A 144,179-nucleotide genomic window follows, 5' to 3' on the forward strand; every position below is an offset into this window, starting at 1 on the left:
TGGTGATTTAGTCATTGCCAATCCTGCAACTGCCTCTCCTCAGGCTGCTTCTCATGCACTGCTTAATTTCTAAAAGAAAAAAGAAAGAAGCCCCAGCTAAGTTAAAAGACATGCTTAGAACTCCACAGACTGACTTGGAATATCTCTTGTCCCAGAACCACACAGGCTAATTTTGACTTCTTTATTGGTGAAAGAAAGTCACTCGGTTGATGTTGGGGCTCCTTCCACAGAAAGCAGGTTTCCAGCTTCCTCACAGATTCTTACCTGTAAGGTGGCTTGAGGTGGTGTGACAATTATTGTAGTATTACACTCTGTGTGGTTCTCATAAATTCTGAAGCGGAGGCACTTTCCTCAATGATAGTCACTATAGTCCTTTCCCATGGGAGGCTTGAGACCAGAGGAGTAGGCCAGCCCCTCATATACACCAGAGTCTGGGGGCGAGGAGCCTCCACTTCACCAGCTAACCCCAGCCATATCCCTAAGGAAAAGCTAAAAATAAAAGCAAGTATGTTAGTCCATATCAACTATGCAACTTTATCTCAGGAGCAGATTTTTTGTATGACTTACCAGTCTGAACTGCCCATTCAAGTCACACCGAAACACTTTGAATTATAACTGGGATAGTTCCCAGGAATACCGTATATTGTTGATTAAACCTACACACATATACATATTCAGTTACTATTCAGGCTACTGCTAAGGATGAGGGTTCCCCCCCCCCTTTTCAGTTTATTTTAAATCAGAATTTCCAGTAGCTTCATTTTTTGGAAATGAAAGTTTTTTTTAGAGAACTTAAGGGGGGAATTGTATGGGGATAAAATACAACTGATAGTTTTATTTACCCAGAGAGGTTTAAGTGCTTAATTCTTAAAAGTTTGGGTTTGAATCCCTAGGCATTTGGCATAGTTATTTAGCATTTTAAGGCAGAATTAACCACCCATTTCTTTCTGAAAGTCTCCTAATCTTTAACACACATATTGTGTGCTAGGGAGGTACAACATGTTCATGTTCATGATGGGAAGCGTTCCAGTCACCCTACTGAATTTGACCAGGACAGCTGAGTGAAAACGTAATTTCTCTTCTTTTTTGGAACAATTTATAAAAACTTGGTGATCCCATATTCCAAGTGGAAAGACCATGAGGCTTTAAGAAGTCAGAATACACATTTTCATTGGATGAAAAAAAAATGATATCCTCATCCCTACTAAGAAAAAAAATCTGATGCTTTCATCGTCAGATATGTGGTTCCACTGCACTATAATCACATGTCAGTGTTATAGCCATTTGTTTTCTTTATATGGAACCTGAGATAAATATTTTCTTGGAAGTCATCTCTTGGTAGGGCTGCCACTTACCATTTTGCCCCCCCCCAAAAGAAAGAAAACATGGGTTTTCATAATATATACATATGCATATTTACACATTATTAATTTTAATAATGAATAACATACATTTTGGGAAGTGGATGTTACAATTTTTTGAAAAATTACTAGTCTTTCAAATATTATTATGGCTGGAATCATGTTTCATAAACATTTTGGAGTTACTCCATCAGCATAACTTTCATTAGTGAATTGCCATGAGTTAAGAAGCTGACACTGTTTTTTCTGGTGGAGTCCCAGGGCACACAATACTTATGAGACAAAATAAATACAGTGGTGCCTCACTTAACAACGATAATCAGTTCCAGGAAAATCGCCATTAAGTGAAAACATCGTAAAGCGAAATTAAAAACCCCATTGAAACGCATTGAAACCCGTTCAATGCATTCCAATGGGGTAAAAACTCACCATCCAGCGAAGATCCTCCATACAGTGGCTATTTTTGCTGCCTATATAGTGAGGAATCCTCCCTAAGCACAGCAGGGAGCCATTTTAAGCATCCAGTGGCCATTTTGAAGACCCGACAATCAGCTGTTTTTGATTGTCGTAAAGCAAAAATCGGTTCCCAAAGCAGGGAACTGATCGTCGCTAAGCAAAATTCCCCCATTTAGACCATTGTTTTGCGATCGCAATTGCGATTGCAAAAAGATTGTCGTAAAGTGGATTCATCGTAATGCGGGGCTATTGTTAAGCGGGGCACGACTGTAAATAAATAGCACCAGCTTCTTAACTGGCAGCAGTTCACTAAGAGTTATATAGTTGAACCATGGTATCTTTGGGGGATTTCATTTGAATCCCACCCACCTGCCCCCTGGTGAATGCGGAAAACAAAGAAGTAGCCAATACTATACATAGCATGGTATCTGGCTCACTCTAGTGACCAGTTCCAATAAATACGCCCTGGTTTTTAATTTAGCATTTTCAGGCAGTGGATAGTGAATCAGCAGATAGTGATCCCACATATAGGGGGAACCTAATGTACTGTACTGAGAGAGTTAACACCAGTGGGATAACTAAGAGGGTTCTAGCCTATAAGTTTAATTGTCTTTTGGGGTTGCAACTTATTGTGCTTTTAGTACATCTGGACTTTTTAAAACCATTGAGCGAAAAAGTGAGATCCCTTTGCTCTCTTCGTCAGAGAAAGGCAGCATAGAAATGATCTGAATGAATGAATGAATACAGTGCATCCCACCTTAGTGGAGGAGAGTGACCCCATGGCCTGCCGGCCTGCTTATCCTACTATCCATGTACTCTCTCCTGACACCTGAACAAATGGAGAACTTTCCTCTGTAGAGTGGCCACCCTATTCCTAGGTTAGGAGCACATCTGATAAGCTGCTGAGAGAAAACAGGGTATCTATATTTGGATGGTGAAAGTTGTGTATATGTTAACTTTTTTTGTAGTATTGTCCAGTTTTACCTTGGGGAAGAGCACCTCATTTCGTTGCACCCACTTGTGAGCGCAATGACAAATAAATTTCTTATGTCTTATGTCTTATCTTCTTTGATCCAGATATGTGCAAGTTCCTTGTGGTCATTCCATGAGGCAAAGTACTCTGGACATAGTTGAAAACACCTTTGCATCATGATGATGATGATGATGATGATGATGATGATGATGATGATGATGATGATGATGATTACCTGTGCACCCTCCAGGTGGCCTTGCCATCTGAATTCTCTTGCACAATGGCAGGTTCATCTGGGGAAAAAAAGAGAGTAATGGCTATCTGGTAAGATAGTTTAGCAGGTTAAGATCTGTGGAGGAAGCTTCTCTTAAAGGAGCAGGGGGGCCCAATGAAAAGAAATCAGCAAGTCTTTAGCTAGTCTGAGTTTTAGCATTCAAAAGCCATTCTAGATAAGGATGGCTTAAATTAAATTCTCTGAGCATCTCTGTTAAGGAGGCAAAATGCAAAGTATATGAACCATGCAAAATCCAGTTAAGAAGAGATCATGGCATTTTAAAACGGTATAGTTTGGGAACTATTTTCCAAGGGAAAAGCAACACAATATTTCAGAAGAGCAGAAAACTTTGCTAGTGATCACCCCTATTAATTCTATGCGATGCAAAGTTCAACTTCTGATTGCTCTCCCCCCCCCACACACAATTTTTTTAAAACAATCAGAGCATTCCAGTGTAGTGGAATGAAATGAATGAATCTTCTTTGCAGCATGGTTTGGAATTCTTAATCTTGCCTTGGCTCATATGCATCAGCTGTCGCCTTTGTTTGAAAGCCAGAGTTTTGTGTTTCAGACATTGATCTGTTTTTATAATGAACTTTTTAAGCAACATTGTTATAGAATTAGACCCATATTGCTGTGCTGTGACTCCGGACAACCAAGAGAAATCTGTGGAAGATGATAGTCCCTTTGACAAACAATAATTTACGTACCACTATAAGTATTGCAAGTTTAATTGTTATTAGCAAATTCATTTTTTAAAACATATATATGGCCAATGGTAGATTCCCCCCCCCCCAGGGAGTCCGTAACTCTACAGAGGCAGCTGGGCCTCTAGGCGAACACAGGGAAACACCCCCCCCCGCGCCAGAGGCCAGTCCCTAGTGGGCCTAATCTTGCTGCTCTCTTTGACCCACGCTCACCCGCCTAATTTTCTTTCCATTTAGGGATTTTTTAAAGTGTTGCACCACCGTGAAGAGGGGTGAGCACTGAGACCCTTTCCCCAACTCTCAAACCATAGGGTGTGTGTGATGATGCACCCCCCTCCAAAACCCAAAAATGTGAATCAGCTGATGCAACGGATGCAGCTGTCTCGCTCGGTTGCAAGCCTCGAAAGAGAGTGATAGGAGGGAGGAGTGCGCTTAAATAGGGCGCTCGTTCCCCCTCCCCTTCCAGGTTGCGTTAGGGAGATCTGCTAGTCTTGCACAATCCCAGGAGGGAGGGCAAGTAAGCGCCACCTGGCAAAGCCATCTCGCTGGCAGAGCAACCGTTTGACCCACAAGGGGCTAATAAATTGGAGTAAAGGATGATGGCTTTGCTCAGATATTTGTTTGTAAATGATCAAAATTATTCATTAAGAGGAATGTGAGATAGACAATTGTCACTGTGAACCTTTTCCCACCATTCTGGTTTGTTTTCAATTAAGACTAAGTTGGGAGTAAGATGAGAGCAAACACTTTATGTAAGACAAGAGGGAAGTTTCAATGGTGTAGAAAAGCAAGAAAAGCAAGCTGGGAATTAATAGAAGAATCAACAATATAATACAAATAATTAATATAGTGCAATTTGAAGATCAGTTAGGGACGTGGTGGCGTTGCGGGCTAAACCGCAGAAGCCTGTGCTGCAGGGTCAGAAGGCTAGCAGTCATAAGATCGAATCCACGCGACGGAGTGAGCGCCCGTTGCTTGTCCCAGCTCCCGCCAACCTAGCAGTTCGAAAGCATGCAAATGCAAGTAGATAAATAGGGGCCACCTCGGTGGGAAGGTAACAGCATTCTGTGTCTAAGTCGCACTGGCCATGTGACCATGGAAGATTGTCTTCAGACAAAACGCTGGCTCTATGGCTTGGGAACGGGGATGAGCACCACCCCCTAGAGTAGAACACGACTGGACAAAAATTGTCAAGGGGAACCTTTACCTAATTTGAAGATCATTTCTTTATTAAATACATCCAGGGAATATATTGCCAGAATTTTTCCATGCTGAATTGATTTCTTCTAATTGATGGTCTGTGTATGGATTCAGAGCCATCTCCTAGGATATTTGTCCATGTAGGAGAGCCACACGATCGAGCATGGCTTATCTGATTCCTGACTATAGAAAGTTCTTTATTCTTTGAAGATACGAGGATAACTTCTCTGACATACATTGTGAAACAGATATAGCAAGAGCACTTCTGATAAGCTTCGTCAGCTCCAGCAGTAGACTTGACAGATCTGTTCATTTGTTTCTTTTCCACTTAGAAGTTTCACTACATCCTGAAGACCTAGACGTTTACTTTTTCACTTTTGTGCAATATCTAACAACATATGACAAAGAACACACACTCAAGATATGTCCAAGACAATTTTGTAAATGGCTACAAGTGGGTGTGTTGCCATGACCTGGTGTGGCCACCTTTTCAATTGTTTCATGTGCTGGCACACATCAGAGAAGTGATTGGGTAAGGTGCAGCTGATACCACCCATGATCTCAAAAAGATTTTTGTATAGAACTCCTTAAGATATTCAGACTGTTGAGGCTTACCCCTAGTGGTGCTATGCCATGGATGCTTATTGTGCTTTGGAAGAGTAGAAGTCTAAGTCTTTTGCTGTTTTTGAGGATAAATATTCAAAGTTGTTCTGCATTTGCTTTACATTTTTTTAACAGGATCAAGGAAAGATTGTGCTCAATGGAATCATGGTTCTTTCCCCCCACCCCCTTTCTGGCAGAATGTCCAAACGGCCCAACACAAGGAAATAAATCATAGTCCAAAGATACAAAACAAAACCCCAAACCAAGAACATGTGGAACCTCAAAGGCTAATAATTATATTTTAATGTGAGCTTTTCTGGACACAACCACTTTGTCAGACATATTGAAAGAGAATGAATGAAATATCAGTTTCACAAGTAAAACATATTAAATATTCATTGGTTATGGGAGTCTTGGGTGTATGGTGATCTCACATGCAATGACTTATGGCCTATGTTTGGTTTAGGGTAGTGTTGTAAACATTTCTCCAGGAGACAGAAAACAGATACCAGGCCTGAGCAAGGAAAGAGTGAGGAAAGAGAAGAGAGAGAAGGGATGGGATGTGGTTGAAGACTGGGGATTTGGTTAAGAACTAAAGAAGAGGAGGATGAATATATAAAAGTAAATACAAAAGTGAAAGGAGATAGCAGAAAAACCACGTATGTTAATGTAGGGAATAGACATAGGGACAAATAAAAAATGATTCATGATATTCATCAGAAATTGCTGATTTGAAATATTTTTCACTTTGTATTTGTCAATTCCAGAGGCCTTGACAAATATGAAGTGATGAATATTTACCCTTTTTATTCACCCCTTCATTGGGCCTGGGCCCAAAGAGCAAACGAGGCTGTCGGAACAGCTGTTCCAGCAGCCTAGTTTGCTTTATTATTTATTTATTTATTTATTTATTTATTTATTTATTTATTATTTATTTATTTATTTATTTATTTATTTATTTAATCAATCAATCAATCAATCAATCAATCAATCAATCAATTAATTAATATCCCACACTATCTGGCAACCAGGCCACTCTGGGTGGCTAAGAATATCAGCAACAAGATTAAAACACAATAAAAAAAATAAATCAATACATCACCAAATAGGGCAAATGAAAGCAGATGGTAATGAATGTGGTAAAAAGGCGTGATGGAGAGGATGGCAAAAAGGATGGTAAAAGGAAGGCTGAGATCTTAATGCTCCTGGAAAGCCTGGCGGAAGAGCCAGGTCTTCAATGCTCTTTTGAACCCATCCAACGAGGGTGCCTGGCAGATCTCAATAGGCAGGTTGTTCCATAGGCGGGGGGCGACCGCCGAAAAGGCCTGATTTCTTGTTCTTCCCCTCCAGGTCTCCTTCAGGGTCAAGGCCCTCAACCACCCTGCCTGTAAAGAATGGGCATTATTGACAGATCTGGCTGGGAGCAGGCGTTCTGATAGGTACCGAGGTCCTAAATTGTTTAGGGCTTTGAATGTTATCATCATAACCTTGGTTGATGTGGAAATGAACTGGTAGCCAATGAAGGGCAGCCAGAGTGAGGGAGTGGAATTTCTTCATCCCAGTTATTAATCTGGCCACCGAATTCTGGACCAGTTGAAGTCTCTGCATCAGCTTCAAGGGTAGCCCCACATAGAGAGCACTGCAGTAGTCTATTCTTGAGATTACAAGGGCATGAATCAGCGTCATGAGTGCCCCCACATCTAGATAGGGATGTAGCCTGGCAATTCTCCGAAGATGGAAATGGGCTGCCTGGACCACAGAAGCCACCTGGGTTTCCATGGTGAGATACAGGTCCTGGCAGATGCCCAAGCTGCCAACCTCACTCTTTGTGGGAAAAGTCACTCCCCCAAAGTAGAGGGAGTTTCCCAACCCACTGATGCCAGGGCCGCCCATGCACAAGATTTCTTGTCCAGATTCAATCTCAGTCCATTTGCCCTCATCCACTCCAGAACAGTTCCCAAGCAGCGTTCAAGGGTCAGAACAGCATCCACTGCGGTAGGAAAAAAGGAGAGGTAGAGCTGGGTGTCATTAGCGTACTGCCTATGGGCCTACTGAACAGCTGTTTGCTGGGCTCTCTCTGCCCCCACAGCCCACCCACTGCCTCCTTCCCATTGCCCTCTCCCGTCACCTCCCTAACTTGGTCCTGTTGCCATTACCACTAGCGGAAAGGAAACCGCTGTTTCATTGGGCTAGGCTGATCTTTCTGTCTTTGTGGGTACCGATCAGCTGATTGGCACCTGTGGATGCTGAGAGAGCCTATTGGCATGGTTCCTGCTGGCTAACCTCCTCTCTCTGCCTATGGGTCCAGTCCATAGGCAGAGTGTCTTTGAGTAAGTTACCGAGACAGTAAGTGCCAATTGAGGAGAACCAAGTAAATACGAGTGGTCTACTTTGGGGTCTCCAATTTTTTTTCTCTCCGTATAGAGGTTTTTAACCATAAATTATCACATTCTGCCAAGACCTACATTATATAGACTCCGCTCATGCTGTTTCTCTCTCTTTACGGCATTAAACAAGGAATATCCACCCAAAGTCACAATCACTCCACTCAACTAAAGAATGGAGTGATTGTGGACACATGGAGGCTTAGGAAAAATAAAAACTAGTTAGTCTTATAGGTGCTACATGACTATAAAGATTTTTTAACTTCTCAGTTAAAATGTTATGCCTTTTGAGTACCTGCACCTTCTTTTTAATAAGCTGGAAGCAAAGAAAGTTATGATTATAATAGTTTCTCGCCACCTCAAGAGCTAGTACTGTATATATATGTTCTCGTTAGTACCCAAAACTCTTCCCTTCCTTTAATCAGCAACCAAGAAATAAGAATTATTCTGCCAATGTCCCTTAGTTTTTAACTGTCAGCTGGAAAAATACCTTGAAAGCTTTTTTTGTGTGTTTCCTCCCAACTGTGGAGCTGTGCTGTGATATGTAGACAAGCAGGATATGGATGATAGCACAAAGCACAAAGATAGGCACCATAGTGTGTAGCACAGCACAGCCACACAGAACACAATACAAATACTGCACTTTAGAAACAGAAGGCATTTCTGCAATGAAATGGCATAGTTGTGTGGTTAAATACACAGATACAGTAGGCATGAATAAATGCATTTTTTAAAAAAACACTCAAGACCACCCAACTTTGAAAAAGGCAGTTTCTCTTTTCCACAATTCTCTGAGCTATACAAAGATGATGTATGAGTCCTTCCCATGGAAGGGAAGGGTACAGGATTTGGAAGGGTACAGGAAATGAATCCAGCCATATGTCTGACAAGGTGTGTGCCTGCATGTAAAGAAAATGAAAAAGGAGGATGTTGGATGTAGATGGTAGTTAGAAATGTTTTGCAAAAGAATACAATTTAAACAAAATGCTCTGTGTGGTAGGCTACTGAAATGAAGTATCATAATTCAGAACAGACATATGTGGATCATGTTCCTCTTCAGGAGCAGTGTGCCATCTAGTGCGCTTGAAGATGAGGGAATGCACATCTGGGTTTTTATTCATTAGGTGATTTTAGGCCAGTCTCAGTACCTCAGCCTCACCTACCTCATAGAGTAGGTGCCAAGATAAAGCGGGAATAGGCGAACTACACCTGGCTCCTTGAACACATTAGAAGAAAGGCAGGATATAAATGAATTCTGCAGGAAAAAATAGAACATATATGGATATATAAATACAAAAGTTAGAATATGTTAGGAAATTCTTAAAGGATGGGTCATCAAGCTTTGAGGGGACCAACAGGTCTCCAAAGTCTTGAATCAAAGTAGTCAGCTGGAGACCAAGGTCTAAGAGACAGTTCTCATTGAAATACAGTGCATAAGACATTTCTCCACGGTGTCAACCTGAAATGCTGTGTGTCTTGTGGGCCAGCAAGTTTCCCTTCTGTGTGTGGCAAACAGTGTTCTCCACTGGTTCCAGCTGCTTACCACAAACAGCAAAACAACATCGCGAAGGCACATGCTATTTAAATGTGGTAGGGTGTGATCAGCAGGGTATTTGTCCTACTGTTTGGTCCATTGTGGAGAGAGGCTGCTTCACTCTTTTTTCTGGCAATCACCCAACATAATTTTGGGTGTACCCACAGTGTACCTACTCACACCTTTCTGGGTCCCTGCCATGGGTTACTGCTTTTTTTGGTGTGGGTATGTTTGCTTTGTTTTGGTTTGTTTTGAGCATGTGCAATCACTGGAAACAAACCAAAGTGAATTTGCAGTTTTCAGTTTGCCAATATTGTTAAGTGGCTTAAGGAGAGAGTTTAGCCACTTCACAACATTGGGAAATTAAACAGAGATGCGTGTTTGGATTGGGAAGTACTTGCAATTCATTGAAGAATGCCATATTTGGATAGTTTCAAATATATCCAAATCTGAATTTGATAGTTAAGAATATCTGTATTATTAATTCATAATATTCAGAGTCTAATTTATTCCTATAGATTTGGATCTAAAATCTCAGGGGATGAGATCTTGCCAACTTAACAATCTTATAATGGGCCATTTGGACATGCTCAGGAGCATTACCTCATGTGTTCTTGAACTATTATTACTACTGAAACTTATGCATTAGCCTTCAAATTAATCAATGAGTCTCTAGTTTGTCTCATATTTATTTTATTTATTTATTTATTGGACTTATATACCGCCCCATAGCGCTACAAGCACTCTCCGGGCGGTTTACAATTTTTAATTATACAGGCTACACATTGCCCCCCCCCCAGCAAGCTGGGTACTCATTTTACCGACCTCGGAAGGATGGAAGGCTGAGTCAACCTTGAGCCGGCTACCTGGGATTTGAACCCCAGGTCGTGAGCACAGTTTTAGCTGCAGTACAGCATTTTAACCACTGCGCCATGAGGCAATTGTTATAAAAACTTTTGCCCAAGTGACATCAGGCCTGTCCTCAGATTTCAGGCTTTGGCCCTGAAATCATAGGGGTTGGAATGATGCTGACTTGACAGTCCTATGAGTTTGCCATGAAGCCGGTTGCCCAACCCGGGAGAACATTGCAACTTACCTCCCAGGGCTTTCACATGGGCAAAGGCAGTTCTCTGAAGAATTGCTGGGCTTCTTCCCATCTTGAAGAAATTATGGAATAAAAATGCAAATGTAGAAGAGCTGATACCTTTATTTAGACCATGACAGGAGGCTGATTGGAAAATTCCAACCAAAGGGCACCAGGGATGAGGCATTTAAAAACACCCACCCCCCAAACTGATTGAAACCAGCTTTCAGCCTACCTTAAGCAACATGCCTGGCAGATCTCTGCAATGACCATTAGGGAACTTTCATTTATACGTTTTTCTACTCTACGCCTGAGGAAGTGAATTTTATTGACAAAAGCTTGTGTTGAATGTTTGATTTTTAGTGGTCTAAATAAAAGTATTACCTCTTTTGCATGTGGATTATGTAAAAGACCACACGGCTATCTCATACCCATACCAAACATACCCACACCAAAAAACCAGTAACTGTATTAATTTATTTTAAAGAATAATTAGAACTTACGATAATGATACAGTGTTTCTTACTATATAAAATATGACAGCATAAAAAATGTGCATGCTACATGAATAATTCCTATTTCAGGATTCAGTGTTAAAGGTCACATTTCCATAGAGGACGTTTACAAAACTGTTCCTGGGAGAGTAAGATAACTGGTATTGTGGAAGTGAACTAGGTTTTCTTCTCAGACACTAGGTGTCTCCATAACCACAGAGTTAGATTGGCCTCCTGAGACTGTAAACATGCCCTTGTAAGTCCCACTGAACTCAACATACCTCTCAGTGCACAGGATACTAGAGTTATATCCTTAAAGTTCTTTGAAACAACAAAATGAGACAGCGAGTTTGGATGTGAAGGCAATCTGGCTGTGACATCAGTCACCCCATTGGGCACCAGGATAATCCATAACTTCAAACATTCTTTTTAAAAAGAGCTTTCTCTTCCATTTCAACGACTAACAAATTGTATGTTCAATCCTATGTTATACTCTTAACATCACCTACATGCACCAGCTTGCTCCCAGCCTGACTACCCAAAACTGCAGTTTCAAAACAGTGTTTCTCCCATGGCTTCACCTGCACAGTTAACGCTCATTGTTTCCTACCTCCTACTATATTATGTTTTCCACTTTGTATTCTGACATGTAGAGCAATTTTTCCCCATGAGGCAGGACGTGGTGCTCATTTCAAGTGGCAGAATGCAAACGGAGGTGAATCATGCTCCCTCCCTCACTACCAAGATGGTCAAGTCTGAAGAACCTCTCTGACCACTCTCGACTTATGGTAAGTATGGCTGTATCTTAGAAGCTTTTTTCAGAGACGGGCATTGGTGGGCTCTAGAGAGGTGTGCCAGGTGTTTTTCCATGACAGCAATATATCAACAAATAATCAGCTGGCATGCAGCTCTCCAGAGCCTGCCAGGTCTCTAAGGCCCTCCTTGGAGATGACCTCAAACTAAGGCCCTTTGGGAAATTTGGCTTGGAGATTCCTGTGTTGTGGCAGATTCCTCAGAAACATGTGACTGGGGTAGAGCAAGTAGTGTCTGTTTGGGGTGAAGCAAGTGCCTCTGTTGACTTTAATTACAAAGGTAGAAAGTGATGGGTACATTTTGTTTGCTGGCACTTTTAGATGTTTAAATATGATTTGTTTGAAGCTGTGATCGGTGAGATATGTGAGATATAAGGTAAAGGTAAAGGTTCCCCTTGACATTTTAGTCAGTCGTGTTCGACTCTAGGGGGCAGTGCTCATCCCCGTTTCCAAGCCGTAGAGCCAGCATTTGTCCGAAGACAGTTTCCGTTGTCACGTGGCCAGTGCAGCTATACACGGAACGCTGTTTACCTTCCCACCGAGTTGGTCCCTATTTATCTACTCGCATTTACATGCTTTCAAACTGCTAGGTTGGCGAGGAGCTGGGACAAAGCGACGGGAGCTCACTCCGTTACGTGGATTCGATCTTACAACTGCTGGTCTTCTGACCCTGCAGCACACAAAGGCTTTTGCGGTTTAGGTGTGAGATGTAGGACTCTGCAAAAAGAGTGTTATTGATTCCTGTGACATAATCACATCAGTAGAAGTCAATAACACCCATACAGACATACTGTTTCTGTTTAATGTGTAGAAACTGGACAATGAAGTCAAGAGGAGAGACCATGACTATGACATAAAATCAAGGTCCTTCTTTGGTCACTGAAAAAGGCATTCTTAATCCTCATTATGTAGCTCCAACAAGCTAATGAGAAGCATAGAGCTTGGACCACACCAGATATAAACTCAATAGATATTATTTTGAAATAACAAATATAATGTTAAAAAGTCATAAATCTTCATAAAAACAGTGAAAACAAAGAATATTGTGTATTAAAAGTAATAGTAATGTTTAAAGCCTAGCAAATAACGCAGGTATATGTGACTATCATACATGGCAATTACAAATTAATCCTTGAAATGTTAAAGTTATTTGCATTAACTAATCCATGCATAATACATGGCAAATGGATTAACAAAGTTTTAGTATTAAACAGTAAACCTCAGCTTTATCTATCAGCTTCTCTAACCCAGCTAACATAAGCAGTCTAAATTCCCAGATATAAAAGAATTACATATTTACCGTTCAAAAGTCAAAGATTTTGAATGCTTTCAACAAAAGTTCCAAAAAGTATTTTCAAAATATCCTTGAGGAAAATTTGAAAGAAGTGTTCAGAAACCATTCCCAAAGTTCAGCAATCCCCAAAACAACAGAATAAAGGCGTATCAAACATAAAGCAGTAAAATTGATTTTAAATCAACAAACACACATTTTCTTTCTTTAAGAAGCCATATTTAAACCTCAGGAAAGAAAGTTGTATTTGAAATTAAAGAAAATCCAATCAGGACCCCTCTAACTCAGAAAGTGGAACTATCTTTCTCTCTATCTTGCAAGATGGCCACAGCAACCCAGATACAGTGGACCCTTGACTTACAGATGGCTTGACTTACAGACTTTTTGAGTTACAGACTTCTCTGGCCGCAAAATTTAGGTTTGACTTGCAGCCTGAGAATTGACTTACAGACCAGAAAAAAACCAAAATGGAACAAAAACGGCCTGTTACGGGATTAATCGGTTTTCAATGCACTGTAGGTCAATGGAGAGTTGACCTACAGACTTTTTGACTTGAGAACCGCCTTCCAATACGGATTAAGTTCTCAAGTCAAGACCCCACTGTAAAAGCTTCCACACAGAGCAAAAACCAGCATCCAAGAATGCAAACTAAGTGACTTATCCTTTGATTCAAACAAAGACATAGAAACTCCCTTACTTCTCGTAACATCTCAAAATTTTTATGCATCTTGAGGTGTATTGTGTCCCTCCAGTTCAACCCGATTGTACATTGATTAATGATTGGACCAAATGTTTGGACATTTTTCTCCTCTCTGAGTCTTGACTGGGGCCTATATTTTCCATTATCTCAAGGTTCATGCATAGGATCAAATGAAAAAGCAGCTGTACTAGTTCCTATAAATATGTCATCCTAAATTTTAATTAGGGCACTGACAATGAGAATGTTTGGGGCTTCAAAAGAACTATAGCACTTGACAGACCCTCAAAAAGGAAATAAACAAAACAAGTTATTTAAAACTATGTTCATGCCTTGGAAGCGTGCTGCGTTGCACAGATCATTCCACAGAATACCATAAGGATATAATACTGACTGTTGGGAAATGACCGACAACAACAAAAGAGGCAATAAGAGAGAAAAAAATATACAGTAGATAGATGAATAAAAACAGATAGAAAGCACTGTCTATATTCTGTGTTACTTTGTAGCCAAAGCAAGGTAAGTGCGCAACTTGGTATTTTTAACTGGAAGCTTTCCTGTTCTAGCTGATGCAAGCGCTACCCTATCTTCAGAAAGTCCTGATTAGTTCCAACCCAAAGGAGTATCTTATCTGTTGTCACAGTCAAGGACATATCTGTATCTTTTAAAATTATACCCATACAGGTGCCAAAACAAACCCACACACACACCATCCAGTAAGACATCAGTTGCTGTTTGTAAAATACATTTACCAACCCTGCAACATTCATAGAATCTACAATGAGTGCAGCTGCATTGATGGGGGGGGCTCTCCACGGATCAGTCACTGAGTAAACGGAACACTAGACCAGCACTGTTCTCCATAGTTCCATGGAAAAGCCGATAAATCTTTATCATTTCATAGCTGCATGATGTACCATAGGTCCAGCATAGATCCACAACTTTTCATTGTTTCATAAAACCAACATCATTTTACATTTATTATTATTATTATTATTATTATTATTATTATTATTATTATTATTATTATTATTATTATTATTATTATTATTATTATTATTATTATTATTATTATTATTATTATTATTATTATTATTATTATTATTATTAAGGTCCAAAATAGCACCCAAGCAACAATCATCATCCCAGTAGGACTATAGAAATAGTGATTCAACCAAACTATTAGAAATTAACCCAGTAAATTGAGGAGGTTTGTGAAGTCTGAAACCTAAACACACATATACAAACACTGTTTTCCAATCATCAGCATGTTTACTTGTGGGGCAAATATCAGTTAACTAAGGAAGATGTAAGTTAAAGAAAATAAAGTAAAGTAGAAACACACACACCCCAGATCCACTGGGGATTGGTTCCAAGCCCCACCATGAATAATAGCAAACTAGATACAGTGGTACCTCACAAGATGACAAGCCCGCTAAACGACAAATCTGCATAACGATGACTTTTTGCGATCACTATAGTGATTTGCAAAACAGTCATTCCAATGGGGGATTTTCGCTTGACGACGATTTGGTCTGTGCTTCACAAACCATTTGTTCGCAAGACGACGATTTTCATAGCTGATCGTCGCCTTCACAAAATGGCTGCCCTGTGTTTTCCGGAACCATGCTTTGCAGGACAGCCATTTTTACATCTGATCGGCGCTCACAAAATGGCTTCCCTATGGGCAATCTTTGCTGGTTGACGAGTTATTTTCCCCATTGGAAAGCATTAAACGGGTTTCAGTGCATTCCAATGGGGAAATGGATTTCGCATGATGTCGATTTCGCTAAACAGCAATTTCAATGGGACGGATTATCGTCGTCACGCGGGGCACCACGATAGATAGATAGATAGATAGATAGATAGATAGATAGATAGATAGATAGATAGATAGATAGATAGATAGATAGATAGATAGATAGATAGATAGATAGATAGATAGATAGATAGATGGGGAAATCAGAAAAAAATATTTTCACATGCCTTACCAGAATTGGCCAGCAGCACGGTCTCTGGCTCTCCATAGTAGCTGGTTCTGGCAATACATGTGAAAATAGTTTTTTCTTGTGTTTTTTTTTCTTTTTAATATTTTCAGACCGTGGATAAGTGAATCTGTGGGTGCTGATCCTGCAGATATGGGGGTCCTACTGTATCACCCAATGGGTCCATCATCTTTATATTGTCCTGATTCTGTTGTAAATTCTTGTGGCACACCTGTTAATAAAACACCATAATCTGGCTAAATAGTGGTGCTTGTGCAGTGTAAGTGGCTTCCTCTTGCCACAAAGCTTACTGCTGGTGCTTCCCAGAACTTGAACCACCAGCATTACTCAGCCAACATGGCCGTGATGTCTGATGCTTCCAGATGTGACAGTTTGTGCTCTGTTACAAGTATAGGATTTTACTGCTGTTATCTCTTGTTTGTAAGCTGCCCATGTGTTCCCTTTGCTTTTTGTATCTTTCTTATTGAAGAAAAAGGACTAAGGATAAAAAGACAGAGTATATCTTTGTTACTGCATTTGAGTCCTTTGTTCAGAAGCACATGATCTTACATTGAAGGGAGGTTGTGGCAGCAATGGAAGAAATGTGACCAGAATCACTACAGTGAATCTCTGAAACTGGAAAGAAGACAGGGTTCATACTGGAGTTTAAAAAGAGAGAGATGGTCCCACTTAATAGATGGTCAGGGGCCGACCTTTCTTCTAAAAATCTCTTGCTGGAAAGCATGAATGCAAACACTTTCAGCAGAGCTGTGATTAGCTCCACTGAAGAACTCTGCCTTGTTATTGAGGTCTACAAACCCCCTTCCATCAGTCGTGGTTGCTTGCATCCCATATCCAGGAACTTAATGAATAGGAAATATTCCAGTTATGATACATGCAATTAATTACTGTCAAAACTCTACCCAGGCAGAATTACTTTTTGCCATAGTTCAGCTACCTCTTACGGTTAAGTAAGAGAAGTTTAATTAAAAATAGCTTTGATGCCATTCATAGGAGTGAAATGAAGCAGAAGAATGCAATTAAGGCAGGTGCTTATGACAAAGAGAAAGGCATCCAGGATTGTGCATAGTTTATTGTATAAAGGTAGCCAAACTTGAACTTTTTTTTTTAATCCAAGTGCTCAAGAAGAATATATAAGACTATAAGATGTAAAATGTATTTAAAAATAGTGCTCTGACACATTCATGCTCCTTAAAAGCCTTGATGAGATTTGTGTAACACCTTTCTGAGGCTCCCCAAATATTAGTGGGGGAAAGGTCAACTTCCAAGTCTTTCAGAACAGTTCCCCAGTGTGGATATTAAAAAATTCTGGGATGGTGGCACAGGGAGAAATGATAGCTTCAGAAATCATTCTGGTGAAATGCGACAGCTGTAGTTACTGAGTTACTCTAAGCCTGCAGATTCAAAATGGAAGCTGCAGGCTGAGAGAAACTGCTTGAGGTACAGTATTATTAGGTTGCACTTCTAGGAATGTAGAATCATTTTCCTGTCTCTTACCTTTAAAAACAAAAGACTTTCAAAGCACAGTTACAAAATGTCAATTACCTTACAGCAATAGCCTCTTACCTTTGGGTCTCCAGATGTTTTTGGACTAAGCATCACAGAAGACTTCACTACTAGCTGTGCTCGCCAAGATTTCTGGGATTTCTAGTCTAAGAATATCTGGAGACCCAAGGTTGTGAAGCATTACCTTATAGTCAAAGCACATAACTCCTGTGCTGGCTATGGCAGAAGCATCAGGTTACATGACAGTCCTCATATCTTTCAAGGCTGACTACTGCTACAGCAGTGGTCCCCAACCTTTTTAATACTAGGGACCGGTTTTCTTGAAGGCCATTCTTCCAAGGACCGGTAGGGTGGGGGGGCGGTGGGCTGCCGCCACCAGCGTCTGTGAATGGGGGCGTCCGTGCGTGGGGGTACTTGTTATGCAGTACTGTAGTATGTTATGCATTAAGCACCATTTCCCATTGAAATGCATGGGAACAGGATTAATCCGTTCTAGCATTTCAAAAAAAATACACAAAATAAATAAAATAAAAATAAACAGAGCAAGTCCCATGCTGGGACTGAGGAAAAAAAACACCACAAATCCAAAAACAAAACAAAAAAGCACAGAAAAATAACCCCCAGTCCAAACCCCACCCAGAAGAGTTTTTTAAAAGGAAAAAGCAGCATTTTACCAGTCCAAAGCCTCCTCAACCTTGTGGACTTCCATAGCTGCTGCTGGGAGGCCTCCCGCAGGCCTCCCGCACTTCCACCACCGCCTGGAAAGTGAGCAGCGTTGACAGGCCCAGCGGCGGAACGTAAGAGCCCAGGAAATTCAAATGGCCTCCCCACTGGGCTCTGTCTCCAACTGCTGGGTCCGTCTGCGGGGGTGGTGGAAATAGTAGCCTTCCCCTGGTACGACTGCACTGCAAACATGCAGTTCCCAATGGACGCACATTTAGACTGGCTTTTTGGGGGTGTTGGTGGAGGTGGGGGCTGGGGGCAGAGGCTGTAATATCCTTCCTTCCTGCCTCTCCCTGGAGAAAAGGAGCTTTCCGGGAGGGGATGGTGAACAGGAAAAGGGTTCGAGAGGGAAGAGCTCAGCCAGCACCCACCCTATCTGCCTTCCTCGCCTCGAAAATACGCAGCCACCCCCTGAAGGCTTCCTATGTATGCATTTAGGCTTCACCGGCTTTTGCCAATGCCCAAGGAAAGTCCGCACAGCTGTGCCTCCGATCCTGGACAAGGCGCGTTTCCAAGGCAGTAACTTTTGTGAAGACCAAACTACCCCAGCTAGCCAGCCCAATCCTCACACGGCAAGCTTCCCCGTCTGGCGAAAAAATCAGATCTGTTTCCGAGACAGGGGCTGTCCTTCCTTGCCACGAGAAAGGGACCCGGACCCTCTCTTTCCACCGCCCCCCCAACCAGGACTTCGGTTTTGGAAATGTGGAAAGAAAGCCCAGGCATTCCAGGCTTGCGCCCCGCGCAAGTTTGAGGTGCTTTCTCCAAACTCCCACTAATCGTAGGAGAGACCCTTTCCTTCTCTTCCCCCCACCCACAAACATGGCCAAAGAGAGAGAGAGAGATTGAGCCCTGACAGGGCAGACGAGGACAAAGCGGCCGCCCTGAGGGGAAGAGGTGGCGCGAGCTCTCCCTCGGGGTGGCGGTTTTGGCGGGACAATGTGCAGCTGGCAGGGACTGAGGGAACTCAGACCAGGAGACAGGGAGGAGGGCGGGGGTGCACCGGCAAGACGCAGGAAAGGCTGAGAAAGCGGGACAAGGAGGCTGTCCGGGCGGTCCTGCTGCACTGGAAGAAATGGCTTCCCAGCCACCTCCATGCCCTCTCATGCAGCACGATGAGTCCTTGCTGAATGGTGAGTGCAGCCAGGCAGGTGGGCAGCCCTGGGCGAGGATTGACCGCCATCCCCCCATCTCCAGGCAAAGGCAACCCTCAGCTGGGGCCAGCCTTGCCCAGGGCTGCCCACCCTCCCTTGCTCTCTGTCCCTCTTCTTCATTTAGTCGGGAAAGAGAAGAGCAGCAAGGACGACGGCAACAGCAGCCCGCTGTCCTCTCCAGCTGGCTCCTCTGCTCTTTTCTTTCCCGGCTAAGTGAAGAAGAGGGACAGAGAGCAAGGGAGGGTGGGCAGCCGATGGAAGGTGCTCAGCAGGGAGGGAGGGGGGCCTGCCGGCCTTAGCTCCAAGACGCAGCCTGGGCGGCTGCACACCATCCATCGGCGAGGCAAGCGGGGCTCTGGCAGTGGGAGATGCTTCTGCTTCCAGAGAAAGAGGAGGTGACGGCTGCCAGGCAGGGCCGCCATGAATGACGGAGTCAGCGCTGCAAGGGTGGAAATGAGGCCCCACTTCCCTCGCCGACAGACCTGTTCTTTCCAACCAGACCTCGCTCCCGCCCTTGCAGCGCTGGCTCCGTCGCTCATGGCGGCCCTGCCTGGGAGCCCTTGCCTCCTTCTTCTCCGGCAGGGGAAATAACCCCTGCCACGGGAGCCCCACATGCCTCGCCAATTGAAAGTGCTCAGCAGGGAGGGAGGGGGCTGCCCAGGCTGCGTCTTGGAGCTAAGGCCAGCGCGTCCCCCTCCCTCCCTGCTGAGCACTTTCAATCGGCGAGGCAAGCCGGGCTTCGGTGGCAGGGGATGTTTCCCCTGCCGGAGAAGGAGGAGGTGAGGGCTCCCGGGCAGGACAGCCAGGAGCAATGGAGCCGCTGCTGCAAGGGCAGGAGCGAGGCTCCGATGGAGGCTCCAGAAGGCAAGCCCCACTCGGGGGTAGCAGCGGAGGGGAAGCCGCCCTCCTGGATCCTCTTCCACAGAGGAGGAGCAGCGCCCCTTGCAGCCCAGCCCAGCCCACCTTTCCCGCCCGGGAAGAGGCGGCCGCAGCCGGGCAGGAAGCAGCAGGATTGGCTGCTCGCCCTGGGTGGGGTGGCACTGAGCACAGTGACTGGCCGTTGGCGCTTCCTGGGCGGGCTGCCCACAACAGCTTCCCTGCAGTGAAGGAGCGCTGGGGGACCCATTAGGATGGAAACACACCCCTCGGCCAGTTCGACACACCCCGTGGGGGAGGCAGGGGGGCGGAGACTTGTCTCCGCGGCCCAGTTCTGGTAAGCCCAGGGACCGGCACTGGGCCGCGGACCGGGGGTTGATGACCCCTGTGCTACAGTATCCAGTCATAGCAGTTTAATGTTGCTTTAACTGCCATTGATGTATCCTATGGAATCATGTAATCTGCACTTTGGTTAAAAAGTACTGTACATAAAATAATCTGCTGCCATTTTGGGAAGAACACTGGAGCTCTTTAGTAGGGAATTCTAAGTCCTACACCACACTACACATCCCAAGTTCCAGAGGCTAGTGTTTTGGTATTCTAACATTACCAAACACTGCAGTGTAGATTTGCTCTCACTTGTGGTGGTAAAATAGGCAGAAACAGTAAGCTCCATGCCTTCCTGTAGCTGTTAATTCAAGGAGTAGAAGTCTGTCTGAATTCTACTGATCCCTAGTTCACACTATCTATTGTGCATCCATATGCTGTACATGGACACATGTAGCAGGGCAGATTGCTCCATAGTTTAAAGAATATGACAGAACACCATCAGGCTCTTTCACATGTGTAATGCTGTCAAGGCTGGGCCATGAGCAGCAGTCTGCTGCTTGACAGATGTCAGGATTCAAGCCCTGTGGTGCATCACAATTAAAATGTCTATAATTCCATAGGATGCACCCTTGACAGCTACAGTGGGACCAGACCGATATGTGTAGTGTTGATATAGTTCAGAGGCAGGGAAATTGTGGCCTTCCATATGTTTTGGAATATAATTTCCACATCACCTTACCATGATAACATATAAGTTACATACATACATACATACATACATACATACATACATACATACATACATACATACATACATACATACATACATACATACATACATACATACATACATGAATGAATGAATGAATGAATGAATGAATGAATGAATGAATGAATGAATGAATGAATGAATGAATGACCGTGCTGCCTGTAGCTGATGGGAGTTGTTAGCCAAACTCTCTGGAGGCTAAACATCCTATTTAGAAACATCTTCAGGTTTTTGTGAATGGAGTTCAACCTGGTAAAAGTCAATTGCAAGTGAGGCTTGTTGCAAGCAGTGGAACAGGAAGCATCTCTAGCTATCACTGATGGAGTGGGGGTGGGGGTGGGAGGGGCACAAAAGTACATGTGCTTATAGCAGGAGAAGCCAGCTGCATGATCCTGCAACCTCCTTCTATCCATAAAATCTCTTCACATAATTCATGGATAAAAGGTTGTGTTAGAAGTTATAATGCCAAGCTATGATTGCCTTAGAGTTCTAATACACAACAAACTGGCTAGAAAACTAAAGGCAAATATCACTCAGCATGTCTGCCACGTAGCTCTTCTTACTATTCCAGGGTTCTACAGCTGCTTGACATTATCACAACTTCGTCAGTTTATGGAACCACAGGCTGATATCCCATGAAATTCATTGCTGCCCTATGCCTAAACTGTGGTCCTCACACCTGAGGTTGGATAAACACTGTCCAAACTGGGTCATAAGCTAGGCTTGTTTACCTTCCGAAAGATGATCTTTAAAGTAGCTCTTGTCAATAGAATTGCAACTTTAAAGATAAACAGTTGTCTTCCTTTAAAAGAGTCTTTCAACACCCAGAAGTTGGAATAACTGTTCTCAAAAGTTTTCAGCTCAATTCTGTAGAAGAATCATTGGTCTTTTGTCACTAGTTCACCCCTTCTTGAGTCACAGTATTTTCTCAGAAAATATTATTAGTCTCAGAAACAGCTGTCAGAACACAATCTTTTGTTTTCCTTAGAGCTGCACATTAAAAATGACTTCAGCATCCAGGGCATCAAGCCAGCATCCAGTTTGTTTCTGAAATTACTTCTGAAGTGCCCCAAGACAATGTGAAGAAATAGCCCAGTAGAAATCAAATACAGCAGAATCCTTCTGGAAACGATAGAATGACATGTGCACAAAATCCATGTCCTGCTTAATTAAAAATCAATTAATTATCTTTAATTAATTAAAGATAAATTAATTAGAAATCCTCCTTAATTAAAGTTGCAAGTCAATGTAGATGTAATCTGGAAATACATCTCATTGAACTCTGTGGGACTTATTTCTGAACAAATGCACCAGCCATCTTTCAGGGTTGCTTTAGCCATGGATTCCTGCTTCAGCAGGGAGTTGGAGTTGATTTTCTTGTGGGCCTTTCCAACTACAGTTATATGATCCCTTTATTCTAGTCCTTTCCCCCTCAAATGCATGAGCCTATATAAAATTGTGTGAGCAGTGGGTTTTGCTAGGCCAAACCTTTTATTGGACTATGCCCATAATTTGAGGCCTTCATGAAGAAGTAGTCTAAGAAAACATCTTTAAAAATAAATTACTACTCAACAGTCAACACTAGAGATGGGGCATTCGTATTTGTATGTGAATATCCCCCCTGACAGGTGGAAATAGCGAGGGTCTGGCCCCATGGGGCTGGACTCTCCACCCACCATTCTGCCACTGATGTGAGCCTTCCTATCGCGCCGTTGTCAGCAATGAATTAGCCAATCCTGGCAGGAGGTGGGAGGACAAGCCTCTCTGCCAGGTCGCAGAGTGGCTAATCCATTTCCACCTGTGGGGTGGGATATTCATATGCGAATATTCCCATCTCTAGTCAACACTAAATAAAACACTGGCTTTGAATGAAAGAAAACTGAAACAGAATAATACATAAGCATTACACTGTAAACAGAGAATGAGAAGTGGTGGCTTACCTGTATGCTAAAAACGAAACACCGACAACTGGTAAGCTCTCCATTCCTGAAGGGCTGCTCCTCAGGCCAGGCAACACAGAGATGGGGAGGTAGGAGAAACAAAGAAATCCAAAAAATTCATCCTTACTCTGCTTCTCCTTCAATTTCTGTGTGTATACATGGGTGGGTGTCCACAGAGCAAGACAAGGGAGAGTGCATGGGGATTTGTCGCCATCTAGAAACGAAGCCTGGTACCAACTGCTGGTTCTTAATGTCTGCAGCTTCCATCGTGTAGATTTGGCTGAAGATCCAGAGACCTTACCATCCAGCCAGGAAGATTGGTGGGACTGCAGGACTTGTGGGCTTTGATGCTTCTGTAGTCCTACAAGGTGGTTGCTTGCCTTTGTTTTTGGATTTTGTAGAAAGCTCACACACCTCCCTCTCTTTTATTATTTTTCCTATTTTCAAAAGGTTTTGAAAAACACTTTGCTAATATTGGCTAAACTTTCTTAAGAGTTATATTTACCAGCGGACTTTGGCAAAAACAAGCAGACTTCAGATTCATCAGACTTACGAGAACCCTGAAAGCCATCAACTAGAAACTTGGTGAAAAACTGATACCTTTGGACTTCAACTTTCTAAGCCCAGGAATTTAATTTTGAGTAACAGAAGGGAATAAACTTCTTTCCTCTTGCAGAAAAATTCTTTCCTAGCCAAGTTTTTGGGGGAGGGGCAAACACTCCCCTTTTCTTGCCCTGTGGACACCCACCGGTGTATACACGCAGGGACGGAAGGAGAAGCAGAGTGAGCAGTGGGACTGGATTGCATATGAAGTGCAAACAAAATGAGATAACGATGTTAAACCTTAAATGTGTGCAAAATGATTTAAGTGACCATTCCTAAAGCAGTGTTCGGGGGGGGGGGGAACAAACATTATGCCATTGCTAAGCTAATTAGCACTTGGAGGGTAATAAACACACTTTATCTTGATTCAGGCCACATGTGATAAAAGTAAACAACAAAGTACATCACCTACTGATTATGCCCCCTAAAGGAGTAAAATTTAAGAAGGCTGCACAGGATGAGGTAACCAATAGAACTGCCAAATGACCAGAAGAAAGAGTCTTATTAGCAGAATAGCAGGTAAGATAAGAAGATGACATTGTTCGCAGTATGGAAAGAAACATTGTTTTCATTGCTAATTCTTGCATCTTACAATTGTTAAAGGCATGTTATAATGGCAAAGTCGACCTTCTGAGTGTCCCTCCATCTCTCGTACAAGCACCGGTAGTGATAGCAACCAGAAACCAATAAAACGCATTTAAAGTCAACCTCAATTAACACTGGCAGGCACACTCATTTGGGCTGTAATATCAAGTAACTGCATAACATCACGATTAAAATACATTGCTCTGCTATTAGTGGGTTTCACTGACTGTTTTGTTTTCAAAACAAACGAAGAGAGGCCACGAATCAAGCAAACAAGCACTCTCTTGGGGCTTCTGCACGACAAAGGCTGAAGTCCTACAAATAAGCCAAGAATGAATGGAGGGGAATCTTTACAGCTCTTCTTACTTCAGAATATGACAAATGGTATAACCACTGCCACCAGGTTCAGAACACTCTTTCAAGCAGGAGAAACTAGGAGAAACTCTCATCTAGAAGCACATGGTAGATGGTTTCGATGATTATCTTTCCGAAGAATTATTATGTTGCTTGCATGAAAAATACAAGAAACCACGCTACTGAAGAAATTGTGGTAATAACCCAGTCAGGACCAGCGCTACCACAAGGAAAAGCAAGAGGGTCACTTCATGTGGCAGACACTGGGAGAAGAATCAAGGACAGGGCACTGGAGAATTGTGTGTGTTACTCAGCCGATGAGGACTTTCCTGGCTGTGCTTCCTAGAACTATCCTGCTGCTTTCTAGAGGGCAGAAGCACCATCCCTGGCTGCACTTCTTGGGGCACAGTGCTCTATGTGTCACACAGACATCCACTGTCTTGTGGAAGTCTGTGTGACCTCCTTGGGTACAACGGAGGATACTACCCCTGCCCCAGTACTGAAGCAATGTTTCATACATTAGTTTTCTCAGCTAAAATGTGGAATGGGAGTGTGATGTGGGATTTTATGCTTTCTCTCAGGGAGCCAAATGTCTTGGGCTGGCCCTAGTCCAGTTCATGATTTATTGACCTTCTTTCTGAATCCACACAAGGTATAGTTATTAGCAGGCATCCCCCATGGACATAGCAACATCATGTCAACACTGTTCTCCCAAAGAGCTCTGTGGATTTGTGGAATAGCAGAGCCTGGGTTTAAAAAAAAAAAAGAACTTTAATTCCTAGAAACCCTCAGCCAGCCTGGTCACATGATAATTATAACAGCAACTAACTCCTTTTGCAATTTTAGAACTATAATTAAAAAGAAAAAGTAGGACTGTTAGGCCAAAGAGAATTGAGGGAAATAAATCAATACCAGTTGTGGACGATTGTTGTTATCTCAAATGTTAAAGCCTAAATTTTTAGCAAGTCCCAGGCAGAATAGACCCATTGAATTAGCTGCTGAATGGCAAACCAACATTTGTGTAAATTCTAAAGGCTCAAGAGGTCTACTCTACTTGAAGCTACTAATTGAACTGACACTTGTATACTCAGTTGTTACAATGACCATTGTTCATGATAGCACATGCATTCTAGCATGAGTGAATTAATTAACACTTTGTAGCGTCTATCCCTCAGGTAATCAGATGTAGAGATGTGAAAAGGGGCAATGTTTAATCTCTGTAAACGGCACCTGCCTAAATTCTGTTTTCTATACAACTCTTTATCTTCCTTTGCATCACTGTATCACTGTAACAGCAACAGTTTAGTGATCTCATGACTTAGACTTATACCTTAACTAAACTGTTTTTTCTAAATAATTTTTTAAGCGATATTCTCATAGCCCCAGTCATATGGACCACATACACCCATTCAGAAAAAGCACTGACATTTAGAAGCCATCACTGAAATGGCCCTCAATCCCTGGCCACAATGCAGCATTACATGGCACAGGTGGTTTTCAAACTCGGCTGTGTGGCACCACATGCCATTATTGCTACCTACAGTTGCCAGCCAACTGGAAAAAGGCAGCAGAAATCTAGTGCCAGCTCCACAAACAAGTTATAAACATACAATGTATAAACCTAACTGGAGGGAACAAAGCTGGAGATCACAGACTGTCATAACCTACCACAGGGAAGGACAAATGTGGAAGTTTCATCTCCTGTCTGTGGGATACACTACTTTACAACACCTCTTCACTTCAGCAGGTCACATCCAGTATTCAAAATAAAATGCTTTATTTTTAAAAAGCAGTGTTGTACTTTATTGCACACTTTATTTTATTGGACAGTTCTACCCTGGAGACCTCTGGAGATGTGACACTAAATTTTTTGGCAATTTTTAAAATTGTCAAGGAGTGACTAAAGGGCTGCAAAAATGGCCTTCAGGGGCAGCATGAGCCGCACTCTGGATGCACATCTGGAGAGATAAAGACCTTCATGGTGTGATTCATTACCGGGATGATTCAGATAATTCCACATATAGAAGACTGTGCTCAATACTTTCCACTGTATATGTGCAAAATTGTTACTCTGTGATCTATGCAAAACTCACCAATGAATGTAGATAATCTTCAGAAATCTGTTTTTCTCATTTTGCAAGCCAGTACTTTAGGTGGTTATTTGTTTTAAATGAAGAATGAAGGCAAAGCCAAGAGATATTATGAAACTATACCAAAATAAACCAGCTGCGTGAACACCAGCAAGCTGCTTTGTATCCTCAAATAGACCTGGGTGACGTAATTTTATTTCCGTGTGAACCTCAGCTTTTTATAAATGCCAGAAATCTTTTCCTTTGGTTCCTGAATTCACCTTCTTCATTTTGCCTCTTACTTCCTTTCACTAGAGAGGGAAGTGCACTGCTGTTTTATTGCAAGAGAGCCTAGGGCATTGTTTTCCAAACCTCTTTGTTGTCTTTTCCACAGAAGATGCCCTGAGGGATTTGACTGCAAACAAAAAGAAAAAAAGAAAACAACTTTACTGTGTGGACTCAGTGACCTTGAGAAAAATCAAAGCAATGCTTCTTTCTCCAGTGCTGTATACTTTGACCTCTGAATGATAAAAGGGGGCTATCGTAACCTTCCATATGGCTCATTTACACATAGGAAGATACCTTACATGAGGTCAGACTATTTGTCTAGTGGCCAGGCTGCCTATGGGAATCTAGGGACTGTTTAAACTGTGACTTTCTCAAACTGTGGTCCATCTAGCCTAGAACCAACCTTTCTAAACTCTGGACAAATCAGCCCAGATTTGCTCCAAATGACCCAGAGATTTTCCAGAGTCTTTGGCACCACAGGGCCTTCTTTTCCTTCCTCTGCTATGTGACTCTTCAAGTTAGAAGTGGTACCACCATCTGTGACCTTCTGCAAATGAATGCTGTGAAACCAAAGAACATAATGAGTTGCCCATAGATAGGCTGGTGGTCCATCAGACCCAACGCTGTTGACACTGACTGGCAGCAGTCAGTGTTAATAGCAGTGTCTGCAGCATTTCAAGCATAAGGAACATGCTTTAGGATGAAATTCTGTGCAGCAGATCACTATGCCCATGGGAATTCCTGAGGGTCCTGCACGGCTTGATGTTCTTTCAAAGGACTGAAGAATTTAATCTTAGAGTCGGAGTTCTTTAAAGGTCATCTAGCCGATGTTGCAAGATGCAACTAAAACATCCTTCACTGATACTCAACTATGTTTTATTTAAATATTTCTAGTGGAAGGGATGCTTGATCCAAAGTTGAAAGACTCTTTCAGTTAGAACGTTTTTCCTTATTTTCCCACCACCATTAGACAAATACTGAGTAAAAGTGAGCACATGTCTTATCTAGACACAGCTTAAACGAGGAGCAATTGGAAATAACATATGTATTCTCAAAGGCTTTCACGGCCAGGATCTGATGGTTGTTGTGGATTTTTCAGGCTCTTTGGCCATGTTCTGAAGGTTGTTCTTCCTGACGTTTCGCCAGTCTCTGTGGCCAGCATCTTCAAAGGACAGGAGTAGGAACTCTGTCCATGCTCTGTTGCTGTTTGTAGGATAGTTGAGTATTTACAGTTGTGGGAACAGCTTTTGCCCTTTTCAGGAGATTAGGTAATTATGGTGATCAGCGTGTTTTTGTTGTGGATGTATTGTGATAAGGGGGAGAGATTATCTGTCACTGTGTTTGTTGGCTGTCATTAGCTGGTCTTTTGTGTACAATGATCCCTGGTCCTTATGGCTGGGCAGAGTTTGTTGACCTTTTGCAGGCTGTATTTTTCAGGGCTGGGAGCCAGGCCTTGTTGAGTTTTAAATTTTGCTCTTTTTTTCTGTTGAAGCTCTCCTGGTGTTTGTGGATTTCAGTGGCTTCCCTGTGCAGTCTAACATAATGATTGGTGGTGTTGTCCAGTATTTCAGTATTTTGAAACAGAATGTCAAGTCCAGCTTGTTCAGCTACTGCTTTTTTTTCCGGTTGTTTTAGTCTGCAGTGTCTCTCATGTTCTTTGATTCTGGTGTGGATGCTGCGTTTTGTGGTTCCAATATATAGCTGTCCACAACTGCAAGGTATCTGGTATGTCCTTTGCTGACTGTAATATTTTGTTGCATTTTTGTGATGGGATTGAACACTGTTGTAGGCTGGGTTTTTTCAAAAGTTTCCCCATGTGGTCCGTGACCCCTTTGATGTATAGCAGAAATACTTTATTTGTGGGTGGCTGTTTTTCCTCTTCAGTTTGGTCTTGTTTTCTTGGTTTGATGGCTCTTTTGATTATATTCTTGGAATAGTCATTTGCCTGTAGGGCCCAATTCAGATGGTTGAGCTTGGAGCTGAGAAATTGAGCTTCACAGTTCCGATTTGCACAGTCTACCAGTTTTTTGATTATGATTTTTTGTTTTGTTTTGTTGGAAACAACATAGTTTGCAGGACTGGGCCCTGCTACTCCTGGCTGCCTCACCCCTCCCAACATCAGCCACCTGGCTCAAGGGGAGAGAAGGCTTTTAAGCCGGAGCTGCTTCCAGGGCCCTACTGGACCAGCATTCCTGCACTGAGGGGAGCCAAAAACCACCTGCCTTCTATAGGTCACTGTGTGAGAGACAGTGGGACTGTGGTTTGGCTGCTGCTGGCTGCCAACGTTTTTTCTAAGGGAACCTGGCTCAGTCTCCCTCTGCATTGCAGGACTGGGCCCTGCTACTCCTGGCTACTCCACACCCTCCTCAACATCAGTCACATGGCGGGGGGGGGGGGAGAAGGGGATTTAGAAGGGGTTTCTTGTTTGTTTGTTTTTTAAATTGTGATTATTAATTGCATCAATTAAGAAAGACCCACTGTGGGTTTGAGGGAACAGGAAGGGGGAAGGACATTGAAGGGGTCAGCCCTTGAGATGGTGCTGGGTAGGGGAAGGAATGGCGGTGGGGGTAGAACATGCCCACGTAAGAGAAGAGAGGTTAGATATCTTACATCTATCCCCTCTTCTAGTCCTACCCCCAACCAGATGGTATCAGGTGACCATATCAGCAAACCCTTGAGCCACATGGTGCTGTTGATGAATACTAGGTCAATACAAAATAAGACTGCCCTCATCCATGATGTAATTCTGGATCAGGGTGCTGACCTGGCATGCATTACTGAGACCTGGGTGGGAGAGGAGGGTGGTGTTCCCCTCACCCAGCTGTGTCCGCCTGGGTACTTGGTCCAGCACCAATGTCGCTCAGAGGGTTGGGAAGGGGGAGTTGCTATAGTCCATAGGAGTTCTATCTTCTTGACCAGGCTTCCTATCCCTTTGAGAGGAGGTCTTGAGGTCCTCTATTGTGTGTTGGGCTTACGAAACAGATTGGGGATTCTGTTGGTGAACCACCCACCTTGCTGCATACCAACAGATCTCTCTCAACTGAATTGGGATTTGACGTATTCTCGAAGGCCCAATTCACAATGAATTGGGATTCATTGTAAAGCCTTGAACTGACCTCTGAATGAAATCAGGGGATCTGTTCAGAACCCTCATTATTGCACTGTGTAGCTATCTAGCTAGGTCTACTATTTAAATAACTTTGCTCATTTTTTTATTTTAGTTTGGGGAGTTTTATTGTAAGTAGAAATATTCCATATTATCAAACTTAATGAAAAGGGACAAACAAAAGATTGCTCTCCTGCATACCAACAGTCTCCCTGCCTGAGCTGACGGAGACAATCTCAGAGCTGGTGTTGGTGCTGGGGGACCTCAACATTCATGCCGAGGCTGCCTTGACTGGGGTGGCTCAGGACTTCATGGCCGCCATGACAACCATGGGACTGTCTCAATATGTCATCGGCCCAACACATGAGAAGGGCCAAACCTTGGACCTGGATTTCTCAACGGGACTGGAAGATGGTGCTCTGGATGTGGAGGGGCTGGTTGTGACCCCATTGTCATGGTCCGACCACCCTGGTCAAGTTTAGTCTATTAGCTTCTTCTCCCCTCTGCAAGGGTGGGTGATCTAGTAAAATGATCCACCCTTGGAGACTAATGGATCTAGATGGTTTCCTGAATGCTCTGGAGGATTATCCATCTGATATGGTCAGCACTCCTTTCGAAACTCAGGTCACCCTATGGAATAGGGAGATGGCCCGGGCAGTTGACACGATTGCGCATAAGCACCCTCTCCCTGCACGCAGAGCCCAGACAGCTTGTTGGTATACTTCTGAACTGCATGCGATGAAACGAGAGGAGAGATGGCTGCAGCACAGGTGGAGGAAATCCTACTGGGAGTCCAATCGAACACAATTTAGAGCCCATTATCGCTCCTATTTTGTGGTAATATGGCTGGCGAAACAGCAGTATTTCTCCAGCCGTATTGCCTCCTCAGAATGTCATCCAGCAGAGCTGTTTTGGGTGATCTGGGATCTTCTTCAAACAGGAAATCTGGTGGAGGTCCCGGACTGCTTATCAGCTCCCTGTGATGATTTTGCTATTCATTTTGAGGGGGAAATCGCTCAGATTCGCAGTGGGTTGGACTCCACCATTAGTGCAGAATCAGAGGATCTGTCTAGTGTGCCATGCTTAGGTCAAGTATTAATAAATGAGTTTCAACTGTTGAGACCTGAGGATGTGGACAGGGTGCTCGGTTCCGTCCATTCTACCACCACTCCTCTTGACCCTTGCCCATCTTGGCTAATTGGAAGATCTGTCAGGGGGGCTCACACCTGGGTCCAGGAGGCCATGAACACGTCTTTGAGAGAGGGAGTGGTCCCTACCACCTTGAAAGAGGGGGTAATTCATCCATTCCTAAAAAAGCCTAACCTGGACCCAAGACTGGTGGTTAACTACCGACCAGTGGCGAACTTCCCTTATTGTCACGTTCCCAGGGGTTACAACAGCAGAGTCTGATAATCCAGTCCTATGTCAGAAATACAGAGCCAATATCCAGATACCAAAGCCAAAACACACAACATAGTCCAGGGTCAGAATCCAAAGCCAAGGGTCCAGAGAACAAGGTACAAGATAGTCAGGAGCATGGATGCAAGCCAGAGGTTTAACTTGTTGCTTCCACAGACTTTCAGCCGTCTGAGAGCTGTTTATATAGTAAAACAGTCCTTGAACTACTGGAAGCCTTTTCATCCTGTCAGAACTCAGGGCTAGTTGATAGGATGTTTCTGCGGGCAGCCTTCAAGCGATCCTCTGACCTTTGTGTCATAAGTCTTCCCTGAAGCCTGGCCCTCAGTCTATCTACTGGGGGAGGAGAATCTGGAGGCGATTCACCTGTTTGTGTTTCTAATCGCTCAGCATTCTCCTCAGCTACAGTTAACTCCTCAGGTTCTGGATCTTCGGCTGCACTCATGACACTTATTTGGGCAAAGTGTTGCAGTGGGTTGGGGCCAGGCAACTCCAGGCATTACTGGATGAAACTGATTTTCTGTATCCATTTCAATTGAGTTTCAGGCCTGGTTTTGGTACGGTGACTGCCTTGGTCACCCTGTACGATGACCTTTGCCAGGAGAGAGACAGGGGGAGTGTGATCCTGTTGATACTCCTGGACCTCTCAGCGGCTTTCAACACCATCAACCATGGTGTCCTTTTGGATAGGCTGGCTGGGTTGGGAGTTGAGGGCACTGTTTTATGGTAGTTCCACTCCTTCCTTGCTGACCATGTCCAGAGGGTAGTGCTGGGGGACAATTGCTCTGTCCCATGGCGTTTACGTCATGGGGTCCCTCAGGGATCAATACTGTCCCCAATGCTGTTTAACATCTACATGAAACTGCTGGGAGAGATCATCAGGAGGTTTGAGCTGAGGACTCAGCAATACACAGCTCTACCTCTCATTTTCCACCAATCCAGGTGAGGCGGTTTCTATGCTGAACTCGTGTCTGGACCTGATAATGGACTGGATGAGGGTTAATAAATTGAAACTCAATCCAGAAAAGATGGAAGTGCTGTTAGTGGGTGCTTTGCTGGACAGGTTGGAGGGCCATTTCCCTGCCCTGAATGGGGTTGCACTCCCCTAAGGGACAGGGTCCGTAGCTTGGGGGTGCTCCTGGACCCCAGTATAACTCTGGAAGCCCAGGAAATTATACCAGCTACGGCCCTACCTGGATGAGCGGAGCCTCATGACAGTTACAGGCACACAGGTAACATCTCGCATAGATTACTGCAATGTGCTCTACGTGGTCCACCTTTGAAAACAGTCCGGCGACTGCAACTGGTCCAGAATCGAGCTGTGTGGCTGGTGAGTGGTGGCGCCACTAGGGAACACATCAAGCCAATTCTGTTTAAATTACATTGGCTACCAGTTGCTGCCCGAGCCCAATTCCAAGTGCTTGTTTTGACATATAAAGCCCTAAACAGCTTGGGCCCTGGATACTCGAAGGACTGCCTCCTTCCATATGAGCCTACCTGACAGTTAAGATCTAGCCAGGGGGCCCTTTTGAGAGAGCCATCCCTCAAGGAGGTAAGAGGGATGACTTGTAGACAAAGGGACATTTGGCAGCTGCCCCCAGACTATGGAATGCCCTCCTGAGGAAGATTTGTCCGACACTGATGCTGATGACATTTCGGCACCAGGTCAAAACCTTCCTGTTCCAGAAGGCTTTTAATTGAAACAATATCAACTGTGGGTCCTGATGACAATTTTTAGAGTATATATTTTAGGTTATATTTTAATTGTTTTATCTTTTTTATTGTGTTTTAATTGCTGTAAGCCACCTGGAGACCTTTGGGTAGTGTGGGTGGCATGATAGATAGATAGATAGATAGATAGATAGATAGATAGATAGATAGATAGATAGATAGATAGATAGATAGATAGATAGATAGATAGATAGATAGATAGATAGATAGATAGATAGATAGATAGATAGATAGATAGATAGATAGATAGATAGATAGATAGATAGATAGATAGATAGATAGATAGAATAAAGAGCCTAAAGATGATTAAATAAATCAGGGCAGGCAATCTTCAGACATTCAGAGGCCGCCCACATCCATCCCTGAATCTTGGAGTATTACAAATCCTTTCCTAGGACCTGAAGCTCCCAAAGTATTCTTGCAAAAATGGAGAGTTAATAAAAAGAAAAAACAATCCCCTTGTACTGTCTATTAGCCAAAATGTTTGAATTTATTAATAGTTTAAGGCATGGGTGTTAGGGGGGCACTAAACATGGCAAAAAAGCCCCCATGTCTTTCAAGAGGCACATGGAATTTTTTGAGGCCTTCTTCCGATTATTTTCAAATTAGGGCATTCGACTGCTAGGGAGCACAAAGAGTATCGAGGGGGTGACTCTTGCTATGAATAATGATTCAATTTTCTACTCATTCAAAGATCAATTATGCTTAAGCAAAATGTTCAGCAGGATCGTCGCCTAATCTTCCAGCCATGATATGGGAATAATAATACCAATCTGCTTTGTATTTTATTTATTTATTTAAAATATTTTTTTACCCCACCTTTCTCCTTTAAAAATAACCTAAGGTGGCTTACATAATTAAAATACAATGTTTAAAGCTAAAAATAGTAAGCATACAAATAGTAAAAAAGATAAAGCAAATACCACACCAAAAGACAGCAAACAAAAGCAACACCAAAAATGCATTCAAAGCAGTAAGGTAAAACTGTCAATTTAAAAACCCTATTCAGGCAGTGGTCAATTAAGAGAAGGCTTGCCTGAAGAAAAAGGTCTTTGCCTGTTTGTGGCAGGACAGCGAAAATTCCAAAGTCTGGAAGCATAGAAGGTCCTCTTCCGTGTCTCCACCAAACCCATTGGTTCAGTGATAATTACAGCAAATGGAACAATTTGAGCTCCTGGACTAACTATTTAATTAATCCTAATTCTTACATTATTTCTTTTTTTGGCCACAATGAGACTCTTTGAAAGAGACAAGAAGCTGCAAGAATTAGAGAACATTTGTTTCATTTGCCTGGGCGAGACAGATTATTTTGTAGACAGAAATATGCATTTCCTCACAAGAACATACATCCCATGAAAGATGTGGCAGTACGTATACTTCTGACGTTTAAAACTGACAAATGAAACTAACCAATTTGTCTGTAACTTGCTTTTAACAATGTTTTGTCCCCCCTCATCTTTTCTCTTTTAAAAAAATAAAATATGTATCATCACCAAGACAGTGCAAATGCACAGGATATCTATACTTAGAACTGTTGCTTTCTTCCTGACTTGTTTAGATGCCATAAGAAACTTAGGGGTTCCTGAATCTGTAGTGGATTTCCTTTTCCATCAGCTGTGGAAGGTTGCTGATGTCCTGACGTCCTTGCTGAATCTCTGCAATGTAAAGAATGCATTGTTCATTTTCAGCTGAAAAGCAAAAGCCAAATCCTTTTACCAGATGTACTTGGTATACAAAAAAAAATGGCAGGGCAAAAAGATAGTCCCTCATGGAACCTTGTGAAGGTTTTTGATTTCTGATCGCTGGCATGCAATAGATACCTCCAATCTGTGAGGATGGAAGATGCAAGGTAGATAAAAGATATCTAAGAAAAGCTGTAAGATTTAAAATTTTCTTTGGGGAACATTTTTTGACATGGACTCGTTATGCTGAGGACAGGTCTCTGCCATAATACTTTCCCTGAAGGTTTTTTATGCCCCAGGTCACCATGACAGGCCTCTCTGTTCCTTCTGCTGTAAGCTGTGTCTACTTCTTTCATCTGGTGCCTGCACTACAGTAATTTGAAAACCAAAGAAGTTCTGTGGTTAAAGGGGCAATAGCAGAGACAATGCTAGCTGTCTCGAAAAACAGAATTACCATATCGCCAGGAAATTATGAAGCAGCCGAGGTGGGGGGGGGGACAAATGGTTTGCATCGCTGTGGCTCAGTGGTTCCTAAAGAGCTCTTCTGTGGAGTTTAGATCTGTAATGTTTCCTTTTATTTTTTTCACCACTGATAGGACTATTATGCTTCTGTATGTAGAAAGTGAGCTGGGATGGGATTTTGCCAGCAGAGGGGGGATTTGCTGTGTTTCCTTGCTTCCCTTCCCATTTCTCTACCAAGAGAGACAAGCAATGTTTGTTCCTGTGAGAGTGCAGCTATGGCCTCAGTTCCCGGCCTTGATCTCGTGCTTCTTCCCATTCCTTATGCGGCCTTTTCTTCCTCTGAGATGGATATTGCCCCTAGCTAGATTTGAGCCCTTGCCCTAGGGATGTCTTTGTAATGTTTGTGTTCCTCCAGTCCTGGGTAGGTGGGACTTGTTAGCCTGGGAAGGCAGCCCATCTAGGAGAAAGGAAACTCCAATTCCAAACCTCCACTGCCTTGTGGCTCTATCCACTGATGGAAACGGCTTCAGGAGTTAACCTCGAGGCAAAATCCGGAGCCGGAGTCCCAGAGGCAGTTTGTGTCATTCTGCCAACTCCTGCGACATCGCTGGAACCAGTTGTATTGGCTTTTGCCTTTCCAGTGGACTATTTCAGTGATGTGGAGAGGGGCAATTTTCTGCTTGGGTAACAGCCTATCCTCCATATTATTTTACCCAGGCTTCGTGCTCTGGAGAAGACACTCCAGCTTCATATATAGCATCAAAGTCCTCCATACAGAGCACGTTACCATAGTCTCTCGAGACTGAAGGATGCCTATGTTCCTCCAGAGAAAGAAGACTTGTAGGTGAAGCAGAATTCCAAAATCCATGGGAGAGGCAGGCTTTACTCCTCTGATCGTGAATACTCTGTGCCTCCTGCCCACAAGTCTAGGTGTTGTCCTGGATTACCTGGCTGACCTCTCATGAGTGTTGTTGCTGATGTTGTGTTTTCTTCTCAGCTATTCTATTATGAGCGCTCAAAATAAAAAATATGTCACACTAACATTTTGCCAACTAATATTACACAGGTATACGTACATATGGCAAGACTATAAGAATGTGTTCTTCCCAAATGCTCAGATCTGGCAGGATTACATTGTGTCTCTGGTGCTGTGATTAAATTATAACATTTTATATTAACTTAGATTATTTCCAGTGTCCCATGAATAAAGCTTGTTGAAATGCTTAATCAGTTCTAAAGGCCATTTCACACATCACACTGTCTTGTACTCTTGACCTTATTTGGCATAATTGAATTCTAGATGAACAAATGCAATGTGGATTCTGTGCCATCAAGTCAGACCTGATTTATAGCAACTCTAATAGTGACAGAAAGAGAGAAACATATTCTTCATACTGTATTTTTCCGTGTATAAGATGCCCCCTTTTTCTAACCCCAAATTAAGAAATCAATATTTTAAACATAAAACAAAATACATTTTTATTTAGTAATTAGGTAACGTTTACATGCCAGTACTGTCCCTGTTGCATCTGAGCACTGAGCACTGCCTACATGCTCCACCTCCAAATAGGTGTCTTCCAATTGCTTTGTTCAGCATCAGCTGACGTCAGTTACATAAGACTTATGACTGGAGGAAGTGAAGTCTCTTGACTATAGGATGCTAAGCCTCGTGAGTGAAGGAAGCCTGTTTGCAGAGGCTAGATATGGACTGTTTTGTTCTCTCCTCAGACAACCCTCAATTTTTATTCCAAAGATTTTAGACAAAAGTATTGTCTTATACACAGAAAAATAGAGTAATATTCAATTTGGTTTTTTAAAATTACATGGCCTTTCTTTGCATTTTACATTGCCCTCTTTAACAATTTTTATTCTTCTTAATGCTTCTCTTAGTCTAAACTGTTTAATGCACGCTTTGAAAATTGTGAACATATATGTGGCAGACACATTTCTGACCTACCTCTAATGATCCCATACTAAATTTCACTGGTACATTATCAGACTATAATGCAATTTTTTAATATCATGGTTTCTTCACACCCGGACCAGACTGAGGTTAGCTAAAGAAATGCATGGTATTCAAAGGAATGATGTATCTTGGTGTGACCTGAAGAGAAATACAAGGCTGTATTTTTCTTCCTCTTTCATATTATTCAGACTTGATGTCATCTACTAAAACTGAACAAAGATTGATATACGCATGAACTATGGAATTGGTTACCCAGGAAATAGTAGTGAGTGGCTGCTAACAGCTTCAGAAGTGGATCAGACAAATTCATGGAGGTCAGGGCTATTGAGGGCTGCTATATCAGTGGCTAAGGGGTAAGGAGAATGCTGTTGCACTCACATTCTGCTAGTGAGCTTCTCATGGGCCCATCGTGGGGTACTGTTCTTCTTTCTCAGAGCACCAATATTTCTGCATCAGTCTGCACATTCAATACGATGTCTACTAGGTCTATAATTATTGTGGATAATCAGCATTATTATACAGCAGCACTATCTGCAATATCCATAAAATTAATGTGAACTGTGGATTGCTAATAAGACTTAATTATCTTCCTCAAGAAAACAGTAGATTTAACATGAGGATGTAGTTGAAAAGGCCACTGATTTAATAATATGACTGGTCTTTGTGTTGATAATTGCATTTGTCTTATCTGCATATGCCATGCTGGTTTAGTACTTAACCAAGCTGTGACACTAAGCAGCTGCTGGCAGTTTAATAGTTTTATCAGAAAATGTATAGAAGTCTTGGCGACTGTAATTTAAAACTAAATGTTTTAGTATGCCCAAAGAGTTGTTATTGTAAAATTATCTCCTGAAAGCTCCCCAGTAGCCAATGCATTACACTTAATGACATGAGCAAAACCCACTAAGTAATCTTTAGTGCAACCCTATTGATTATACATTTTCCATTCTAACAGTTTCTTTTTTCCCAGTTTGGCATAACAAAAGGTGGTAAGATATTAAACCAAGCAAGCATTCAGGTCAAATCTGAGGTAACCTGTCCATGCTCTGTAGGACAAAGAGACTTAGAATCATGATTTTTGAGGACTACAAGTACAAGAACTAACCTATCAACATTTTTATTCAAAAGAAGCCACATTTCTAAAGTCTGACAACAAATCCCTGGTGACTCAATGGACTTGCGTAAACCAGTAGGGAAGAAATCTGAGTTATCCCATCCAATACAGCTTAGGTAACCTGTGTTAGATCTATTTACCGTGTAGATATCCACATTAAGCATCAATTTACTTGCCCATATCAAACTCATTTGTGCCCTAGGACAGCCATTCAGAACCTCTGCAGTCTCTCTGGAATGAGACTAAAGCAGAAGTAGATTTAGGTGCCACTTGCTAACATGAAGACCCCAAAGGGAGTCCTCAGTTCACCTCTTTGAGCAGGTCCATGTACATATGAAATAAAGTGAGCAACTAGATGGCACACTTTGGGACTACATATGCCCAACAGTCAAACAATCAAGGATAAGTCCCCAACAATCATCTTCAGGAAATATCTCCCCCCAATTCCCTAGCCAAGGAAGGGTCTAATGCTGTGTCACCTGATCTTATCTTGGCAGGCCAGTGCAGTTGGAATACCATGGCTGGAGGTATCACAGGCTATGGAAACTCTAAGAAAGCCAACAGGGACACTCTCCCCCACCCTGTTTCTAGCACATTCACCAAAGCTGTTTCTGTCTTTAAAAACTGACCTAAAGCTGGTCTGAGAGAATTCCAGAACACTACTGATTCTGAGGTGAGGCATAAGATAGAGAGGTCAATATGTGAATATAGTTGTACCTTCTCCTTCCTCCAAGGAGTTTAAGGTGCTGACCCTATTTGAATCTCAAAAGACCCTGGGAGGCAAGATAGGCTGGAACACATTTGGGTACTTTATAGTTCTCCAGATCTGTTTTGTTTCAGCTCTCATTGTTCCCCATATTGTGCTGGCAAAGGCTGATGGAAACTGCAGTCCAGCAACATCTGGATGCCTACAAGTTGTCCACTCCTAGGCTGGTAAATTCCACCTGGCCGACAAACACAGAATGAGCTTCTTGAATGAATTTGAGTTTGAATACAGATTTCTCTCTCATCCATCAACTAATACTATATGGGACAAGTGAGAACACCTATTGTCAGTTTCTCTCTTCTCTTTCTGATGGGTGTAAAAGTCAGATTCTAGCCTGCTGCTTGTTAGAAGAACATCATGAGAGAGGCGGGCAGTTTCTGAGGCACAGAGGTTCCAATCCATGGAATCCTTTCAAGAAAGAAATGGCATTGTTGTTCTAGATCCCTCGGGGCCAGTGTGGAACCTGGTGAGACAGTCAGCTCAGGTGCCAGGAGAGTGGGGTGCACACCCAAGAACAACACCTTGTAGTTTTGAGCTATTAGAGGCCAATAATCAGCAATGGCATGGCAAGCCCTGAAGAACAGGGACTCATCACAGCAAGCCTCATGGCCAGGCCCTAAGGAGGGTCCAGGACTGCAGGAAGCTCTGTCGTTCCTGATTGATAAAGTCATTTTTAGTTCCACCAGGAATAAGTCTCTTGTAAAACTCCTGGATTATAATGCCAGTTCTGGACCAAACTGTCCAATATTGTGCATGATAACAAGAATAACTCAGTGATATATGGTTGGTGGGCAGAAAATCTAGCCATGCAGTTTGCTAATATGAGGACTGCAGATGAAATGGAGATGGTTGAGGAGGGAGGTGGTAGATCTTGTAATTGCGCTGTTCATCAAAAAGTGCCTGAAACTGGATCCTGGCTGTGGTTCAATATTGTCAGTGAGCAGGCTATTTTTATTGTCCACACATTCTAAATCTGCTTCTTTGGAGGGGCCCCTTCTATTGCATGCAATGTAATAGCCCAACTAACCTACTCATTTGTCATTCTTGTAAGAAACTAATATGGGAGCCCAATAGGCTGCAATTTTATAAGTTAGTAGAATGTAACTCACTACTGAATTTGATCTGACTAATGGTGACTTACTTTGGTGTGAGGATTATGCATCACATTGCACAACTTTATAGTAACAAAAGCCAAGTTCCCCCAAATCCCATTAAATAACTTATCTTAGATGCCAAGAAGCTTATCAGCACAGCATGGAGAAAGGCTCCTATTAAATAACCCCATGAAGACATTCTCAGGACTTAGTCAATCTAAAAGGCTGGAGTGAGGGAGCATTTAAAATCACAGTAGCTCCCAAGCCTAATTAGCTCAGCATAATGAAGGGCTGTGAGCACTACCCTCAGTTCTTTTTTTACCAACTAGGCACACAAATCAGAATTCACATAAGCAAAGTTTCTGTTCCTAACTTCCTTTTCATAGTAGGAAAGATGCTTGTGCTATATTATTGTGAGACTTTTCTTGACAACTTCTCCAGTCGAGGGATACAGCTTGCTTAAATGTTTGTTTAAATGGCTTGGGAGCAAGATCCATAATTTTAATTTTTTTTATTTTTGTAAAATCCAAGATGCATTCAAATAGACTTCTTCATTAACAACTTACCAGGCTAGGAAAGTATCTTTGAGTAAAAATTTAGGGTATATGGCTACAAACTCCTATACGTTCGTTTAATGGCACATGTAAATTGCCATCCATATTCTTTCATTTCACACACTGGAGGTGTTGAGGCATAAATTAAATTCTGGATTACATACTGTAGAAGAATTTTGTGTTGTCAAGGTTCTCTTTAATAAGATGACAAAAGATAACCAAGGAAAAGATGATGATGACAAAGACTGTACATGGCTTTTAAGTCAATGGTGTGGGGGGAGTAAAATCTAGAATAAATGATCACATGTTTCTAGTCTGGGGGTTAAGGAACCTTCAGTGATTTTTAACAGTGTACACCAGTGAAATGGATACAGCTGACAAGATGTGACCTGGCAAGATAAGAGAACAGGAGCTTTTGAGAGCATATCCCCATCACACGTGGTGATCAAAAAGTAGTGGAAATTTTGGCAAAACTGTGTGAGAGACTACCACTCCAGCATCCATTTTCAAAGTAGTCATGTCAGTTTGTCTCAGTATGTAGACAAAAGTTAAGGGAAAAGAGAGAAGAAAGAAGGCAAACTAGCGGATTAAAAATTAACAGATTTATTTCCAGTGAGCTTTTGTGGATAAAAATCTGGCTGGGATCTGTTCATTAAGAGCTTGATAAGTCTTATTCCTGTATTAATTAATCATTGTTATGTTATCTACTATCACTTAAACATGGATTTCATGGCTATGGCATAAATATAAGGAACATGTATTTCTGCTACCTGTGTCTGAAGAAGTGGATTTTGATCCATAAAAAGCTCACACAGTCTTTAAAGTGCTACACTATTTCTTCCCCCTCTACTTTTGCCTTCATACAGTAATAACTTAGTGTTCTTTTCTTTCCTTCCTTTCTACTTCTTAAGCTCAGGATGCATACACAGTGAGCTGTAGGGAGTCTTGTCCATTCTGAAACAAACAAACAAACAAAAAACCCTAATACACTTTATTTCCCATAACCTTTTGTGAACTGAAGTCCACATCATCAAATATATGAAGTCATGTAAGCAGACAATATATAAATGTGTAGATATTTATATACAGACACTGGCTGAAATCCTCTTACTCAATTATGCAAATGGTGAAACGATTGGAAGCAAATTAATTTCCATAGCTAATATCTAAGTCATGTGATTCAGTGTGCAACAGGTAAGGTCTATGGAGGTGTAACATCCACCCTCGTGCCCCTTGCTTGACCGTCAAGCCTCAGAGCACACGAAGGCAAACAATCCTCTCTTTCCACTGCTGCCATCAGGTGATTACTAAATCACCATTACCACAGAAAGTTTCAAGTCCACACTTCAAGGTCTTTTAAATAGAACTTTGGTTTATTGATTACAGAGATTGATTCATGAATGTCTTCAGTAGCTAATCACACCTCAGAAGAATTCCCCAAACTCCACACTCTATCTACTTCTCCCTCTTCTCATTGTTCACTCTCTGTTACTCTCACTCTTACTAACTGACTGACTGACTCAGGCTCCGCCTCTTATAGCATCTCTCTCAGTTCTGCCTCTCAGCAACATTAATATGCATGAACCATTACATAATATAACATGAACCATAGACCTAATAAATGGGGAACACTACAGGAGGTTTCTTAACATACTAGCAATTTGCCTTTTAATAATTACACCATTCACGTAACTACACAACAGAATTTCAGTGTGAGTGTGTAATGTAATAAAAATGGAAAAGGCTTAATAGTGAGTGTCAATGGTGGATTCCAAGAGTCTTTCAACAGTCATTGGTGGGTAATATATATAGCCAAACACAGATAGGCAAATTAGCATATGTATGGTGAAGGAAATTCTTTGTCTAAGCCAAGAGAAAAATTTGTATCTATAGATACACACAGTTGGTGAGGAAATGAAATAAAAGGGCCAGAGGGGATAAAGACAGTGAAGTTACTAGCTGAGCAGGAAAAAATTCCAAACATCATATAAAAGGTGGATGGTAACAGACAACAATGCAAAGATGAGCTGATGACCACATGTAGTGAGACAAAAAGTCTTGTAAATTAGGTGCCCCATTGTACCAGCATGTGGCAGACCTTAAATAAGAACCAAAGCTTCAAAACAGTACTTTTGTTCTATGGAATCTCCCAGAGATCTTCTGGCCAAGATGGAGTCCTGGAAACTGTAATCTCTCAAAAGCAATGTTTCCAACTTCTGATAAGAACGTATAGTGTAAGGAGAGTTTTCCTAGATTAGACCAAAATTCTACCCAGTCCCGTAAGTATTCTTTATAACAGAATTCATCCACATACTTTTAGCAGGACACATATAAGTGGATCACATAATGAAATAAATGCTGAGATGGCAAAACTTTCTGATCATGCATAAAACATAAGCCAAGTAGGCAGGGCCACAGACGTTTACCATATATACCAGCTTTATTTTTCATGCATGAATGCAAAGAAAACCTTATCCACAGAGAACATGTAGCACTATCTCATGCATTTAAACCTATCTGTGGCTATAGGTGCTCACACTCACCTCATCAAGGTGTAAGTTGCAAAGCTATGCTTAATTATTGAGAAGTCAGTGGGACCTGCTTCTAAATAAATGTGTGTAAAAATTCTAAATCAACATTATCTTTCCAGAAATGCATTGTACTCTAAAGTAGCTAAGTGCGGCATGGGCTGTATGTGGTGTGTGTGCAACAGAATAAGAGGGATTGGCTTTGTCATGAGTTCACAGTCTTTATATAGGGTTATATTTACCATAACATTCATAATTAAAATATCAGACAATCTGACATCTGTTGGTCTAGCTGTGATCCAGCTGGTGTTTTGCCAAGACTATAGCACTGTGAATACATATTTTGAAAGGCCAGGTGAAAGACCTAAGAAAAGAACTATATTTCAGTGCTAAATAGATTAACAGATTTCTGATTTGTTCTTGAATGGAATATATATAATGAGAAGCAAATCTAAGCCAACTTCCTTTCAAAAACCAGGTGTGAAGTTCTTCCTAGGCTGATCTGTATTTTTATAAAATGTTTTTTTAAGGGAAAAATGAATGGCCCAATAAAATCTGAACATATAAATAATTTGAAATGGCACAAAAAAGATTTATTGGTCCATTGTAGAAGCATATTAGAAATGGGAAACATACAAGCAACATATCTCATATAAAGTAACAGTGATATAGAAAATGAGGAACAGAAATATTTACATGTTGATAAGTTTTCAGTCTGAGGTTTTGGGCTGGAGAACATTCTAATTAAGAGCGCAAGTCTATGCATATTTACTCACAAGTAAATCCCACTGTATATAATATATTTATTTATTTTAATAATATATTACATTTGTTTCTACACAACCAGTCTATAAATACTATAAGATATATTTTTGTTAACTCACAGGTTCCTAATTCTTGAAATACTATACAAAATAGAAAACTAGATACAAAAATTACGAACAGCAGTCAAAATAGATTCACATCTTTTTAAAAAATATCACGTAATATACACCGCATGTTATTAGAAATGTGAGTAACAAAACCATAAAAAATGGTCTAAAAATTTTTATATTGAAGAGTATCAGTCACAAAATCTGAATAGCTTGTTATTTAACATGCCATTAATACCAACAACATTGTGGGCCATAGATGTGGAATGTTCTTCACAGAAGCCTGGTTTATGAAGGCTTATGAACTTCTAAAATAGCTTATTTGACTTCTTTAATTAATTAATTACAGTTCTGAGGCAACCCCTCCCCCTCAGCTAGTTACCATTATAATGGCAATTTGAAAAAAGAAACTCTGTGCTTTCTTGTTATGTAAAAATAAGCAACTTAGTATTAGTTGTGAGGGATTGTTTGAGAGGAAAAGCAAAATGCCACAAGCCACTGGCAAAATGCCACAAGCCACTGGCCTGCAGTATGAAACACTCCAAAGCAATAGCCCACATACCTACATAACTATATAAGTAACAAAAACTTAGGTAAAGGTTCCCCTTGACATTTAGTTCAGTCATGTCCAACTCTAGGGCGCAATGCTTATCCCCGTTTCCAAGCTACAGAGCCAGCATTTGTTGAAAGACAGTTTCTGTGGTCACGTGGCCAGTGCAACTAGACACGGAATGCCGTTACCTTCCCACCAAGGTGGTACATTTATCTACTTGCATTTTTACATGCTTTCGAACTGCTAGGTTGGCAGGAGCTGGGGCAAGTGACGGGAGCTCACTCCGTCGCATGGATTCGATCTTACAACTACTGGTCTTCTGACCTTGCAGCACAGAGGCTTCTGCGGTTTAACTCACAGCGCCACCATGTCCCTTCTTACTTACTGTTAAAACTGCAAAAGCAGTGTTGTTAACTTTATTGTGTTACAATCTTAATGTAACTGAACCATTCCTTAGTTACTGCAAAAATGTTACAAGTGGACAGTGATTTGTGACTAGCTCCAGGCTTTGAGAAGAACATACAGTGTTGGTCAAATAAGGCCAATACTACCAAAATAGGTAAAATTCCTGAACTGTTTAGAGCTGATTCTACTTGTGGGTCAAAAGACATTAAGGGACACATATATTTTCAATTTAGTTAATCTGTTTTCCTTCCTAAAGATGGATTTCTTCAGAGATAACCTGCTTGACAATCACACTTGCAAATTAAGCTTGTGTTTGCCTTCCAATGAACAATCAGAAAATAAAGAATGCTTAATGCCAGATACGTAACTGAGGAAAATCATGTCCTATGAAAAAACAAGTCATCTTATGGAGCACCTCTTATATATTGCTTAGTTTGAATCGGTAGTGACCAAGCCATGAACATACATACTTTATTTCAGTGGGAAACATCCACTGAAAGAAAAGCCTCAGGTGATCTGAGCTGTCACAGACAAAAGAAGGGGTATTTCCTTTACTCCCCAGCAGTATTCATGAATTTTATTTCAGTGGCATTTATCCATTAGTTTCATCTGGCGTATTTAAACTGACAGTCCTCTTGGTGGAAGAGATGTAAGTGAAAGAAAATTCTGCAAGGCCAGCAAATTCTACTGACAGTGTTTTCCTGAAGACAGATGCCCAGGGACAACAAAGGCACGACTGAAACTTGACTGCTGACAAAACTGAAAAATCCAAAGGAGATTTGTTGATCATCTTCATACAATTGCATAGAAATGCGGTGTCAGCATATCATTTCCCATGCTGAGTGTAAATTTCTCTCTCTGAAAATCTGATCATTTTATAGTCACACCAGTAAACCACACCAGGAGGCATCTGGAAGATTTTCAAACTCTCTCAAACCACGCTGTGGAACCCTGTATTCCCACACTGCACCACAGTTCCTTATTATCAGAAGAAGACGTCTGGAAACATGCTTTTTCAGTTCAATGACTGGGCATGTTCTGGATGTCAGGCACAGCTAATTTAAGGGGGAAAAGGCCATGGCTGGTGAAAGTTCCAGTTATGGCTTATTTGGAGGCACTTCTTACACAGGGGGATTGCTAAGAGGTATACCAGAGCCATAGGCCAGCATGTGGCAACTCTGAGGAACATCTTCCCTGAGAGGCAAAAGTTCTGTTTCTTCACCAGAGTAAACAGTGGTATCCATGTCATCTGAGTGATAGCCGGATTGGTAGCCACTTGTTGGATTGGATGCTTCCGACATTACAGACTCCTTACTTTTACTGGAGACCAGCCCACTACAAAATAAAAAAAAACCAAACATTTAAAAACTTCAACCTCTGATTTTGAAAATGTGCTCCTATTTACCCATTCCTTTTTACTGCAAAACCTAAAAACAGCTCCATCACCATTCTGTCAGGGCACAACAATGGAGGAAGATGGAAAAGAGGATCTTCAACCTGGGTTCTGTTGAGTGACAAACACTATCAGGTCTCTCCTCTTTCTCAGCTGTCCACCCTATTGGACTGCAACACAAGAACAAATTGAGAGATAGGGCTTTGTTGTAAGAGCATTTGGCTTCCTCCCTCCATGAACATCTTTTGTTCAAGTCTAGACCACAGAGTACAGGTTTGGGACTAATGATCCCTTTCTTGATCAGTCATTGCCAGCTCAGATCTCATCAGTGTATACATGAAGTAGGACTCTTTGTCCCAGTGTGCATTCCTTTACACTTGTGCTTGTATTGAATCTCATTTGCCATTGTGGAAGCATTTAAGCCATGTCACTGTAGCAACAACCATGGAGCATTATACAGACAGAGAAAAATGGAAGAGAGAAAGAAAGAATTATCAAAGAAGGGGTTGGCAACCACACTCCTTCCGTTCCTGTGGCCAGTTCTAGTCTAAACTATCTTGAATATGAATGTGTATATGACATTTGATTGCTTAGACTTACCTAAAGGGCAACATCAGTTGTTTAGATTTCTCTTCTAGTGTCTTGAGTTCTTCAGATGCAAGAATCATCCCACTGTCTGTCTGATTATCCTAGAAGACCCCAAAGGATATATCACATTTGGAAAAAAGCCACAAAAAGGACAAAATGTATGAAGAATATGAAAGGCAAAATAGACTTACGTCTTGAACCACCTTTATGGTTGGTTCTACAGGCACAGATTCAAAGGTCTTTACGCTCACAGGACGACTTTTTCTTCTGCTTCCTTTGCAATGCTCACTGGGAAAGAAGCAACACTGTCTCTGTCAATGTTCATGCAACTAATAAGAAGGCCAAGGAAAGATGAGAATGAAGCATTTTCTAGCCTAAGCAACATGGGACATAGTAAGACTGTGCTGGAGAACATGTGACCTCCTGGTTGCTGGACTGCAGTCATCATCACCCTCCACCACTGGCTATACTGGCCTGGCCTGATGAAAGCTGATTTTCAACAACATCTAGAACAGGGGTGTCCAACCTTTCACCTTCCCTGGGCCACATCAGAAGATGAAAATTTGGTTTGGGCCGCATGGGGAGGCAGCCCTAGCCGTCCTCCACAGCCCCGCTCCAAGCGCGCTTACCGGCTGCTGCAATCCCAGACAGCAGAGGCTGCCAGATTCGACTCCGATGGCTTTATGGGGCCGGGAGGGGGTCCACCTATTGACGGGGATGGTGCGATGCAGTCACGCAGCCCCCCTGTCCCCTCCCCTCCCACTCCTTCCCTCTCCCCCCCCCCCCGTTGTGACGTGCCCCAGCCACATTCCGGCCGCAAGCACCGGCAGTGTAACTTGAAACTTTGAAATTTCTTTAAAAATAAAAAATTGCACTGGGCCGCATTATGAGCCGACCTGGGCCGCATGCGGCCCTCGGGCCACAGGTTGGACAAGCCTGATCTAGAAGGTTCTCCATCCCTGTGCTGAATGAAAAGCAACCCAGCAGCAGCCAAGTACAGTGGACCCTCGACTTACAGATGGCTCGACTTACAGACTTTTTGAGTTACAGACTTCTCTGGCCGCAAAATTTAGATTCGACTTGCAGCCACAGAATCGACCTACAGACCAGAAAAATCCCAAAATGGAACAAAAATAGAACAAAACAGCCAGTTATGGGATTAATCGGTTTTCAATGCATTGTAGGTCAATGGAGACTTGACCTACAAACTTTTAGACCTGCAGCCACCGTTCCAATACGGATTAATTCCATAAGTAGAGGGTCCACTGTAAAGTGCAATGTTTTGCTACTTACACTGGGCCTCAAATATGAGGGCAGGGGAAACCTCTGGCATATTATAATTCATGGCTTGACTACATCACAAGCTGTGTTGTCTTGAACTTCCAAAATGTGTATGAGTTTCAAGGGGCATGTTTCAGCAAACAAAATATGTTTTAGGATCAGCAAGGCATTTTTATCCACAGATATTAGACTACGCTTTTGGTTCAGGGCAGAAAAACCATTTTTTCTATCTGAAGTAAATTACAGTATGGAGCCCTTCCCTCCTATTCTGGAGTTTGAATCTGACTTCTGCTCTAACAATAGCCATCAGTGACACTTAACTTGAGTGCCACAGGTTATGTGCAGGCTGAGTTACATACATGGCCAGATAGTGCTTTTTCCTAATGTCTTCCTATGGTTATGGATACAGTATGAAAAGAAATTTGCAAGATTCTTGTTTGCAAGCATTCAAGATGACTTATTTGGCACAAGCATGTTGTAATCCAGCAAGAAAAAAGTGATAAAGTATGTTGAAAACAATTTTTCTGAAGTAAACTATGAGAATCTTTTCTTTTAAAAAAATTGAAACGAAATAAAATCTGTTGGTTTTTGAGTTATGCACATTATCACAATGTTAAAATTAATTTTGCAATCTTTTTTTTAAAAAAAAACTGGAAAACCAACAAAGAAGCTTGAGTCGTGAATCTTTTTCTTTGGATTCCACTTCTGAACCTCCTGACTGGATGGGTAGCGGCAGCAGTTGATGCAGCAAACTTCTGTCCAGTTAAAACTGTTGGAATTGGCACAAATCTTATATGCAGCTCCAAAGGCTTTGCTTCAGAGAAAACCAGCTGGGCTGGATGAGTTCCTAACTCCATGACAATCAACACTCAGCATTATTGTTACACAGTGGAAAAGGAGTTACAAATTAGAAATACCCACTGACCAGTAACCTGAAAACAAAGCTTGGAAAAATTATTTTGTGGGGCAATAAGTCCCAGAATGCCCAGACAATGCTGTCACTGGCCATGCAGGCTCAAGCATGCTAAGAACTCTAGGCCAGAAGTAAATTTTCTGCCAAAAACTGATTTTGCCCATGACATCGTGGGCACATTCCATGAATGATCTTTCTCTCGCAGATAAATTGAAGATAACTTCTTGAAAGCAATTTAGAATGCTCAGATAATATTTTGAGTCTGCAGTGAAAAAAAAATCAAAATACCTAAAAGCAAGGAAGTTCCAGATCCTCAATTGAGCATCTCTGAAAGTGATAACTGTACAATGCTCAATCAATTTTAGGTGGTCTAAAAATACAGTACATTAAGACAGCAGTTCCCAAGCATCTCAGCATCATGCTGTACTTTCAATTTTTAAGAAATTCTCAAGCCTCCTCATTTCTCTTTTAACATTATCCAATACACTTTTAACAAAAAAAATCAATTTAAAATTTAAAAACAAAAAAAAATCAATTTAAATGCTTTGGATTTTTAAAAAATACAACTAATTTTTCTAGAGAAAGCCATTAACAAGTCCTGCAGCTGCTTCTTCTCTTGATGTTTTGCATTTTAAAAAAGCTTTTTTTTAATAGCAATCCAAGGTTCCTTTAAATATATAGCAGACTGCATGGCTTTCCTCACCCTCTTTTTCCAGAATTTCAGAGCCAAATGCTTTCAATGTTGTGTTAAGTTTGTTCATGTGGTTATTATTTACAATATATTTATTAACAGATACTTAAGGTGATTGGATCTTATATCTAATATTTTCTTTAACCAACCAAAGAAACCCATTATCTTTCTTTTGCCATGGTTCCTTACAAAGTCTGCCTCTTCTAGTGATAGTAAACCACGGGTTGAGCAAGGTGGAACCTCATCCCCAGCTTTAAGAGTAGGAGCCACACCCTGCTGACTGGACCATGGGCCTCTCTGGCTCCTCGATACCACCAATTGTCAACACCAGTGTTGTCACCAGTCAGAGTGGATGCTGCAGTTGTCTAAACACCTAGGTCATATGGTTTGGCCTTTTCCTCAAAGACTCAAAATATCTCTCCAAGGTCACAGCCACTCGTTTTTCCAGGAGGGGCGAACCTCTTTTTCCCAACCCCTTGCATGATGCAACAAGTGGTAATTTGCCAGGACTCCAAATGTCGATGAAATACTACTTTCTTGGTACATACTTTCATATGTGGTGGGAATGTGAAAAAGTACAAAGATTTTGGAAACAAAATTTTAAAGAATTAAATGATATGTGTAGAAAAGACATAAAATTGAATCCTGAGATTGCTTTATCAATATTTGAGAATGTGGAATATGATAAAATGATTAAAGAATTCATAATTAGTTTATTAACAGCAGCGAGATTAAGAACAGCTAGGCAATGGAAATCAAAATCTGAATTTCAAATGGATGAATGGTATAATGAAATATGGAATATAGGTATAAATGATAAATTAACTTGTAATCTAAAGTTTAAGAAAGGAGAGTTGAAAAAGAATATTTTTAATGAAATATGGGGCAGATTCTTTGAATATGTATTAACAAGAGGAAAGGGGAAAGCTCCAAATCAAGAATCAATGCAGTTCTGGAGAGGAGAACAATAAAAGAAGAGGAAGAATAGAGATGGAGGAAGAAGATTATTGCAAGAGGTCCCATCTACGGTGGAGGGGAACACAGTTATATTGTATTTTGATTTATGTATTTTATGTTTATATTTATGTTTTAGTTAATAAAAAAATAATAATTAAAAAAAGTCAATGAAATACTACTCTCATTGTGTCTCAGCACTGACCAAGTTAATTAGGCCGATGGGAACTAAGGTTTGACAATATACAAATTACCAAAGGGTAATTACTGCAGCCCAGCAAACACGGTTAGATACAAATAATGAACAACATTAACACCTTCCTCATTCTTAGCACTTTTGCTGCAAGTTCAAGTACCAAAAAAATTGGAGGAGGTTGTTTAGACCTCCCATTGTGGTGGAATGCCCATGTCCCACCTGTCCGTCATGTGGAGCTCTACAACTGGAGCCTATGAGAGGACAAGAGGGCGGAGTCAAAGAGACCATTTGAGAGATTTGGAGACTGAGAGAGGAGGAGAAAGGAGGTTTTTGAAGGTTTATGAGAGAGATTGGAAAATTGGTATAGTTAGTTGATGTGTTAAAGAATAGTTAAAGAACAGAAGTATATTAAAATAGATAGACAGTCATCAGATCTTATTCCAGTGATTGATATGAAGTAATACAAATAAAGAAATGTGTTTAATATCCAAGTTTAATGAGTGCAACATAATAAAATATCTATGAACCTACTTGTGTGATTCAACAACCAAATAATAAATAATCAGTTATATTTGAAATGCCTATGCAACATTATTGGTAAGGTGTGGATAAAGATCCACTGGTGGCAGATGTTGAAAGGAGAAATAAGCAAGTCGTGTCCAAAGGTGGACCTGGGTTTGAGGGAAACAAATTAGGGACACTGGGGGTGCGCGACAGTCATTATATTACCTCATTTCCAGTGTGCTGTCATAATGGAATTGAGGATCACACATTTCCTCTTCTTCTATGCAGGAAACAGGTGACGTTGGCAAGGAGAGTCCAGAATCCTCTTCAATGTTTAGGAGTGCAGTTTGTGGAAGGACAATATAGTCTTTACCATCCTGGTGTAAAAGATACCACAAAAATAGATTTACACTTTCAGCTGAGTTGTGCAAATTTGTGTTTTTGGACTACAGCTCCCAGAATTTCCTAGATAGCTGTTGGAATTCTGGGAATTATAGTCCAAAACCACAAAACTGCACAGCTGTAATTTCCAATATTTCAGTTAGAAAACATAGTCAGTTTTTAGAGAGATGTCTGTAGATTGAGGAGCATGGCTGTACCTGGCAAACATTTGCTTGCAACAAATTTCCAAGATGCTCCACCAAATCTGAAAATGTGGGTCTTTGTTTGGGTTCACCATGCCAGCAATCCAGCATTGTCTGATACCTGGAAATGAAATAAACAGGTATTGTTATTGTTGTTTGTGACACCAAGTCATTTCTGACTTATGGCAACCGTAACAGGGTTTCTGAGGTATGTGGGATGTTTCAGGAGTGGTTTATGATTGTCACCCCCAAGTGAGTTTCCATGACCAAGTGGAGATCTGAATCCACATCTCCTTGGTTCAAGTCCAATACTTTATCCACTGCATTACGGAGTTATTTACATGTCATAATTAGTAAACCAACATGCCATTCATTAACAGATTCTGCAAGAACAGGAGTGATGGTAATCAATTTTCAGCAGATCTAAGGTGCAAAGTTTGATCTCTTGGAACCTCTGGGAAATGCACCACAGCCAGAAATGTGTTTTTACCTATCCTCTCAGAAATTACTGGAAGTTTTGCTTGCAGAGGAGGGGCATGGGAAAAGCACATATCACACCAAAGCTAAACCCTATAATTTGCTGTAGAGGGATAAAATGAATTGCATAGGAGAGAGAGCTTGAGGGGAGTTGGGAGTTAAAAAAGCTGGCACAAGCCACATTGTGGGCCATTGGTTTCCCCTTGAAGGAGTGAACAATACTCAAAATTCTACTACAGGAAGGCAGGTAGGCAGACAAGATATTCTTAGTCCGAATGTCTCCCAACCACCAGTGGCAGGATTAGACTGACATTTTTCCATGCCTCACCCCTTGTTTGTTTTCAATACTTGCACGAAGGCATATTTGCACCAGTGAGATTTCTTACATTTCAGGGGTTGTGTAGTCTGGGGGCCTCATTCTTGTTCCCTCTTTCAGTCTTCTGCAGAATTCCTCATCAATTTTTACACCAGGATATGGTGAGGCACCTAAAAATACAAGTTAATATTTTTGTAAAGAGGTCAGAATGTTGGCATGATTGTTCAACTTTTATCACAGTTTACTGTATGAGAGCTAATTAAAATTGTAGAGGATCACTTAGATTGTATCCACAGAGTACTAATTAGACAAAATTTGCAGGAAGTATGAGTCTGTTTCCATGACCATTTATTCACAGAATGATACTAAAATGTCTGGATATTTTTTTGAGTTCTGATTTGTCAGATCAGATACACCCATGTTCAATAAATGCACTAGTCTGAAAAGACTCCCTTGTTGAAACTACTTAAATCTCTGCCTGAAAAGGAAAGCCTTTCCCTGCTGATGAAAGAGGGGGCCAACTTGGCTTCTTGGGAAACCACTTTCCACACCCAGGGAGCAGCCACTGAAAAGGCCCCTCTCATGTCCTCACCAAATGAGCCTGTGAGGGTGGTGGAACCACAAGAAGGTCCTCCTTGAAAACTGACTTTTCAACTGCATCTTCATGTGAAACCCTCCAGGAAAAAAAAAGACTGTCAAGGGCCCCTGCTGAAAGAGGTGGGCTGTGGTGTGCAGAGCTGAGGAAGAGAAGACACCCCAAAAAGTGTGGCTACTTCTGAACCTATAAAAATCAATAGGAATTATTTCACCATTTTAAATGGAGGTAAAACTGATGCCATAAACCAGCCCACCTTGTATATTACTGAAAATAAGAGAACTTAAAAACTCTACATTTTTATTTAAGTATTTGGTAAACATTCTGAAACTTGTCCTGAATTTTTGGAGTTCCTGTATAACCTAATTCTGAAAACAGGGCAAAAATTTGTATTTTATGACTCATTTCTTAACATTTGAGAAGGTTTGGCCCTATCTATATTTGCCCTGGAGTCAGTTTCACTGCACTCAATGGCACTTCTTAGCAGATAAGCATAGAACAGTGATCTTGGTCACAAAGAAACGTGACTTACCTAATGAAAATATCTCCCACAGCAACACTCCAAATGACCACACGTCACTCTGGATCGTATATACTCTATCAAAAATAGTTTCTGGGGCCATCCATTTCAATGGTAGCCTAGCCTAAATGTGTTTAAGAAACAAGAATTTATTATTTTTATGTATTGCATACCAAACTATAACAAAGTTATTAAATAGTTTACACTAAAAGTAAAAACTAAGAATGAGAAACTGTCTGGGTTGCTCAGTGCTTTAGGTATCTGGAGGTGGAGCCATAGGTTGGGAGTCCAATTCCTCACTGTGCCTCCTGTGAGTACAGCCACTAGAGCCAACCTGTGTAGCCTTGGGCAAGCTGCACAGGCCCAGGGCACCCCCAGAAGAAGGGAATGGTAAATCACTTTTGACTATTTTCTACCTTGAAAACCTCTGGAAAAGGTCACTATAAGTCAGAATTGACTTGACTGCACATGGCTATTATTATATGAATAAAGAAATTACAAAATGTTAACAAAACAAGGAAGAAAACAAAGTATCAAACATATTTAAACATATGTTAATATTTTCAATTAAAGGTTGCCTGATGTCAGATACAGATACTTACATCTCCTTTCCTAACGTAATCTGGATCTTTGTAGATATCCCGGGCCAATCCAAAATCGCATATTTTGACCACATTATTCTCTGCTAAGAGGATATTGCGAGCTGCCAGATCTCGATGGATACACTGCCAGGAGGGGGGGGAAAAGCAGCAGGTCAGTTATTTGAATTCTTCCAGAGAATTATTATTTTCACAACCCCTCCAACCATGCTTCAAATTAGTATACTCTTTGCAAGGTCCAGTTCTTTGTAGCTATCGTGATTGTTGTTGTTGTTTAGTCGTTAAGTGGTGTCCGACTCTTCATGACTCTTCATGGATCAGAGCATGCCAGGCCCTCCTGTCTTCCACTGCCTCCCGGAGTTTGGTCAAATTCATGTTGGTAGCTTCGGTGACACTGTCCAACCATCTCGTCCTCTGTCATCCCCATCTCCTCTTGCCTTCACACTTTCCCAACATCAGGGTCTTTTCTAGTGAGCAATCACGGTTGATTTCCTTCAGAATGGATACGTTTCATCTCCTTGCAGTCCAGGGGACTCTCAAGAGTCTCTTCCAGCACCACAGTTCAAAAGCATCAATTCTTCGGTGGTCAGCCTTTGTTATGACCCAGCTCTCACTTTCATACAATACTACTAGATAAACCACAGCTTTGACTATGCTGACCTTTGTCGGCAAGGTGAGGTCTCTGCTTTTTAAGATGTTGTCTAAGTTTGTCATCACTTTCCTCCCAAGAAGCAGGCGTCTTTTAATTCATGCTCTCATGATAGGGCTGTTGAAATAATGTTCCACTGCAACTCAAGTTACACTCAGTTTAAAGATGTTGTTTCTGTTGAGCTACACTCACGTCAAAATACTCCACCACTTCATAAAATAAATCAAAGTCTTGTTTGTTTGAAAAGGAACCTCTTGCCTCTGGAAAGATTATATGCCCAAGAGAAGACTCGGCTATAAACATACCATGTGTTGAAAGATTTTGATTTAGAAGAGGTTTCAAACAAGCAATTCTTCACAAGCATTCCAAGGAAGCAGAGGCTTAAAAGAGAATCATGTGGGAAATTGTTCTCAAAAGATTGGTGGATCTACGCTTTAATATATTGAACTATATGATTAGCCGATTGTGTTAAGCCACTTCCCATAAATTTGCTTTCTCTATTTAGCAGGTTAAAAAAAATTAACAGTAGTGGGGGGGGGGGGATCAGACAAAAGACACCTCATAGCCTGCTCCAGCTGACATATCTCCATCTTCTGCTAGATGCCTCCTATTCAGTTGTGTCATGTTTAAGTTTTTGACATTCAGGCACTCATCACTGCAGCCACCATAACTGCACATCCCCAAGAACAATGCAAAAATGCAGGCACATGTGTACAGTATGTGCATAATACACAGCACAGAGTTTGGAAAAAAAATACTTTTTGGACTCCAACTTCCAGCATCCTCCAAGCAGCATGGCTCAGAGTTGCCCTATTCCCCAGGCCCCTACCAAATGAACAGCAGGCATAGATATCATCTCCTGTTCTGGCAAGGCTAGTTGCTTCATTCTTGGTGTATTCAATAGTATTTCATAAATTGTTACTCAATACATGGGATAGCAATCTACAAACACATCATGATCTTATATCATAGACTTCAACAGGGCTGATACTCAGGTAGGCATGCACAAGATTGCAAGTGAAGTTCCCTAAGGAAATGGCATAGGCATGCTTCATCCATCGAGCCATACAAAATGGGCAGCTAGCTCCCTATGTGGTGCTGTTGCATTTTTGCCAAAGTATGTGGTAATATTGATCACTTAGACTTAGAATGTTCAGACATGCTGAGTGAGCTCCGGATATTAGCACAACCGTTTCCTCTGACTGAGTGCTATCTTTCTATAATTTCCTGAAGCATGGAGTTTGCTGAGAAATGTCATTTCCTTACGGACAGAAATTCCTTACTTTCCGTGAGGCCAGAAATTCCATTCCCCGGGCCACCTGGAAGCTGTAGCAGATGAGGTCCTCCAGGCTCAGAGCATTTTTGTAAGGATCTTCTGGTGTCCCTGCAGTGGGAAAATATTAATTTATATGCAATGTCCATTACAGAACCTGGAAATGTTACTTTAGAAATTCAACTTCCAGAACTGCTCCATGTCCAGTTAGTACAGTCAGCTGACAGGCTGGCTTGGGGATTCTTGAGAATTCTAATCTGAAAAAAGTAACACTATCAATTTTTGAATTAATATTGCTGCACATCATAATTAACACTGTCCAGTAACAGAAGATGCCATCCTTCCTTCTTTGAGAAGACTAGATTTTATAGATTCCTTTTTTTTCACTCAATAATCTAGTTATGCAACAGAAATTAACCTCAGTGATTTAGACTGCCATCTTAGACTTTCCTACTTGAAAGTAATCCCCATTGTATGCAATGAGTCTTCCTTCTAGATCTCCAAACAATGGCCTGCAGGCCACATCTGGCCTGCCTTGCCTTTTTATCCAGCCCAGGCATAGGAAGAAGAAGAAAAGGGGACCCAAGCAATTCCCCACCCCCTTCCCTCCTTCGGCCCTTGAAAATGTGTAAAATATAGGATGTGGCCCTCACACCAAAAAGTCTGGAGACCCCTGTTCTAGGTATATGAAACTGCATTATTGAAGGAAACAATATCAGAATAATGAACTTTTAACATAGTTTTAACTTTGAATGATCATAGGAACAATATTGCCTGGAAAATTGCATAATGAAGGCATAGTTCTCTTTAAAAGAAAGGTTCACTTCAACTTCCATTGACAGATATATCTTTGGAACTAGAGGTGAGCAAATACCATCTGATTCAGTCCTGTCTCAATTACCTGTCTCACTGATGACAACCAATTTACTTCAAGCCAACTGGTAGCCTGCCTGCTTCAGTTCATATTAGAATATTTTGAAGTATTTGTACATATCCAAATAGCAAGGTAGAAATGAAAATGAGGAAAATAAAGGCCTATGACCCAGAATGAAGAGGGTGAAACTGAGCATCACCAACTACTGCTAGACTTACAGTATGCTGGCAAAGCTCCCACTGATATCCTTCCACCCTCACCCCATTCTAGAAGCAATTCAGATAGCTTAGGCCCCAATCCTAATGCCATTGAGATGTATGTCACTCAGAAAGGCATGAATTCACATACAAACACACACAGGCATTTAATCCATTGCTTTAAATCTGCCATTGTCCTTCCCTAGAAGAAGATTTGGCCTTCTATCAGATATTTACTCACACTATGTGGAATTTAAGAAAATATGGATTTATCTCAGTGAATGCTGAAAAGCCAGGGCAGTCCTAAACATGAACATGTGTCCTCCTCAGTGTCTATTGTTGTGAAGATAAAAAGGGGTGGTTGAAAGCTATGTACACACTTTGGGCTCGACAAAGGAAAGGTGGAATATATGTGCAACTTAGAAACAAATAAGGTGAACCTTACCTTCTTCCTCTACATCGCTAAGAGATCTCTCTTCTCCAAATCCTGAACTTGCTGAACTTTGGCTACTTGCAATACTGTCCAAGCGTTTCTTCAGGTCTTCGCCATGCCCTTGTCGACGCCTGGCATTATTACTCTGTGGAGTTTGAAAAGGGAAAAGAATGTTCATTGGCAGAAAGTACAGCAGTGAAAATCAGAGTTTGCTAAAAGAACGTAAGTATCTGTGCTGAAACTATCCATGCAGCTAGACACATGGGATTAAAGAGAAAGAGTCAGTTTTTATATGACAGGAACAGGGTTTCCATCTTTAATCTCTGTCCGCAGAAAATCACTAATGTCAGACCGATGGTTTCTTTACTCCCACTAGCCACACTACTATCAGGTAGCATTTGTGTTGAGAATATCTATACCAACAAGCTATGCACATTATTTCCAATCCAGGTAAAATAAGTAGTTGTTAAATCCTAGTGAAACGATAATCTGATGATTTTCTTCTTAGTTCTACTAAATTCATGACCAAAGCAACCATCCATAGGTTTGGCACTTCAGCTGTGACCAACATGGCTGAATTTGAGCTGAAGAATTAAGACTGGCTGAAGCCAAACCTATAAACAGTTGCAGAGGATAAGATTGCAGCACTCCTCGTTCTATACAGAGAAGCTGGCTGGATTAACAATTGAATTTTCCTTTAACAATGGTAAAAGGATACTGTCCAGAATGCAGCAGACTAATGCAGGTTTTGAGGCTTATACACCTCTGCCCTACAACAGACACAAAAAATACAGAATCCAGAGGAAGTAGCCATCACCTCAACCTCCCCAGCTGACTGGATAGCTGTGGGAGCTGACTGCAGACAGGAATACAAATAGAAAACAGGTTTGATCATTAGAATGATCATCTATGGCAGTGGTCCCCAACCTTGGGCCTCCAGATGTTCTTGGACTACAACTCTCAGAAACCTTCACCACCACCTCTGCTGGCCAGGATTTCTGGGAGTTTAAGTCCAAGAACATCTGGAGGCCCAAGGTTGGGGACCACTGATCTATGGGAACTGTGAAAATCTTAACTGTGTGTACACCAAATAATACAACAGTAAATAGTAAGAGTGAATACAAGCCAACGTTGACCTACAAATGACACCTAAAGTTTAGGTTTCGTGGAGAAATAGTAAGAATTAATTTCAGTACAATTGGCGGCAACAGACACAGCAAATCTCACAGCGGAGACATTAGAAGGCTTTGAACAAGCGATAAAACAAAAGCATTCATTCCCCTGTATTTTATGCACACCTCACCTTGTACGGAATGAAATCACTCCTCTTGGATCTTAAATATACTGACAGATTTCCAAACTTGCAGTACTCTACAATCACCATGAGTGGGCCTGCAAAAATAAAAAGCAGACATGTTTTTAAAAAACTGTTCTTGCTTTTTTTTGTAACAGCTGTCTCTACCAAGCCTGCTATACTTGTGGTCTGAGAAGCTAAAATGTCCAACTTGCCAGTCATGAAAGACTTAAGAAGCCTCCTGCTTAGCTTCGTGGGTCAAATGTTACATAATCTGCTATGTATAACACTTGTCACAACAGAAAAAAGTTTTCAGAAGTTCTCTCTCTACACAGTATTTTGTGAAGATTCAGAAAATATACACAAAATATTGATACTTTGTTTTCATTAAGTTTTCACCGATCATGTTCAGAGACCCGCTTTGGGCTCACACCTAAATGGAATATCTGGTGATATCCTGGGTCTGTTTTACCACAAAAAATGGCTTCACACAGCACCACATATCACATCTGCACCACACATTATAACGTCTGTTATTTGTTCTCGAGGTGGTGGTTGTGTGGGGGTTTTTTGGACTACAGCTCCCAGAATCCCCAAACCAAAATGTTGGCTGAGAAATTTTAGAAGTTATTGTCACAAAATCTCCGCTCTGTTGTGCTGTACAATGCTGTTTTGTAGTTGCAGTTTCTTCATTGCTGATCTCAAAGATGCAGACAGATATAACCAACACTGATTGATCTCATCTTATTTAGTAACTTACACAGAAGCAAGCTTGGATGTAGTACTTGGATGGGAGACCACAAAGGCGTCTCCAGGAATCTCCACTGATCTCTAGGAAATGATCTTGCTTGACCCACCTGACTCAATATAGTGCAACTTCTTTTGTTAGCAAGCTCAGCAGCTTCAAATCCATTAATGGCTAATTCTTTCGACCAATTTGCAATACTTGTGCTCTGCTGGTTAGCTGTGTCATCCACAAATCAACAAATGTCTTCCAATGCTTACCTCCCGGCTTTGTACAAGCTCCCAGTAAGTTAACCACATTGAGATGATGGCCAATATGAATTAGGATTTTGAGCTCAGACATCAGTGCCCTGTGCTCACTGTGTGTTGCACCATCTGCCAAAGAAAAAGAACATATACACTGTTGTTACATATGTTAAAGTATCCATGCAGGCTCATTTTCCATCTTCATTTAAATGAAATGAAAGACACAATCCTAATGTGTGCCTTTTGTGATGCAGTGCCATATTGGTACAAAAACCTTGTGTGACTGCACTTAGAGACTTAGAGACTGTGTCTGTGCTTATTCGTGCATTTTCCTGAACTATCCTGCTGCAACTGTTCTATCAAGAAGTTCTTATGAGCTTGACATGAAGCAAATACCCTACACCTTGCAAGTTCTTTACTTTCCCCTCAGAAGCTGTAGTTTCAATGACAGCATCTGAAGGTCAGGTTTCTTGTTTGAAGCAAGGCACAAGGGAGAAGCGTTTCTTCCTGACACAGCTAATATAACATGTTTCTGCAGTTAATTTAGTTTCATAAATGTGCATAAAAACGAACAACTGTGAATACTCACATGAAGGCAACATGGAGAATGTATACAAGCCAACAGTATGCATACAGGATTTATTGCGTTTCAAAGGCAATATGCCTTAAGTGATTACTGTGCCTATGAAGCTGATGATAGTCAAGTAACACATATATTGATCAGCCAATCTTTCCCATTCAGAAAAAAATATGCATTTAGCTCCGGCCACAAAACAAAATGTATACAGAAGCCACAATAATTTAACTGCACAACACAGAAAAGATTCATGACTGTGCACATTGCCTAATCTCAGCTGATTATTAGCCATATTTGTTTGGAAATGTTCTGTTGATGCAAATGGCTTACATATGCATTATTCCATGCAAATATGCAAACTTTTCAATAAATGTATACATTCAACAATCAACTTATATTAACCTAAGCGTACATATTTTCAGTTCCAAACAACAGGATCCAGGAGTGTCTATAACCCCCAAAGCCACAGAACAATAGTATACAGTATGGTTTCCCTTATCCAATAGCAGTGCTCAATTCAATACTAAAAATTAATGCTTGCTGACTTCCCAGCATTTTCTTCAGAGGTGTTTTTGATTCTCACCTTTAAGCATTTTGACAGCAACAGTTTGGCAGGTAGAAGCTTTGTCAATTCCAAAGGCATCTGCTTCTATGACTTGCCCAAAGGCTCCTCGACCAAGTGGCTTCCCTGGATACAAAGCAAAACAGGGCAACATTTAACCAGAGATTGCACTTGGCGGTTGCAACAAAAGTAGCTTTGTTGCACCGCTTGAGAACTGCAACGTGAAAAAGCACAACATGCCTTGAAAATGCAAACTTCTGTAGGTCTTACAGGTGTTCTGAAGGAATAAAGTTCACATAAAATAATGTGCACTTCTGATAATGTGAATTGCAACAAATACATGCAATTTTAACACACTTCAGACAACACAGACAGTTTGTATAACAGGTTAAATGAGCAAATAAATGTAGATTGCATTCCAATAATAAGTGCACATGGATGTGCATGGTGGAAAATGTGAAGCTTTGTAACTCAATATAAAACAACAATGGGTGGTCCCAGTGCTGGGTCACTAGTTTTTTTGTCTTTTTTTTTCCTATATTAACTTTGCTTGAGTCGTAAATTTTCTGTTTTTGTCCTTTTGTGTTGTACTTTCTTTTTAATGTAATTTCTTTTCTTTTTATGTGACAGGTTTTGTTGTATATAAAATAAAAAAAATAAAAAATAAAGCAAAACTAAGAACAAAATACAGGCAAGATTAAGAGAAACACACACGGACACACATACAGAAAACCCTGAGAGATTTTCACATCCTTAATTTTAAATTTCTATTAACTGAATTAATGGGAAAGAAAGCCATCTAATTCATTTGACAGGATATGTGGGGACAGCTGGCTTGAACAAAGACTCTGAGGACACCACACCTTCCAAGAGAACAGCCAGACAAATGCAGACTCCTACCACCTTATGTGGTGGGTGGCAACTCTTGTATGTATCTGACCAACATTTTTGGAAATTGTGGACAGGATCCAGAGGGGTACCTCCATTGATGGAACTGTTTCCATTAGTGGTATCAAGAGCAGGTGACACTGCAGCTCCACTGCAGCCCTCCATACATCCTCCAAACTTGCTCCAGAGAAGTTGAAAATTCTTGGAGCCATTTTTAGGTGGTTGTAGGTGAGATTAAAAGTTCAGGGAGCTTGGGTGCAAGGCTGTGTCACAAATCAATACAGATAGTGCTAGTCTAAGGTGCAGTACCACACATACTTTGCCCTAGAGCAGTGGTCCCCAACCTTGGGCCTCCAGATGTTCTTAGACTACAACTCCCAGAAGCCTTCACCACCACCTCTGCTGGCCAGGATTTCTGGGAGTTGAAGTCCAATAACATCTGGAGGCCCAAGGTTGGGGACCACTGCCCTAGAGTGTGGAAATGTAATTAGCAAGGAGGTCAATATAAACTGTATTCTATTTTGTTGGAGAACACTGTGCATGAATTAGCCTTCCTAAGTCTGCAACAAATTCCAAGACTGGCGTTAATTATGTCGATGGAATCGATTGGATTAGCTGTGATTAGCCATTTCTCAAGTTTGCATCTCAAGGTACAGTGTTTGAAAAAAATACCTTTTCAGTCAAGACTTCCCAGAATCTCCCAGTCAGGATAACCTTGTACCAATTGGAGCAGTAGTTCTTAACCTTTGTTACTCAGGTGTTTTGAACTGCAACTCCCAGAAACCCCAGCCAGCACAGCTGATGGTGAAGGCTTCTGGGAGTTGTAGTCCAAAAACACCTGAGTAGCAAAGGTTAAGAACCAGTGAATTGGAGGATTCTGAGAGTCATCATCCAGAAAAGTAACTTTTCCAAGCTCTAGCATTCCCTAAACCATTGCCTAATGAAAGCAATCTTCAAGGCTATGGGGCCTTCAGTTCCTGATAGGAAAACCCACCCAGCTTGAGCCTGTCTCTGGGGAATTCCCACTTGTTGGCATCATAAGGAAGACGTTCACACTGCTCATCCATAGGGACTTCATCTGGATCCATGATAATAGACAGGTAACCAGTCTTCAATTCTCCTCCATTGGCCTGGAAAAAAGCAGTAGCAGAGCTAATTAAATAAAATTATCCTTACTGCTTGGACAATGTGCATCTGGTCACTTTTACTGGCTTTGTAGAGGTCTGGAACATTTTTTTAGCTCAAAGGAATGCAAGTATGCTGCCCCACCTCCCTGCCACGTTGCAGGCCATGTGCCCACAAATCATCGTTAATGACTTGCTTTATTAATATCTGAAAAAAAGACTCTTTTCTCTCCCCACCAAATGCCTAGTCAATTAAAAAGTAAAACTTTATATGCCCTCAGTTCCCAGCAAGAATGTGATGGTACCAAGAGGGAAAAATGTGGCTGTTGATTTAAAGACAATGCATAAAAACAACACAAAAGAGGGTCTGCCACTTTTCATTTGTAATGCAAGACTGAGGCTGACTGGGACATTGGGAGAACTGGTTTCATTACCCGCTTAACGGTCCGAAGAATGATGACTAGGAGCAACCAGAAGAACATGGCAATTACTGCTGTTCCAACAAGAATAATGAGCTCGAGGTTCGTTTTCTCATCAGTGCCTGGGAAGGAACAATTGATAGGAGCTTTATCAATAGGTTTATTGATAGGAGCTGAGACCTTATTGTGGTCGGTCATCAGTTGAGGTTTTGAAAGGGGTTCCTTGTTCAGGAAAGAATATTTGAGAAGCCCACCATGTAGGAAATCAACTAAGACAAACACGTGTCGGGGGGAAAATGTCTAGGGGAATAAACTCAAATCATTTATCATCGTCATGTTTCAATCTCCTTAAAACAGAAACAAAAACATGTTAGGATATATACTGTAGCAAGTCGCATTTCACAAATGATTCGTCACACACATTTGCATGGAGGAAAATTTACAAGTACTTTCCATCCAACAAAAATATGTTATATGGCATATCACTTCAATATCCTGCTGAGGATTATGAAAACAGGATATATCTTGGGCTTGGTTAATAATTACCATAAAAACCCAAGTAGCTAATAATACAAATGCAACATTTTCCATTTTCTGAGAAGAATTCTTTTACATTGTATGCACACTAATATTTAAAATTCCCCTTTGACTGGCCAATTTCCCGGCTGTACAGAGCAACAATGTATGCATGTGCTGCTATGCTGCTCTCTGATTCCAATCCTATGTTTACACATAGTATTGCAAAATTCTTTACTGCTACTATAAGCATTAGAAAAAGGATCCTAAAAGTGGATGGGCCTCCGTAGTCAGAACATGGTTTGCTAGACATTTTGAAATTGCTTCAGGAGAGATGTTTTGACAATGTTGTTGTTTACCTCAGAACCGGCTATTGCTTTGCATTCGATCCCAATATTTTGAATATTTCTGTATATTTATATATTTTGGATATTTTATTTGTGGCTGGTCTTTTGACAGTAATAAAGTTTTATTTATTTATTTATTTATTTATTTATTTATTTATTTATTTATTTATTAGTAGACATGGTCTAGAGGGGCGGGGTAAAAATCAAATAAATAAATAAATAAATAAATAAAATAATATTTAAAATAAGAAATCTGATTATAGTTTTCAACAGGAGAGTGTGATTTTTTTCTTTCTTTTAGAGGATTGTACTTGAGCAAATAACTGTCTGGGAAGAGCTCTATTAACTTGAAATCAGGACACAGGAGCAGGGCTGACCCTCCATTAGAGTGAGGCAATTTCCTTTGGTAGTATATAGTGATGAAAAGCCAACAAACCATCTATCATTATTTTATTCTCACTGAATAGTGTGTCTTTGATATTCTGACTCATGCTCAATAATATAATCAGCCTGGGGACAACTGAATTGTGTAGATGGCTATCATTTGTTGATTTGTCTTGGGTAGCAAAATGTCTTGGAACAGACTTACAAAGAAGTTACCCACAGGTTGTGTAACATAATCCTATCATTTCTCTTTCCATTTTCTTTTTGGTGTTGGAGGATCAAGGACTTTCTGGGCTACCCTCACAGCTCCTAGCTGCCTTGCTCAGCCCTGTCAATTCTCTTTGCTCAGCCTTGATTCCTTTCCTGAATCACCCATCACCCAGCAAACTCAATGTTTTCAATGCGTGTTCAGCTCATGACACATGTAGATGGAAACATACATCAAATAAAAAAAAATAACTGAAGAAAAAAAGACAACATTTGGGGAAATCAGCCCTGAACTGCATGATACTGACCTTCCACTTCAAAATATGTTGCTGCTTTTGCACAGCCCAGGATATTGCAAGCATGACAAGCGTACAGCCCTTCATCTTCCTTTCTCACTCTTCGTATGGTGAGAGTTCTGTTGCCATCTTTCAGAACAATACCTTGGTAAAGGACACAGGGACACTGGAATTACTCTTTTATCCTTATTATTTGAGCTTATAGTCTACATTATCACAACAAAGATGCTGGCATGCATATATTTTGGCTTGAATCTTCTGATCTCCTATAGCAAATGCACTCCAAACCCCACATATGCATCTTCTGCTTAAATAATTAAGCTGGGGAGCTAGATGAAGCACATGGGCTCAGCCCCAGGATCTCTGTTGAATGCTGATATCCATCCTGCAACTTGCATTATGGTGATGAAGACCTAAGACTTAAGAACATAAGCAGAACCATGCTGAATTGGACCAAAGATTTATCTAACCCCAAGTTTTGTTCACAACATGGCCAATCCATTACCAGTGGGAAGCCAATCTAGAAAGGCATGTGTCCAATGACATCCTCTCAGGATGTGAGTGAGGCCAGCCCACCCATGCAGAAGGCCCTTAAAATCACTTCTCGATCAAAGAATGTGGTTTCAGCAGAGTTTGGAATGTGAAGTTTGAAAATTAGTTCCAGTTAGTTGTCAGAAACTGAGACATTAACTGATTATTAACATTTTATATCAAATGCTTTTAACTTCTGAAATTAATGTTATTAATACTGAAAAATGTTAATCTTGTGTTGTCTTTACAGAAGGCACATGTCCCTCCACATCCCCTCTGTCTCAGGGGAAAAAACACCTGCATTTCCCTTTCAAAACTAAATTCATACTTGGTAACCCAGTCTTAGGCCTACAGATGTATTTCGACTCTAACATTCAGTGGACTCTGTTAAAACAGCCAAGAGTTTGTGACGTATCTCAAGGCTTCTGGCAATTGCAGTCCAAGACTACCAGGAGCTTCAAGGCTAGGAACCACTGCTCCATGAAGAGCCAACTGACCACATCTGTTCCTTTAGCGCAACATTATAAGAGCCATGGACTGAAAGTCCTGCCTTGCTGAAAACCAGCTCAGAGCCTTATGATACCATCCCAAGCAGCTGAGATCATAGCAACCAGTTCTTACTGGAGCCAAATTAGTTCAATGTAACTGTCCAACAATTAGGGAAAAAATACTGTTTTTAGTCTCCCACAGATAATGTTTTTTTAAAAAGCATGTGAAATGCCTTGAGAAATACCATAGACATTTTGCAGCTTTAGCTAACGCTTCTGAGTGTTATCGTCTAAATGTATTTTTAAAGCCAAAATGCAGCTGTACACATTAGAGGCTCTGTCAACCATTTTAGAAACCCTGCCCCTTTTGGAGTCCAATTAAATGGACACAAGCCTCTGCACATAAAGCTGGCTCTCTTCAGATGGAACAGGGTGGCTACAGTTCCAGTGTCACCTAAATGCCCACACTCATCTACTGAACATGAAAAGGAGGCAGAGCTAATGTGAAATAATGGCTGGCACAAATTATAACATGCCACAGCAAAGCAAAGTTCAGGAATCCACAGTGGAAACAATATAAATTATGCTTCTTGAACAAGGAGTATACCAATCAGAACAAAATCAATGGAGAATTTTACAAAATGAATTCTTCAAGGGGAAATCACAAAATCAAAACATTCAGTCTCACCTGAATCTTCAACCAGAGATTCGTTATTTTTAAACCACATGATGAGTGGAGAGGGAATTCCATTTGCTATGCAAGAGACTTCAATGGTTTCACCAATAATTGTGGTTTGATTCTCAAGGTTCCCTGTGATAATGGGCGCCACTGGTTCTATTTGAAACAGAGAGACATTAAAATTTAAATGCAGGATTTGAAAAATGCAATTTGGGAATTATGGAACTGAAATAAGTCTTAATTCATTACGAGTTGCATCTCAATGGTTAACTGCCTGAACAATAGGACAAATGTCCTTTATGCAGCTCCTTCCTAAACACAATAGCTGAAATCCTGTTATTTAGCCCTACTGAATCAGTACAGATTTAGTGACTAAACTCCTCCATAAGTTCTACTGTTTCAATGGGCCTACTCTACTTATGATTTAATATGCTAAGCCACAGGACTTCAGCCACTTTACAGGTGCCTAAAAACCCCAGAATAACTGATCAAATTGTTGGCAATCAGATGTAACGAGTTAAAATAACAGTTACCTTTAATTAGTTACTTCTCTCCCACCCCCATCCCCTTAACATTGTAATATTACTTTTTCTTATTTTCTTTCTTAATATAAAGCATAATGCACTGCAACTACCTTTAAAATTGTTTTTAGGTTAGGCATTTTTAAAAGGCTTTTTGGAAGGAATGTCTCCCTTACACAATCCGAAGTGTTTGAATGGTGAGTGAACAGAATTCATGTTGCCAGAAGTGGCTGGAGGTTAAAAGAAAGGAAGAGATTCACGGATGAATGGCAAAACCTAATTAGATGGGTTGTCAGGTGCCGTGTTTTAGGACAGCCCACTCCAGTGTATCAATCAGAAAATACGTTGGACAGCAAATCCCAGCATATCCAATCAGCAATTGGATTTTGAGGTGTGTACACATCTCGAAAGTGTCAGGGTAGAGAAGGCAACGTACACTCCCAGAAGAATATTTTGAAAGAGACGGCAACAAAATGTTCCTCTTGCAGACAGTGGTGACAACCAAAGTATTATATGCCATTTTCTTTGCATTCCTGATTTCTGATGTCAAAATTAGTGTAACAATGTAACATGCTAAAAATTAATCATTAAGCTAAAATGGACTAAGTCTCAATCCAACTCAGTGTTTCTGTAGGCATTCATTAGACTTCTGATTTGAATTCATCTCAGTACCATTTTGCTCTTTTTTTCCTCCTGACACAAATATTTATGTTTACCATAGTACCTGAAAACTGCATGCATTTCTCACTACATTTACATGTATAAATATATATTGGCTGTTGAATGCATTCATTTGTGCCAGGAAAAACACTTTCACCACACTTTGAGAACTAGAATAAATAAATCTTATGGCATGTACAAGGCACCATGCACTGTGTTTTTATATTAATACTGTCTAACTGCTAAATTGCCATTTGAAGACACTTCAAGCGTGTGTGCATCTAGACAGTGTCTTGGAATGCACAGAAATAATTGTGTACCAGGAGTATTTTAACCCTAGTCCTTTCTCCTTCATTTGGACAAGAACAGTTTATATTATTAATGTTTACCATTAGTGTTATGTAAGAATTACATGCATCTCTCCATCTCTAATTATAGCATGAGATAGTTTCTTTTCTCATCAAACAGCATGAGATTACCTTGAATTGCCAGGTGTTTGACAAGGCAGTGTCGTGTTTTGGTCTTTTTGTCCTGAGCTATGCACACATAATCCCCACTGTCTTGGAGGGAAATGTTATGGAGAAGGAGTTCTATGGTGATGTTTTCTCCATTGGCACTTGCAGTTGAGGCGTTCAGTTTTTTAAGAGCTTCCAGGTTCTTACAAACGGGCATGGGCAGCCTGCCAAGGCGCGTCATGGAGGTACGAGGACTAAGCTTAAACCAGGTCAGGTTTTCAAAAGTGAGTCTGTCTGCTGTGCACTGCAAGGAGACATTGTGCTTCACAGTTGGCTGAGTTGGAGGCTGAAGATTAATCTCAAGACCTCCTGTTGTTGGAAAAGAGAGAGAATCATAATTTGTCATCCTAGGAAACTTCCATCATTCTTAGTGGGTTTCCTACAGAAATGCAGGGGGTAGGGCAGGGTAATGTTATCATTTTGAAAATGGCTTGACTTCAGCTTACATATACCCTAGTTTCTGGACTATAAAATGCAACTCATCAAGGCTATGCTGGTTGGGGGATTCTAGAAACTGCTGTTTGAAAAAACTAGCAATTTCAAGTTCAGATACAAACTGACACAAAGGACCAAAGAATCAAAAAAGTCAAACTGAGTGTGTACACCCACCCACAAACTATGAAAAGATTCTGAGAATTATTCAGAAAATGATTCTTTAATATAACCAACTTCTCTAGAAATCTAGCTGCCTTCTAAATATTTTTTTATATTACAGTACCCCATGTATTCACAACTGATTTGGCCCTCTATCTCTTTGTGCTGGTGATTCTATGTAGAAACAACACATTGTTCTACCAAAAACTAAAGAATTGATCCTACATCATCAGATCTCCCCATCTTCACTCAAGGACCTGGTTCAGATAAATTAAGAAACCATCATTTATCATTATATCTTGCTCTACTCCACCACAGCCATGAGGAGACTGAAAGCTTTTGGCACAGTTTTAACCACAGTTTAATAGTGTGTCCAAACCCAGAAGTGTAGTTAATCTTAACTATGGATACCTGAAACAAACCAAGTTTCTAAACAACAAGTTCAAGTTGGCTTGTTTCAGCTTGGCATAAATAAGACTAGACACAGTTGTCACGACTGCTCAATTTCACTCAGTGTGAACGTGATTAGTATTGTCATACTTGATATTGTTCACAGAATCACTAGCTTACACACAACCACCTTATTACTCTGAACAAGATCTTTTCCCCAATTCAAATCTCTCGCTGTCTCCACAATCACTTACAGCAGACCAAGCAGCAGAAATCTTTAACCCATCTTTAATTTGAATTTTAAAGCAAGCATATAAAAGACACTCTGAATAACATAGTGCACTCTGGCAGTCTTACATACATTCAGGAAGTGCTTTACCAGAGTAACAGTGAAGCAGGATCAGGTCTCTGGTATGCTTCATAAACTAGTTAGACACATTAACTGCAAAACTCATGCAAACAGTGAGCAATACTTACTAGTGACATGAAAAGAAATGACCCTCTCGCCCTCTCCAGCTTTGTTACTAGCCACACATCTGTACAGAACAGATACATTTGCTGCTTGAATGACAAGGGTGCTTACAGTCTACAAGAAAACAAATAAAACAACATCACGCCACATTGCCATGCTCAAAGGGCTTCACTAAATCACACACAACAGGTCAGCAGAACATGTAGCTATCTGGGCTATCATAAATTCCAGGACAACACAACACAACACACCATTGTTTGAGGCACCCTGTCAGCACTTGAAACTTACATGACCTGCCGGTTACCCACTCTGGCAAACAAAAGTGAAATTGTTTACCCTTTCCAAACCATCTTGTTACAATGGTCAAAAGAATCTCGTTGTTGTCCAACGTAAATCTTAACATTAAATTAAACTGGAAAAAGCATACTTACCCTTCTACATAAGATTATAGAACACATTTATATAAAAATTAGTTCTACTGAGTTAAAGAAGATCTATATTCTAAAATTTGGTTAAGATTTCAGCCTTAAACTGCAAAGTAAAATTCCTTTAGCTGCAAGGAAATCCTATTGGACACAGTGAAATAACCTCTGAGTAAACAGAATACCTAAATATCATTCACCATTATGGCAATAGCAAAATTACTGGTTCCAGATTCAGTCACATGAAATTGGGATGGTGGAAGCAGATTTCCTTATTATCTTGGCTTCGTGGCAGCCCCTCCAGTCCCCACACACCATGAGGGAAGCTGCTGAATGTGGTGAGCTATGTGGAGAGGCAGATTCTTCCAAATTAGGCAGGGGCATTTTCTGAATCACAGAAAGAATATCTCACATCCAACCTAAGGACATGTAAAATCATTAACACCTCACCCACTTTTGTGAGTGATCCTCCTTTGTTCAGATCAGAGCTTAGCCTTGCTAAAAATCCAAAGAATATTTGCAAAATCTTTACTGTTTATTATACATGAACCCTCTATGACATATATAGTAAAGCATCCATTCCATTTTACAGATGAACTGTTCAGGCTAAGAAAGAGTATCTGAAGCCACTTTGAAATATCCATAACAAAGGATTTAAGTATTTTAACTAGATTTCTAGGTTCATTGCTTTCCATCACTGGACCACATGGTTCTAAATTTCATGGCCATAATCCCACATATCTAAGAATACCAGTGATTTACTGAGGTTCTGTCTCAATCTGTCTACAGTAATCTGTAAGTATGTTTAGGACAAACAGGTCCATGATTATAATGTTCACAAACACTCTTACTAAGGTAGATTCTAGTTCAGTATTTTCAAACAGTACTTCAAATGGAAAAAAAGATGACTGACTCACTTTCATTTTTCCAGCAATCACAACAGACTGATGTTTTACTATTTCAATCTGATTTCCACCTCTTCTATCAGTTATGTCCTTCCATTTCTTACAGGCGTATGGATTATTTCCTAGTCCAGCTTGGCTGCAAGAGAAAAAGAACAGAAAAAAACCCATCAGGTGTTTCTTGAATTAGTAAATGTTCAAGATATGGGCCCATAATACAGACAAGCACACAAATCAAAAGTATGTCTGACAACCTTCATAGAACTAATTAATGGAACACCGGATGTTGCACAATTCCTGAAGCTAAACCTGTGCCTAGATTAAATGCCACTGGAATCTCTACTGTAAAGGAAAAAGAGCCGTGACTATCATTTCCTCAAATCAGAAACCCTAGTAGTCCAGTGCCATCAGTCCAGACCTATTAAGAATGTGTCATTGTACAGTTGTAGCAGTTTGATGCTGGCCAGTTAGCACAGTGAGCTAGGGAGTTGGCAGTAGACCCAGAGGATAGGAGTTTGACTTGCCAGCGTGCTCCCAGCACAAGGGACTGGTAAACCACTTCTGAGAAGGGTCATTAAAAATCAGAATTGACTTGAAGTAATATAATTTTTATTTTAGCTAGACTGATGCCACTTTAACTGCTATGGCTTACTGTGAGACATTTTAAAGTTTTTTTTTTAAAGCAAACAATCCTTTATGTAACAAACTAGGCTGCTCATGTCTGTAAGTTTTTTAACAACAACAACAACAACAAAAATAACAATAATAATGGCATATGTCAAAACGTGTTTCTTGATGTTTGTCTTAATGCCATTTTTTTTTATTTTTCATTTTTGGCTAAAATCCTGCAGGGATGTTAGTAGGAAAAAGAGAAAACTGGATGCAAGGGTGAGAAGCATGAACTGAGCAGCTTGAGTCCCTTAGAGCTCTCTCTCTCTCTCTCTCTCTCTCTCTCTCTTTTGGATTAGGCTTCCTTCAGTCACGAGAGACTATGGTAACGTGCTCTGTACGGAGGACTTGGAACAGCGTCTAGTGTGGCTGAGAAGGCCAATTCGAGAGTGACAATCCCTTCCACACTGAAGACAAATACAATCTGTCACCTGTCCAGCTCCCTGATTTTGCTGCTGTTGGGACTGCCTCTTTGCCTCGGCCTGCTGGACAAGTGTCTGTTGAGGTCCATTCCTAAGGCCTTCAGATCCTGCTTGCAGATATCCTTGTATCGCAGCTGTGGTCTCCCTCTGGGGCGATTTCCCTGCACTAATTTTCCATTCAGGAGATGAGATCTTTTGGAATCTAACCATCAGCCATTCTCACGGCATACCCAAGCCAACGTAGACATCACTGTTTCAGAAATGTATACATGCTAAAAATTCCAGCTCGATCTAGGACTACACTATTTGGAACTTTGTCCTGTCAGGTGATACCAAAAATGCATCAGAGGCAACACATATGGAACGTGTTCAGTTTCCTCTCCTGCCGTGCACAAAGTGTCCAGGATTCACTGCAGTACAGGTGTGTGCTCAGGACACAGGCTCTATAGACCTGGATCTTGGTATGTGTCGTCAGCTTCTCATTGAGCCATACTCTCTTTGTGAGTCTGGAGAACATGGTAGCTGCTTTGCCAATGCGTTTATCCAGCTCGATATCTAGGGAGAGAGTGTCAGAAATCGTTGAGCCAAGGTACACAAAGTCATGAACAACCTCCAATTCTTGCGTGGAGATGGTAATAGTGGGAGGTGAGTCCACACCCTGGCCCATGATTGTGTTTTCTTCAGGCTGATTGTTAGTTCAAAGTCTTGGCAGGCCTTGCTTAAACAATTCATGAGTTGTTGGAGGTCTTCAGCAGACAGATTAAAGAGCTTTCCATCAGATCTAGTCCAGAGATAGACACCTTCTGATGCAGTTCCGAAGGCATGCTTCAGCATGACAGCAAAAAAGATTCCAAGAAGGGTTGGCACAAGGACACAGCCCTGTGTCCGCTTCGGATGTCAAAGGGATCTGATGTTGAGCCATCAAAAACTATAGTGCCCTTCATTTCCTCATGAAAGGACCTGATGATGTTAAAGAGTCGAGGTGAACATCCAATATTGGAATGTATTTTAAAAGGCCATCCATGCTAACCAAATCAAAGGCCTTTGTGAGATCTATGAAGGTGACAAAGAGTGGCTGTTGTTGTTCCCTGCACTTCTCCTGAAACTGTCTGAGGGAGAATATCATGTCAGTGGTGGATCTATTAGCTCAAAATCCACACTGTGATTCTGGATAGACTCTGTCTGCAAGCACCTGGAGTCCCTTCAGTATAACACAGGCAAGCAGCTTCCCTACAACACTGAGAAGAGAGATGCCATAGTAGTTATTGCAGTTGCCCCTGTCTCCTTTGTTCTTTTACAATGTGACTATGTTTGCATCCTTCATGTTCTGTGGTACTCCACTTTTGCTCCAGCAAAGATGAAAGACTTCATACAGTTTGATGGTGATGGTCTCTTTACAGCACTTCAGCACTTCAACAGGGATGTTATCCTTTCCAGATGCCTTGCCGGAGGCGAGGGAATCCAAGGCCACTTTTATTTCTGCTAAAGTTGGTTCACTGTCCAACTCTTCCAAGACAAGCAGGCACTCAATGTTATTTAATGCTTCTTCTGTTACTACGTTCTCTCTGGAATGTAGCTCAGAGTAGTGCTGCACCCAGCGTTCCATCTGCTCTGCTCGGTCCTGGATGATCACGCCTGTAGCATGGTCTAACGTGGTGGGCACAGTCTCTAGAGCACATTAGCATCCTTCCAACAGGGCATGACTGGCTAGAATCATCGATAAGGATATTTCATGTTCTATGGAAGAGAATATGCTGCAACATTTTGTTACAGGATTCATTGCAATATAATAAATAAACAATACCCCACATTCCAAGACTTTGCTGCTACATAAAAATAGAAATCCCCATGACCTAGAGGTACATTCTTTCATTATTCTGCCTAGGTCAGCCCACAGCCAGGCCACTGATGGGAGCAAAACAGCTATTTTGGGAACAAACCTCCATTCATAAAATAGACAATTTGAGCTAATTTGGTTCAAGAGGAAGAAAGAAGACAGAGGGGGACATAGAAATCAATAGACTCCCTCAAGTATTTCTCTAGGATACTAGGCTTTGCGTAGGAAATGACCAGGCACCAAAGGAAGGAGATAGTGGAAGTGATTTTAAAAACAACAACAGGAAAGCTGGCTCCTTCTCTGCTACTTTTTTTTAAAATTCCTAAAAGGAAGTCTGGCCTTGTGCAAATCTAAGATAAGGGAAGTGAAGAGGGTCCTGGTCAGAAGTGCACTCTATCATTCCCTAACATCAATCAAGGCACTTCCTCCAAGATACGCTTTCACATAGATAAGAGACTGTGTCAAATTCAGCAGTAGGGTTGACGTAAGCAAGAAAAGCAGAACAACAAACACCAGATCTGTCAGAAGTACGAACAACAACAACAATCACAACTGAGAACTAGGAAGTGCCCAGAGCTAAAACCTTATGCCCAGATAGATTGTTTCAGTCTCATTGAGCTGTATTGATCAAATTTGGATCCACCTCAATGATCTGAATAGGAACAACTGGACAAAAAATTGTAAATTGCTTATTTATTTGGAAATTTCATATCCCTGCCGGTGGAAGAATTCTAAAAGCTGCTTGCAATAATGTAATCACACCCACCCCAAACCCACACCATCCAGCAGTTCTTTTCCTGGCCCATGGATGCAGCAAGAGTATATTTCTCCTTAGCTCTGCACTCGTGGCATAATGTATTTATTACTTAAAGGAGTGGATTTTATATTGGCAGACACCTTGCACACCTCAAGCTCATATTAATCAGCCCAACACTGTGCTAATAGGAAAAACAATACTTCTCAGATGTGACAATCAAAGACACTTATAGGCAGGAAGGAGGAAAGTCATCTGCCTTTTTTGTGCTGTGGCAACATGTGTTGCTGGAGCCAATTCCCAAGTGCATTCACACTTACAAATTTTTAGAGGAATCAGAGGAAGTTTTGTCTACTGTCAGGGAGAGGTGGAAATGAATATTTTTTTATACAGGCTTGATTCTTCCTGTAGTCCAAAGTTGGGTTTATTATTCAGCTTCATTGCTCCAAAGGGCTACTTTAGTAAACAAGTTACACCAAAATACAATCTAAAACAGTTATTGGTCAAACAGTCATATCATAGGAATGAAAAGGGAGTTAAACAGATGGGGTGTCTTCCATCTAAACATCACACCAAGTGTCACACAGCAGTCTCATTTGGGGATAAGAAGCAAATGAGTAATAGATGTTTCTGATCCATTCTGGTGTGAATAAGAGGAGAAAGGAATGTGCCAGTCTGAAGTGTGCTACGGTTTAATTATGTAGTTGCTCTCAAGTCCGAAATGAGTGTGTGTGTGCATGTGAAAAATGCCAAGTGAAATCTGCAAAGCAAGAGAAGGGGTTGAAGGAACATTGCCATGATCCTAAATAATGTTCAGGGCTAAACTCAGATCGATATCTAAGGGAAGAGAGAACCATGGTGTAAGTCAGCCACTAAAATATATTCATGCCTCTGGAAATGTGCAGTGTTTTACAAAAAGACCATTACAATGGAAAACCAACTCATCTTAGGTTGTGAGATGTAGGGTAGGACAAGTCAGATAAAGATGAATATTAAAGCAACTGAATTGAAAGGAGAGAGTCGGCAACACAAGGCCCTAGTGCCAGCAAATCATGATGAACTTACTGTGGGTTGAAAGTACATTCTTCTTCAAACTGCCAGTACCAATGAATCCTGGTTACTGCTGGGACTGCATACACGGTACATGTTAAGATTTGAGTAGAGCCATACTTGTAAGAATCCACAGGAGCCAGAAGAGCATTCTCCCCAATATGAGGTGGAACTGCAGAGGAAAAGATAGGTTAAGGAATTACATTCATGGACTCCTATAATTAAACTAGTTTTAGCAAGCACAGGGTGGATAGGGGGCTGTAACAAAATGTTGTAGCATGGAGTACTGGTTTGTTTGTTTGTTTTTTTAGTTCTAGACAGCCATGCTCTCCTCCACGATTCTTCACTCCATTCTGCATGCCATCTGGTCTTCTCCTCTTGCTGCAACATTCATTTAGTATTCTGTGGATACTAAGCCAGCTCAGTCTTCATTACATTATTTGGGGAGGTTTACCCCCTTAAAGTTTTGCCCAAAGATGTTTTGCGCTGAAATTCCCCATGTTTATGGTTATGACTTAAAAATCAACACATTTATTTCACTATGAGCTTTCAAGGATTATACTACTCCCTAAGATCTATGGAGTACAATATTTAGGTCACAGGTATACATAGGTGTGGGGATCAAGCATAATGGGATGCAAAAAAAGGTAAAAAAAATTTAAAGTTGTAGTAGCATTAATAACACAAGCAAGTAACTTCCAAACTATTTACAATGGGAACATAAACATCCTGGCAATAAGTAGAATAACTGGCTGATGTATATATATTTTTTGTCTGATACAAAATGCTTAGGATGTTGTCTGTTTCATGTTGGAGTAATTACTTTTGAAGACAGCTTATTGTTCAGAAGCCAGAGTTTTGCTAAAGAGAATGAATTTTTTGTTATGTACAAAGATGACAAGAAAATCAACTTATAAATTTACATAGTATTTTAACGTTTAGATGTATACTGGATAAAATCCACTTCATCAGTCTCCCTCTCAAATCTCCCTTCAAAACTTTTTTTTTGGTACAAACCACTGCAACATCAAAGAACAAAATGACATGACTGATATCACACAAGATTTCCAGAGGAGGTAACTCATCTCCAGTCTGTGACTGGAGATAAGCACAACAGATGAGAGAGAAGGGAGGAGGTGCCAAAGACTTGAACACTAAAATGGAACACCCATAGGTTACATCCTCTCATAGCTGAAAGTTCCCTATCCCTGCTTTATATGGACATTGGTCTAGGCAACATCTTCAATTTCCATAAAGTTGTTGGTCGACCACCATGTCAAAAAGACGTTTTCACCTCTTTGCTGTGATTGACCACAGTATCAAAGAAACAATGTTGCCTGGCAACTGGCTGCTTCGGAAACAACACAATGCTGTTTCCCAAACAGCTACGGGCAAAAGGAATTTGAGGGGTGAAGCTAGAAAGGACAATGAATGAAGAACAGGAAGGATGGGTGAGGCACACGTGAACAACAAGGGGAGGGTTTGTGTGTAAAGGAGTATAACAGAGCACCCAAGTCAGGAAAAAAACAGAATACAAAGACAAAAAAAAATTATACAGCAAATTGAAAATAGCATTCTTTTTGTGCAACATCTGGATAACCAAAAGTTTATATTAAAAAATAAGCTAAAATGAAGGATAGAGTCAAGGCAATGAAGTGGAATGGATGTTAACCCACCTGGGCCTTGATAAACCTACTGCTTTTGCTGTCTGCATTAGATCATAAAATCACGAGATTCAGTGAAATACAGAACCCTCATTGGCCATTCTACACATCTGGAGTGCTATGTTTAACCTGACAGGTCATAAATGAAGCAGGCCTGTTGTAGATGTTGGAAATCTTTGCATAGATGGCTTTATAACAGACTTTGCCACTCATCACCCTAAAAAAAATAAAAGCTGGTCTAACTGGTCAGAGAGAGAGAATGTTATCACTACTGCTGCAAATCAAGCCATGTATTTAAAAAAAAGCTCGGGAGAATTTAGAGAGATGTTTTCACCTTAAGAGTTAGCAATGTTGGTCCACCTAAATCAATAGTCTACATTGACTAGATGATACTCAGTGGGGCAGTTTCACAAGGTCTTGGAGATCATCCCTGACTTACCTGGAGAAAGGCTCCATCTGCATTCAAATCATGAACTCTGTCCAAAGTGTGAATGTAAGAAACTGTAAACAATTAGTTACTTGTAATCAGTTTCCTCCACCATGGAAAAGGTAAGACTAAATTGCATCTGAAGAAGGGATACCTTCATCCTGTTTGTAGCATATCTGTAACATTTTAGTTACTTTTGCTTCTACAGAGTATGGCCTCACTAAACAGTAGAGAAGAAATATCACATGAACCAGGTGGTGGCTTGTGCTGTGCTTCAAGCCACTACCTCATACAATTTTGTGTGGTTGTGATGAGGAGACAGATGGCAGGAAACTAAGTTTTGTACTGCATATCATAGACCTGTAGCATTCATATTTTTAAGAAAGTAAGAACTAATTATTTTAGTTAGATTTGAAAAACATAAAAAGCAGAAAGTTATTTTTAATAAATTTTACCAATAAAAGCAATTTACTCCTTTCAGGACCTTGGACCATAATGGCAATAAATTACTTGTAAAAGTAAATTGCCATGGTTTAGTTTATCACTGAACTACATTCTCAGTCCACAACATCCTTAGTAATGGGCTAAGGATGATGGGAGGCCCATTAGTGAGGCCCATTTCATATTTTGGACAGCTATATTCCTACAATAGTTTGTGATTTGAAGATTATAATTTGGATAGATCTCCAGCTTGCTACCTGGTCAGTATAAATTGGGAATGAGTTTTCCATTGTAAATAGGGGGAAGAAATATCACCACCCCTACACAGTTTATCATTGATGGCAATGGAAGAAAAAAAGAATTTAAGACAATGAATTTTACCATTCACAACCAGATGAAATGTGTGCTTCTCTTGCTCCTTATTAATGGGATTGGTCAGCACAATGGTATAATTCCCAGCATCTCTTTCACTTATTTCAGTAATTGTCAAGGAGTAACCAAGTTTAACTGTACGATTTGCAGCTATAGGATTTCCATTTTTATACCTGCCCAAAAAAAAAAAAAAAAAAAACAGCTGACTTAGTAAGTTTGAAAAATACAATTGTTATACAGGGGAAATATAGAACCACATATGTATCTAACCTTCTTTTGAGGACCTCATGGCAAAGTATGTGGGATTTACATATTTCTGCACAAAATTTCTGTCAGGTAGATACACTGAGGGGGGAAAGACTGACACCCATAGCCACCCAGTGACTATCAAAGGGTGAAACAAAGATCTTCTCCTGGCTGGGGGGGGGGAGGGGAGAGAGATTTTTAAAACATCGAACAGCACTTCAGATAAATGTGTCCAAGAGGATGTACTTAATCAGTAAAAACATGTAATTATTATCATGACCAAAGTAACAGAAATATTAAAATCTTAAAGGAAAATGCTTTAACTTTTGACTTCATCAAAGCAACTAAAAACAAAAGGCAAGTATTTATGTTACATTGTCACTGAAATTTATAGATTATTGTATTTATTCATTCATTTAGAACATTTTACTCTACTTGTCTCCTAAAAAAGGAACCAAAAAGGATTATGCAACTAAAAACACAATATTAAATGCTAAGAATAGTAAATTATTTAAATATTACAAAAGAATTAATAACATTATATTAAAAATGTTAGGAAAAAGCATTACAAAAACATATTTAGAACCAACAGAATAGGAACTGTCCTGTTTATTGTGTCCTAGACAATGAGTCTCTAGCACTTCAGCAGTGCTGTTGCTTTTTAATGACCCCAGTCTAATTGCCATTTCTGCAATACAGTAAACTCACTGAATCAACAAGATTTGTATAAGTGTACAATAATTATACGCAAACAAAATTGAAATAAAGTGCTCCCACCACCACCAATGGAGAACTATACATTTTCCTTTATTTCAAGGATTCTCCTTCCCCGAGTTGTTCTATTCTTACCATTTGGCATCTGGAGGAGGATAGCCTCTAAACATTACAGGAATTTTAGTTGATTCACTCAGTTTTGTCTCCACGAAAGAAGGCATTCTGCCCAAAATGATAAAGGGTTTTTCTGTCAAGATTTAAAAATACAACAATAATGTGAGACAATTCAAGTTCTTTCATCCTTCTCCAGAGAGGTATGTTTTCCTATTGCTCATTTATTTTTAAATAAAGGCAAAAGTCCTTTAGTAACAAGGGAAACTTACTGCACTGTTGTAGCTGAAAACAACAGTGTGATGTCTGGTTACCTATTTCTTCTGCTGTACACAGTACAAAAAAAATGAGGTGATATCATCAAGCCAAACCTGTCTATGTATCCACTCTGCATCAATACGAGCTGAAATTTCAGTAGCTGAAATCCAGCAGTGAGTTGCAACTAGAGTAGATCCACTGTATCAGTGGGAATTTGGTGAATCAACTCTTCCATAAATTTAACTGATTCAATGGGCCTACTCTGGTTGCAACTTACTATTGGACTTCATTCACTCTCTGTCATGAAATATATCACAATACAGTGGTGCCTCGACTTACGAACGTCCCGACTTACGAACATTTCAACTTACGAACAGCTCCGGTCGCAACATTTTGCTTCAACTTGCGAACTGAGCTTTCACTTACGAACAGAAACAGGCAGGGGAAAAGGCAGGCAATTCAGATTTCTAACTGTAAGTGGCAATGAGGCTGCTTTGTACTGTAGCTCTTTCACTTTCGGCAGTATCATCATCATTGGAGGCTTGGGACAGCCTCCTTCTGCTTCGGAGTGAGTGAGTGAGTGTGTGTATGTGTGTGTGTGTGTTTGTCTGCAGGGAGGTAAGCTGCTGTTTTCTCCTTTTAAAAAACTGATCTGGGTGGGTTTTGTCTGGGGCGGGTATGTTTCTGTGCTGTGTTGTTGGTGGCTTTGCTGTTCATTTTTTGTTTTTGTTTTTCTTCTTCTTAAACCTGAGCAATGGAGGTGGCTTTAGTGTTTGTTTTTGGAGTTTTTTTCTTCTTCTTAAACCTGAGCAATGGAAGTGGCTTTAGTGTTTGTTTTTGGAGTTTTTTTTTTCTTCTTCTTAAACCTCAGCGCCTTCTGACCAGGCTTGCTATGTTCTTTTTATTTTTTTGGTGATTTTTTCCCCCTTTGACTGGAATAGATTCATCTATTTTCAATCCATTCCTATGGGAAATGGTGCTTCAACTTATGAACATTTCAGCTTACAAACACCATTCCAATACGGATTAAGTTTCTAAGTCGAGGCACCACTGTATATTAAAGCAAAAACATGAGAGAAACAAACAGTATTGTAGGATGTTTGAAACTAACAAATTTATTTCTGTGTGGGTTTTCATAGATTGCAATCCACTCCTTAAAATAACACCACTGCCTCTCTGAAAATTATAATATATTAACATCAATTCCTTATTATACAATTAGGTTAAGTTTAAGGTTCCCCTTGACATTTAGTCCAGTCGTGTCCGACTCTAGGGCGCGGTGCTCATCCCCATTACCAAGCCATAGAGCCAACGTTTGTCCGTAGACAGTTTCCGTTGTCACATGGCCAGCGTGACTAGACACAGAACACCCTTACCTTCCCACCACGGTGGTACCTATTTATCTACTCGCATTTACATGCTTCCAAACTGCTAGGTTGGCAGGAGCTGGGACAAGCGATGGGAGCTCACTCCGTCATGTGGATTCAATCTTATAACTGCTGGCCTTCTGACCTTGCAATACAGAGGCTTCTGCAGTTTAACCCACAGCGCCACCACGTCCCTTCTTTATTATACAATACAGGCAAGTAAATCCACAGATATATGGCTTACCATGTACGATGACGTAAACACTGTTTTTCTTAGTCACTCGGCTGCTGGAGGCTGTGCAGCTGTATTGACCTCCGTCATATAGAGTCACATGCTCTATGATAAGAGTGCTTACAAACTTCTTCACTTCATTACGTGATGATGTCACCACATCCCTAACTGTAACATGCTTTTTCTGTAACAGAATTGAAAGGAATTCATTCCAAAATCACCCTTCAGCTTCTTTCAATAACATGTGAAATCAGGTGGACACTTTATCAGGCTGAGCAGAGTGAGCTGAGAATGGAGCACCTGTATGTCTAAATACAGCTCTCTTCACCTACCAAGAAGGACAAGCAGATGAGAAAGCTTTGGTAACCTGGTTAGGAATGGGCTTGCAGTTAAAATGTAAGTTACCTATGCAGAAATGCATGACTAACTGGGCTAGTAATTACATTTTTGTGCCAGTAAAATTTTGGAGACTTTGATGCCAGTCTGCAGCATAGGTAAAAGGGAATTCAGCAATGCTGCAGGGCTTTGAAATACTGCACCTATGAAGTAATTTCCTTATCCATATCACTCTTAAAAGATGCAAGAGCCTTGCCCCTTTTTAATATCTGCTTCTCTTCATTCTTAATGCTTTGTGCTTTCTATGTACATAATTTCCAACTGAACAAAATGGAGTTCATTCCCAGAAGCTGCTCACCGCCACTAGAAAGAGCAGAATTGCCAATTTTACCAATACCATTCCAGAGGCAGAAGTGGAGTGTGTGTGCATGTGTGAACAAAGTGTAAGCAGAACTCTGAAATGTTACTTTTCTCACTTCAGCGCCCAGGACCTCTTTTGGTCCTCAGTTTCCACATTCTGGGAGTTGTGGTCCAAAAAATTTAATTTTTCCAAGCTGCATGCGTAAATTTCTGGTTCCTACTTTCTAATTTACCCTGACATAGGCACAAGCAGATAAACACAACACATTAATAACTCTAAATTACTGGTGCGTTTCTGGATGCTAAAAATGAAATGACTTATACAAGGGCCTCTTTAGGCCTCAATCCAACATATTATTCTTTAATGCAAAAGCTACCTTGCTTGCTGTTGCCTTCTTTGATGGATAGTCCCACTCAAACATAATAGCCACATTCAGTTCAGTCCTTGCGGTACAGTTCAAAGCTAACTTCTCTCCTGCTGCCAGTTCTACTTGATGATGAGGAGCCATGGTAAGGTCATGGATTTTATACCCTATGGAGAGAAGCAGAAGAGGGAACACCACTTTGAAGGAAACCCACATTGAATAAAACAGAGTTTACCAATCCAGGGACCACTGAATGGTTGAACTCCCACCATCCCTGGGCACACAAGTGCTGGTCTATTGGGAAATGATGGGGATTGTAATCAAAACACATTTGGAGGGTACCAGGGCTGGAGAAGGCTGAAATAGATCAATACACATTTCCATGTTCACTGGCAATCACAACAGTACCATTTAAAACAAATGTTTTTAATATACCAAACAAAACCTCAATAATAAAGATGTCAATAGATTGCAATCCACTCCTGTCATGATTCCACATGGCCCCTGATTGTATCACCAAACAAAAGAGCTGACTCTACTTGCCCTTCAGCTGCCACCAGTTGATTTTATGAACAATATCTATTATTAATAATCAAGGTCCATGCCATATGTTGACAGAACAAGCAATGTTGTTAAATCTTAAATAAACATTCTCCTTTATCCCTCTCAACCAACACTTTCCCACCCAAAATCCCCAAAGTCTCTCTCTCTATGTCCCAAAACCCATTTATGTCTATCTCCACTCCTCCTCCTCCTGATTCTACCTCGTGACTCCGTTCCTCCAGCACTCTGATTGATCTATGCAAATAACATATGAATATTCATGACCTGCACGAATGCCACATTCCTCTCCCCTTAATAAGTTTGTTTTAGGAGGGGTAACTTAACAGTTTGCCATCATAAACAAACAAAGGTTTATAAAGAATACAAATATCAACCTCTTGCATTATTTACATCACTGAGGATATATCACATTACTCTTACATCAACAAAGACATATTAACCTTTTGCATTACATTAATATAAATTACATTACATTTGCATTAATAAAGACATATTAACCTCTTGAATTACTCACATCAATGCAAATTACATTGCACTACCTCTACATCAATAAGGATACTCACTACTATTTTTACCACCACTATACACCTCTCAGTTCATCAACATCCAAGCAAACTCTGCACTTTAATCATAGTCCATAACTATTGCACAAACAGCACATTTAATACAATATTGCAAACTTTTATCCACCTGTTAGTCATTTGGCCTTTGAGACAAGGTGTCAGCAACCACATTCTGAGTGGTTATGCTGAGGATCTCAAAGTCAAAGTCAAAGTCTTTCAGGATCAGCGTCCACCGGTCGAAGTCTGGTGCAACAAGGACAGGTTCTGAAGTCCGTGCTCTCTTCGGATGACCAAAAGCTACCTGGCACTTTGACATCCACTGGATGTCCTCGGCTCACCTCTTTTGGGTGAAGCCTGTTTTCTTTTCGATTAGTGCCTTCACTTTCTCAACTTTAGGAAAGTTAGGCAGTTTCTTAAATTCCTCCAGAACAGCTATGGCTGTGTTCTTCTTTGAAAACTTTTTGCTCTTGTCTTCACCCTCACCAATAAACTCACTCACAGGTACTTTTGTCACAAAGCTCTCCATATGTGGGGGACCACTATCACAGGTCACCTCAAGATTCACAGGCAAATTTCTTTTAAGTGCAATCTCAAACACTTGACTTATTTCAGATGTATTGAGATTTTCATCATCTGGTTCTATCCCTTTAAGCTCTGGTTTCTCAGATAGGGGTCTGCCTTTTAGGATTTTCACTGCTTTTGCAGCTGCATGTGCAGCCTTCCCAATACTTCCCAATATTAGTCCCTTCAGCTTTCCAGTGCTGTGATGACATATCTACAGGTCCTGACCATGCTTATTGCAATTCACTCCCCTCTATGGGTCTCAGCATCACCACTTCATCCTCAGGACAGAATGCTTTTTTCCGGCCCTTTTCACCACACCACCCTTTATTCTTTTCTTGAGCGGCCCCCCAAGCTTTACTCTGCTATTCCTAAGGACTTTTGCAGACCCATGTGTTGGCAAAGGGTCGAGATCACTGGTAATGAGCATAGCTTAGCCTTTGTGTGGTCTAGCCGCCTAGAGTGGTCTTAATTGACTAGATAGGCGGGATATAAATAAAATAAATAAATAAAATAAATTTGTCTTGTCATTTCCAGTATGTCATTTTTGCCAAGTATTACACCTTTGACAAGATTGTTTCCCTTGCTTTCCCATTCCAGGCCAATAAAAGTTCTGTGCCACTCTTCGCTTGGTGCAAGAGATGCCCATGTGTGACCCACATACATCTCTCTGTGCCTTTTCTATAATCTTTTCTCTGTACTTAACAGGGACAATTAGCTGTTTGTGGGGTCCTCCCCCCCATGAGGTCCCATTAAAACTTATCTATATAATAAATCTTTTTCCACACAATATCTCTCTAGGTGTTCAGGAGTCAGTGGAATAGGATTCTCATTAACTTTTTCAAAGCAATAAATTAAAGTAATAGCTTCTTTCTGCTCACTAATAAAGGAGGAATTATTAGGATTTCTCATTAGCACTAATGTCTCCCTCATTTCAGTATGTTCCTCTAAAATGGGTCTTTCATCGCTAGTTTCAGTGTTCCTCAATGGCTTCAATCTGCCTCCCCTGAGAGCAGGTTACTGTTAAAACATTCTGCACATGGTTGGCTAGATCTAAACCAATCAGACAAGGAGCAGGGATTTGGTCTGACACTGCTACTTTCCATATACCAGACCACCCATGGTATTTCACTGCTACTCTGGCCATTAGCAGAACCACCGTGTCTGAGCTAATGCCTTTGAGGATGATGTTCTGTTCCAACATATTACCTTTAGGAACGATGTCTGAGTGACAAATAATAATCTGGGAACATGTATCTTTTATAACCAGATGCTTTACGATGTCAATAAAAATAGGCTCTCACGAGTTATTCAATAAATCCTGATTGCACTTGAGTGTACCACTCTTATTTCAGGAATTTTTGGGCCCTCTGCCAATTCTGTTTCCTTAGCAACAGTGCTGTGGTGGGTAGAGGCCTCAACTTCAACTGCCGATTGCTGCACCCTATTATGCTGCACACAAAATACCTTTTAAGGCTGAATATAATTTCCACCTTTAGGCTGACTAAAATCCCTATTTTTTTGAGTTTCACAATGAGCCCAAAAATGACCTTTCTCACCACATACATTGTTTACTAGCCTTAGGTTCAAAATAAAGGGTTTTATTAACTTTTCCCTCAGAACTATTAGATTTCAGGGGACTATGCTCTAATGGCTCTAATGGCTTCCTTTAGCTTGCTCCTGACTGAGGTAACATCTGCTGGAATGGGATGTTCTCCTACTGTTGTCCCATCCTTTTCTGTCGATTTTTACCTCAGAGAATCAAGGATTTGTGATCTCATTAACAGAACCAGCATATTCAGACGCTTGTAGCATATTTTTAGGGTCCTTGTCCTTGACCAGTTAATGCAATTCCCTTGGCAAATTTGAATAAAATTGTTCTAATCCAATCATATTTTTCATTGCTAAGGTAGAAACATGTTGCTGTTCCAGCCTTTTATTGAGATACTGTGTCAAACATGCCTCACGTTGAGTAAAAGACTCCTCAGGTTTCTTTTAAATTGATCTAAATTTCCTTCTAGGTGCTCTGAATTAATCCCAAATCTGGAATACACCATCTTTCTATAAGTCTCAAAATCTCTAGCTTGCTCCAGAGGCATCTGAAAATAAAACTCATCTAAAATTCCACTTATTTGTGATCTTAAAATTATCATCCTCTCATGATTTCTAACCTCAAAGTCCCAACAAGCTCTCACTCTCTCAAATGAAATCAGGAAAGATTCAGGACAATCCCCCTTCCTATATTGGGGAAATTTCTTTAGGTCGATTTTTGAGATATTTCCCACGCTGGAATTATGATGATGATGAGATGATGATGATTTTGAGCAGCTAATTCCAATTTCTTCATCTCAATAATGGAATCGCATTTCTTTCTCTTTCTTTAAATTCTAGTTTCCTTTCTCTTTCTCTTTCTTTAATTTCTAGTTCTCTGTGCTCAAATTCCATTTGCCTTTCAAGTTCTCTTTCCTTAATGTCTGCCTTCAAGAATACATTCTCTTTCTTTAACTTCTAGTTCTAATTGGTTTTTCATAGCTAACTCTTTCTGTTTAAATTCTTGTTCTAGCTTCCATTTTTCAAAATCTTGGGAGCTTTGAATATTTTCTCCCTCTGAGGCAATCAATACAGTTCCCCCAGTTTCTTCCTCTCTCTGTATTTGAGGGTTTCCATTTCCCTCAGTACAATGGAGCTCTGCCTGTGCCTCCATAACTGATTTTTTACTTCTTTTGGGTGGCATAAAGTTAAACAATACAATTTCTTATTAACCTGGACTAGTTCTTTTCCCTCACAAAAGCCAAAAGTATAAGGCTGTTTCCTCTCTTTCAGTGGCTTTCCTTGTAACTAGGTTGTGCTTTTCAAGCAGCTTGCCTCAACTACTCCCAAGCTCACAACCCTTGTCACAATAATTCTCTGTCTGGACTATTCTTGTCTCCAAACACAAGAACAACTTTCTGCTTAGCTTTTATTATCACCCTAGATTTATTCTGACATAGGCTTCTACTCCATCCACTGTTCTTTTCCCTCAGAGCTCTGAATTTTGGAGCTAGCCACTACGTCTTGTAAATCCTGAGGTTACAAATGTTTTTTCTTGAGTAGGTATTTTCCTTCTCTTAGGATTCCCCAGATCTGGGTTCAGAAGCCCCAAAACTAAGTCTCCAAACTCCAAAACTCTATCTCCCAGAACCCTATCTATGTCTATCTCCACTCCTCCTGCTGCTGAGTCTCTTATACCTTGTGACTCCACCCCTCCAGCACTCCCATTGGTCTATGCAAATAATAACAAAGATGTCCACGGAAAATAGTACATGACTTACCAACAACTGCCACAATGTACATCCCAGACTGATAGCTTTCACCATCTATCTTAGCTTTGCAGAAGACCATCCCTACATCGCTGATCAAACTGGAGGGAATAATGAAACCCTTCTGGCTCTCCCATGTTATCATTTTACCATCAGGAACAAAGATCTTGTCTGGATACTTCTGCATGAACATCAGAATAACAATCAGTTAAATTCGTAATATTTTCTTAAAAGGTTCTAGAAAATTAAGCCACAACCACACTCTTCTTTTCCTTCCTGCACACACTCTTCCACACAAGACTTATCCTTCCCATTCTGAAGTAAAATAATAAACCAACAAATGAAACAGTTTGGAAGACATGCTATTTGGACCATGGAATCCTCTATTTGGACCATGAAATCCTCTATCTGGCAAGGGAAGTTACAATTTATTTTAAAAAGTAACATGTCTATGTTTAAAAAATAAGTGATGTTAACTTGACAAATGAGAACAGTTATCATGCTTCTTTGTCTTACCGCATGAAGTGAAACATTTAAGTCTGATGTGGACCCAAGGCATGGTATCACCACCGTTTTGTTGCCAGTTATGTATATAGCACCAGGTTGATCGCTAACTGATGTCACAAATGGAGATCTGTAATCTGGAAGATCCATAAAATCTAGAAGAGAAAATTAAATAGAAATAGTTTGTAAGAACCTATTTTGGAATCTAAAAGATATACAGGAATGAAAACAAGTAACTACACAGTGGAAGACTGAAATACATCTATGGAATATGAGGTAAGTTTGGTTCCACTGGCACCTGATGAAATCAGCCAACAAGCTGGAGTGCTGAAATAATGTGCCACTGAGTAAAAGAGAAAGAGACTTCTTAAAAGAGTATGATACTGATCAGCGGCTCATTAATAAGAGGAGGATTTCTATGACACGTCACTTTTTCCCTTGCAACCTATGTTTGAGTTAATGGGTGGGTTTGAACATGTTTATGAGTAATCTGGTGAGAAAGGCCAGATTACTCATAAACTTGTTTGAACTTGCGTATGGGTTCAAATGTAGACTGCAGAGAAAATGTGACATGTCACAGAAATCCTCCCTGTACTTCATGAAGGTAAAAACAAAGTGCTGTTAGAAAGCTATATTGTGAAACATGGTTTTAAAATTAAGATGCAGAACCTGTGGCCTTTCAAATTTCATTGGATGCCAACTATCATGAGCCCAAACAAAAATGGCTAATGGGGGGCGGAGTTATGGGAATTGTAGTCAACATGCAGGATACCCCTGGTTTCTCATCCTTTGTTTAAACCATGCCATCTTTTTCTCATCTTAATTTCAATCTATACATATAACAACATGGCTTCTTTTATTACAATGTAGTCCTTCCTAATAAACAAAATACTTATCCTGACATGAGCACATGTCAGGATAAGTAATTTTTTTAATTTCATCTGATGTTACACAGAATCAAATTTCATGCAATATTTACTAAGAATAGCTTTACAGAAGCTGTTTTCTATATGGATATGGCATTTGCATAACAAAACAACCTACACAGGCATGCATAATGTACTTCACCTTGTGGATGCAGTCTAGGAATCTGCAGCTGATGGTTGGTTGTGACACATTGTGGTATAAACACTTTTTTAAAAAATGCCATAACAAACATTGTGTGAACTGACCCTTGGGTCTATTTGCAACAAGAATAGAGTTTGCTTCGGCCAACAGATTAAACTGAAATCTGATTCTGAATGTATCTAGCCTTTTACCACCACATTTCTTCTAGCATATTTTATTGACCAACGGCGCAAAGTACCGCAGAGACAACATATTATTTTGACAAGTGAAGTTCCAAGTTCAGCCATCAGATCCCGGCCGTGAAAGCTTTCGAGAACACAAGTTTCTTTTTCTCTCAAAAGATAATGAGTCCATGGGGCCTTTAAAACAGCCATTCTCAACAGGGGCCAAATGCCACCTGGGGCCCCCTGAAACATTTGAAGAGGGCCACAGACTGGAAACAATTCTTCACACACCACCTTATAAGGTTCATTATGCAACATATACAACCCTGATTTGGCCTATATTTCTTTCATACTGGGTTTATGGCCATGGCCAAAAAAAGACTGAGAATGTCTGTTTTAAAGCACAGTTATGAAGACTGAAAATAAGCAGCTCTATTTATACTTAAGTCTCATTTTTGCAAACAGAAGAAGAAGATGAACACAGGACTTAGGCTTTAATCTTTGATTTCTAATATGTTAGACAGGAAAAGAACATTAGACCAGGAAACACCTACCTTGTACGTAAACATAAATGCTTGATGTTGCATGGCTTTCTTGGTAAAAGCACTTGTAGGTCCCAGTGTCATTGTCCTTTGCTTGTGTGAGCGTGAGCATCTTACAATAGACATTGTCTGTGCAATCAGTGACTGCTACACGGTTTTCAGAACTTGTCTCATTGTTGGGCCAAAGCCATTCCAAAGCCCTTTCACCGCTAAAGGTAAAATGAAGAGGTGTAAAAATACAAGGTGAATACTGCTATGCTAGTACCATGTAGCTAACAGAGGGTGCACACAGCTGTTTGTATCAGCTAATAAACGATCCCTCTGATTACGACTGTAACACCATGACCCACTGAAAACCACCTATCACTTAAATCAGTGATTATCGAACTTGGGTCCCCAGATGTAATTGGGTATTAACTCCTAGATGCTCCTGACAGCAGGCCCAGTGGTCAAGGATTCTGGAAACTCTTCTCCAACAAAATCTGGGGGACCAAATCTGGGAACCAATAATCTGATGTCACCTCAACTACCATGGCATTTTGTATGTGTGTTTTTGACAAATTAAGCAGCTGTTCATCTAGACCATAGTGGTCTATATGGGCCCCCAGGGGTCAATTTCGACTTGCAGAGGGTCCACGTCAAAGAGAAAAAAATTGGGGGTGCACGAGATGTAAATGGGGGTCTATGTGAGCAGATCCAATTAGACAGATCATAATAAATATTTAGGAGATCTGTAATTACACCAAACACAGATTCTGTGTACATAATATTTCATAATATTATTTAATTAGGTACTATGTACCATCTGTATTGTGGTGTGCTACATTCATGTGTAAGTTCGTAAAATTATTGGTAAAATTTTATGGTAAATGTCAGTGTGTTGTAAATGGGTTGGACGACATTTTGTCATTTCTCACTAATGAGCTATACGGGCACACACATTGCGCACGTACATACTTGTTTAGACTTTGCACAGACTTGTTTGGTTCATAATTGATAAATAGAAGTGTTAGAGACCTTCAGTTGCTTTCTGAATTTTGAGAAGAAAAGTGGCTTAAAAATAAATACCTTCAAAAATACAGATAGAAAATAGGTAAAAGTCAAGTGAATCAAAATCATCTTCTTTAGGAACGCCTAACAACAGTAACTACAAATGTTTATACATATTTTGTAGTGGTTACAATTGCATAGGGGGTCTACGGAAAACAAATAAGTTGGCAAGTGGTCTACGGGGCAAAAAAGTATGGGAACTTATGAGACAGAGACAAGCACATAGAAACCATCCACTTCCTGTGATGTGATCTTGTTTTCATTGCTATGTTGGCATGAATTAAGGGCGGAAAGCAGAGAAGGTAAACTATAATAGCAACTTAAAGACTATCAGATTTTTTTCAGTGTGTGCTTTCCTGGATCAAAATGAGTGAATTTTGACATAGCAAAGCTCACACTAAAACAGATCTGTTAGTCTTTAAACTGCCAAAATATTTTACTTCCACCTGCTTTCCCCTTTAGTTTTGCCAACATGCTGAGACAGACAAGCATGGCTAATTCTTTGGAAACTGTTTTCATCAGTACTTAAGTTTAATTAATTAGTGGTTATGCTTAATTAGGCTATCACAAGAAGCCATGCATGCTAATAACTCAAGATGGTATAGGAAATTTTAAACAGGTATTTTAAACTCAAGAGCTGGCTAGATAGCTCAGTGAGTTGCAGCACCTGGCAGCAGAACCAGGGACTAGTTTAATTTCTCACTGTGCTTTCAAGAAGAGCCAGCCTGTGTAACCTTGAGCAAGCTACACAGCCCAGAGCATCCCCAGAAGGAAACAGTAAATCATTCACGAGTAAGTACTCTACAGATCGAAAACCCTGGAAAGGCTGATCATAATCCACTTGACAGCAAGTAACAATTACTATTGTTATTATCACTATTGGGATAAACTCAAGGAAGCACAATGACTGGCACTCTGGTTGACTAGACAAGTAACTGGTCAACTATATTCCTTACCAATTCAAAATATGGATTATCAGTCTGTTCTCAGAGGTTCACCAGCACAGCCGATACATGGCAATATTTTAAGTGAAGATTATTAAGATAGTTGTTGTGGGTTTTTCAGGTCGTTTTCCCCTTTTTTACACTGATACATTTTAACGTATAATCAAGTGGTATATATGGTACCCCTTGCTTTAGAGGTGAATCAAGCCCCCATGGAGGTTTCCGGAGGTATAATTCTTTCATTTACTTGCTTGCTTGCTTGCTTGCTTACTTACAAGCATACTGTATGTGCACAGAGAAATGGAGCAGGCAAATGGGGGCTTCAGGGGCTGTAAGAATTGACTCAGGCCATATTTGACCCATAAGTTGACTCATGAATTCCATTCCCCTTTGAATGTTCAACCTCTCTTTGATAGCAAATATGTGCTGCAATCTGTGTTCTATTCATTCGTTGGTTGTTTTTATATTTTTGCGTAAACCCAGCAATGGCATGCCGAACATATAACCACTGTGGTTTAGAGCCATATGTCTGTTTTCATTTGCTACCTGTCCACCTCTCCTGCTATAAGTGTAATAGTTTCAGGAGAAGGAGCAACAGAATGGCTTTTAACTATGTCTTGTCCATTCAAGCATGACATCACCCATAATTAGCACAGATCATGGTATGCAATCCCACTTTACACCATGGCTTCTAAATCCTGTTTGATAGCTGGTTACAAATACTAACATTGCATGAAATCACAATTACATTTACCTAAGCACAGTTTGTGTGATGTCTGAATTGAGACTTAAAATTCCTCACGTGAAAGAAGGCACTGGGCTGGATTCAGCCACTGAAATCATGGGATGTGCATTAGTTGGGAGTAATTAAGTCTCACTTGTTTCCATGTGTGTAATCTGGTTTCAGCCCACAGTCAGGAAAACTCTGGACACTGTATTAGTTTCTAAGAACACGGGAAAAGCACGACTGGGATCCTTGAACAATGCTGCATATGTTTAGCACCCCCTCCCCCACCATGTATACAGGAAATCCATACAGCTTTAAGTGATGGTGACTTTGATTAAGTGATGTTCTAAAAATAAAACATAAGTGAATCTGCCATCTTATGGATACAGGGAAACAGACTGGTATAAAAATAAAAAGAGAAGAAAAATGAATGGGGACATTCAAACGTTATGGAGGATGAGCCTAGAAATTATAAACATAATCTACATTAACAATCCCTCTCCTAAATCCATAACTTCCTTGCCAGAAATTGGTTTTATGGGAGGGCTACTCTGAAGGAAGGAATGGAGGTTGGTGCACAGGACCATCTGCATGAGTCTTGAAAGCTGTCCTCTACAGAGTTTGGCAAGGTTACCTTTTTGGAGTATAACAGCCATTGTCCACCAAATAGGAGAGCCCGAGACCATGCTAAGTGGGAGACTGTGAGAATGGTAACCCAAAATGTTGCCATGTTCTGATTTTCCAATGGCAACCAAATATTGCATCCCAGGTGTGCCTTCACTCTCAGTGACTGCCACTTTGGGGAATCTGGGAAACACCTTCTGCCAGGCTAAATCTGCCATGATAAGTAGGGCTGAGCACACTCCAGCCATCAGCCTAATCTTAGGCAGCCTTTGGCATAATTTTAAAGTCCTATGCAAGCAATTAGTTCAGACCTCTGGCTAGAGCAATTTGTTCCTTCTCTGGAAGCTCCCTAGGTAGAGAAAAAGAAGAGGGGGGAGTATTTACAAAGAGAGAAAGGGTAGAATAGTAGAAAGGGTGGGGGGAGAGGAAGAGGAAGGACAGGTGCTCTTGTCTAGTTTTCAGTCTGAATGCACCTGCTAATGGCTTTGGCCATGCTCACTTCTGGCACTTGTCTCCTAGCATGCTCCTCTAGGAACAGGTAGGGTTTTGCCTTCCCGTGAAATACATGGGCCAATGTCCAGTTGCCTGAACACAAATAGAAGGAAAATCAAAAGTGTAGCCATTTCTGCCAGGCTCCCTGTTACATGCCCATTCTCACATATGATTCGGCATACAATGGGTAATGTGTTATAGCAGGGGAAAAACAGCGCTATTTCCCTCTCACTCCACATTCTGGCAACAGGATATTAGCCATGACCTCTTTCTGTCACATTGCAATCTGAATTACAAAGATCGAGCTATGGATAGATCAGTCAATTTATGGGCCGATCAGTGATCTTAGGCATAGGGGTGGAACAGCTGGCTTGTGATCTCTTCAGACTATCCAGTTTTGGAAGTATGCAAAGGACAGAGGTCAAGTCACAAGTGTTTATTCCAATTCTCATATACAACCCCTGATACACATATCTGAATAAGAGCTAGTACAGAAATATCCTGAATGTATGCACATACAGAGAGATGCATACAATAAAATCTTTAATTCTTATAGTCTATGCAACACTTAGAGATCTTTACTCTTCTTTCCAGATCTTTAAACTGCAAACATTTGAACCAGGCAACATTTAGATTGGTTTGACATTCCTGCATTTCCTGAAAGATCTTAACTTATTTTTTATGCTACATAACTGTCTCTTACACTGCATAACCATGTTAACCAAAGAAGACACACTATTAAAGTAAGGAAGTAATGGAGGGTGGTTCTATATACAAAATATCTCCATCTTGGTGTTTGAGCCTTACCTGCAAGTAATCTGTAGTGTATCATTTGCAGTTACAGTGATAACAGATTTTTGGATGCTAAGTGATGGTGGGTCCAGTGAAACATGTGAGCCTGAAAAATATAAAAGGTCAGTAAGTGAATATGATTAAACCAAGTGCACACACAACTCGCTAATCTGTTCAAGAAAACACACACTTAGGATGAATGTCTGATTAAAACTCATAGGAAGGGGAATTCTGCCACTAAATATCATAGATTTTGCATTTTATGGGTTAAGTGATGAAGGATAAAATATGTCCCTCCACTTATCATCCTGAAATTCATGAGCTCTGTCATAACAGGAAGAATGGGCAGATGGTCAGAAACTAGCAACTCAGCTCTGCAATTCATAAAGCTAGGGTGGAGTTCCTGTTTTGTTGCATTGCTAACTTCAAGGTCTAGCTAAAGGATATGGGCTGGGCAATGAAATGAAGTGAACTTGCGTTCACATTATGATCTCATTTGCACAAGAACTATGCGTAGATCTCTTTTCATTTTCATTTTAAAATACAAACATAACCATCATTTGTCTGTTAAAAATTAAATTAACTTTAAGTTTAAGATAAAAATTGTAAGTAAAAAAGCTTTAATTTAAAAATTCATTAACTTTCCTCATAATTAGCTATCTGAATTGTTTACCTATTTTAAATAGTTCTAGATTTCCTTTCTAGAACATCAACTGAAGAGGTATGCAAAAGAATATCTTGAAAAACTGACACCAACCAAAGTCAGTAGATCATTAAAACAAATTAAAATAGAACAGCTTAATCCTCATGCATCAGGATAACAAAACTTGCACTGAGTGAGTTGTAGCGGACTTTCTGACTCCAGTGTATGGACAGTTAGCAGTAGAGTCAGCCATGGGGTTGGGGTCAGGGTTAGGATTAGCGTATAGATTTCATGCACACTTCTTGTACCTTTTGAACCCAATGATTACTCCAGTGTCCCTCTAAGCCATAGTTCATGAAAATATAGCATGCAAAATATAGCAATCTTATTCTGGTTTTGGTGAAGGCTGGTGGTGGATTGTATTAATATGTTACATTGGCTGGGATGATAAAGCATCCAAATGGGGGAAAGCAACAGATTTCTTGAGATATACTTTGTCACAGGTTAGTTTTAGTTTGTTTAGGAAAAAAACAAAAAACTCTGTACATGGCAAATGGCTGATACCATCTTGTTATCAACTGTTTGGGGCAATGTATTCAACTGCTAGCCTGATTTTATGAATACTGTGCATGAAAATGTGACTCTGAGAGACCTAATTGTGCTGTTCCGGCACATGAATATTAACTAGATTGAAAGGCCATATTAAAAATATAGATATTTAACATGTTTTCTGTTTGTCTACAAGAGACGTGGGCATGTTCCTGGTGTCCAGGGCTGTACTGGACTTTCCAGAAACCATCAGGGACTTCACTAGAGCTACCACTGTATGTACCACTGAAATGTGGCAGTAACTGTGAGAACTTTCTTATAGTGATGGCTCTGTATAGCAGATGACAGGAAAGAAGAAGGGAAGGAAGCAAAAGGAGGGAGGACAGGAAGGAGGAAGCAAGGGAAAACAGCAGACAGGTTTCCTGTGGGAGTGTGGGTTCAGCGACAGCAGCCAACATAATGTGCGAAGGGGCAAGGTGGCCTTGAGAGATTCAAAAAGATCATATGTTGACCACTCCAACTTAAACATTGTTCTTTCAGTCTAACAAAGACTGATCCACGATGAGATAAGCCTCTGCTCCTTCTCAAACCATAGGCTACAGATGAATTTTGTATAAATTGTACATTCAAGCATAATACAAGGAAGACTCCAGTATAAAATAGCTATATTAGAAGAATTTAAGAAGTTTATTTATATTTGTCTGTATGTGAATAGAGACAGAGGCTTCCAATGCCACTACACACGGTAAATAAATTAGCAATGCTATCATAATTGATTTATCAAAAAAATTACTGATATAGCGAATGGATACTATGCTATAAAATTCATTCCATAACACCCGCAACAAGGGTGTTATATGAGGAAACTTTCACCAGAAATAAGCGCTGAAAGAATTCCTCCATCCATAGTTCTATCCACAACCTAACAGCAGCTAAATGTCAGTCCACCTGTGCTGATAAGGTCAGAAAATGAAAACCCACTCGATTTAAAATCTTCATACATTTTATTAATTAAAATAGATAATGTATTTTTAACAATATATCATAGAAACCATGAACAATTTGAGCTAGTTCCTAATGCTAGGGTCTACTTCTAGAATAATAACATTGTCAATCCTGTGCAAATTGCATTTGTATTGCAGCTAAATAATTACAGCCAGTCACAGCCTACACATCTAAAAGTCAAGGACAAGATTTCCAAAATGGAAGCCCTGGCTTCACGTCCAAAGGAGACCAAAATCCTGTGATTTTGGAAATTAATCCTGCATACTTCATTTAAAGCAGGGACTCTGTTCCATGAACAGTATCAAAGAATGCACCAAACATAGATTTGACCACATATAAGGAAATAACAAAGCAATTAAATTTAAATATATAACAATGAAAGATAAATCAAAGGTACTGTGGAATTATAAAGAGTCTATTAGCAATTATTGTGTAATACTAAGCAGTGTATGGCATTATCATATTACTGGGGAAATTATGGTTCTTTTTTTGTTGCTTCATGTGAAAAATAGAGTTTTTACCTTAGAAACATCTGTTTGTTCATTACACTGATGTCACATTTCTCCTCTAACATATATGGCTCTTCCCCTCAATTTTACTCTCACAATCACTTTGGGAGTTAATCCAGGCTGAGAAAGAGACTAGTCCAGGGCCACCTAGTGAGTTTCATGGTTGAGTGTCCTGATGAACCCATGAACAAACCAAATGACCACATAGGTCTTAAGTCTGCTCATCCATTTTCTAAATTCCACATTGGAAACTTTGGAATGATACCAAAAAGACTTCTGGCAAAAAGAAAAAAGTGGAAGCCAATATCCTAATTAACTTTATTTGGCACATATATTTATGAACTGGATATTCATAGATTCTTGTTCCTCCTTTCACCAAGATGAGAAATTATGCCTTTCATATTCAGTGCTCACTCCACTTTATTGCTGATTCTACGATACTTTGAACAACGTTAATTTATCCATTTTTAATTAGAATGAAGCACAAACAAACTGAAATAATGTTTTCAGTTTAAAAGCCACTGGCAGCATGAGCAACCTGTTATTTCTGCACAATGTCTATCATCTATTTAGCACAAATAATATTAAGCTGGGCATCATACTCCACATTGTCAAACTACCTATAGTTAGTTACAGAAGGTACACCAAGGAATCGCCTTCAACCATAAACACGCGACTTGTATTTTGCTGGTTATTCTTTTGGCACTGTATAAAATGTCATTGTGATCCTAATGACTATTACTCAAGAACTTCCTTCCCACAAGCAATCTGCAAATTTGCCTGGACTGGCACTTGATCAGTAATGTCTGACTTGATCGTTTGTTCGGGATTAAAAAGAAAGTTGCACTTGGTTTTTGATTCTGCCACTCATACCATCCTGTTAACACATGCATATATGAACTGGAGTTCTCCAAGATAGCATGATGCAGATGTGTAGGACTACAACTCCCATAGTCTCCAGATAACTTGAGATAAAGGAAAATGTAGTCCAACACCTGAAACACTGCCTGGTTAGAGAGAGTTATGTTAAAGAAAACTGATGTGAGTGAAGACTGGAGGCTGTCACCACATAAATAAATAAATAAATAAATAAATAAATAAATAAATAAATAAATAAATAAATAAATAAACAAACAAACAAACAAACAAACAAACAAACAAACATTTATTTATTTATTTATTTATTTATTTATTTATTTATTTATTAGATTTTTTCCCGCCCCTCTAGACAATGTCTACTGCATATGCAAGACACACAGTCACTGATTTATCTAGCTAGCTAGATAAGTCAAGAACCAGAAGATAACGAGGACGATGCTGATATGAAGAACGTATTTATGGCTATACCGTCTTCCCCACGTAATTGGCAGTAGCTTCCTGCGGTGCTGTGAGCATGCATATAGCATATCTCAACATACAGGCATACTTTTACAAAAGGAGTTGTTGTTAACCCTATAATCACTCCCTTTTTACAGACGGGGACAGAAGAACTCTGTCGGGAGCATTTATATGCTAAAGCTCGTGCAAGTTGTTCGCCCTTAAACAGAAGTAATGCACACACACACACACACGCACACATTCTTCCCTCCCTACTGTCCCCTATTCCAAGCAAAGCTCCCCTCAGAAAGTTCGTCACTGTCGGCAGCACCTGACCCCGTCTTTCAGGGCGGGCCTCTTAAAACATCGCAGCGGCCGTCAGGCAGGGAAGGAGGCGGGCGCCCCCCCGCCGCCGCCGCTTTCGCCGTCACTCCCCGCCACTAGGCGTTAGGCGCCCTCCCCACGGGGGGGGGAAGACATCAACCGCCTCCCCCCCAATGGCCATCTTAGTCCGGGGTGAGTCCCCTCAGCTCTTTTGAGGTCGTTCGTTATCCCCCTCCCCAGCCTCAGAGGTAAGGGGAGTCTCGCTACAACCCTGTGGTCGTGCGTACGCGGTCCCCCGCCTCTTCGGGTCTCTGTTATTCGCGAGAAGCTAGGGCCCCGGCTTCAATGAGCCCCCAGGGCTGGCGGCCGGAGCGGGAAGAGGGGGCGCCCCATCTTGAATGCTGGGGCTCAGCCCACAGATTTCCGCCCCGGCGCTCCAGCCTCAAGATAGAACGACGCCAGCGGGTGCCAAGGAGCCCTGGCTTTGCCGCGCCGGCCGTGTGTGCCAGGCGCTGGACAGACCCGACCCTGCAGTCCCGTCTTATTAATTTCGTTTCGAAGGAGATGGTCCCTTCCGCGTCTGTCGGGGGTGGGTGGGCAGGGGATTTGGGCGGAATCTGTTCCAACCTAAAGGATCGCGGCGAGGAACTGAGAGTGAAGAAACCAAAGAGATCTCTGCCCTTCTCGCCAGCGCCACGAGGGCGCGCCCCACAGAGAGACCCCTCCAAACCCCACCTAGTCAGGAGCCACTTACCTGAATCAACCAGCCAGGGTTCCGCCGCAAACCGCAGCGAGAGGAGCAGCCCCAGGACCCCTGCAAACCCCATTTCGCAGCAGCAGCAGCAGCCGCCACGATCTCAACAGCAGCCTCCAGTCCAGAGGAACCAGCCCAGCGGAGAGGAAATCCGTCGATTTCAGTGCCTTGACATCCGCTGACATGCAGACACCTCCGTTGCTGCGCGCGCCTTAGATCCAACTGCGCCTAATAGCCCGAAGGATCGGCGCAAGAAGCATAGAGAGCGCCACTGCAGGAATCTCGCCGCGCTTTTCTTACAAGCGACTCCAAAACTAGGCAAGGGACTTGCCCGTCAGACGGACTTTTGCCAATCTGTGCCGGCCAATCCCGAGCCGCAGCGCTACTTCTGTGCGGTGGAGGCGGAGCTTGACTGGCCAGCCTTGACTCTAAGCCCCCCCCCCCGTGATGTCTCATCGCTCCTCATCCTTAACCAGGACAGGCTGTAACTACATGATCGAATACTGCAGGGTTTGTTCTGCGTGTCATAAAAACAAGCCAATTCGAAATGTTGTTTTTACTGACCACATAACACAAAGGCTGATTCGAATCAGTCCCAAAATGGCTTTTTTTCGTCTGCCGGTGGGGTGGGGTGGGGGAGCTTCTACTTTTTCAAGCTGGAACTACAGTAGTGTATTCGAATGGGCTTTTCCTGTGTGGTTGGTTATTGCACATTCTTGTAAGAACGGGGCTGGGAGGGTGTGTCTGCAGATGGTGTTTCAGGCAGTTGGGTTATGATATTCAGACCCTGAGGGACATGCAAAAGCAAAGCACCATGATTTTAACCATTATCGCTCAAACTCAGCTCTCAGTTGTAGTCACAGGATGGAAAAGCAAAAGGACTGGTGATAGGGATCAACAAGGGGTTTGCGTTAGATTCACAGGGATGTTTAAAAAGATCTTGTTTTTAAACAGTAAGAATCTTCAGGTTAGCCCAAGATATGTTGCTACCTGAGGCAAAGGCCGGGGCTGTTCCAAAGAGACTGCCTGGTGGCAGTAGATTTCCTTGCACTTTGGGGATGGCATGGTGCTCATGAGCAGCCGAGTCGACAATAAAAAGTAACTCCCCATCACACTCCCTGAACACAAGAACAGTAGAAATCTTTTGTGAAGGTTTGGGCCCCCTCCAAAAAAAGAGAAGATTCAGATGGAATAAAAGATTGGAAAAAGATTTTTTTAACAACTCCCCAATTTTGCAGCAAACACAGCCAATTAATGGATTCTGAGAGTTGTAGTCCAAATCTTTCCCCATTTTGTAGATCTGACAATGACCTAAATCTAACATATAAATGGTTCACCATTTTCCCATCGATTCAGTGGGTCTGTTCAACTTGAGACTAATCACTGGATTTGGCCCAAAGTGCTCAGAGGTGATTCAGGCCCTAATTTGAGTGTCTGTCTGCCCTGCCAAGCCACTCCTCACATGACTTATTCTGAACAAAAAACAGACCTATTAAACCGAGAGTCTGCCAGCTTTCAAAACCATGACATCTTTCCCCCTGTTTTGTTCTCCCCATATTACCTGCCATTACAATATTACATATCCCTAGGAGTGGGTGCAAATGATGGGGGCAGCCACCTTGTAGCTTTCTTTCTCCTTGGTGGTGAATAGAATGTTTTGTCAGAAACCTCATTATGTATTTCTTTCCATAATCACTTGTCCCCTGTTTCTCTTTGTACAAAATAAATATGAAATGGCTTCCATCATTTAAAACATAAGAATATATCTAATACAAAAGAAGAAAAAGTCAAAACTGCCAGTAACATAACAAAAGTCAGTCGCAAAGAGGATAGCCACAATGACACAATTTAAGATAGAAAATAATCCAGTGGGGAGCTTTTTGAAATGGGCGTGTTTTGGCCAGACTCCTGAAGAAGTAAAAGTGTCAGGTGCTAGAACATGATAAACTTCCCATAGTGTCTGAACAAAGTCGTCCTGCAATGTTCAATGGTAATTTATGCAACACTGGAAATCTGAGATTTAAAACAAGCCTGACCTCACTGGCCACAGGGCACAGAACTTGGAAAATTTGCTTCTCAGAATCCTCTAGACACCTTGGCCAGGAATGCTGATAGTGGGAGCCAAAAAAAGGTAAGATTTCTAAACTCTGCTTCTGTACTTCCCTGGCTGAAAGATATAACTGCATTCAACCTGGCATTAACTTTCATAGGAACTTTCAATGAATTGTGCCAAATTGTAAACACAAATTTTGCTGCCCTTTCATGATACCAAGATGCAGTCTGAGTAAGTCACCTCCCTCTGCCTAACAGGAGGGTCTGTCCTGTATCAGTGGAACAAGCATAAAGCTTTACTTAGAAGTGTGCCATGGTGAATGGTTATGTTCTGCACTTCTGCAAAATGTAGGTTAAAAAACCCGTATTGGTTTCAAGAGACAAGTCAGGCAATATTGCCATGTTCTACTCTTGTTCAACTCTTTTCTTAACACATTGTGATGCCGAAAGCCTTTTTAAAGTGGGAGTGGGAGAACATTATGACAGCTGTCTAGATGGGAGCTGTCATTCCCAAGCTCTAGCCCACCCTCCCATTCCATGTACAGTCTGACAATTCAGTATTTAATAGTAGAAAAGTAAGTGATGGAATTAAAATAATAGTTTAAAAAAACCACTGCACCCAAAGACAGCACATTAGGCTGGGGAGAAAGGGCAGGACATACAACGCACAAAGCTTTATATTCCAGTCTCATGCCATTACTTCGCACAGAATCTGCTATCTGAAACAGCCACCTCACTCTGGTGTCCCTGCTTTTGTACTCACTTCCTGTGTTTTCCAAGTGTTGCATAAAATTCATCTCAAAGTGAGTTCAATTGGCTTCAAAAATGAGACATAAAAAGAGCTTGAGCACCTCCCATGAGCTATGCTGAAAGCTCCTTGCTTTTTCTTTCTGTATCTGCTCCTTCCTTGGGATACACACAGAGGGCCACCAGAAGCTCATGGGAACTGCTCCAGAGGCTGAAAGAAAGAGGCTGATATCTCCCAGTCATTTCCTGATGCACTTCTCCCCCACTCCTGCTGCTCCAAAGTCAGTCACGACTTCTCTCCTCGACCTGCCATGGGCACTTCAATGACAGACGAGAGTCTGGCTGAAGGAGTCTGGGCAGGGCACAGATCAAAACAACAGCAGGAGCAGACGTAGCCACAAGCTGTCTTTTGTTTTCTTGGGGTTAAAAATAACAACAACCTGGGAAGAGGTACAACCATGACACAGAATTTCTTGTCTTACCATTAACATTACAATTTTGCAATTGGTGAGCAGTATAAATATTTTATCATTGATAGCTGATGAGCCAGCGGAATTAAAAGGAGGAGGAGGTGGTGGTACATTTGTTGCTGTTTTTGTTGTTTAGTCCTTAAGTCGTGTCCGACTCTTCATGACCCCATGGACCAGAGCACACCAAGCCCTCCTGTCTTCCACTGCCTCCCAGAGTTGGGCCAAATTCATGTTGGTCGCTTCGGTGACACTGTCCAACCATCTCGTCCTCTGTTGTCCTCTTCTCCTCTTGCCTTCACACTTTCCTAACATCAGGGTCTTTTCCAGGGAGTCTTCTCTTCTCATGAGATGGCTAAAGTACTGGAGCCTCAGCTTCAGGATCTGTCCTTCCAGTGAGCATTCAGGGTTGATACCTTTAAAAAAATTATTCTTATATGCCTAGTACTTAATGAAATCACCAAATGGCAATGCTGAAAAAAATGGAAAGTGTCTAAATCCTGCTTCCTATTCCTAAAGCAGGATTGATAACAATATTAATAATATTCCCATACTCCTGCTAATCATAATGATAGTCATATAACTTTGCACACACTTTTGGACAGCCCGATTGCTTTGCGTGCATTAATTTAGGTACAATTTTTACAACAATCCCGTGAAGTAAGTCTTTTATCCTCCATATTCAGGATGGAAGGGCTAGAGCTGGAAAAAAGAAGGTCGCTAGCAAAGCTTGGATAAGTTAATTTTCTGACCTACAGCTCTCAGGATCCTTCAGCTAGCATGGCATAAAGCTTCAGTCACCAAAGTTACCAGCTGGTCTGTGTACAGTACTGCTGAAATGCCTGGTCTGCTGTTACTGTTCTTAGCCACCACACCACATTGTACTCTGTGACTGCAACAACGAGGGAACTCTTTGATAAAAAGATTGGGGGGTGGGGGTGGGAGATCCAGGTTCTAATCTGCACTGAGCAAAGAAATTGGGTGGCCTTTGAACAGTCACTCTCAAACCTATCTGACAGGGCTATTATACAGATAAGCTGGAGAGAAAGTGAGCCCTGTGTCTTGGCTTTAGCTGAGGATACATATCACTAAAATGAAATGAAAGAGGGTTTTCTTTTCTTTTCTTTTTTAAAGCAGAAAGCTGGAAGGTCCACATCAAAAGTGTCAATAAAGGAATGAAAAAGAGTTAAATCTCTTTAAAATGTTTCATATTCAAGGGGGAAGACCAATCTATCACACTTACTTGTTCTCATTTCCTTTTCAAAAAAAGAAATACGTATATCATTTTTATTATGCAATAAATGTAGGCATGATAAAGATCAAGAGATTTCCTTTTTTTTTTTGAAAAAGCAAAACTTTTTATTACATAACTCTCTTAATCACTCTAGAACATTCAAGATCTGTCGGTGTCTATAGGAAGTGAGAGGGTGCTTGCCCCTCCCCCAGAATCCTAAATTTCTTTCTTAATCTGTTGTACACAGATATGTACAACACGGGATATATACTATGTGTGCAAATTAGGGATGCACACCAATGGGCATTTAGCCCACTTTTTGGTCCATTGTGGAGACAGGTTGGTTCACTTATTTTTCTAGTAAAGACAATATTCCCTAGTTATTCCTCTATTCGATCATTGCATACATTTCTGATCACACAGTGCACAGCTATCACCAAATCATTTTCCCAGCCAGGAGGAATTTTTTTAATTTGTACTGATAACCTATCAAAACAAGCCTGTTTTGTGAATCTCCTGCTTGTGTGAATCTCCTGTGAGGGAGTCAGGGAGCCCTAGTGGTCCACTGGTGGAGGTTTCCATCCACCCTCCTGTACAGTGCCTATGCAATGGCCCTCAAGCCCATCAAGGCCAGCCTATGTGGAGCAGCCATCCAAGTGGCCAGGGCAGCGGTGGAGGTCGAAGGCATCCTTCAGAGCAGGAAGTAGCCGGTCCACCACACACCCCTCTGTCCCTTCCCCAATATCATCCATGGCCACATCCGTGGGTGCATGGAGAGAGGGAGTGGGGAAACAGAGTGCAAGAAAAGCTAATTCTGTATCATATTGTAATCAGTCATAATGATTCAAATTGGAGAAAACTTTTGTTGTACCAAATTGTAGTCATGCGGTATATCAAGGGAACAATTGCCTGGTGTGATGACGGCCTCTGCTAGTGTAGAGAAGCTCTAGGACAATTTATGATTGCGGAGATTCACTGTCCTCTGAAATATTCCTACAGACACCCTTGATAAGATATATACATTAACTATGTTGTTTACTTCACACAGGAATGTCTATCCTGAGCTACTTTTGATAGCTTGAGAAGGCAACATTTTTATTGACAGTTAAGGCATATCAATACAGAAGGTTCATCCACAATGAGATACCAGTGCTGGAAACATCTGTTTTTAAAGTGTGTGGCATGTACAATTTGAGAAAGCATTGCTGTATGGCCTAGGGCTGCCAAGTATCAGAGAGCTAGCTAGCTAGTTTCATGGGATATTTATGGTCCTCTAGGCAAGGAGACAAATCCTGGAGAAAGTAGTTCAGGACAAGAAGTAAGTTAGGTTTTTATATGGGAGGTGGTTTTGAAGCTTGAGCACCCATCTCCACCATTTCCCAGCTGATGCCACACTGTATTTTGCTGCCTGTGATACCGCTAAATAAAATGAGCTTTTTTTCTCCTGATTTGGGGTTGTCATTTGGTTGGCTGAGTTTCATCCAAATTCTGAGCCCATTTATGTGGTTTCCCAATGTATCATTTTCCTAGTCAGCTGGTGTAGAACAAGCTTCTGGTCTTCTTCCCAAACTTTGCCTGCCCCACTTCTGTGACACCACAAGTCTCTGGTTTTGTCCCCGAGAACTCAAGGAATGAAATACTGCCAATGTAGCAAACCTACATTTGCCCTATATCATAGTTTTCTCCCTCCCTTCCTCCCCTCCTCAAACACCAACAAGCTGAATTAGGAATAGCAAGAAACAGTGCTTCCTTGGCATACTTCCAGAAGTAGAAAAAACTTTAGGGGGGGGGACTCTGAGAAAACAATCCTTAGAAAACTGCCCAGTTAGGACTGGCCATGCTGAGTCACCAGAGAATGCCGAGTTCCTCTTGGGGTGACCATGGAATAGACAACAGAGTATCCTGAGGGAAAACATGACTGGCTGGCCAGAAGACTCCACAGGAAAAATATTCCATCCCACAACTCTTTGTTTCAGATCCCAAATATGTATTTCTAAATCAAAGCATCCTCAAGCTCCTGCTGAACTCTGTTAGGGGCTCTCTAATGCTACATTGGAGAACTCCTGAACATCATCATCACCAAAGAGACACTTACTGGAAGCTGAAGTAGACTTCCCTTTCCTGTGGAGATACCGCTATGCTTTAAGTCACATTATTTCCTCTCCACTTTGATGGAGCGGAGAGGAAAAATGTGGCTTATAAAAAATAAGGCTTACAAAAGAAGAGGAAAGGAGAGTATGTGATCTACATTGATGCACAGTCTACCTGGAAAATGAACAGGAAAATAAAAACAGACATGGTTGTTGAATGGCCAAGAACGTATGGAAAATGACAGAGCACATGCTTTCATGCTGTATGCCAAGAAATTTAACAATAACAACAAAAGTCTGGAGGCCCATACATATTTTGTAGTCCATGTACTTAAAAAACAGAATATTTGGTGTGCTCCTTTCTGCATTGATCTCTAAACTAACAGGCACAAATGCCTTGAGTGTGTTCTCTAAGGAAAACTACAACTGCCATTTCTACAAGAAGGAACCTTTCTCCTTGGGCCAGCTCACTAAAAGGTTGCCATAGCATAACTCCTCATTTGCTGACATCTGTTGATCCCCTAGGTGCCAAAAGAGACCTCCTGGATAGTTCAAGGATGGAAGATGAAGAGGTCAAGGTCGTGAGCACCTGCCAAGGAACCATATTGTGCAAAAGCAGAGGTGGAAACATTCTTGTCTTGCTGCTGTTTTGTTGTTGTCATTTTGCTCAGGTCCCTGCACAAGATTGCATATCTCCTTGGCTGAAAGAACTGGAACAGTGGTTGGATCACTGTCTGTTAGGAATGTTTAGCCATGAATTTTCTACATCGGTAGGAGCTAGATGAACCTGCTGCGTAGTTCTGTGAAGCGATGTCTTCCTGTCTATGAAAGCTGTGCCTTCATCAGGAGCACTGCTGAGTCCACCATAGATTTGTGGGTGGTTCGGGCTGCGGTCCTCTCAAAGATCAACTGTGGCAGAAAGAATTTGAGTTAACTAACTAACAAGTTGTTTTGGTAATAGGAGTGCAGTTCAACTTAACTTTTATTTAAACCTAAACAATGCACTAACTGTTAGAAATGTGTTGGAACATAAATTCATCCCCTCCTTTCTTTACTTTATCTTTACACAGAAGAAAGACCCGAGAGACAGCGTTGACAGCTGCAGAGTTCCTCCTGGCACTGCTGTCTCCACTGACTGTCCACCCCATCCCTCCTCATATCTCCGCTGAAGGTAGCAGCATGTGAGAAACAAATATTGTAGGGAACCTCTTCCCCCCACTCTCTCTTCTCAATGGTTTACTTCCCCAAGGAGGAGGAGGAAGGGGGAGAGGAGTTACATGCAGCCAAACTTTGGCACATATAAGAAATCTTCCTGAAGGTGAAACAAGTATTAAGTGGATGAGAGCTGGGTAAGCTGAAGGATTTGTTCCTAGGTGCAGCTCATGTGTGCCTGCCTTCAGATCCTCCATGGGGAGGAGGGCATCAAAGGATCCCACAGATGTGGACATAACGGTATGAATCAAAGCTTTTTACCACAATCTTTATTAACTTTAAGCCAACTGCATAAGCACAAGCTATTCTACTTACTCGTCCTTTATCCCATCCAATTCAGCCCAGTTCTAGGCAGCCTTAATGTTCAAAGATGAGATGTTACTTCACTCTTCCTTTCAAGTCTCTTAGTGCTCAGAACTGTCCTCACTGCTGCTCTCTTCTTCAGGAGGAAGGGGTCATTTGCTGGCTCACACCTCAGTTTCAAGTTGATCGAGCCAATAGAACTGTCTCCGAATCCTCCACCATTGCAGCTGTGTCAGAGTGGGGGAATTTGGCTCAAAGTCACCAGAAGATAGATTACACCACAATTGTGCTATGGTGTCCTTCCATTCCTCAGCCAGCTGAGGCATGAAAGACTTCTTTAGGTGGCTTCTGTTGGGACCATTCTGGAGTCTCCACCCATGTTTTCCTCTGCCTCATCTGTTTCTACTGTCTTCTGCCACCAGGTGTCTCCCATTTTTGTAGTGTCCTCTTATTTCCATGGGTGATTTGGAAGGTTTGTTGGTTTCACTGTCTGAGGCTTTGACCTTCCAGGGCTAAGGTGGCCCTGAAGACATCCCCCTAGGGTTGATTGTTGTGAAAGATATGGGGGCCAGTCTCACACTGAGCCCTTCCAGGATCCCTTCACACCATGCTAGAGAGATGATATCCCCAAGTGATGTATCTACTCTCCCTTTGGATTCACATCAGGCATCAGCTATACTTCTTCATACAAAAGAGTCTGCTGACTCCCAATGCAGCAAATATTTCTTTATCATCAGTCCTCCTGATCTTGCAGGCTTGATCCCATTATCTGTGGGAGTGGGAGATTTTGAGTCCACTCCCCCCCACTAGAAATGTTGCCTTTCTTCTGTTTGGGGACACTTGCTGTGACCATTGCTGGGATCCACTTGGGCAGCTAAAAACCATTAGTAAGTACGGTAAGTCATAACTAGAACAGTCAATGGAATTTATGGAGGAACTGGCTCACCCAATCCTCACTGATTCAATAGGCCTACTCTAGTGGCAATTTATTACTGGTAAGTTATTAAGTGGACATGTAAAGAGATGACATTGTCAGAGAAGACAAAAGAGGAAGCAAAAGAAGGGTTTGGGTAAAATGGGTGGAAAATGGACTTTTCAGATATTCCTGTAGCTACTTGCTTGCTCCAAAGCTCAAAACAGCAGTGGGGTAAGTAAGATAATGGATGTGATTTTTCTACTTTCCCTCCTGCCCCACAACATTTTACTGAAGTCATCTAACTTAAATTTAAATGGTAATTTAGCATCACCTTAACTGTTAAAAATTTGCTCCTATTTGATTTTTTGTAGGAATTAACCACATTGTTTTACAGTATTTCACACCATAAAAATGCCAAACTTTCAAGATGTTCTGGGTGCTTCTGCTCTCATTGTTTGTATTTTCCACAGTTTTGGTCCTTGTGGCCCCTGGTGGATCCTTGGGGCAAATAACAGGCCTGCCAAATTTGCCAATCACAGCCTGAACATATCTTCCATCCAGATGTATACTTGTGCTACGTTTGATTAGAGAGAGACCACATATGCTGTTTTGTTCTCTACTGTCATAATATTCAAATGAGATAATGAGTTTATTTTCCTTAAAAAAGCCAGCAATATATTTTGACTTGGATTAAGTGAGGGAAGGAGTAAATATTTCCACACAACTGAAGGAATGGACATTATACAGTAAGCTGGTAATCTAATTTCTCTATGGCTAATATTTAAAAAGTTTCAAAAACATGGTGAAATTAATGTGACAGGGAGCAAATCACAAATGTAAAAGTACAGTAGTTTCTTAATGAAGGTCAGGTGGGGTTGTGTTTTGATGAATGCCAGTGAAAACAGTCAGAATTACTTCTGAGTCAGCATGTATAGTATTGTGTTAATGTTAGATATTTCCCCAAAAATCTCTTTGTAAGTCTCATATGACTCAGGAGGGAACAGGCATAAAGAAAGCCAGGGTCCAGTCAAGATCAACACTGTCCTGTCTCTGGTCAGCACCTCCCTGTTGTTCTGATTCATGCTTGTCTCTTCCCCCTGATGGGGCAATTTTGTGTCTCTGTGGATGTTGTTGGACCCACAATTCCATCAGCCTTCAACACTGACTATGTGAATCAAGGCAGCTGGGAGCTGCCGTACAACAACTTCTGGAGGGTCACAAGTTGGCTAGTCCTGTCTTCTGCATTTCTTGTGACAACAAGCAAAAGAGCAAGAGGATACACTCTTGCTTTAAAGATGTGAACACCATGGGTGGTGGATCAGGGGGCATTTCTGAGTTGTGGGGAGAAAATAAATAAAGGCAAGGCTTCAAAAACTGAAGTCAGCTTTGTGCTGCTCTGTCTTACGCCATCGAGTCAAACATTTTCTCTAGATATGTTGGAAGTGAATGGCAGAAACTTTCTTTGTGACTGCACCATGTCCAGAATCAGCGAAAGTCTTGCCTTCTTTTTGAGCGGACTAGGCGTGTGATCCGGAAGATGAGTTGGGAAGCACTGCCTTCATTTCCTCCCCATTAGGTCCACATGTTTCTTGACCTGTTGGCTTTTTCAGCAGGGAGGGATGCCACCTGTGCCTCTGATCTGTCAGCACCATGACATCCTGTACCTGTCACATGTCCAGAAATTGTTATTTGATCTAAAGGAACTATATGTACCACTCTGTTATTCAGCGGATAGATATTTGCTGGGTTTCTGGTGACTTCCTCCAGGCTGGAGACTCATAAAACCTCTCCAGCACAGGTTGACAAATAAACCGGAGCCAAAGAAAATCTCCAAATTGTCTTCTCATTTTGCCAATCTAAAGGGCAGCTGCAGAAATTTCAGATTGGGCTTCAGCCAAAGAAGATGTTGTTGTTGCTGCTGCTGTTGTCTTGTCCCAGCTGAATGTGAATATAGTAAAACCAGACATGGAAACTGCTCTCACAAAGACAAAGGTCTAGTGTTATGTTAGGTGCTTATAAACTATCTGAGTGATGTCAGAGTAGAGTTTACAGTATATTGCCTGGTGCCCCTACTGAAAGGACAGAGTCACCATGTAGACATTATTGTACCAGTCCGACCAGTTAAAAACAATTCTAATACTAGTGTAATAAGTCTGACCAGTAATAAAATGTTGCAGTGTGGAATAATATACTTCAGTGTTCCTGTCTGCCGGTCATTCATGCCCTCATCCAAGATATTCCACCCTGTTCCTCACATCACCCTGTTCTTCCAGCTTGCTTTCAACACTCAGCCACTACTCCATCCCTCTGGAATATTACTCCTCATTAGGCTGCCCAGGATCCACCTCGCCTTGAATGTTAAAAGTTTTACTGCATATCTGAAAAGACTGACATTTTCTCCAGCTCGGTTCATGTGGGGAGGCATGTTCTTTGCCTCCAGGGTATCCACAGGAATTTTTCAGGGGTGGTGGTGGAAGCTGCCTAGTTATACATTGGCATAATTCACATGCATAGTATGTGCCACAAAACACAGCATATCTGTTTGGATAAAGTAATAAATTAAGGTTTTAGGAGAGCAAGCATCTTCCCTTGCCCCTCCTGCTAATGCCCAGTTGTTTGGCTTCTTGAGACAGTGACAGAATGAGATCACAATCACTTTATTTATTTATTTTATTTATTTTATTTATATCCTGCCTATCTAGTCAATTAAGACCACTCTAGGTGGTTGTTCCTCTCCTACTGGAGTATAGATGTTGTCAACGCATACTAATGGTCAATGTGGCAACTCTGAATCTTGATGTTGTGTTGCATCTGAACTAGCCACCCAGATTCTTCAGCCAATAACACCATCTTCTTCCTGCACTTCTTTTCCCTTTTATTTTTGTCTAGAATGATCAGCTGTAACCATCTGTGCTTTTCATTTTTCATTATATAGCCAAAGAATTCACGTTGTGCATTTTATATGTTTTATAATGTCTTGTTCTTCATTAGAGTACACTTTTCATTACATATACTTTGCACTTCTTCATTTTAGAGGAGTTTTAGCCTCCTCATTTTAGCCTCCTCAGTCTAAAAACTTATATTTGTCAAGAGTTATTACTACCATTTCACTGTTCATTGCATCCCCCATCGTTGCCCAAGAGGATGAAGATAATCAGCACCAAAATGGAAAGCTAGTCTCCCGACAAAAAGTTGAGAAAATCATTATTCTTTAACTTGGGGATGGGGGGGAGGGAGAAGATAGTGCTCTTCAATACCTGAAAGACCATCTCATAGAAAAGGGCAGAATTGTTCTCTGCTGCCCAAAAAGGCAGGAGCACATCTAACAGCCTTCAGTTATAGCTTGAATGGCAAAATCAATTTGATAGTTTTACTTAAAGGGCTACTGGCTCCTCCATCATCAGATATCTTCTTTATGGGAAGTAGCATCTTGCATGGTTCAGGCAATTGTCACTGTTCTGAAAGACAATGGTGACAATGCCAGCCCTACCAGTAGACAACAGTGACAAAGACCCTCGGGCAGCAGATCTGAGGTGTCATGAAAAAATTGGGATATAATGTAAATTATTATACTTTTTATTAGCAGGGAGTGGGAGAGACACTTGTGGGATTTTTTGGTTCATAACCTAAATCAATTGATGGGCTTTAAATACAATATACCTTGACTTGGTCTGGCCCTGGGGACCAATGCATGAGAATATTGTACTATTGGTATAACAAAAGCAACCTGAACTGTTATACAAATGAGGCTAAACTCTCCATCCATTGTCTTGGAATTTGGTTGTGTGTGTGTGTGTTCCTTCCAGTACAGTTATCATCTCAAAACCTGAATGTGAGAACTGGATCCCAGACAAGGTGCCTATAGTCTAGTAGCAATGGATTGAATGAATATCTGGTGGGAAGTCTGTCTTCTGCCTCCCACTCAACTCCTAAGCTGGCAACAGATAAATCCTCTAAAATCGTAATAAAACCTTCTGTTTGAAGACTGACACTGATGTATTGCTTTCAAAGTACAATGTGCACATTTTGATAGGTGGAAGCCCATTACGATTAGGCTGGCCAGACATCCTGAATTTCAAGGGATGCCCTGTGCTACAAGAACACTCCAATTCCACAGGGCACCTCCATTTTTTTTAAAAACAATAATCTGGAAAACCCTAATTGTGTTTACAAAGAGAGAGAGAGTTCTAGCAGAAAGCTGAGGTTCAAGATAAGTGGGCCAGATAGTGGATTAGCTCTAACCTGCAGGCCTAGAAGCTGCAGAGGGAATGGACACATTGAAAAAGTTTTACAGCATAACATCTGGTGATATTTTCAGCATCTTGTATATTAAGGTGCTTTTTCCTTGGCCTTCTGGACTGAAGTAAAAATCATGAAAATCAGTATATAACTACAATCAGTTTAAAAGGTCCATAAACTGAAGTTATTTGAATTAGGGTTTCAGGGGCCTGGAAACACAGCAGTCTTTTCCAGAGCTTGCAATTTTATTTTATTTTATTTATTTTTGAACTATAACTCCCAGAGTTCATTGGCCAGCATAGCCATGCTCAGGGGTTACCCTGGCTTTTAAAAATTAATTTGCCAGTCTATTCCCCAAAAGACTGCTTTGTTCACATTTGCAACATGGCCGAAGGAGCCCTAAATGCATTTCCCAGTACAGTCGCACAAAAGAGAAGATAACAAACACAGAATTTTTAAAGAATTGCTCCAACGGATGAACATCTGAAGTGGTGGTAATTCTGAGCCATAAAAAGGACAGCATTTAAGGACTGATTGTGGTCTTTAATACCGAGGTGGTGTAGATACGATGACCATAATCTGATTGTACTTACTGCTACAGTAAGGTTTGTGTGAGATGCCATAGCTAAATGCAACTAATCTACAAGGTGCTGGATATATTTTGGTGGCATGCCTGACTGTGCAATTGAAATACATCCTGTCTCCTTGTCAGTTAGCTATAATTAACCATAGCAGCAGATACAAACTATATATTAACAGCAGTCAGATTCTAGCCAAAATCGTTGCCTAGCCATTTAGAAACTGGAGCACTGTGAAGAGTCTAGCTTAGTGGTTCTCAGATTTTGATCTCAGATGTTCTTGGGCTATACCTTCCAGATCATCTGGGCATTGCAGTCCAAGAACATTTGGGGCCTATGTAAATATGGATATCTCTAACAAAGAATGATCAACCTTGAGTGAACTGCCTCCACATTAAGATCTCAGTTCTGCAAACATTTCACTGGTGTGTTTTCCTGAATGCCAAAGGAAAACATGCAGAACCATGCAGTCAGATGAGGACCTGTGTCACCCAACCTCCTGCCCTATTTGACACATGTTTGATGAATAGAGTCCCCAAGATATACATTCACAAAAGTATATTGAGGGCTGGCTTACACTTTATAATTCCAACTTTTACATCTGATAAAGTAAAGGCCAACTAAAAGTAGTAAGTAGGAAAAATCTGAATTAAAAAAAATGATTCGGGGAGAGAGAGAGAGGAATGAAAAACAACTGAGTGAGCTTTAACACTACTTCTGTCACTGGAGATGCTAACCAACTTTGATTCAGAATGTGTGTGTATGTGTTGAAGTAACAGCTTTACATTTGTTTTACACCGCATTCCAGTTGTTTACTTTTTTGTGATACCATAAGTTATCTGTCTCTTGCATAGTCTTTTTCTATCATTCCCTTGAGATTAACCACTGTTTTCACTGTAAACATTTCTTCTTTTCCCTTTCTGATTTCCCTGTGGGCACAACAGATCAGATGTTCTTTCACGTGATGAGCAAGCAAGGCCCAATAAATACATCACATACATAAAAGGGGATCTGTGACAAAGGGATTGTACACCCTTCTGTTTATCTGAAGACATTTTTTGCTTTACTTTGTTTTTTGATTGCCTCTTTCTCTGCTTGTGTCTTTAATGAGAAGCCATTTGAATACAAATAAACATGAAAATAAACAGAGTTCCTGTGAATCTGTAATTTGTCAGGGCACAAAACTATTACTTTATTTAAAAAATCACACTGTGATCTACACAGGCTCCAGAACACTGTCATGCACTGACCAAGACGTTCACGGAAGAACTGTTACAAATGTTCCTGGTGTCACTTGAAGTTCATTCTGATTTATATAAGGGTGTGTGAATACTGTAAAATCCAATTTGCATCCAAATCTTTGCCATACAAATGAGAGCCTACCTGCCCCACAGTAATTTGAAGATGGCCTGAACCAATATGTCCTTGGATTTCTGAGGGGGGTGGGTTACATGTAATTCCATAATTTGGGAGGGGGGGAAGCAGCACCGCTTGGACCATGTGTCACTTGAAGAAAAGAATAATCAAAGAACTATTTGCATTTAAATTGCAGTCTTTGAAAAACAATGACCAGAATCCTGTTGGTAGAATGCACTGCACAACTTAGATGACATCATCAGGTGCTTTCAATTCCCCTGAAATGGCAATGGTATGGTTGTAGCTGATAATATTATCCAAGGTGCACAGCATAACTTGTACTACGGGAATTCTGGCCAATATGGTTTATATTAGCATGGCTGTGAAATAATCTCTTTTTTTAAAAAGCCAGTATCTAGACATGAGCAAACGATAGCATCAAAAACCTGTTCCACGTCATGGAGACTGTTGTCATTAGAGATGGACATAAACTGTGGTTGGTTTGGTGCCACACCCACACAGATGTTTGCAAGCAGCTACACTCCCCTCTCCCACCTCCTCTACACATTCACCCATTCCCCGGGCAAAGTACACTTCCCTCCTCACTTCCTCAGTGTGATTGCCCACTCACCAATCGCAACAAGCACTCCCTCCTCCACTGGACACCCACTCAGTCGAGGAGGCAGGGCAGGGAAACCTGCAGCACTGTCTTTGAGTGGGCGGCTGCCGGAGGAGGAAGAGGAAGGAAGAGTGCACTGTGATTGGTGAGTGGGCAGTTGCACAGAAGAGGCAGGAGAGGAGAGTGTGTGGTGCTCACAGGAGACTTCTGCAGGTGTAGTGCAAAACTAGGCTGAACTGCCGAACTGCAGTTCATGTTCATCTCTTATTAGAGCCTCGTGGTGCAGTGGTTAAACCGCTGTACTGCAGCCAAAACTGTGCTCATGACCTGGGGTTCAATCCCAGGTAGCCGGCTCAAGGTTGACTCAGCCTTCTATCCTTCCAAGGTCAGTAAAATGAGTACCCAGCTCGCTGGGAGGGGGGGCAATGTGTAGCCTGCATAATTTAACTTGTAAACCGCCCAGAGAGTGCTTGAAGCACTATGGGGCGCTATATAAGCAGCACGCTTTGCTTTTTTGCTTTTATTATAGCCTGTCAATTCAATAGCAACAACCAGCGTAACAGAAAACACAGTAAAACCTTCAGCTAAATTTTCTTTAACAAAGAAGAGGGTAGGGTGCAGAGGTTTCCTGTCCTATTACATGAAAATTAGATGACCTTAGAAAGTTAGTCAGAGCTGATGGATGCCAGTTTCCAGGAATGCAACAGCTGTGGGACTGCCTCCTTCATACTGAGCTGTGTAGTGCTCTTTGTTCACAATCATGTTGAACTCAGCTATTCCAAATACATCTCTGACAGTTAGCACTGGTAAAAACAATGGGTAGAACACTGAATGGGAATTTCTAAAGAACCTCAGCAGATAGAACAATATCTGCAACTTTTCTTGCTGCAAGAATGTCTTTTACAAGTACAGACACGGACATTGCTTTGGTGGGTTCTTTCTCAGTTCTTGAAGTCAGTGAATCTGGTATCTGTTACGAATCTACTGCTGGATTTCAAACTGGAGGAAAGGCAGAGACTGGGGAAAGTATGCGTAGGGACTACAACTCCCAGAATATGCCAGCTAACACGGCCACTGGCAAAGGAATTTTGGGAGTTGCATTCTTTAAAAAGTACTGGGCAGAAAGGGAAGCTGAGTGAGTGGGGCACATTGTCGGTGTATGTCAAAAGTGTGTCAGGAGGAAGGAAATTCTGCTTTCCCAAAAACTTGTAAAGATTTCCTTTAAGTAACGGGCTTTATAGAATTCTCTCAGGTGCTGGTCCTTCACTCCTTAGAATAGGGGCAAAGGGTATTGTTCTTAACTATTTCCTGGATCTTCATTGCTAGAGCTTGGAGTTGGAACAGTTACTTCCTGTGTGAGAACTCCCAGAATCCTTGAGTCACCATGGCAAGCTCTCCTCCTAGCTGTTTAGAGTGCATCCTGTGGCTCTTTTGTATTGGCACACAATGTGTTTTCCACCACAACTAAGAGTTTTTCTATCCACTTTTAGTTTGTCACTCTGATTGTTTCGATACTTCTGTTTTCTGATAGCTGATCTCTATATGCTCATTTCTCTTCTGATTCATTTCCTTTCCTTCCTAAGGTTTCCTTTCAGATTCATCCTTATCATTAGATCACTGCTTCATATTCCTTTTATTAACATACAGTGGCACTGAGTTTATGCTCTTCATTTCAGATGTCCTGCAATCCATCATGCCACAGCAGAAGGCATTGCATGGCCAATGCACTTGGAAACACAACTTCTTGATCCCACTCCCACATCTTCCATGCATTCAGTATTGGCTGTTTGGTGCTATGAGCACCGCACATGAATTAGACAGCTGTTCCAGATAGATCTGTACACCCTGTTATTGCAGCTGTAATTCTCCATATGCTTTGCTCCTGATGGCTCTTCCAGAGAGGCATTTATTCACTTGAAGTTTCTCATTAAACACTTGTTGGGATTATTTCCAAGGCCCAGATGTTTTTATCTGAATCCAGATGTTCTTTTGCAACCTATAGTGTATTGTACTGTCTTTCCCCATCATTATCCAGACTTTTCTAAACCACCAAAATCTCCCAATGTATGCTTCTTCCTCCTTTCTTCTGCTTTGCATTGGCAAAATATATGTCATTCTTTCGGTGTGGGTATTTATACTGTGTTGATCCATGCTGCTTGTGCTAGACTTGCGGGACTCTCTCCCAGTGTGATGATTCTGGAGGATTACCATTCTGTACCTCACTACTGTCCAGGATTAAGGCACCATTTCTCTCCTGCAGACTAGTGCTGCTGCACAGAAACTGGCCACTTTAATCGTTACTGATGGACACTGGTCTGCCAGCAGATAACATGTACAGTATAGTACTCATCATCTCTTCCAGTGATGCTTTGCAAAATTGGATGAATAAAAGAGTCATGGAAATCAGTGTAGAAGGAGCAATACAACAGAACAGAGGCAGTGGAAGACAGGAGGGCCTGGCGTGCTCTGGTCCATGGGGCCACAAAAAGTCGAACACGACTTAACGACTAAACAACAACAACAACATGTGACAGGATGGTAGGAGACCACTGAAATAGTTGTAGAAAAATAGAGATGAGTTTTTTGGGGGGGGGGCAGAAAGAAGAGGATACAATGTTGAGGTAAGATATCAGGAATAAATGAAGATGTATATAAACTGGAGGTGCATCATGGTATGTCCAGAAATAGAAATGAGTGTGAACTGCCAGTTCAGCAATTTGTGCTAGTTTAGACGATGGCCAGTTTTTCATGGCTTGACACCCCACCCCCTCCTGCAGATGCCCAATCGGAAGCAGCATCCCAACTTCCCTGCCCCGCCTCATCTGGCTGCTGCCTCTCAGTTGGCACCCGCCAGATGGGGCAAGGTGTCAAACTGTGGAACACCAGTTCAGCTGTCATCCAAACCAGTACAAACTGCTGAATCAGCTGTTTATGCCCATATCTATCCAGGAACAACGATACTACTGCATTTCAATACAAAGAATGGGAAGATATGCTAACAAGCATTAAAATCGGGTGAAATCCATTTTGAAAATTCCCCCCTGCCCCCAAAAAATGCTTTCATACTGCTATCTAGGGAGTTGTGAGTAACTGAAGGCCAGCTGCTCTCCCAAGTTTTGAGCAGAAGCTTTCCCTTCTTTTCTCAACCCTACATGAAAGATATGACAGCCAGAGATGTAAATGATTGAACTTGGGACTTTGTACATCTGAACCCATATGCACTATCATTGAAATAGAACCATTCCAGCAACAGTGGAAAGGAAACCTGGCATTTCTGATGCCTCTGAGTCTAGGTGCCATTGCTATATCTTGTGGCAGTGAATTCTGTAATTTCGCTGTGTCCTGTGAGAAGAGGTACTGCCTTTTGTATTCGCAAAGGCTTTCATGGCCAGGATCTAATGGTTGTTGTGGGTTTTTCGGGCACTTCAGAGTGCTGTCCCCTGAAGATGGCAGCCACAGAGACTGGCAAAACATCAGGAAGAACAACCTTCAGAACACGGCCAAAGAGCCCGAAAAACCCGCAACAACCGTACTGCCTTTTGTTTGGCCTGTATTCCCCACCATGTAGCTTCAAATGATGACACCACTGGGTTGAATAGCTGAGGATGGAAGTCTCCTTAATTACTATCTCCACACAACACATAATTTTGTACACCTCCATCAGATGTTCCCTCTTTATTGACTCTGTTAAAAATCGCAGAACATTGCAGCCTTTCTTCCAACTTGTTGGTCATCTAAACCAGTGGTTCTTAACCTTGGGTTACTCAGGTGTTTTTGGACTACAACTCCCAGAAGCCTTCACCACCAGCTGTGCTGGCTGGAGTTTCTGGGAGGTGCAGTTCAAAAACACCCGAGTAACAAAGGTTAAGAACCACTGATCTAAACCAGTGATTCTCAACTTTTTTTTAGCCACAGTCATAAACACAATATGAAAGAAATATAGGGCAAATCAGGATTGTATAAAGCGCATAATGAACCTTATAAGGTGGTGTGTGACAAACTGTTTCCAATCTGTGGCCCCCTTCAAATATGCCAGGGGACCCCAGGGTGGCAAACGGCCCCTGTTGAGAGTAGCTGATCTAAATAAACGAACTATCCAGCAGTTCTGAGTTGTCCTTTTCCAGTCCTGCAATATGAGATGTGGCAACCAGAACTGTACACGATATTCCAAGTGCGGCCATAAAATTAATTTTAATTACAGTGATCCAATATTTCTTCTCTCAAGCATGAATATTTGTTTAGACACATTGCTTCTGTCAAACCTGCGGGATTGTGATTATTTCCACTTAGTACTGGCTTCTGGTTTCAAAATGCTAGTTTCCATAATTAGAAAGAGCGTTTATGTCCTTGAGGATTTTCTTGTATTAGCAGTACTTCCTCCATCCGAAAGGCGACTGTCCCTGTCTGTTCTCATGCTAACAGAGGAAGCATTAAAGATTTAGCACAGCTCTTATGAGGCACTTAATGAGTTGATGTTCTCCAGGTACTCCTCATTGTACCCTTTCGCATCCCTGCCAGCATCTAGTAAGTATCACTCTGTGTTGGCAGCAGCCATTCTTAACTACAAAGCAGACAAGGAAGAAAGAGGCAGTTTGTGCCAGGGCTAGGCTAAGGTTTATTTGTTTAATGCTTTTTAAATGTTGTGACAATTTATTATTTGGCTTTTAACTTTGTTTCTTTTCATTGAAAGCGGCCTTGGATCCTTCAGGAGAAAAGTAGCATATAAATATTTAAAATAAATAAATAAGATGCTTTGCTGTCTGATTCATAGGACAAGATGCCATTCCATTACACTTCCAGGATATTTCTTCACTCTTGGTTACAGGACAATCTCCTCTTTTGCACTTGTGCAGGGCTTCTGTGCATGCACCCAGCATCTCCTGCCGGAGGCATTTCCCTCTTTCTGCTTTAGGGTAGGCTCAAATCTGATTGGAATTATGGTCCTATATTACCTGAGTACAGGATTTCCTTTGTTTCTCCTCCCACTATGAAAATACGTTATAGTGGCTTCCATTTTAGACCAAGAAGCTGCCCAAGTCCTCTTACTGCATCAAAACAAGAAACAGACAGCATAATTGTTTTTGTTCCCCATGCCAGCTGAAGGGCCTTAACATGCCAGTGAAGATGTCAGTTAAACACCTTGTGCCAGTCTTGATGCACTGACACTCCATTCTTCTGGCATGGCACCAGGGCTCTGCTGATATGCTATTAGGCTGATGATGCCACAACACAACTGATTAACAATACCAGTGCAAAGTCTTGAAAATAGGAACGAGGAGGGTGGACTGTTAAGGGAGGAGTGGAGCATAATCAAATTATTCTTTCCATTTTTATAACTGTTGTAAAAACTCTTATCATCTGCATCTCACCAGTGGTATATGTGCCTCAAGATGAGAACCATTGTGTTTGGAGACATGGCATCCCTTAGGCAAGTCTATGCCCTCCATTGCATGGGCCCATTTATGGTGTTGATGTAAAATTTAACTGGCAGTGTGGTTGGATTCTGCATGTAGAATGAAGGCAAGGATTCCCTGTTATCCTTTCTCTGGGGCAACGACATGTCATGGGCTGGCCCTGCTGAGGAGACAGTATTAGAAAGGAAGCAGAATTTGTTATCAATAGAAAACATAATTATTCTCTGGGCAGTTTTTGTGAGTCTAATCCCAACTTCATGACCAAGTGAGGCTGACATGCTCTCCTGATTGATGTTGTAAATTAAAACTGACTATATAATAAAGACATCTCCTCCTCCTCTCATTGAGATTCACAGAGAGAAACTTTCTAATTAAAGGACAGCCCTCACTGTTTCCCCTTCTGTCAGAACAACCTCTTCACCATTTATGTAACTTTAGCAGCAAGAAAGGGGGGGGGGAGAGAAACAGAAACAGTTGAATAATGAGGAAGAAAATGCATCCCTTTTTTAATCTTTCCTGTTGAGTGAGGCTCAGAACTTTATCTACTCCAGTCTGCGGCTGGAATCACCGGCTCCTTCTGGCTGGCTTTACAGTCTGATTAGGCTATAACTTCCTGCAGTAAACCGCCATCAAGAGTCAGTACATTATAGAGGGAAAATACAGTCAAGGACAGGTTTTAAACTCCCACCACCACAAAGAAGAAAAATCTACTGATGTGTGGCAAAATATCCACAGATGGTCTTCGGTAAACCCTTGTCACCCTCCTATGTTTCCAAAATCACTGTTCTCCATTCCTTATATGAACATATCATCATACTAACCTAAATTTTTCTAATTTTTCCTGAATTTTATGCAAAATTTTGCCAAGAATACACATTAATCACTGGCAAAATATGCAAACATACATGCAAATATAGTTTAGCTTAGTTACAAAATTCCCTCACCAGCTTTCACAATCACTACCAACTTTTGCTATCCAAATTACTGTACTCTTCATTCACATGTTCATTTTAATCTAATATTTTGAAACCTGTAAGTATAAAAATGGAAAATAAAAGTGAATGCATAAATAAATCGATGGGCATCAGATATCTTGCACTGTCTGTCTTGGTTATATCTACGCACCTTAAAATACAAACGAAGGAGCAAACTGTGGATAGGAATTCTTGTTTGTCTTGTTCTTTTTCTCCTCACTTGCAAGAGGGTAATGCATTTTGCCCACATTTTTATAACAATTTCCATGTCCACAAGAAGAGGTTTTGTGTAAATTTCAAAAGCGCAAAATTGCTACAAACAGTGGAAATATGGGTTTTGCCTGGCATGCCAAAATATCGAATGTCAATCCCACTGACAGAAGAAGGGATGTTCTTCCCCTATAATGGCTCAGTTCAGATTATTTGTAGTTCCCATGCAATTTTTGGAGGGAATACACAGCCTTCCAGCAAGCTCGTAAATAAAAAGAATCCTATGGAGGAGCTGATGCCATAAAGTGGTGCTGTTCCTTTATTTCAAAAGTTGTTCAGGCCAAGTCAGATTTAAAGAGTAAGAACCACAAAGAGAGAGTTTGGGGATGTTGAAATTAACATCCACAGTTACCAGTTCCTGGGCAATAAACTGGTCAAAGTCTTCCCCATTTAGATGAGAAGTGTGCTGATTCCATTTAAATTATACATGTGTGTATATGTAAAATCTACTTTTCTATCCATGCATACAGTTTAGCCTGTGAAGCATTATGCACATTGAGTCCTCTTTTTTGGTGATGTACACATGGCCACTCTACAATGAGAATCTGGTTGAAGATCAACACATTTAAACTAAAACACAGCAGTACTGAGAACTGTTAGGTATCGGAGCCAAGCTTTTATTATCGCTATAAACAAACAAAAGTTGTCTCATTTTTATTTAAATCCTCGCAACAATCTTGTGGTCAAAGATCACACAATGAGTTTCATAACTGAGCAGGCTTTGGTATCCAGGCTTTCCTGGTACAAGCCATCAGCGTAAAATAGGAAGCCTCCTTTTACCAGCACTTTCCCCAGAAGATGGACAGACAAGCTGCCCCATGATGACACCTGTACAGAAACTCAGGAAGGACCCGCCAAACATCTGTTCAAGTGAAGTGACTTTGCCCTAAATTTGGGATATACTGCGCTATGCGCCAGAAACATAGCGGGATGCTAGCTGCACCAATTGTTAAGAATGTGACTTCCGTCATGGCTTCCTGCTTATGACAAAGCTTCCTCTAATTTCCCAAAATGGATCAAAACATTTTTATTGCATATCTACACTATTTAGATATTTTCTGTGCTAATGTTGGGGGTGGGGGGAGGGAGATGCAAGATATTTCTCACAGGAACTCAGTACCCAAGACACTTGGCAGTAAATTCTGACAGAGTGAATGCTGTGACAATCACTTATATGGAAATACTGCTCTTGGAAAAAAATGTTCTCATTGAAATGTTCTTCCCAAACAAGCTGAGTTTGTATCCTATTGTATTCTGTGATCACGGTCACATTTGGAAAACTTCCTCTTCCTAGCTTCTAGATGGCAGCACTTTAAGAGGCTCCAACTAGAACATTATATAACAACATGGAACCCCATCCAGCTGTATTAATGTAGGAGCCCATGGGCAGAAACAGGTTAGAGCTGAAAGCAAAAGGAAGAGCTGATTGAGCCAGTCTTTTCATCTTAGTGAAATCAGACTTCAGAAGAATATTGTGCTTAAGTCCTGAAGATTAATCAATAAACAAAGTGAATATGAATAATCCCAAAATTTAGCAACATTTAGAGGGCATCAAGCCCAGGAAGTAATTATGAAGAACAGTGTCTGTAAAAGGTTTCTGGATACCCAGACTGAATGTTCCCTAGTAGACCCCAGTTATGGGAACCAGTGAGCTGAAATGTGGGGAGTGATGATACAGAAAGAGGAACTGCCTTTGCCTCCTTCATGTATATGTCTAGATCCCACCAATGCACCTCAAAATGAACCTTAGGTGCTTCTTTATTATTTATCTGATGTCCTCCAGTTGCTTAACCAAAAGGAAGCATAACCCTTTAAAGCTGTGCTTGTCTCAAGAATTTTTCCAGAAGGAATGGAACACATAACAATATTTGCTTAGCAACTATAGGTAGCTGTCAATGCACACTGACTTGAAAGGATATCTTAACGACGTCACCCATCTTCTTCCCACTACCAACTGCCAACTGATGCCAGGGCTCACTGGCTCAGTGTGAAGTTGTCTGATATACTCTATGCATAATATTTGTCTAGGAGGTAGTGCAGGGGATTATCTCACTCTCTCAAGCAGACATATATGTACACATATTATTCCTGATTTTAACAAGCACCTACCCATGGCATCACAAGGTCACCTCTATAACATCACAATGCCTACTTCAGGTCTCAGGTTTTGGCTCTGCGCTCTTGGGGGATGGGATGCTGTTGACATGGCAACCCCACTTCCTCAACTGAGCCATGTTAGCCCACCATGGTTCATTCTCTTCTCAGCCCATTTCCTTTCCAAAGCCATCCTACTTTCCTGTTTTATATCCATCTCACTTTCTCCTTGGCACATTTTCCCTTCAATTCCATATAGTGACGAACTGCTAGGAATCTCTGAAATTTTGCTTTTAGGCTTGTTCTAATATGAAAATAAGCATTCTTCCAGCCCCTCTGGAGTTTGCACAAATAGCTCAAGCCTAGACATCCCTTTTGGGACTGGCTGGCCTGCTGCTACTATGGAATCACATTGGCTGCTGTGGAAAGTGTACCAGAAAGCACATCTATAACATTCTGGATCTATGTCCTCAACACCCAATCTGTGTATATGGTTCCAGACTCAGCAAGAAAATCCACATGTAGAGGTTCACTGGCTTGCCCAGTGTTGCTATACATTAGTTTCAACTTGACAGCACAAAACACAAGCAATAAAAGATGTTTGGTGGTGGGAGGAGATAAGATGCACAAGTGGGTCCGATGGCAATTTTTATATATATTTTAATCGTTCTGTATTTTTATTGTATTTTAAATGTTGTAAGCTGCCCAGAGACCTTTGGGTAATGTGGGCGGCATATAAATTAAATTTAGATAGATAGATAGATAGATAGATAGATAGATAGATAGATAGATAGATAGATAGATAGATAGATAGATAGATAGATAGATAGATAGATAGATAGATAGATAGATAGATAGATAGATAGATAGATAGATAGATAGATAGACAGACAGACAGACAGACAGACAGACAGACAATACAAAATCTTGCTTGCTTGCTTGCTTCTCTAGAATGGATATGGCTAAAGAAAGCTCTGTGCAAGCAACCACTGTAGAGAAAACAGAGTCTCTGCAGCTACTTGGGGAAAGAAGCAAGCACACCATAGCCATTCACCCAGAACCCTCTGACCATGTTGTGGGTGCAACATGACTCATCATGTATCATGAACTCCTTTACTACTCTCCCATTAGAGAGCCAGGTACCTGCCTCAGGTCAAATACCACCAGCCTAGTCTCAGAAGAATACCCCCCATCACTCCTGACAGTCTCACTGGCTGTTATCCAGCTGCAGTAAATGCTGCAGCTCACGAAACAGGCTGACTTTTCAGAATGGAGCAATACTGCAATGGAGAAATGGCTAGCATATTGCTGTGCAGAGTCTGCCAGGCCCCAAAAGCCTTGCTTGGAAGGGTCCTCACAGCAAATCATTCTGCTACAACATAATTGATTTCTATGACATTTCACATTTTCTTTGTAACCTACATTTGAACCCATAAGCAAGTTCAAACATGTTTATGGGTAATCTGGCCTGTGGGGCTAAAGGAGAAGGGAGGAGGGCTGGAGCAGCAAAGGGTAGCACAGTGACAGGGTAGCAGCATACATCCTCCTGCCTCAGGTGTACAACAAATATTCTCTCTCACTAGAGGACAGTGCTCCATTGCTGGTGTTAACTTTATTTTAAGTGGCTGTTTCTCACTTCTGTTAAGTGGGTTGGAAGGGGAATGGATATGTTTGCCTTTTGCTTCAGGCAACAAAATATCTTGAGCTGGCTCTAGCAAAAGACTAAGGTGGAACCAATTAGTGTTAGACCTGTGGATGTCCACAGCAAATGTTAATGAGGGACACTCTAAAAGGAAAGTATCACTCGGGATGTTTGCTCATATGGAAATAGTTAGTTACACAAACAGTAGGCAGAAGATAGTGTTACAAGTGAAGTCTTTCAGACTCTCCAGTGAAAATGTCTTTATTTCTCTTTCCTGTTATTGTTGTTTTTTTATTTTCACACTTAACTATTTTACCACAGTAAGGTTTGTCCATGAGTCGAGGATGGGTTGTGGTTTTCTTCCCTATCAGTCAGTCTTGTGCAGTTCTGCTTTCAAAAAACAATTTGTGTGGTTGACCTTTCTTAATGTGATTGCCATCTCCCAGTGAGACTCTCTTTGACCCCAAAACTAAACCCACTTCAGAGGCCAATGATGAGTGGAATCAATGAGTGAAGATCAAGTAAAAACTCCACTTTTGTAAAGAAAACATGCTTTTAAAAAGTTGTGGCTTACAACTGACCCTTGGCCTCTTTTTTTCCATTTAGAATCAACAACAAAAACCGTTCATCACTGATGGTCTAATAATATATTGGTATTTGTTTCCATTTGGGGGGAAAAGAGAGGGGGGATCTTTTCAGGCCTGGGATTAGAAAAGGGAAGTGTAATTTATACAAAAAGGGCAATGCCGCGATTTAAGGAGACCCAAGGGGGGGTTGCTCTTTACATCGTCAATAAAATCAAGATTTCAGTTTCAATTCTGGAGACATCAGAGGTGGATTCAAATGACTACACATGCCGTCCAAACTTGCCTCACATTGACAGATCCTTCTTTGATGTGATGGGGAAGCTAGATCTATAGTAAAAGTTCAAAATGAGCAGACTGGCATGAGATGGTCTGTGTTTTAAGCACATTTAAACCAGCGCAGGGGATAAAACATGGATAAAATAAGAAACATCCAGATTTGTTATTTATTTGATGTGTTTATTTCTCCAGGCAGACAACTTTGAGTGCTTAAATCTGGGGATCTTTCCATATTCAGCCATCTTTGTTGTGCTAAGACTGCAACTAAATTGTCAAGTACCATTTGCTCTTCTTATAAAAATTGGAGTATTTTTCCTGACCACATGACACAAAGGCTGATTTGAATTGGCCCAGCCTTTTTTGTTCCCAAAGCAGCTTTTTATTTTTCTTTTGTACTTGGGAGGCTTCTATTTTTTTCAAGCTGGAACCATCCAAATAAGTTTTTTCCATATGATTAGTTGTGCTATATTCACAACTGTAAAGATGGAGTGTGTGTTTGCAGATGTATTTCAGTGACAGTTGTGGTATGATATTTAGGACCAGGACAACATGCTCCTGCATTCATTCCCTTCCCCTGATCACCCTCTGATTATATTTTTAAATATATTTTTAAAAATTATATACATATGAGATTAGATCACCCTATCATTTTTTTTTTTTTTTTGGCTAAGTCCTCATTATTATTGTATACTGCATTTATGCCCCATAAAAGGATTGGCAAAGGTGGGACCAGAGAAGCAGGAAGGATTGGCAGAGGCAGGACCAGAGGAAAGAAAGAAAGAACGGGGATTGTGGACCTGGAATGTGAATCGCACTGAATCCAGTAACAAATCCCAAATCATTCCAAAGCCCCTCTGTGAGCACTGACTGCAATTTCAAACACAGTATCAGCTGCAAATCAAATTAAAGTGTAGCTACTGTTGGATATACTGCAACTTATGTGTGGCGTCCACCCTTTGTGGGACTTACGTGTTGTGCCCTCACAAAGGTTCCAGTTGTGTTTTCCTCTCACCGCCACCAGTGGATTCCCTCAATCCACAATATAAATGAAGTTTGTCAAAACACTTGTCTTGTGAATGCAAACAGAACTTATTTATTGAAGTAAAGCCAATTTAATAATCACAGAAGTTCTTCAGATGAACTTTCTACACAAGTCCAGGTAAATCATTAACAGGTCTCTCAATACATACTTTTCTCTTGCTATATAATTACCACCTTCTCTATCTACAATTCACATGGAAAGGCAGGCCAGAATCCTGTTAGTTGGTGCTTGTCGGCATTGCTAAAATGGTGTGCCCTTCAATGCAAATTGCTGCCAGTTAAGAGGTTATCACTGTTCTTGCTCATCCCACAGCCCCAAAAATCAAAACACCCGCACCGGACAGTGCTGACTTATTACCTGGTGGCCATTCACCACTGAAAGTTATGTTGACTGACTAACTTAGTGGACTTATTTATGTAATAAGATTCTGGCCAAAGTGTGACACTTCTGCCAAAATGCAGCTCACCATCCAGCTGTATGTTCGTCTCCAGTCTAGGCATTCCAGCAAAAGAATATACACATGGCAGGCAATCATACACATGTTTAGTTGGAAGTGAGTCATTGCTTTCAATCTGGCATACTCTTAATGAACATGTTTTAAGGATATTGAAAAGCTAGAATGTATCCAGAGGAGAGTGACAGGATGACAAAAGGTCTAGAAACCAAGCCCTGGGAGGACTAGCTGAGGGAGCTCTTTACCCTAAAGAAGAGAAGGCCTAGAGGCAATATGATATTTTGAAGGGCTATCGTGTGGAAGATGAAACAAGCTTGTTTTCTGTAACTCCAGAGGGAAGAATCAACATTGCAAGAAAACAGATTTCACCTATGCGCTAGAAAGAATTTCTTGACAGTGAGAGAAATTTGACAGTGAAAAGGATTGCTTCAGAGGATAGTGGATTCTCTTTCGTAAAAAGGTTTTCAAACAGAGATTATATGGCTACCTCCTGGCTGAATAGCACAGTGAGTTAGGTGCCTGGCTGCAGAGACAGACGTTGGGAGTTCAATTCTGCCTTGTGCATCCCAGAAGAGGCTGCCTGTGTGGCCTTGAGCAAGCTGCACAGTCCCAGGATGGAAGAAGGGAAAGGTAAACCACTTCTGAATACTCTCTATCTAGAATACCCCGAAAAGGGTCACCATAAATCAGAACTGACTTAATGGCACATGAATTATTCTTTTATATATGGCTACTTTTCAGCATGATTAATTTGTGGATTTCCTGGCTGACATCCCTTCCAGCTCTACAATTCTACAGTGGTCTGATTTCAACCAAGCCAGCTACATAGGCTGAATTTATGCTTTTATCTTCCTTGTGAATTCAGAATATCCCTGTGTCTGACAGACTTTAATGCATGACTATACATGTGCTGTATAAACTCAGGGTTTTACCTTATTTGCAGCAAGAAATGCCTGATGTTCAAGCTGGATTCTGAAAAGGAAGGGATTGAGATCAGATTGCAAATATCCACTGGTTACTAGAACACACCAAAGAATTTGAGAAGTTCAGTCTGTCTTTTATAGACTATGCTGTGTGGATCATGAGAAGCTATGGGTTTTCTGGAAGTAATAGATGTGCCTCAGCACTTCATTGTTGTGCTGCATAGCCTGTATTGTAGACAAAAAGCTACTGTTCACTCTGGACATAGAACCTTATCTGTTCACTCTGGACACAGAACATAAAATATGGAAAGCCAGACTAAATTCAGATGAAGGATGGGTGAAAATTGGTGGAAGAAACAGAAATAATTTAAGATATGCAGAAGACACTGTCTTACTTGCAAAAAAGAGAGGTTGCCTACCTGTAACTCTGATTCTTCGAGTGGTCATCTGTGAATTCACATTAATGGGTTTAGTCTGCACTTGTGCAGAGGTCTCCGGAATTTTCCAAAGCTTCTATGTTATGTTCATGAAGGACCGCCCCCCTAGTCCACGAGGTCCGCCCACCACAAAGAAGCAGCAGCAATAACTTGGAATGGCTTTTAGTGAAAGAAGTGCCAAAGCAAAATTGCAGCTGAACATTAATAAGAGAACAAATCATGACTACAGAAGGACTACACATATTTAATATCGATAATGAAGAAATTGAAATTGTTACAAATTTTGTATACCTTGATTCAATCATCGATCCACATGGGGGCTGTAGCCAATAAATCAGAAGAAGACTGAGACTTGAGCAGCAATGAAGGAATAAGAAAAGATCCTCAGATTTAAGGATGTGTCGTTGGAGACCAAGACCAAGACCATCCACAGTCTTGTATTTTGAATCACTATGTATGGGTGAGAAACCTGGGGGGAAGGGAATTGATTTATTTGAAATATTGTGCTGGGGGAGCTTTGCAGACACCCTGGACTGCCAGAAAGATGAACAAGTGGGTCCTAGTGTAAATCAAACTTGAACTATCTCTGGAGGAAAATTGATGAAGTTAAGGCTATCCTACTCTGGGAACATCATGAGAAGGCAAGATTCTTTGGAAAAGGCAATAATGCTGGGGAAGGTTGAAGTCAGCAAGAAAAGAGGAAGTCCAAATACGAGACGGACTCCATAAAGAAACCACAGGCTTGAGTTTGCAAGAACTGAGCAGGACTGCTGAGGATATGATATTTTGGAGATTACTCATTCATAGGATTGCCATACGTTGGGGGCAACATGACAGCACATAACACCAACAACACAAAACTCAGCTTGCAAGGAAGGAATCTATTCCAATAAGATGGATGTTTCCACTGTCCAAAATACTTTTTTGCAAGCCTGACAAAATTAAAGAAATATAACACAAGGAAAGGTTTGGGAGGACTTAAAGCACACTAAAATAATTGTGCGGTCTGACAGAAATGTGAAGGCTGGTGCTGAAATAATAATATGGGTGAAAAAAGTCAAAGGAAATGAAAAACTGATATTAATTCAGGCCAATCCTTCTAGGACAATAGTTTGCTACTTTTTATTGTTTCCTTCTAACCCCATAATCTTATCCCATCTACAGTCATATATCTTTGCAAGCACTCCAAATGAAAAATGGTTCTGACCAATTACACAGTTCCCTGGGAAATTCTTACTGAACTGCATGATAACATAAAACAATAGGAGTTTTTTTTCAGTGTACAATCAGTTGTAATAAAAATAACATAAAACATTCTGCAAATATCTCATCACTTCAAGTACATTTTTTTTTGCTAATTACTCTTATCAGTTCTAAAAAGAAAAACAACTCAACCCATCGTGAGGCTTTTTATCAAATTATACTGCTTAACCAGTAACAGTAACAGTGGCAATGGAGCCACAAATCAGCAAGTATCTTTATTTCTCTTTAAAAATCATTCTTTATCATCACAAGGAAGCATAAAATTAGTAAAATTTAGGTATCATGCCTTAATTGTGATAAGACTAAACAAAAAACAAAAAATAAGAATCTGTGGGAAAATTCTCTGTATGAGATACATGTTGCTCCCACAGGTGCCTCAAGTGATAGCAACAGCAAGGGAGGAGTGCATGGCACAGCTGCACGGGAGGAGGACAGTGTGATAGTATTGTGCGTGTGAAGAGATGATGCTGTTTCTAGTAAAGCAGAGGTTTTCAAACCATGACAGATGGAGCCATGGTGGCCCATGAACTCCAATTACAAGGCCGGCCTCAAATAGTTTGCTGCTGGAGGTGGAGCAGTAAACTGTGTCCTCACCTAGTCCATTTGAGGTATGAGGTACCCTAAGTCAGCCAGATTGTTTTGGTGCATGAGGCAGAAAATCCCACAAGTGCTTCTCCTCGTCCCTGTCATTAAACAGTACCATAATAACAAACAATTAGCAATTTAGACTAAATTTTATTCTTAGAACTACAGAGCTGGAAGGGGCCCTATGGATTATTGAGTCCAGCTCCTGTCAAGGAGGCACAGTGGGGACCTGAACTCCCAACCTCTATCTCCGCAGACAGATGCCTAAACCACTGAGCTATTTGCGACTCTTTCTGTTGCTTACCATAGCCTGATATTAGGACTGACCCTTTCCATGCTTGTGGTGTGCAGAAAACATTGGTAGCATGAAGAATGTCTGCACTTGGATGTGACCCTGCATTAGTGGTCTTTGTCTTCTCCTTCTCCTTCTGGGCATAAAGTCCATAATTTCCATAAGGTTTGCTCTACTATTTTTTTCTCTTGCAGCTAGTTCACCAGTTAAAAGTACCTTTCACAACAGCCTGGCTGGTTCTTGTAATTCTCATAACATTTAGGATTGGACAATGATGCCAATGTTGCAGGAAAAAAGCAATGTTATGAGTCATATATGTTCTTTGCTTCACAGATGAAAATGGGGGAGGGCAATTGTTACGTGGACCACCAAGCTTCCCAGTTAATTTTAAGTGGCTCACAAAAAACGGTTAGCAAACTCGTTATTATGTGTATAGTGATTCTCATAAACACTATTGAAACAAAGAAATGCACATGCATTGCCATTCTAGCATTTCCAAGGGGATCATGCATGCTAGCTGGTATGACAGAAGTTGGGAAGGATGATTTCCTAGCACGCCAGTTGCGGAAACATGGAAAATTACCATAACAGAAATTATTGGCAATGCAGAATGCAGAGATTATGGCCACCATTAATTTAAAGATACAGTTACTTGCCTAGGAGAACTTGCCAAATCCACTAAGATACCTTCTTTCTAATGAGATTGCAAAATGTTCTTTTTCTTTCTTCTTTTCAGCATCAATGACTACCAGATTTTCTGTTTCAGTTATACCATGAAATCTCAGACATGGAACTTAACTGGCTCCTAGTTGGTAATGAAACAAATTTGAGCAGAATAAGCAGTTACAAGACCTGAATTAGAACAAAGCTTGTTCACCTTATCCACACCATTTGTCAGGGTGAGATCAATTCAAGTCTACACGTGAGTGAAGATGAGCAGGAACTAGCTGTCTGTGAGCTCTGCAGATAGCATTGTCCTGTCAGTTTTCACTCCCAACAGCAACAAAGGCAGATAAATGGTTTCCTGCCATATGGTGTAACATCTCTTGTTCAAGCTGGAGCTTGTCTTCCATTATTCAAAGGCTCATTTTTTTTTCTAACTGCAGAAATCAAAATATTACTTACAGATAGTTCTTCTTATAGAGCTTGGCAGTAAACTCATTACAGAAATTGAGTTACTTGTAAGTAATTCCTTTGTACAATAATTAGGGCATAACTAAGATACATAACTAAAGATATATTAATGCAGCATAATGAAATCTACTTTTAGCCCTTTTGTAGTGCAACTGTAACTGCAGTCACTTTTGTAGAGAAGAGAGTAGAGCCTCAATTCCTCAATGTAGTGTGTACCTCAGGCCACAGGTTAGGGGCAATCTAATGTGTGTGGGCATTTTAAATTAATTAAAAGTAACTGTTTGAGCTACTTGCTTGAATAATGAAAAAGCTAAGAGGTTAAAAAAAAAGGCCAGAAGTGTATTTCATTAAATTATATTTTTAAAAAAGAGAGAGAAAAAGACCAAATAATAACTTTTTTAAAACCCTTAATAACATAAAGCATATATAGTTTACTATATAGTAAACAATGTAGTAATGCATGATGTGCTCCCCTCTACCGGGACCATCTGGAGATACAGCCAATTTTTCCTCCATTTACAGAGCCCCATTCCCCTTCTAAAACTGCATTGATTCTTCTGAAGGCACACACCCCTTCCCCTTGATTAACACAAATTTGATAAAATCTCCCCAAATATCAATAAAACATGCTTATTTATCTCAACCTTCTTTATCTTAATATTACATGTATATTAATCATTATTTAGCTGTATTCTAAACATCTGTATACCATTCATTTAATTGAAAATCATGGTTTACTTTCCAGTTCATTGCAACCCTAATTCTTGCTGCTTTTAATAAATTTGGATTTATTTATTTATTTATTTATTTATTTATTCATTTATTCATTTATTCATTTATTCATTTATTCATTTATTCATTTATTGAGCTTATATGCTGCCCATTTAGACATAGTCTACTCTGGGCGGCTCACAAACACGTAATAAAAACAATCAATATAAAGTAACAGTTCCCAACATTGAAGTGAATTACTGTATTTTGTTGTCCAACTCTATTGTTCTGTATCAAGTATTAATAAGAAAGCCATTTTTGATGAAACCTCAGAGAGGACCCTGTAAGAGGAGTCACACAAGTTGTTTCCTTCTCCACTGCTTATGAATTGAACATGCAACAAGCCACGCAGCCTCTTGCACAATGGACATTCCACTAGGCAAGAGAAACAGTCTTGTGATTGCCCTTACCTGTCATTTTTCTCTCTCAGATCCTGGTCTATAACTGGAGCACCTCCTAAATACTGTACCTTTACAGGCCCTGGAGTTGTATCAGATCATTCTTGCACTCCCCCCCCCTTCCCATTTTTTCATCATTAAGAAAATTTCCCCATATCTATGCCAGGTTTGGGTGACCATCCAACCCTCTTCTGTGACACCCAAGGGGGATATCTATACTATTGCATGATTATTCTACCTTTCCTATCTGGAATTCCAAGAAAAAGAATGGAAGGTCACTTCCCAGTTCTAGTAACACTTGAACAGGGATTTTAACAGTAATTAGTATTGAAAAGTAACTCTTCAAACTCGGTTACGTTTGCCTATTTCAGAACATGTTACCAGCTGCAAAGAGAATAGAAGTTACAGTGGAATTAGAATGCCTACAAGGAGAAACTTTCAGAAATCAGATAAGTCACCCATGACTCTTCAAATATGTGTATGTGTAGGATTTTAATTAAGCCTTCCTCAACCTGGTGTGTTATAGATGTTTTGGGCAACAACTCCCCATAGTACCTAATAACTGACCCTGCAAGACAGACCGGATGGCAAATGGTATCTGAAGAATCTGGAGGCTGTCAAGCTTGGGAAAGGCTGGCGTATTTTGCCACAACCCTGTGAGATGCCTTAGGCCAGACCTAGGCAAAGTGCGGCCCGAGGGCCACATACGGCCCGCGAGCCACTCCTGTCTGGCCCGCCAGACATCAAAACCATTTGTAGCTTTTTGTCTAAAGTTGATCAGTTGCTCATCTTTAACATACCGCAAAAAACTCTTTAGTATTTGTGAAGATTAACAAGTTTAAAATAAAAACAATCATAACATCACTGTTTCATTTTTAAGTAAAGTTGGTTCGGCCCCCCAAACACAGTTCAGATTTTTCATGTGGCCCCTCTATAGAAATTAATTGCCCACCCCGGCCTTACACTGACCAAGAGTGAGTTCTTCAAGGCTCCAGTGGTTAGATACGTTGCATGCAATATAGTATCATGCAGGTTTATAAGAACTGCTGGATAGCTCAGTGAGTTAGGTCTCTGGTTTCACAGCCAGAGGTTGGGAGTTCGATTCCCCCGCTCCGGCTCCCTGACAGGGGCTGTTCTTGATGATCCATAAGGTCCCTTCCAGCTCTGCAGTTCTAACATGATGATTATATCTTTGCACAGCACATCGTCATGGTAAGTAAAGCCAGTATGTGGGCATGCAGAGCAAGTGAAACACATGAATTGATTGGTAAAGTGCATGCATTTGCATATAGACAGCGGCTGAGAAACTGAGAGGAGGATATGCTGTTTGGAATGATACAGTGCAGGGGTTTAAAGTAGCAAGCAATATAGTTACTGTGTAGCTAATAATGTCTAGACTTAGGGTAACAAAGAATACTGTAATAGACAATGTTTTCTCATTAATTTCAAATGCACTTTAAAATATTTCAAGATACACTTTGACAGGGTTGTTTTCAAGCATTCTGTCACTCTTTCATCAATTCTCAAATTTTTACCATTAAAAAAAAGTTAGAGAAAGTAGAGAAAAACGCTACTTTTTGAAGCTCATTGTTATAGTTACCTTTTCAGTACAGTGGACCCTTGACTTACAGACGGCTTGACTTACAGACTTTTTGAGTTACAGACTTCTCTGGCCGCAAAATTTAGGTTTGACTTGCAGACTGAGATTTGACTTACAGACCAGAAAAAAACCAAAATGGAACAAAAACGGCCTGTTACGGGATTAATCGGTTTTCAATGCACTGTAGGTCAATGGAGACTTGACTTACAGACTTTTTGACTTGAGAACTGCCTTCCAATACGGATTTAGTTCTCAAGTCAAGACCCCACTGTATTATAACAGTTAACAACAGGCTAATCCCTGTAACAAGCAGTGAGAACAAATTCCTTTTTGAAAACTTTCTAAGTTCTCATACTGAGGATTGAGTAAGCTCTTTCTGAACAAAGAGCTAAGAGTGTTTGAATGAGGGGAAAAGATGTTTAAGTGTTAAGAACATATAGATGAATAATTAGGGTGGATTTAATTTGAAACAGATTGATTTAAATCATGATTCAAATTTTAAAAATTGGATTTTTGACAATTTCAATCAAAACCTCATTTTGTATTCAAATCATGATTTAAATCAATTTGATTTTTAAATAAAATCATTGGTTTTGCCCACCCTGTGTATAGTTCAAGGTTGTTTAATAAATAAATATAACATAAGACTGCAATTAATGATTAAACTTTGTAATTAATAAAATAATATGTACTGCTTACTACATGTGTGTCTGAGCATCCCTTTTTAAAAGTATGTCAAATATCTTTCATTCCCTCCTCCAAAGAAACCACATGCAAACTCATTCCATATCAGGACCACAGTGCATAGGAAAGTGAGAATTTAACTCATTTTTCCTTGTGCCACTTGTGTGCAAAAACAAAATAATGCAACGGAATATTCCTAACATAGCATTGTCATGTAAATTTATAGAAGCTGCATGAAATGATAATAAATCCTGGCAACAGCATTACATCAGAAATACGGATTTCTCAAGAAAGTGAAGACCACGGTTACTGGATCACGAGCAGATGGCTGCAAGCTCTTCTCCTCCAGCCCACTTTGTCCTAATAATAGCCATTTCAGGTTTGACCACAGAAATGGTCACCCAGGGCAGGAATGACTGGCTGAAGATAAAAGAGGGTCTTCCAGTGGCAGATGGTGTCCACTGGTGCCCAATGGAATAGAAGTCAAAATCAACAGTCGATTAGGCTTAACTGGTTCTGATTTTCTTCCCTTTCTCATTCCATTGCAATGTTGTACAACTCCTCAGAATTTAACATTTCAGTAACTGAAGAACAGTATTTTATGATGGTTCAGTATGTTTTCTTTCTTTCTGAGCTTGAGACTGTTTATTTTTCCATAGGGTGTTGAAGAACGCACAAGGCAAATGTATAAAGAACCTCAAGCTGTGAAGGAAGGTCCTGGGTTATCAGCTGTTTGGAAGTTTATTTTCAAGCGTGTTGAAAAAGTTTGCTAGCAGGTTTTCTTTCTTGCTCCCCATCTAAATCCAATATCTAAGGCCCCCCCACTTCCTTCCTTTAAGTTCCTTCTTCAAAGAGCAAAAAAATAATTTGGGAAAGACCTTCCATAACATTGCAAATATGGGCAGTAGGTAAAGTTACTTTTTAAACATAATTTATTCCACTACCCTTTGTAGTGTTTGAAAAGTAACTCACTCCTGCTACTCGTTATAATGTTGGGGAGTTAATGTGTTACATTACTTGGCTTCTTGCTATGTTTTCTTTGCTTTCTCCTCAAAGACATTGGAGAATTACGATAAATGAGAACACTGCATAAAACTTTGAAATTTTTCTGTCAAAATTCCTCCAAAAATGTTTCATGCAAGTAACATTCCTCATAAAGGAATTCCATTTTTAAGAGGAATATTTTGTTTGTTCCTTTTAAATATTTCTATACTTAGTGTTTTCAGCTTTAAATATTGCCTTTTAATGAAGTACGCCACCTTTGTATACTCATTACTTTGTTCTTAAATATTGTACAGTATTTAAATGCTGTAAGCCACCTTAGGTCCTTTTCTAAGGAGAAAGGTGAGTTAAAAATATTTTAAATAAACAAATAAAATAATTAAAGTAAGTGTACCTGTTATATTATTTCTGAAATGTAACTTTGTTCCACACTCACTATCCAAAAAGTAACTAGTTACAAGTAACTAGTTGCTTGTTACTTCCAAGCTCTCCTATGGTTCCCACCAACTATGGGGATATCTAAAAAAGTCCTCAAACTGTTGAAGACTGGAATCTAGTTATAGCTGGTATCTGGTTAAAGGTGATAATTCAAAGGTGACAAATACTGTACGGAGGTTATTTCTTATATGCAGAGATATGGCAAGTTTATGAATCATTTAACCTAAATACAAAAAAATCCCACATGAAACAAATACATGTGTGAAGAAAACCAACCCTAAAACATTTTAAAACACATCCACACAGTTAAAACCCAGGTCAGTTGGCAAAGGCCTGCCTGAATAAAAAGCTATTCGCCTACCAGCGGAAAGACAGCTATGAGGGAGCTACCATACCCTCCCTTTCTAAGGAGCTTCAAAGCTGGGGATCTACTGAAGCCTTCCCCGGGCTGGAGTGCTCCAATGTTTTGTACTATATCCACCATAATCTCTGATAACTGTTTCCAGAGCGGATGGGAAGCTTTGGTCCTAAATATAGGGAGCCCCCCAGCTTGGGAAGGATTCTCTCAATGAGGTATTTATCAGCAGCCATATTGGCATTAACAGTTGCCAGGCCCAGCACTGTGAGTTCCTCCTTCCTCATAGATATCTCAATTGATTAGATTCAAAAGGCAAAATCTAGCTGGAGAATCACAACAGATTGCACTGGGGGGATTATAATTTATCACCATTAAGATTTATCAGCCAGTGGTGGGCTCTTAATTATCCTCTTAATTATCTAGGTTCTTTAAATGCTAATCAAGAGATAGCGAACTCTTTGTGATCTTACCAAGTGTTCAGGTGGCAATTTACTTGGGGGGAAAAAGAAAATAACCTAATGAATACATCTTTAATTGACTAGGAAATGACAATTGGTAACATCAAAAACCCTACCATAACTATATCTCATGATCTGACATGCTCATTGTTATAGCATACAATGATTAATTCATTGGAACTACAGTGTCACAAAATTCTTTGGTGGCTCTAGCCTCTACATTGCTGCAACCGTTTTGGCCCATATGCATTTTTTGCTCAGCCTATGATCTTGACCAGACTTCCCTAGCCTAGTAACCAGCATCCTCAGCCAAAATGACTGTGCTGTCTGGGGGTGATGGGGGTTATAACCCATCACATTTGAAAGATACCAGCCTGGAGAAGGCTGTACTAGGGATATGTTGCTCACACATACAGTATAAGAACAGTTAACTTATTACTATTAATTGGATTTATAAGCTACATTTCCACAAGCTTAAGGTGGCATATGTAATGCTTTCCCTCATTTTATTCTCACAGTTACCTTGTAAGGGAGCTGAGGATAAAAGACTGTGATGAATAGCCCAAGAACACCCGTTGAGTTCCATGGCAAAATGAGGATTGGAAACCACATTTTATGAGTCCTAGTTCAATATTTTAATCACAGCAAGACATCCTGCCTCCCTACATGATTCTAGAAATCATCTAGAAGCTTCACAGATCAATGAGTCCTTCTTTGTTTTCCACTATTTCATGGGTGGAGACCTCTTATTTTCAGCAACTCTCCAATAAGGCAGAGTGAGCCACCTATGAGGACTTCTATTGCATGTGTACGATTTCTCAAAGTGGTTGTGTGCTCCATTTCTGTATATGTTACATGCTCAGGATGTTCCCTCTTCCTCATCCTGAAAGATTTTGTTCCTCTGCCCCTCAAAAACTTGGAAATATTCCAGACTCCTGTCTTCACAAAAGCAAATGCAACAGCAACATTGCATCCTGTGGAACGTCCAAAACCCATAGTCAGATATAAGAAGATCATGGGAAATGAACCTTTAATTCCCAGCTGTCCACGTTAAAGATTAAAGTTTTTACTCATTCGCATCCTGACAGATTCTTTTTTAAAAAAAAAAATACTGATGAAAATGTAGGGCCAAGTTCAACCCTTTGGCCTTATAGAAACATATAGGGATATCAAGGAGATACAAGCAGATATGTTTATCTTTCCAAAGCACGCTCTCAGTAGTGGGTCGTGTGCCAGATGCAGCCACAGCTGCAGGAAGTTGTTTATATGTCCTCCTGACCTTTGCAAAGTGTTGGGAGATGGTAAAATCATGTTTTTATAGCTGATTTGTGCTCTTAAATGAGCACCTTCTGGCAACTAGTTAATAAACATATCAAAATGTATAAGGAGGTCAGATAGCTAGTTAGAGATCTATGACCCAACAACCTTACTTGCTACAGTGATTTACAGGCATATCAAAGCCCATAATGCTTGTTGTTTTTCTGCAAATATTCATCTAGATGACTGGGGTTCTGGCACCTGTATTTACTAAGGGTGGAACTACATGTTATGATCAGTCTCAGACTGATAGTGAAAAAGGCAGTCATGCTGAGTTCTTCTCCCTCCTCTCTACAACTTGCACTGGGGGGAAAATATTATTCCTGTGCCTTATCATATTGTGCATTTTCCTGCCCCTCCCAGAAGCACTCAGTGGTGGTTGTGGCGGTTGAGAAATACCCAATATGATGATGTTGTAAAACCAGTGAGGTTTTGATGTGGACTACAAAGAATCTGATTAAGGGAGAAACTCAATATGGGTTGCTAATTTCAATGGTAGCAGCACCATTCTCGTTTATACTATATCATGCAGTGCTGTTCTAATACTTTCACCTTAAGCAACTACTCTTCTGCCTTTTACTGAAGTCTGGAATGCATTAATATTAAAAAAATTCCAAAGTGCTGTATAGCAATAGTAAAACGTACAGACCCTGTATCCTACTACATATCCACTTAGCAGAAAGTCCTGTCTACAAAGGAATCAAGGATGGCACTGCTTCTTAGGTGTTTTTTGTTGTGTAAGTGAAGGAGGTTGGGGACATTGCGACAGCAACATTTGTGCAAACCATGTGATCCTATGTTACTGCACTAAGTTTGGACTAAGCTGGAACTTTGAGTGGAAGCTCAATAGGAGCATAATATATGCAACATATCAAGAAACCATATGTATACATATAGACAGACATAAAAATACACACGTCAACACAGAGTGGCTGGGATCCACTTTAATAATTACATGGTGCAATGCCACTAGCCTGAAGTACAGCTCTGAACTGCTGCAAGCTAAGAAATCGCCATAGGCGAGAGAGAGAGAGTGAGTGAGTGGGACAGAGACAGAGAGACAGAGACACAGAGAGAGACACACAGAGAGAGAGAGAGAGAGAGAGAGAGAGAGAGAACTATATTAGATATTATTGACCCTAATTCTTGTTTCCCAATATAGAAATAGGGGTAAAATTAGATAGACAATATGTATTTAGTGCTGTAAATGTTTGTGGAGCTTTACAGAGTATTATAAGCAAAAGACAGATTCCCCTTAAGAATTTGTACTCTTAATTTTTGACAGCAAGAGAGATGTCACAGGAGATGCCACTTTTCAGAGTATCTATTTTAATTGTATTTTAATTGTTTTATCTTTTTATTGTATTTTAATTGTATTTTAATTGTTGTAAGCCACCCAGAGACCTTTGGGTAGAGTGGGCAGCATATAAGTTAAATAAATAAATAAATAAATAAATAAATAAATAAATAAATAAATAAATAAATAAATAAATAAATAAATAAATAAATAAAAATGGAAAGGAAAGAGGCAAAGATAGAAAAAATGGCACAGGAAGTCTGGAGAGAGGCAAGAGGAAACGTAATAATATTCCAGTGTATTTTCCTGCAAAGAGAAAAGTTGAACTGGTTTTTCAAAGCCTCCTTCATTCTCTTTGGGCTAACTCAATTTGGTAAAGATCATTCAGAAGCCATTTCACTCAGTCTTGAACTATTCTGATTTGCCTGTTTTGAGACAAATAATAAAGTCTTGCAAAAACATATTCTTATAAAGATGCTTTATTCAAAAGCAGAACCAAAAGTTTAAAAGAGGCTCCACATCATATTTTGAGGAGGGGCAGGTGAGTGGCGTTCTGGACTCCTCTAAGAAGTAAAGGCCAGTGGATTTTCCTCCTAAATAAATATGCAATGGAAACAGAAAAGTAAGGGATACAAAGCTGGGAAAGCAATTTCACAAAATCATTTTTGTGTAATTCTTGCACCCATTTCATAATTTAAAAAAAAAAAATCACAATTTCTTACCTTCTGAAGACACCATACAAATTCCTCTGTGCTCAATTTCACATTACTTACACTCGGTGGGACAAATACAAAAAGGTATTGCTCCTTTAGTACCAACTGCAAAACAATTGTTTTCCATTCATGGAGTGCCACAAGGAAATGATCACCTGGATACTTAAATGTTTTTTAAAAAAGTTACACTGGAATAGATTCTTCAGACAACTTTTCCAGGGATAACTTCATGAGTAGGAACCTGAGGTAAAAAAGATGTCACAGGAAACTCAGGGTGTTACAGATTCGCTGTCTCTGATGGCACAAATGAAGGACACATAACTGGATCAAAAGGAATAAGCAGCGAGCAAGTGGCATGGATCTATCAACTTTATCACTCAGGAGAAACAGTAATCACGTCATTAGCTCAACGTTTCTGAAAATATCGCTTCCTGTCTGAAAACTAATCCTTCAGAAACCTGTTAAGCCTTAGCTTTGTTATGACATTTCACCAAAATCTCAAAGGCTGGTTTGTTTTTCTTTTTCTGTCAACATCAGCGTGTTAATGGGATGTTAGTATGAGCAAACAAAAAAAAAACACCTTCCTCATGGCTGCTAGATGGTGCTAATCAATATAAGACTAGGTCTACAGAGATCAAATCATTTTTTGAAGGTGCATTGGTCTTTCCTTTGCTGGTGTTTCATTTCCAAATGTTTCTGAACGTGTTTAAAAAGACAGCTTTTTGTATGCTATGCAGCATAAAGATATTACTGTGTTTTCTCTCTTTCTCATTTCTCTGGGTATGATAAATAAAAAGGCATTTATGGTCATCAGGGCTGCCTAACTATACTGGATTTTATCAGGGAACTTCTTTCTAGGTCACTTCTTAAACCTTAAATCCCAGCCTTTCACAGTAGCAGTGTTTAGACATATTTATTAGGTGTATATGAAGACATTAAGGCGTTTAAGGTTTTAAGCTGATCTCCAATAAAGATGTGGATATTCTGGAAGATTTTAGATCGAGGCTGCTTCTAGACAAGGTTTTTATTGTGTAACTGTTCTGCCTTACTTAATGGAACGTTATAGGGCATCCAGATGACATTGTCATCTCTCATTTGTAACCCCACCATGTTTTCCCACCATCTTCTCTGTCTTTTCCTTACCATGTGAAAACCTGCTAAGAACTACACAATGTCTTTCGACTGCAAT

At 40.7% G+C, this 144,179-nt stretch overlaps 1 protein-coding gene and 1 long non-coding RNA gene across 2 annotated transcripts; both read right to left on the reverse strand.

Annotated features, from left to right (window-relative positions):
* Positions 1-44,060: 44,060 nt before the first annotated feature.
* On the reverse strand, positions 44,061-100,956 carry KDR (kinase insert domain receptor). Its single transcript, XM_020792530.3, has 30 exons — positions 100,755-100,956; positions 95,669-95,759; positions 91,037-91,233; positions 89,263-89,405; positions 88,759-88,927; positions 83,772-83,926; positions 82,711-82,882; positions 80,866-80,977; positions 79,780-79,943; positions 76,882-77,038; positions 72,150-72,273; positions 70,816-70,924; positions 69,319-69,663; positions 67,668-67,814; positions 65,973-66,104; positions 64,226-64,332; positions 63,662-63,797; positions 61,801-61,905; positions 60,656-60,769; positions 59,660-59,748; positions 58,369-58,501; positions 56,863-56,963; positions 54,934-55,056; positions 54,344-54,455; positions 53,287-53,386; positions 52,439-52,544; positions 52,065-52,216; positions 47,492-47,588; positions 47,313-47,401; positions 44,061-46,654 (listed from the first exon to the last, which is right to left on the reverse strand). Exons 1-30 carry the CDS (start codon positions 100,825-100,827, stop codon positions 46,441-46,443), a joined length of 4,068 nt encoding a protein of 1,355 aa, XP_020648189.3. The 5' UTR covers positions 100,828-100,956; the 3' UTR covers positions 44,061-46,440.
* LOC144589616 (uncharacterized) lies at positions 81,753-82,590 on the reverse strand. The gene is made up of 2 exons (XR_013545838.1): positions 81,966-82,590; positions 81,753-81,904 (listed from the first exon to the last, which is right to left on the reverse strand). It is a non-coding gene; the product is annotated as an uncharacterized LOC144589616 (long non-coding RNA).
* Positions 100,957-144,179: the final 43,223 nt, after the last annotated feature.

Source organism: Pogona vitticeps, chromosome 5 (genome assembly GCF_051106095.1).
Source record: "Pogona vitticeps strain Pit_001003342236 chromosome 5, PviZW2.1, whole genome shotgun sequence".
Classification (NCBI taxonomy): domain Eukaryota; kingdom Metazoa; phylum Chordata; class Lepidosauria; order Squamata; family Agamidae; genus Pogona; species Pogona vitticeps.

Coding starts and splice junctions, on each gene's coding strand:
- KDR (XM_020792530.3), bottom strand. CDS start 100,827: ATGGGGTTTGCAGGGGTCCTGGGGCTGCTCCTCTCGCTGCGGTTTGCG. Junction 66,105..67,667: donor ATCTCTGGTTGAAGATTCAG/GTGAGACTGAAT, acceptor TCCTTTACCAAG/GTATTGTTCTGAAAGATGGC. Junction 52,217..52,438: donor TGCAAGCAAATGTTTGCCAG/GTACAGCCATGC, acceptor CTTTTACACCAG/GATGGTAAAGACTATATTGT.